Source organism: Lampris incognitus, chromosome 1 (assembly GCF_029633865.1).
Source record: "Lampris incognitus isolate fLamInc1 chromosome 1, fLamInc1.hap2, whole genome shotgun sequence".
NCBI classification, from domain to species: domain Eukaryota; kingdom Metazoa; phylum Chordata; class Actinopteri; order Lampriformes; family Lampridae; genus Lampris; species Lampris incognitus.
The window spans coordinates 106,614,115-106,758,293 of record NC_079211.1 but is presented as its reverse complement, the minus strand read 5'-3'; the positions used below and the strand labels follow the sequence as shown (position 1 = coordinate 106,758,293).

The 144,179-nt window shown below is 44.9% G+C and overlaps 2 protein-coding genes across 3 annotated transcripts; one reads left to right on the top strand and one right to left on the bottom strand.

Moving 5' to 3' along the window:
- Positions 1-868: 868 nt before the first annotated feature.
- On the bottom strand, positions 869-13,672 carry lhx6b (LIM homeobox 6b). 2 transcript variants are annotated; one of them, XM_056287035.1, is made up of 9 exons: positions 12,754-13,672; positions 12,480-12,633; positions 11,915-12,055; positions 11,132-11,253; positions 6,196-6,416; positions 4,719-4,819; positions 4,387-4,482; positions 2,349-2,523; positions 869-1,527 (listed from the first exon to the last, which is right to left on the bottom strand). In XM_056287035.1, the coding sequence occupies exons 2-9, from the start codon at positions 12,480-12,482 to the stop codon at positions 1,445-1,447; spliced, it is 942 nt and encodes a 313-aa protein (XP_056143010.1). In that variant the 5' UTR covers positions 12,483-12,633; positions 12,754-13,672; the 3' UTR covers positions 869-1,444. The 2 variants fall into 2 exon arrangements, with proteins under 2 accessions (XP_056143010.1, XP_056143003.1); XM_056287028.1 differs by lacking the exons at positions 12,480-12,633; positions 12,754-13,672 and having other exon boundaries at positions 11,915-12,107.
- Positions 13,673-40,365: 26,693 nt separating this feature from the next.
- On the top strand, positions 40,366-118,612 carry ptgs1 (prostaglandin-endoperoxide synthase 1). The gene is made up of 11 exons (XM_056288963.1): positions 40,366-40,408; positions 40,560-40,646; positions 42,138-42,254; positions 60,884-61,024; positions 91,223-91,366; positions 92,888-93,069; positions 93,554-93,637; positions 98,965-99,211; positions 112,690-112,976; positions 117,631-117,778; positions 118,160-118,612. Exons 2-11 carry the CDS (start codon positions 40,571-40,573, stop codon positions 118,507-118,509), a joined length of 1,776 nt encoding a protein of 591 aa, XP_056144938.1. The 5' UTR covers positions 40,366-40,408; positions 40,560-40,570; the 3' UTR covers positions 118,510-118,612.
- The last annotated feature ends 25,567 nt before the right edge of the window (positions 118,613-144,179 follow it).

Genomic DNA, 144,179 nt, shown 5'->3' with positions numbered 1-144,179 from the left:
GGGCGTCAAGGTAGTGTAGCGGTCTATTCCGTTGCCTACCGACACAGGGATCGCCGGTTCGAATCCCCGTGTTACCTCCGGCTTGGTCGGACGTCCCCTACAGATACAATTGGCCGTGTCTGCGGGTGGGTATGTGTCCTGGTTGCTGCACTAGCGCCTCCTTTCGTTGGTCGGTCGGAGCGCCTGTTCGGGGGACTGGGGGGAATAGCGTGATCCTCCCACGCGCCACGTCCCCCTGGCGAAACTCTTCACTGTCAGGTGAAAAGAAGCGGCTGGCGACTCCAGGTGTCTGCAGCCCTCCCCGGACCGGCAGAGGGGGTGGTGGAGCAGGGACGGCTCGGAAGAATGCGGTAATTGGCTGGGCACAACTGGGGGGGGGCATCCAGAAAAACAAATAAATAAACAAAATAAAATAAAGCCTTCGTGTTGTTAAAGGCACATCGATCCCGTTTTGAAAGCAGTTCCTCAAACGGACGTTGCCATGTGCAGCCAGTCAACGCAGCAACTGCAGACAACCGCCAGTTAAAAGGTGTCGTGAAAGCCAACAAACTAGCAGATCAATGGCCGCATTCAGGGCAAAGGCTTACAATGGTTTCTGCCCCTGACATTGACTCCCTCTGCTGTTAAGTACCATGAGTAAATTAGACACAACCACGGCTATCACCGCCTGTGAAGATACGATTTTAAAAGGTACTTGACCTCTCTCTCTCTCTCTCTCTCTCTCTCTCTCTCTCTCTCTCTCTCTCTCTCTCTCTCTCTCTCTCCTCTCTCTGATTTTTTTTTATCGTGACTAAAAAGCCAAGTTTCTTCTGAAAAGGGGAAAAAACAAACTGTTCCGTCCTGATTTTAAACGTCCATAACCGTCCAGATACACTTTATTTGACAATAGCAGTACTTACAATGTACAATCATTGACTTATTCCATTTCAAGACATTTAAAAGTGCTTTCTGTCAAGGTTCTCGCTGAATAAATAAAGCCACTCCCATTTTCTTGCAACGATACGACAACATACAACAATAAAGCTGCAAATGTCTTCAACACAATACAGAAAAAAGTTGAGGTTTAAACACTGCTGTCTAGCCTTGCTTTTTTCTTTTCTTTTCTTTTTCTTTTTTTTGAAAGCTCATATTTGAGGCTTTAAAATACCTTGAGGGAATGGATGAACACAGAGAGAAAAGAAGTCCAGCCTAGAGTCAATGTTTTTTTTGTGTCCCATTTAAAAAAAAAAAAAGGGGGGGGAGACATCTGTATCCAAAGTAACTCCCGTGCAGAGGTGGAGGCTATTTCTCCGTTGGTTCAATAGTCTGACAAATAGATATCCAATGTTATTGAACACAGTAAGCAGTAGGTGGTGCTATCCCAGGGTTAGACTCCCAAATGAAGCGGACTGCTGTGCAGAATGTCCTGGAAGGAGGTGGGGGGGGGGGGGGTCAATGGCCGAGATCAACGGCTGATGGGCAGCTGTGGTAAGGGGATGGAGGGATGCGTCAGGTGGTTGGGTGCCGTTAACACTGAGAAGGGATGACCTGTATGCACAAAACACCAAGGAGGACAACACGTCAAGTCAGTCTTATTTGTACAGCCCAACATCACAAATTACAAATGTGCCTCAAGGGGCTTTACAGCAACACAACGTCCTGTCCTTTGACCTCTCACATCAGATAAGGAACCACTCCCTAAAAACCCTTTAACTGTGTGTGGGGGGGGGGTAGGAAGAAACATCAGGGAGAGCAACAGAGGAGGGATCTCTCCCAAGATGGACAATGTGCAATGGGTGTTGTGTTTACACAACTTACAGAATACAACATTGAAAGAGGATAACAGAATTATAATGGACTTATAGAATTCATGAAGACTATGATGAGCATCAACTTTACCACGGCCACGTTAACTTTTATTTCAGTGCAAGAAAGCATGTGTGCTGTATAGTTGAGGGATGTGGTCCAATGTGTGTCCCTGCTGGTCTGGGATCAAATACAAGTCTGAGACTTGACTTAACTTGAGGCTTTTTTTCTTGTCTGTGCCCCCCCTCCCCCACCAGCTCTGTTTCCCACCGTTTCAAGAAAATAACAGCGCTAAAGGTCAGATGACTCCCAACTTAATAATCCTTTTAAAAAGGGGTTTTCCTGTTAATACAGCGTATGAAGGCCATATTAGCATCCAAGCCATCATGAAATGATCACAGCAGCTAAATGCCACTGGGGCTCTCTGACACATTATGTCAACCACACTGCATATGTTATAAAGAGTCAGAGCGAAGGGACGCGTAACAACACGTTTGGTCACATTTCTGGTATTTCGTGTCAACATGCGTTGGTGCAGACAAGCCGAAGAGGGCGAGACTCACTGTCCAGGTAGCCGTGCAGGGCCAGCAGGTGCGGCCTGTCAGGACTGCTGAACGGAGAGTAGTGCAGCTCCTCCTGCAGCGATGGAGGCATTCGAGAATGCGGGCCGTTCTGAGAGTAAGCGCTGTTCTGAGGGGGGTGCTTTTTATGTCGCGCTCGGCAGTTCTGAAACCAAACCTGGACAGTGTTGGAGAATGGACATGACATGAGATCAGCACCAGCCACCGAGCTGCAGGTCTACAAGTCCTAATGGAGACATGAATAATATCGCTCCACTATAAAGTGGAATGCTGAACGTGTAACTGGGTGACTCTTCAATTTGGGGCACTTTTGGCTTTTGGCATTTTGAAATATAAATTTATTTAAAATCTGTTTTTTTTTTTCAAAAGCTCTAGTAAGTGGTCTGGAACAAGCATCTTAGCATAGCTTTGACCGCCCTACAAAATAAGTTTGGTATTATGATGCTTTTTTTCAAAGTTGTAACAGCAAAATGTGATGGTAAAGATAATGACAATTTTCACCTTTTGGAGAAAAAGTTGACCAAGTCTTAGACTTGCTAAGCTAACTTGTTAGCTAGCATACAATGTACAATGAATATACGTGAATAAAGTAAAGTTTCTTATTTCTGAACTAAAATACTCAACTAGTAACTTGCTTGGTAATGACGCCTAATAAACCTACTCTCAGATCAGGACATATAAATCTTCACATTACTTACATTTGTGGACATGAACAAGCCATGTTTCTGCCATGACTGCTCATGCGCCTCTGGCACTTCTCGTCTCCATGGCAACCACGTTATGTTGTTGTTTGAAAAAACGTTACTTGCTCTCGAAAATGTTGGCCGTGGTGGTAATGACAGATGTATGAGGGACGGCGATATTTAACTATAAAAAATGTGCAAATTGCACCTATATACACCACATGAATTTGAAATATTTCTTCTTAATTTATTATGAGAAAATGCAAAGTAAAGCTTTAATGAACCATTTTTATTACTTTATTATAGAGGGGACGTTAAAAAGTCTTGGTTGGGGACGAGCCCAAAACAGTGACATTCTGGCACATTTGAATTTTCAGCATGTTGAAAAAGTATTAAAATGTCATCACCGAGACACAAATCTTTTTTTCATAACTAACACAACCTAACTAACAAATACAATTATTGTTTTTTTTTTAAAAACGAGTTTTTTTTTCTTTTCTTGAAAATCTACCCTGAGGCCAGAAAAACTCCCTTAACTGAAGAATCACCCAATTACCATATGACCGTATGATAAGAGTCACACTAAATACCCCAGAACAAATAGCCCAGGCATTACCTATATTTGTGATTGGTAATTTTTATTTTTTGGCAAGCTGTACATACCCATCGATACCTAATTCCTTATTCACTTGCAAATTCCATAATTAGATATTTGGATGATCTTAAGTATGTTGATACTTTCTTATTAATACTGTTTGGCATCTCTGTGGTAAGCATTCTGCCAACCGACCCTTACCGAGCCAAGTGAACGTAGTTTTCTCATCCTGAACAAATACTCCACAAACTGATTTTACTGATTGTACATCAAAAACCATTCAACCAGTGAGGGAAAAATTAATTACAGAAATCATATGGTAGAGCATTTGATTTGAATGAAATTGTGTGTACAAATGGCTTGGCTTTGCTCGTCCGTCTCTGTTACAGTACTTTTAAAGTAAATTTGTAATATGGAATAATTCATTCTGTATGTTTGCTTAATCAAAATCAGGATTACGGGGTGGTCAGGACTGGTGCCTATCCCAGCAGTCATTGTGTTGGAAGGCAAGGAGACACCTTTGACAGGTTGCCAGTCCATCACGCGGTTTGCAAATGAAATCATTCACACCACATTCATAGTTATGGTCAGTTTAGAGCCTCCGATTCCCCTAACATCCATGTCTTGACTGTGGAAGAAAACCCATGCAAACACAGGGAAAATGAACGCTCAAGCCACTGTTCCACTTATTCTTTCCACTTACAGTATAATGTTATGCTTAATTATTATTATTATTGCATACTTGTATGACTCGTCTGCTCAGTCCTGTCATTTCTGCCAGCTTCTGTAATGTCTGGGCGTCAGGGTTGTTGTCTTGGGCAAACTGGGTCTGCATTACCTGCAAAGAGAAACTGCAGTCAGATTATAACCGTGATACAAAGCGACGTTTCTTCTACATTGACAGTCACAAAATGCTGTGCAGCCTACAGTCAGGATCCCACCACACCCACACAAACACACACTCAGAGAGAGAGAGAGAGAGAGACACACACACACACACACACACACACACACACACACACACACACACACACACACACACACACACACACACGTATCAAGAGGAGAATTCACCTGCAGTTGCTCCGCGGTGAAGGAGGTCCGGGCCCGCTTGGCTGGTTTGGGTTGGCCATCTTGATCAGAAGGCAGAGCTCCCTCCAGGGTCAGTCCTGTCCCTGAGGAAGACAGCAGCGCGTTTATGTGTGAAGTGATGAAAAAAAGAAGTCTTTTTACCCTTCTTCTTCTTAGCTTTGATATCTCGATTTTCATTCATTTTGTTTTCCATTGTATTGCACCACTTTTCATACTACATTCTAGAGTTAGCAGAATATTTTCTAACTACTATCCTATTTCTGTGCCTCTGACCCTTTGCTGCCTGCCCTGGTCATCTAGAAATGTGTGGTACTGTAGAGGAGCTCAATCAGGAGTCGTGACAACTTTCTCTTTCGGCTACACGACGTGCACCATTTATTCCTTCACCATAACAACAGCAAAAACCAGCACAGCGGAAGTGTATCACTGTAAACACGAACCGAGAAAACAGCAGCTGTAAACAAACGTTCCCACTAGCTCAATAAGGGGAATTATGTATCCCTATAACCGCCACAGTACCTTTATTTCATTTGAAAATCACTCCGGATATAACATTTAACTCAGTTCACCCATAGCAATGTAAAAAGGAAGCATCACTGAATCGGGTGTTTATTTACCAAGTCGGTATTTTGAGCCCATCCCAGTGGCGTTTACATTGATGCTGATGAAAAACCGTCGATATATTACGAGATGAGATTTGACTAACCCCAATCTAACGATAATCCCAACCTTAACCCCAACCTAACGGTAACCACAACCTTAACCCCAACCTAACGATAATCCCAACCTTAACCCCAACCTAACGGTAACCACAACCTTAACCCCAATCTAACGATAATCCCAACCTTAACCCCAATATAACGGTAACCCCAACCTAACGATAATCCCAACCTTAACGACATGCTAACGGTAACCCCAACCTTAACCCCAATTTAACGGTAACCACAACCTTAACCACAACCTAACGGTAACCCCAACCTTAACGACATGCTAACGGTAACCTTAGCATTAACCGCAACCACAACCAAACCTGTGTGTAATTAATATTGAAAAATTGGGGCGGAAGTTTCGCATTGGATACGGGACACCCGCCGCATCTCTATCCAGACGCCGTAGTATAGCTCCCTTCCGCGCAAATACGTATCAATGCGCCATGGAATAGGACAGGTTATAGGAACAGAGAATAAATGTCATCTCAATAAACGTGTTAATGAATCTTAGAGAGACGATCAAAGTGGTGTTTTCACAAGCTGCGTCTCCATTAACGAAGCTCTTGTCAGCGCGCGTGTGTGTGTGTGTGTGTGTGTGTCCTCATGTGCGTGGACGTACTACCGTTTTCAGCGGCCCATTAACGAGGATCTCCATTAACGAGGCTCTTGTCAGCGTGCGTGCGTGTGCGTGTGCGTACGTGTGTGCGCGCGTACGTGTGCGTGTCTCATCATGTGCGGGGATGTACTACCGTTTTCGGCGGCCCTGCGGAGGTTGTCCAGCATCATGTCATAGTGGCTCCGGCACAGCACTCTGCCCTCCACCAGGCCGAACTCCTCCCCGGTGGACAGCTGCCTCTTGCAGGAGAAGCAGGCGAAGCAGGCAAGGTGGTAGACGCTTCCGCGGGCCCTCCGCACCCAGTCACTGGCGTACACCTGGCGACCGCACTGCGCACACTTGGTGCCGAACCTACTGTGAGACGCAAGGAGGCAGAGGTCGTGGATCCATCTTTTTATTCATTTAATTATTTTATATATATATATATATATATATATATATATATATTTATATATGTTCATTCTCGCACATAAAAATAAATAAATACTAGTTCTGCTGGTTTCCTATTCTACCAATTGATTAAGTACACCTAGACTACCAGGTGTAAAAAAAAAACCTCCCTGATTGCAGGCTGGAATAACTGGAACAAAATGTGAATGTAATTAATTGCCTGCCTGCCAAAACAGACACCCAACTGCACTGATGGTGGCTAAGGACCTGAATGAGGAAAAAATTAATTAGGCGAAAAATAAAAAGCCAGTGCACTCGTAGATGAGCTAAAAATGAGCTAAGACGGTACAGAGCAACAAAAAAAAAAGCAAAATGTGAACAGGTGAAATCCCTTCCGGTGCCAAATGGAGGCGAGACTTTTCTCCTTCAATCAAATCGATAATATATCATCTATCTATCTATATATATATCTATATAATTATATCTATATCTATATATACATACGTATATATATATCAAAGACACCCCCTAATGCAGATCTCGCTATCACTCTCTCTCTCTCTCTCTCTCTCTCTCTCTCTCTCTCTCTCTCTCTCTCTCGCTCTCTCTCTCTCTCCCGTTTTTAATCTGGTCTCTCTGATGTAGATACAGGGAAATCTGAACAGTATTCCGATGTGTTAACGTTATACCGCGTCATACTGGAAACTGCAACGCAATCTGGGGGAAATAAAAAACGTGATTATAGCCCTTTAAGAGGATGCCATTGTTTACAGGACATTGACTCGTAAACAGCTGAGCGTCTTGGGAAGGAGAAAGAAGAGTGTGGGATCTAAAATTTAAAAATTAACCTCCGCAATGAGATATTTTTATTTTCTGGCAAAAGATTGTTTTTGCAGCTTGCTTTTTTTATGTTTGCTTATTTTAACTTTGGAGCACATCTGCCGGCCAGTCTCTGTCACCACAAAGGTGGAGCCGCACTGCAACCTGGTCAACCTGTGCGTCACGGATGCCCGGAGCTGCGGCGATAAGCCGCCATTTTTTATTCCGCCATTAAAGCGTCAAAATGTTAGGCAATGGCATACCATTATCCTTATACTAAGAAAGTAAAAAAACAAAACACACAAAAAACGAGGCTTTATCCGGTTGAAAATTTTCCCCCATTTAGAACAGTTTTGTAACAAAGCTGTTACAAAACCTTCATATTTTCAATGTTAGCTAACTATGTTATGTTATGTTAGCTAATGTTAGCTAACGTTAGCTAGAATTAGCAGATGTTAGTATTTTGTCTCATTTTGCGTTAACAACATAAAACAACACTGTTGCTTATGCTGAAAGTTAATTTAACTATGTTGACTAATGTATTGAAGTAGCAAGTCTAACCTGGTTGTTGTGTTTTCCACCAGCAAAAAAGAGCCAATACTTGTTTTTTCCTAAGTTGATTGATTCACTGCTTGTGGCCGGGCAGCCGTTGCAGAGTCCAGCTGGGTACTGTCACGACACCACACAACGCGTCAAGTGTGGCTCATATGCAACTGGCTTTATTATGTCCACAGCAGGAGTAGGAATATTTTGGTCGAAACACAGTCTTTACCTCTCTTACAAGAGCTCTGACAGATCTAGAAGAGAATGGTTTGGTCTTGTTTGATGGACAGCTGTAAAGAGACACGCTGGCTGGTGACAACTTGGGATCACGCCGCATTGGTGGTCTCAGTGAGAACTTCAGCAGGAGTACTCACTTCTGCAGATTCTGTGCTACTGATTGTGAAACATTCACTTGCTCTACCTTGGTAAAAAATAATACTTCTTATTAAATGTTTATTTTATTTATGTTTTTGACTGTTATATATATCCTATAGTCTTGCAGTACAACTGTTGTATTGTCTCATTGAAGCTACAGTACAGGTCAAACACATTCTTTTTTATATTGTCAGACCAAAATTTGAAGGAATTGGCTTGCCATACTTTGTCATATGAGGATAATCTATCAGAAAAATAAGATTCCATTATTTTTTGCCGTTTCTATTAACAGTTATGTTTCTAACCTGTCATCTTTTTTTCTGGTCCAATGACAGAACAACCAGCGATGGAGGATGAGCATAGAAAAAGAGGTGCTGTGTGAAGGAACGTCCAGTGTCATTGGGCTTGCTGTGGCCCGTCTCCTACTACAATGTCAACCCTTTAGTGCCAGCATGGTGGAGCGTGCACTCTGGAATTCCTTCAGAGGTAGGAGCTGTTTACACTTACTGTACCACACAGCTTGACTTGATTGATTTTTTTTCCCCACACACCGCCATTGTCCAATAACCTGATAACCACTGGTGCCTCTGACGCTACAAACATCACTACTGCCTCTGCTAATATTGTCATTTCCTTTCCATCACATTCTTCTTTTTAACTTGATCATTCATGGAAATTGATATAAACCTGCTTAGTGAAATGTGACAATCATATGGTTCAATATTCTGCAACACTACTTTGCACTGAATAGGCTCTTGCTTGGTATGTCACATTGACAGATTGACATCACCAGAAAGAAGAATATTTTTGTCATTCTACATTGTTTTTCAGAACCTGCATTGACATTAACCCTGGGAGGGCCACAAAAGCAAGCCATGATAAGCGGCAAAACAAGAAGCGCGGGAAGATGGTCAAAAAGAAGGCAACGTCACTGAATCCGCATGTCTGAACACTCAAGAGGCTCAGTGACTTCAAGTGGGACTTTGTCTGATCTTACGCGTGTGTATGCGTGCGCGCGCGCGCACACACACACACACACACACACACACATGTCACCGTATTCTTGTGGGGACCCCTCACTGACTACATTCATTCTCTAGCCCTTAGCCCTAACCTTGACCATCATAACTACATACCTAACCTTAACCCTTACCCTGACCTTAACCTAATCCCAATTCTAACCTTAACCCTAAATCCAAGCCCTAACCCTAAAGTACACCCTTTTCCTCATGGGGACCCAAATGTCCCCACAAGGTAGGTGGTTTCAGGTTTTTTTTATCCTGATGGGGACATTTGGTCCCCATTAGGATAGAAAAACCTGGTTGAAACACACGCACACACACACACACACACACACACACACAGTACCTCACCCAGCTACTCATTCAAACATGCGTTGATTTATTTACTCACTCAGCGACAAAAACCCATGCCGTGTCTTTTCTTGTTCAAATTGTTGGAACTCAGGGTTCACGTTGTTCAGGGAAACAGCTGCACGGTTGTTTTGTTTTCACTGTACTGTAATACCCCCATGCAAACTAGACTGCTGCTGTCCTGTGGCAGGTTTAGTTTGATGTTCCTTTCTCACAAAAAACATTTTCACAGTAAGTTGCCAAATATCGTATTCACTGTCATTTCACTCAAAAAAGAACTCAAAAAGAACGAAACAAAGAAAAGTAAACAGGCAGGGAGTTGAGGTTCATTCAGGTCCTGCTGCACCGGTGACATGTTTCTATTTTAATAAATATTTGAAAATTAACTGCATAATGAATATTGTCCCTTTGTCATTTTTTCATTATTTATGATAATAATAATTTATTATTAATACTATTGTTATTCATTATTATTATTATTGGTAGTAGTAGTAGTAGTAGTATTACAGTAACATAAGTACAAGATTCACACTGTAGATTCAAACAGTTTACATACTGTAAATATATAGTGATTTACTGACAAAACGGTGACCAGTATTGTGTTGCAAATTTACAAGACTACAGCAAGGAACCACACATGTATTTCTAGTAATACAGTGTAATTCTAAAATACAGTAGGAAGCTAAAAAAATTTTTAAAAAAAAGCAGTACTTTGCAGATGAAGCTGCTGCCAGTTAATTACTGTGAATTTACAGTGAAAGGTTTTACATGGTTTTCTGCTTGTCGTTATTAGTTATGTAACCAAGGACAGTGTTATTATTACTATCATTACTATCATCATCATAATTATTATTATTATTGTTATTATTATTATTAATGTTTAAGGGTACATTACCATCTTTAATTCCTGTGCCGAATTAACCCACCAACAAATTCAATTAAAGGAACTTGAATTGAAAATATTTTGATTTGTTATTCAAATAAAATAAAGTATGCCCAAATACCTTGTATGCGCGTGCGTTAAGCGTAGCCGATTCTAAGTCGACGTAGAAGAAGAAAACGAAAAATATTGAAAAAGTCAAAAATAATGGGGGTGGAAAATAGATGTTGTACACTGCCATTAGCGAAAGCCAAATTAAGAGACTTTGTTGACATGGCATGATGTGGTGGCGGAGAACACTCCAAATACATTCCTTTGGAAGTGCTTTCGCATTAAAGTGTAAATATAAAAAAATAGTCTGTATACAGTGGGAGTCCATATTTACCCGAAGAGCAAATTTACATTCCAAAATTAGATATCCACCATTTGCATGGAAAAGTCGCGCTGATGGCGCAGAATTCATACAAATTATTTTCACCGCTTTTGGTTATTAGTTTAAGCCCACGGTTGACCAAATGTGAACCCTTTTGCAGCCTGGATGCCTTTACAGAAGCGAGGAGTCAAAATGCTCCGACTCGTTTAAAGACCACTGGCACTCCCTGGCCCCCTACACGCGGGGCTGGCTGGTGCTCCTGGCGGAGGAGGTGTGAGTGAGTGAGTGAGTGAGTGACCGGCAGCGGTGATCCTACCTGAAATAATCCAGCTTGCAGTAGATTTCTTTGTTTTTGACGTAGCAGCTGTTGTGTTGACGCAGTGACGCTCTGCAGACCGAGCACTCCAGACAGCCCACGTGCCAGGTCAGGTTGTTTACCTGATGATGGTGATGATGGTGATGATGATGACGATGATGGTGATGATGATGGTGATGATGGTGATGATTTATTTCGGACATGTAAATAAGCAGGGTATAACACACAGATAAACCATTGCTAATAATCTGAAGCGGTCAACAAATCCGCGCATCACACTCAGCGAGCAGATCTCCGCGCGCGTCAGATTATTTGTTCCATGTTGGAAAAGGAGCCCCCCCCCACCCCTTCTCCCCTACCCCTTCTCCCCTACTCTGAAATTAATTCAGCTACTATACATTTCAAATTCAGTTCCCACTGTACTGTGAGGTTCAAATTCGCTGCAAGTCGTGCTGCACAATACAAACTCAACTGCAGTGAACAATAAGAGAAAAACAACCCTGAGACATCCGACGAGGGAAACGATAGCTGCTAAATGCTAAAGTATGTAGTGCATCGATATTAATCACATACTTTGGTGATGGAGAATAGCCCATTTTACACAATCCGTGTGATGTGCAGTCCATTTAAGGAAGGCACGAGCAAAAAAAAGAAAAGAAAAAGAAGAAGAAGAAATACAGGCAACAGAAGGTTTGATCTGAGTTTGGGATATAGACTACTGGACAAAAGTGCTAATCAGTAAGTCTAGTTGGTCTGTTCCCCGCCAGAGTCTGAGGACGTCACCTTGAGCAGGTACCGGTCGTGTATGTCCATGCCGCAGCTGGCGCACTGGTGGCTGGCGGACGGCCGCGCGGGAGGAGAGCACGCGCAGGGAGGCTCCGCAGGGCTGCACTCGCTCGACTCCTTCTTCACCTCCGATTCAGACTGCTCAAAAACAATCGTTTCCTTCTCAAGGATTAAACTCAAAAGTTTCATCACATTTAATATTTTTTCATATTGGAGTAAGAGCTGCTTAAAACGGACCAGGCTGTTCGTTACAGATCCACTATCACATATGCAAACGGCCCACACTTAGCGTGAAGTTGTGCATTATGGAAGTAACACGAATAACTATAATAATGACAATAATTATAATACAAACAACTGAAATGAGACGTTAACGTAACTTTTAGGCCAAGCTGAGAAACTTTAGCAGGGGAACGCCTGCAGCAGCTGCAGCAGCTGCAGCAGCTCGGAAATTACCCAAAAAGCGTCCGTTATTGAGAATTCAAACGGGGCCTATCATTGATAAAAGTAAAATAAATAAATAAAAATCGAAAGCGAAGTGCTCCAGATGTTTCTGACTCACCATTTTCCAGTCTTGAACGGTGCCTATTTGGAGAGAAGATGGAGCCGACTCCGCGCCCTGCTCTGCGCATTACGCATCCCTACACCACCAAACCCACCCTTCAAGCTATATCCGGTCCAAAACAACCAACAACGGCTTCTGCCGCATTTAAACCCTGGCAACAAAAGACCATTTTTGATGCAATTAGAAAAATATGATCGATCTTTGACCTCGTGCGCAGTGCAGGCTACCTCATATTTCCCATGCAATCAAACGCTGTGAAAGGATGCATTACCTGCAATTAGTGATAGCTTGAAATGCTCGGGATGAGAGGCAACTCGAGTGTCAATTTCAACCGTCAATCAAGGGAAGGCGCCGGGCCATCAGCAAAATGGCACATTCCGATTTCAATAGCCGTATAATCGAAAATCGAAAATCTCCAGCGTGAAGAGGCCCAATTGGAGATCGGTCAATTCACAGGAGACAATGAGCAGAAGTTGCAGCTGATCTTGAAACATAAAGGAGCTTGATTGTATCGCTCGTGATAGGCCATTTAAGTACTTGAGGCTCCCTCGGTGATTACAGCTGTATTCATGCGGTGCCAGGAATCTGCGTTTGGGTGGATTTCGGAGCCCATGTTGTCCGTCGTTTCAACGAAATTAGCAGGATACGAGATTATATTAATTAATACGAGGATACGAGAGATATTAAATTTTGGAGCGGGCCTATCGTGAAGAATGATCAGGCCCCTCCGCCTCGTGCAGACACCCCGCTCCCTATAGGCCCATGTGTGTTCAAGGTACAACACCTCGAGCAGTTACCTTCTCAGCAAATATCCACAAAGACTTTTCCCACTGAAGGATTTTCATTTTTCCGGGACATTGCAGGCAGCCAATCAAACGTCCAAATAAATCCGTGGAAAATCTACAAGGCCCTAAGGTGACACTCCCCCCCCCCTCCTCCTCCTCCTCGACGGGCGATCTGCCCTCTCTGTCGCGTGGGAGCAGATCAGGCCGAGCTCGCGGCGAACAGGTCCTCCGGCTCACAGGGTTTCGGGCTGGGAGGCTCCGTCCGAGCTGCGGAGAGGCAGACAATAAAACCACCGGAGTCCCTCCGCGGAGCTTTGACAGGGTCTGCGTGGGACCGCTCGGACTCTCACCTCTTTCCCCGCCTCAAATGGAAGTTTACACCCCGCTCGCTCCGAGAGGATGTGATGCTGCCTTCAATCAGATTTATGGAATGAGAAAAATGTGATTTAGCGACGCACAAACGGTGCGCCACGTGTTTTGAAACGCACAATTTCGATTGGAAATGACCGAGCGGGCCCCGACATTTCCTTTCTTGTACTATAGCATATAGGATAATAGTGACGCCCCGCGATTACCGTTATGCAGGGGGGGGAGAGAGAGAGAGAGAGAGAGAGAGAGAGAGAGAGAGAGAGAGAGAGAGAGAGAGAGAGAGAGAGAGAGAGAGAGAGAGAGAGAGAGAGAGAGAGAGAGCAAGAGAGAGAGCAAGAAAGAAAGCAAGAGCAAGAGAGAGCGAGAAAGAGAGAGAGAGCAAAAACAAGAGAGAGCGAGAGAGAGAGAGAGAGAGAGAGAGAGAGAGAGAGAGAGAGAGAGAGAGAGAGAGAGAGAGAGAGAGAGAGAGAGAGAGAGAGAGAGGGAGAGAGAGAGAGTGTACTGCATCACAACAGTGGGTGAATAAGTCGCATGGAACAAGGTGTAATGGACTCCTGTCTCATCCAGCTTTGCCTCGTTTCAGTTGTCTAGATTTGAAGATTTCTGTTTTTCGAAGTGACGGAGGCAACGGTCGCACACATAGATCTATGGGGGGGCGGGGGGGTCTTTGTATAGCCACCCAAAATAAACACTGAATATTTGCAAGGATTAAAATGACTGAAAGTAAAATGTCAAAACAAAAAAAAAACCCACAAAACAAAAAACGAAAGAAATCACTGACAGTGTGGTTATCACTGACCACTCAGAAGGCACTCTGGGCTCACCTGTACAAGCAGACACGCATCGTGTCGTTGTGTCGCTGTGTCGTTGTGTCGGCCACTTGTGTTATCAGCCAAACGCGCCATACCCCGGTTGGGTGCATTAACGGTCATTACCAGACCGGGTCGACCTGGTCTGGGCTCATCAGGATGTGGGTGGACTTGAATGAGGAATGACAGAGTGTGTGTTCTCTGTGACTATCAGGGCTGTTGATCGTGTGTGGAACACGTGCGTGTAAGATGTCAGTAGTAGTGCAGGTTTACTGACGCAGGAGAGGCGTTAAAACACACATACTCTTGTCTACAGACATACTACTCTGAATAAAACGTATTAGTTAGGGACAACAGACTGTTCATCAAAACAACGTAATCTCCAAATACCAGGTGACCGTCTAATCCATGGAGCTAGTCGCGGGGTAAATGGCGTGGCATGGTAAGTGTGTAACACCTCATGCGCACATTTGGTTGTGTAAGTTAATTTTCTTGCCCGGTGCGGGATTCGATACGGCGTGTACTGAACCACAAGGCAACATCACTAACCGCTCGGCTAAAGGGTCAGACCCGTTAACTAGGGACTAACGTGTCTAATCAGTAGTTTACAGTCGTCACCCTCCCCGGAAGCGCGCCCTCGCGCTTTGTCATTCCGCGCTCCGAAGAGACTTCTGAGGATCTGCACACTTCCGGATCCCACCGCTGCCACCAATGTAACCGAGAGTTTGTAGATGTCGCCTATACTGTATGAAACTATAAAATAAGAAATATGGAGGTTCCACTTTCATACGAGGACCACTTTATTTGGATTCTTCCCCCAACAGAACTCCACAGCAACAACACTGCGTACAGCACTTCCGCTCTCTCTTCAGCCTTCAAAATAAGAGCTTGTGGTGGACACGTATTGGGGACAGAATTCAACCCAGGAACTAAGGGTTAAGTCATGGTTGCCCTGGCAGGTTAACGCAGGGTTAAGTTATGGTTGTCCAGCCAGTTTTCTGATTATTCTTGCCACCTCCGCTCAGTCGAGCTGTGGTTTTGTTCTCTCTCTGATTTACCGTGGATTAAAGAAAGTTGCCTACACGGCTAAAGTGTGAACCTACGGTCTTCTCCGTTCCTTCGGCTCTACACTGGTGACCCCGACGTCGGTTTTCGGATAAGTTTTCTGAAACCACACACATTATGGCTACGAACGCCGTTGCAATTAAACTGCCGGAGTTTTGGGAGTCTTCCGCGGCTACGTGGTTCGCGCAGGCTGAGGCACAGTTCGCGCTCAGAGACATAACAGCAGACGAGACCAGGTACTACTACGTAGTGGCAGCGCTGGGGTGCGCTACGGCTTCCAGGATAAGCGGTTTCATAACCAACCCACCGGCCGACGGTAAATACGCCGCACTTAAACATCTCCTCCTTGAAACTTTTGAACTGTCAACAACGGAGAGAGCACGTCGCCTCTTCGCAATTCAGGGCTTGGGAGATGGCAAACCATCGGAGCTAATGAGCAGGATGTTAAACCTATTGGGTCAAGAAAAGCCATGTTTCCTGTTTATGGAGCTGTTTCTGCGCAACATGCCGCCCCACGTCCAGACTGCGCTCGCTAACTCCACCATCACTGATCCCCGTGAGCTGGCAAAGGAGGCTGACCGATTCTTCGTCGCTACACAACGTTCCTCCCATGCCGGGGTGCTGGCTCCTACCTTCACTGGCCCCCCGCCGACATCGCGGGCGTGGCCCGACGGTGGCGCCACAGCATCAGACCGCTACAAGCCCTCTGGACTCTGTATGTACCACGCTCGATTTGGTGCGAAAGCTAAACGGTGCCGTTCCCCCTGCAACTACAGGCCGACGGGAAACGAGAGGGCCAACACTCAGTAGTGGCCATGAGTGTTGGCGATACGAGCAGGCTACTCTTCATCCTCGACACCATCTCCGGTCGGCGATTTCTTTGTGACACGGGCGCACAGAGAAGCGTGCTCCCTGCTACTGACGTCGACATCATGGGCGGGGAGCGGGGCCCCCAGTTGGCGATGGCTGACGGCAGCCCTATCCACACCTACGGCGTGCGGTCTGTAGAACTGTGTTTTGGTGGACAACGTTTCACGTGGGAGTTCGTCATGGCCAATGTAACGCTTCCCCTCCTCGGAGCTGATTTTTTGTGCGCTTACGGTTTGCTAGTGGACATTCAGAACAGCCGTCTGGTCGATGCCTTAACCTTCTCCTCCTTCGCATGTACGCGGAGGGAAGCGGCCTATGCAGGTCTAGCCAACTCTCTCTCAGAGGCAGACAAGTTCAACCGCCTCCTCGCTGAGTTCCCTGACCTCACCCAGCCTACCTTCTCTGCACCCACCGCTAAGCATGGGGTGGAGCATCACATTGCTACGAAGGGGCCCCCGGTCTACGCCAGAGCCAGGCGTCTTGACCCCGCCAAACTCGCCATTGCCAAGTCTTAGTTCGAGCACCTGGAACGCATGGGGATCATCCGCCGCTCTGACAGCCCGTGGGCGTCCCCACTCCACATCGTCGCTAAGCCTGATGGAGGTTGGCGCCCATGCGGGGACTACCGCCGACTAAATGACGCCACCACGCCCGACCGCTATCCTGTCCCGCATATCCAGGACTTTTCTGCAAACCTGTCTGGCAAATGCGTCTTCTCAAAAGTCGACCTGGTCCGTGGTTATCATCAAGTTCCCGTGCACCCCTCAGACATCCCCAAGACAGCGGTGACTACCCCATTCGGCCTATTTGAATTCCTACGAATGCCATTTGGACTCAAAAACGCGGCCCAGTCCTTTCAGCGGCTGATGGATTCAGTGCTCCGTGGCCTTCCTTTCATCTTCGTCTATTTGGACGACATACTCATCGCCAGCGCCTCCGAGGAAGAACACCTGTCCCATCTTCATGCCCTCTTCACACGCCTCAGCCAGCATGGGCTGATCGTCAACCCGGCGAAGTGCCGGTTCGGGCTGACAGCCATTGATTTCCTCGGGCACCGCATCACTGGGGACGGGGCAGTCCCCCTGCCCTCAAAGGTGGAAGCGGTGGCGGCCTTTCCGCGCCCCCAAACAGCTCGTGCGCTCAGGGAGTTCATCGGGATGGTGACATTCTACCACCGCTTCATTCCCCGAGCCGCCTTTATCATCCGGCCACTGTACGAGGCGCTGAAAGGCATGTCCCCCAACCAGGCGGTCGACTGGACAGCAGAGCGGGACCGTGCGTTCACCGAGACTAAAGCTGCGCTCTCCCAGGCTACCCTGCTAGCGCATCCTTCACCTACAGCGCCTATTTCCATAACCACGGATGCATCGGACTATGCTGTTGGTGCGGTTCACGAACAGTGGGTGGGGGGGGCTTGGCAGCCTTTGGCCTTTTTCAGTCGCCAGCTTACACCCCGAGAGCGCAAGTATAGTACTTTTGACAGGGAACTCCTCGGTCTCTGGCTCGCCGTCCGGCATTTCCGTTTCCTGCTAGAGGGCCGCGAGTTTACTGCGTACGTGGACCACAAGCCCCTCACGTTTGCCATGTCCAAGACGGCCGAGCCATGGTCCGCTCGCCAGCAGCGACAACTCTCCTTCATTTCGGAATTCACTACCGACATCCAGCACGTCGCTGGTAAGTCTAACCAGGTAGCTGACTGCCTCTCTAGGGCGGTGATTGGAGCGGTCCACCTAGGCCTTGACTATGCACAGATGGCTGCTGACCAGGCCACGGACCCGAGCATCCTCCGTCTCCGGGCCTCCGACACGGGGCTCCGCCTGCAGGACGTTCCTTTCAGCGACACAGGTGTCACCCTCCTGTGTGACGTCTCCACAGGACAGCCCAGGCCCATCGTCCCGCACAGCTGGAGACGCCCCGTATTTGAAGCTGTGCACGGCCTCTCTCATCCAGGCGGTAAGCCATCCGTGCGCCTGACCTCTGCTAAGTTTGTGTGGGAGGGACTTAAGAGAGACGTGAAAGCGTGGGCCGACTCGTGTGTTGCCTGTCAGCGGGCTAAGATACACCGCCACATTAAGGCGCCCCTGGAACGCTTCGCAGTGCCGGAGAGACGATTTGACCATGTCCACGTCGACCTGGTTGGTCCCCTACCCCCCTCCCATGGGTTCACCTACCTCTTCACTGTGGTGGACAGGACTACGCGCTGGCCTGAAGCTGTTCCCCTGGCATCCACGACGTCTGCTGATGTGGCCCGGGCTTTTATTGGGTCGTGGGTCTCACGTTTCGGTACGCCTTCCGACCTTTCATCTGACCGCGGGCCACAGTTTACCTCAGAGCTATGGAATGCTGTGGGTGAGGCTCTGGGCGTCAAGCTTCATCGCACTACCGCCTACCACCCTCAGGCGAACGGCCTATGTGAGCGCTTCCACCGGTCCATGAAGGCTGCGCTTCGGGCTACTCTCAAGGACTGCAACTGGGTCGACAAGCTCCCATGGGTCATGCTGGGCCTGCGGACCGCCCCGAAGGAAGACCTACAAGCCTCCTCTGCGGAGCTGGTGTACGGCACGCCGCTGCGAGTCCCAGGCGATTTCATGCCCAATGCAACGCGTCCCTGGTCAGCTGTGGACCAACGAGCCTCCTTGCTGGACGGGGTCAGAGCTTTCACACCCGTCCCTACCGCCCAACACGGCGCTCCGGTGTCCCAGGTGCCCCCAGGTCTGCAGTCAGCGGACTACGTGTTCATCCGTCATGACGCACACCGCCCCCCTCTGCAGCCCCCTTATGACGGCCCCTTCCACGTCCTGGAACGGGGAACTAAGCACCTGGTGGTGGATTTTGGGGGCACGGCCGAGCATGTTTCAGTGGACCGAGTTAAACCCGCACACCTGGACTTGACGCAGCCGTTGGAGTTAGCCCAACCTCCTCGTCGCGGTCATCCCCCGGCTCCGCCTCCTCCCCCCGTGGAGGCCCGAGCTGCCTCTTCTGCTCCTCAGGCCGACCTCCACAGGCCCGCGTCAATGCCTCCCAGAGACACTCTGGCCCCTGTTATCCGGAGCCGCCTCGGACGGCCTGTTGTCCCCCCGCACCTGCCTGACTTCGATTACTAGGGCGAATTCTGGGGGGGCTCATGTGGTGGACACGTATTGGGGACAGAATTCAACCCAGGAACTAAGGGTTAAGTCATGGTTGCCCTGGCAGGTTAACGCAGGGTTAAGTTATGGTTGTCCAGCCAGTTTTCTGATTATTCTTGCCACCTCCGCTCAGTCGAGCTGTGGTTTTGTTCTCTCTCTGATTTACCGTGGATTAAAGAAAGTTGCCTACACGGCTAAAGTGTGAACCTACGGTCTTCTCCGTTCCTTCGGCTCTACAAGCTCATTGCATATACTGTGGCAACAGCTTATAACAGGAACTTAAAATCACTAACAGGCTAAGTCCAGAAAAATAGGTTACAGTTGTTTCAACAATCTGCATTAATATCCACATCCGCTAATAGTGTTAAGTGTATGATTTCGGTTACTGATGTGGTGAAATTCTCATTTGAAGAATGCCACACAGGTCTCCCATAGAAATCTGCTGAAAAGTGGGGCGTCCGGGTAGTGTAGTGGTCTATTCCGTTGCCTACCAACACGGGGATCGCCGGATCGAATCCTCGCGTTACCTCCGGCTTGGTCGCGCGTCCATACAGACACAATCGGCCGTGTCTGCGGGCGGGCGGGTATGTGTCCTGGTCGCTGCACTAGCGCCTCCACCGGTCGGTCGGGGCGCCTGTTCAGGGGGAGGGGGAATAGTGTGATCCTCCCACGAGCCATGTCCCCCCTGGTGAAACTCCCCTCTGTCACGTGTATGGGAGGAGGCAGTCTGCAGCCCTCCTCGGATCGGCAGTCTGCAGCCCTCCTCGGATCGGCAGAGGCAGTGCAGCAGCGACCGGGACGTCTCAGAAGAATGGGGTAATTGGCCGGATACAATTGAGGAGAAAAAGGTGGGAAAAGAAAAAAAGAAAGAAAAGAAAAAAGAAATCTGTTGAAAAGTCAAATGTACATTAATAGTTATTGGACCTGCCGGTCTGCATAAGCTAACTGCTAGCCCTTGGCAGACCGGCAGTTCCGGTAACACCGAGGGGCGGTCTGGCGGCAGCCTCGCCTGGCGTTGACGGTGTTTTTAGTGTCGTCGTGTGGAGTGCGGGGAGGTGTGTCGAGGGTGTCTGGCTAGGAGGGCTAGCACTGGCTCAGCTGGGGGAGCCTGGTCTGCTGCGTCCGGTGGGCCCAAGGACCACGGCGCTGCCCGGAGCTTAGTCCGAGGAGGAAGCACCGAGGGCGGTCTAACAGGACGCGAAAGCGGGACAGGCTAAGCTAACGGCTAGCCCATGCAGACCGGCAGTTCCGACAGTCATCCAGGCTGGCGTTCGTTCTCTTGGACAGTGGTTTATTTATGTTTTAGTTTGGATATATGTGTGTTCTTGTAGTTCTTGTGGTTTTTGGATGTGTTTTTGTCTTTGTGTTGCACTGCTGTGGGCTGGGGGATACGATATTTTGTTCCTTTTCATGTGTGCAGGTGCATGAAAATGAAGTGACAAATGATTCCCGATTCCCGAATAGATCATGGCTAACACTGACCTCAAAAGATGTGTCACCTGCAGCATCCAGTGCTGGTCTTTGGATGCAGCACACGTCAAACACAGACCAATGCCAATGTAACAACGTGTGACCCCGTCGTCCTGCAACCCTGCCCTTCCTTTTGGCAAGGCATTCTTTCCACACAGACAATGCGGGACCAGTCCCCTCTGCCAAAATAAGAGCAAACTTGAGCACCTGCTAAAGCTATTAGCCCTAATCCAACGAGCCCCAATGGACGTGTTGATGGTTGGTATGTCAACAATGTATTGCGTTTGTCATCCGCTCACTGTGAATGTGTGAAGGTCGTATCGGGTCAATGTTATTTACAGTCTGTACATTGTATTCGCAGTATCTTCATTTGGTCCTATTTTCAATACTGGACTTAGCATGTCGACCATCAATCACCCTGTTCACAAAGAGCAAGGCATCCCGGATTTTCTCTGCAACACTGCTTATCGTTAAGGCAAAGTGGGGTTTGTGTTCATTTCAGCGGTTTCATTTTAAATATCATTTTAGATTGAACAGCTAAAATACATCTCAGTTCACCTCACAGCCTTAAGGCAGAGAGATCTTTGTCTGAGCTGCAAGTTCCCCGAATCAGCCCCCCTCCTCTTATTCTTATTGGTAGGCATACACCCTAATTTGTGAAGCACAGAACCCATCCATCCAATATCTATACCTGCTTAATGCAATCCAGGTCAGGGGGCCTGAAGCCTAGCTCAGTAGGCATTGGGTGAAAGGCAAAGGGACACCTTGGACAGGTCACCAGTCCATTGCAAGGACCCCCACCCCCACCACCACCACCACCACACACACACACACACACACTCATACAGTCCCACCTACAGACAATTTATAGTTTCCAAGTCATCTAACATGCATGTCTTTGGATTGTAGGAGAAAACTAGAGAATGTGTAGGGAACCCAGGCAAACACGAGAGAGCATGCAAACTCCACACAGACGGGCTGGATTTGGACCTAGGACCCCCTTGCTGTGAGGGGACAGTGTTTACTGCTAAGATGCCATGCCACCGGAAGCACAGAACATCAGCTTCAATAGCTCTAAGTTAGTATGGCATAGTATCAACCACTTTTAGGCAAAGCATATGATCAGAATAATGGCCTCCTCTGCTAAAACATGCTGTAAGAAAGTTTTGGGGCATTCATGGCGGTTCTGTCAGGACCCAGATCTAAGAATTACTGCTGCTATTGTGTTCCAGTGGGATTTCCTATTGTATGCAGTCTCCAGTTTCCTCCCACCTCACCAGAGTAACAGTTCTCCACTTTGCACTCCTGTATGTATGTGCAAGAGCTGCAAGCCAGCCAGCCTGTTAGAGCTGGGCTTCAGACCTCCGACTCAAACGAGCTCAGCTACACAGGACCAACATGCGCTGACAGAATGACTGATACCCTGCTGGGATGTCTGTACGGAGAAAAGGTTTGGGTTTTATGGGCGGAGCAAGTCCAAAAGCCAACACCGGGATCTTATCTTTGTTTCTGTAGCACCTCTGGCTCTCTGGGCCTTTGGCTACTTGTGAGCTGACAGGATGTTGGAGATGAATACTGGGGTGTGAGAGGTGTCTGAGAAGGAAAAGAGGTGTGGTTTCATCACACAAGCTGGACTGAAATTGCAATTTGATTTACCAGAAAAACTGTGAGGCGTAGGTTAGTGTGTTAAAAATGAAGAAGCCTAAAATCCCACAGGGAGCCACCTATAAATAAAAATATGTGCATTCGGGGCATCCGGGTAGTGTAGTGGTACATTCCATTGCCTACCAACACGGGGGTCACCAGTTCGAATCCTCGTGTTACCTCCGGCTTGGGTCGGGCGTCTCTCCAGGCACATTTGGCCGTGTCTGAGAGTGGGGAGCCAGATGTGGGTAAGTGTCTGGGTTGCTGCACTAGCACCTCCTCTGGTCCGATGGGGAGCCTGTTCCGGGGGGGAACTGGAGGGAATAGCGTGATTCTCCCACGCGCTACGTCTCCCCTGGCAAAACTCTTCAGTGCCAGGCAAGGCTGGATTATGGACCGGGCATGCCGGGCGAGTGCCCCGGGGCCCCGGACCACGAGGGGCCCCAAAAGGTCAGGGGGGATGCTGTGAGCTGCTATTCTCATCTCTGTTTGTTTTGTGATTCAAAATTGTGTTGTAGTTTGGAGTCCGAATCCCATGCAAATTGGCATAGCGTTGACTACCATGTTGGGTATTTGCATTAATTTTACATTTAGCAATGTTATTGTTTGCATAGCCTATCTGATGGGGCGGGGGGGGGGGGGGGCAATAGATGTGCGTGCCCCGGGGCCAGGTGAAAAGAAGCGGCTGGTGACTCCACATGTATCGGAGGAGGTATGTGGTAGTCTGCAGCCCTCCCCGGGTCAGCAGAGGGGGTTGGAACAGCGACTGGGACGGCTCGGAAGAGTGGGGCAACTGGCCGGATACAGTTGGCGAGAACCCAAAAAAATATGTATGCATTCATAGGACTGTAAGGTGCCTTTGGATCAGTGTGTCCACCAAATATGATACGTTTAATCCAGTTTACTGCTGTAGGGATGAATAAAAAAAGGCCTTTTCCCCCCCTTTATCATGGAAGTAACTTCCTGTGTGTAAGGGAGCACGGGAGTAGTCCAGATAACACACGCAATACATCGATAACACAAGTATACAAAGGAAGAAATTCGCCGGCAGAATCGTTGTCTCGAACTTGCGGTGGAGTGAGTTTTGACTCTGAGGAGTCACCATCCAGCGCCTCCCAGCATTCATCTCGGATCAAACTCCTCGACGTTACAGTCCTGCAGCCAAGCTTTCAACAAACAAAGGAAATAGCACATGACCCCATCCCTCTCTCTGAAGAGCTGCATTAAAAAAAAAAAAAACCTCTCCAGTTATTTAACAAATACAAGTTTATTTGAAGTACAGACAAGGAAAAATGGTGGCTTTCCCCCCACAGTGCTTGCGCTCCAGATGACAGCAATTTGGGGGTATTGTGTATTTTGGCCCGAGCATGCAGTCTATGATGGATGACAGGGGAGAAAATCACGAGCCGCTGGCTCGAACACAGACATGCAAATTGCTTTCAGCTGATTGCTTTATTCTGCTTGATATTTATCAAGTGCATTACAGTATGCCTCTTTATTTACAGCCAGGAAGCAGCTGATCAATTCCTCTGGGGAAGGGTGGAGGGAGGGGATGATGTTTTTCCTCTGCCGGGTGAAAATACACAGCCCTGAAGTGACCACTGGCAACACTGGAGAAAACAGTCTGATGCCCCTCGAGGATCCAAGGCAGGTATCAGATCTGATGCAGGAGAGCTGACGAATCCATGATGGGTGTAACCGATCACATGACTTAAGATCGTATGTGTGGTTATTCCAAGCTTTTTCTTTGTTTTTGTTTTGTTAAGGATTTATGAACATAGTGGAGGAAAGATGGAGTGATTCAAAGGAAAGGTCTGAGGAAATGACAGCAGCATTTTTCCTGAACTGATTTCAGCTGGTTGTTCTACTTTTTGTTTGTTCACATTCGGTTACAGAGAGACTACTTTCAATATAAAAAGGGATTAAAGTAATCAATGAGTTGACCTCTGGCATGTCAAAGGTCAACCATCAGCTTCAGAAAGCTGCTTCACCAGTGTTGGGTCGGTCAGTGTGGAGGAGACATGGAGGGGTAGTAGGTGGACCTTCTCCTCAGGCACTTTCATATGCCGAACAGAGGATGAGGCCTTAGTAAGACTCTTACTGAGTCTTAACATCATATTATTCTTACAGCCATTGCACGTGCTTCCAATTTCCTCTTGAATAAAGTATCAAGGGAAATATCTGGAATAATGACACCAAATTGGCACAGTAGTTTCAGAGAACACAACTTTCAGTCTGATCGGGCAAGGAAATAAGTCAAGACGGGACATTTTCTGTGGTGTTGGTCCGACCCATACCTTAAACTGCTTCAATTATGTCATATTACCACAAAACACTGATATTACACGGTTTATTTTTGGTGTAAACCCTGACTTTATACAGAACAGAAGACTGAGATACAGACAGCAGATGAGGAGGCTCATGCCATTAATTTCTGCATATCCATTCTGCAGAAAACCTGCATGACCAAAAACTCGAGTCAACGTTTTAAAAGCACAGCTGAACTTGTTCTGAAGGTGCGGCCTTTTCTAGCTAACTATTAGTTGCAGCGGTTTTAAGAAGTTCTCGTAGAAAGGCCTGAACCTTGTGAAATAATATGGCATGATAGATTAAAGTCTGGACCTCGTAGCTCAATGCTTCAGCACCATTCTGGGTCATGCATGTTTGTTTTGGTCCAGTACTCCTGGTGGGGCTGCTGTTACATGACTTCTGACTGGCGGAGTTGAAAAGCCTCTTTCCTTGAAAACACACAACGCCGCTAATGTGGCTGGGCCAGTGTTAAAACAGCCAGAATGTGGTAGAAGGGACTAGAAATACTGGTCTAAACATTTGGAACCTGTGACAAAAGGCGGCATTTATGTTCCTCACAGACACCTCTACACCAAGCCAGTAGCTCATTGTGTCCTCACACATGACAAAGACAAACTCCACATGAGTTTAAAGTGGAATCTGGGGAGATAATTTTCTCGACACTTGGGTCAGACAACAAAACCATTACACAAAAAAAACAACATTTGAAAGCAGAGTTGGAGAACACATTAGAAGGGAATATTCATGAGCCGCGTGCTGTCATGTGTGAGAGTTGGGACAGCTGGATGGAATTTTTATTATCTTTGTTTTGTGTACTCGCCTGCTAAACAACGCGTCGTGTCAAAACAGTGTTCGCGAGGCCGGGCCGATGCAAACCTGACAAGTTCGGCTTTAGCGGTACGACAGGGAGCACAAGTGTTGGGCACAAATTAATGTTGACGGACGATACTGTTGTTTTTATCACACCGTTGTTTTTGTTTGTTTATTTATTCATTTATTCTTTACTTAGTAACTCAAAATATTTTCAGTATAGCCTTTTTACCATTCTGAGATGGTTTTAACCTGCTAACATCTATTTTAGCATCTCTGATATATTCTCTGCACTTCATCACCTCTTTTTTTAATATTATTTATTTTTATTTTTTTGAATTTCCCCTTTTTCCCCCCAGTTGTATCTGGCCAGTTACCCCACTCTTCCGGTCTCTGCGCCACCCCCTCTGCTGATCTGGGGAGGACTGCAGACTACCACATGCCTCCTCCGATACATGTGGAGTCTCCAGCTGCCTTTTTTCACCTGACAGTGAGGAGTTTCGCCAGGGGGACGTAGCACGTGGGAGGATCACGCTATTCCTCTCAGTCCCCCTCGAACAGGCGCCCCGGCCGACCAGAGGAGGCGCTAGTTAGTGCAGCGACCAGGACACATACCCACATCCGGCTTCCCACCCTCAGACACGGCCAATTATGTCAGTAGGCCCGCCGACCAAGCCGAAGGTAACACGGGGATTCGAACCAGCGATCCCCGAGTTGGTAGGCAACGGAATAGTCCGCTACGCTACCCCAATGCCCGCGCTTTATCATCTCTTATTTTGCCTGTATAAGTCAATTCTTGTGTATATATCTGGAGATTGTTGTGTTGTAGTGTTGTTGTACTGTTAAGTACACTGAGAGATCCACGAAACCAGAGTCAAATTCCATGTATGTGCAAACCGACATGGCCAATAAACATGATTCTGATTCTGATTCTGATTCTGCGATCTGCTGGTGGATCCATTTTCTCAGCAGACTAACGCCGCCGCAGGTCCTAAAGGAAAGAGCATGGATTTATCTCAGAAAAGAAAGAAGGAAAAACATCAAGCAAGGCCATCCCGAAGCGCAGGCCTCTTCTCCGTTACCAGAGTCAAAAAGAGGTCAGCGTGTTTCCGAGTGTTTTCCTACCGCGCCCTTTCTCTTTGGAAAAAGTCTTCATGCTGACAACAGACATGCAGAATCTGAAGTTTCCTTCAAATCAAAGCCAGAAAAACTTTCCTGTTGTCATCTTTACCTGTGAGTCGATGGCTTCCTCAGCGCTTAACAATAATACCTCCTCGCCGGGAGGGTCTCGGTCTCAACAGGAGGTTAGGCCAGTCTCTCTAGTTAGCACTAAAGTATATAGGTCTCTCTCTCTCTTTCTCTCTCTCTACCTCCCTCCCGTCCTCAGGAGCAAGCCTTATACTGCGGCTCCCGTTGACTCATGCCGCGCTCTCTCTGGAGACTCTTCTGCGTTTTGCCTGGGCTCGACCACATGGCGGTGACTGCCTCGTCATCATTTGTGACAGCTCCAATTAGGCATCATCATCCTCACTCTCTACGTTCTCCGCCCGTGTGGGTGGGTGGGTGGTGTGTCTGAGACACTGCCACTGCATGGGACGGCGTGTTCGGGGGAAAACGCGTCTCGGGGCCTCTGCAAGCATTCACCTTTTTTTTGCCGTGTTTCATTATCGCTAGGGGGAGTCGTTTAGTGCTTTAATCTCTGAATCTGATACCACTACGTTGTCTGCCTTCCCTTCTCGGCACCCGGTGTGCGCCCTGACCCTCCTCCAATGATCTTCTAGAGGTTTCTAACACTTCCGATTTCAGGGTCTAACAATAGTGTTGTCAGTTGTCATCTAATGTGTGTACCTCATCAGTACTACTGGTATCTAATGCTTGGGATGTGTAGCATGGCGGAGCAGCATATATTGGAGTAAGAGATCAGTGGGTTAAATGAGGGATTTCTAGTTTTGTGATGATTTCCATGTGATCCTTAGTTGTCTGAGGCTGTGACTCTCAGCTCTGGCGACGTGGAGACCACCAGTACTGCTACTCTCCTGCTCTGTCATGTTGTTCCTGGAACTGACCTTACAGCTGCTTATTCAGGGCCCCTGTCCTAAATCACATACTACATGCGACATGCCTAGTGCTCACTCAGTGTGTACTAGATACTACATGCTGCATGCTCACTGAGTGTGTACTAGATACTACATGCCGCATACTCACTCAGTGTGTACTAGATCCTACATGCCGCATACTCACAGAGTGTGTACTAGATACTACATGCTACATATTCACTGAGTGTGTACTAGATCCTGCATAATGCATACTCACAGAGTGTGTACTAGCTATTGCATAATGAATGCTCAGTGAGTGTGTACTAGATACTGCATAATGCATACTCACTGAGTGTGTACTAGATACTGTGTACTCAGGTAGTAACTAAGAATAATAAAAGTGTTTTGACTGAAGTATACAAAAACCATATGTCACACGTTTGAATGACGAATTCTTCATCCTTAAAATTCCCCCTCACTTTTGGCAAAGTTCCCTACCAAGCGGCGTTGATAGGGAATAATGTGGGAAGATAATATGTACTTGTTGGTGTGTATTTAGCTCAAAGGTTGATACCTCCTACCTATCCAGGACTATAGTGACTCTGAAATTAAGCTCAAAACTGCATTAAACTAATTTTCTCTTATCTAACAAATACTACATACTAAGGATTTCATGAGCTGAATCATGATGTTATTTCTACTTATTTTATATTCAGTGTTCATGGTGTAGTTTCATATTTACAGTTACATTTGATGGCCTGGCAGCCTGTCCAGGGTGTCTCCCCGCCTGCCGTCCAGTGACTGCTGGGATAGGTCCCAGCATCCCCGCGACCCTGAGAGCAGGATAAGCAGATCGGATAATGGATGGATGAATACAACTGAGAGTAGAAGACAATTCCATGAAAAATATTTTGGTAATTAAAGACATCAATACATCACACACACACACACACACACACACACACACACACACACACACACACACACACACACACACACACACACACACACACACACACACAGAGTCATTTTTTGTTGAAGTGTTTGTTAAATTGAGAGAATCATCATTTTACAATATAAATATGGATGGAGGTAAAAGTGATGAGTATTACACAGCCACATCTGTGTCTGTCTCATGATATTTACTCCATAATCATAAATTCTCACCTATACAGTGTAAATACACTACACTCTTATTGTACATCAATCAATCAATCAAGTTGCATTTTATATAGCACTTTTCTAGCTGCAGCAGCCACTCAAAGCACTTTACAATTAATTAATTAATACACACACACACACACACCTTGGTCACTTACTCGCCCCTCCTGCTAACAATAAATGGGTAGTCTATGTTTAACAAATAACTAGCAAAAAATAACATATAGCAATTAAATAACGTTTTCCGCGTTTCAAAATATTTGGTGGCCACTGGTTGCCAACTGTAAATGAAAAATACATAAACAGAATGAGGACTACCTACTGGGACATGCCTGCACCCCTGACCCTAATGCCTGAAAAATACTAAGACCCTAATATTGTGCACAAAGTCATTGCCCCTAGCCTTCTTTTGTCTTTCCATGCAGGTTATACGGGAAATTGAATGTACACAGGTGCCCCTTAAGCTTCGTGGTAACCCTGCATATCCCCTATTGAGCTAGCTAGCTGATGAAGGGGTACCCAGACAATGGGCATCTCAAGAGAGAAGATAGCCACTTCAACTATAGACCGAGCCGCACGCGAATCACAGTTAGCATGAGCGGTATTAGTTTTATTGATATGTCATCTGCATAAAATATGTCAATATATTGACCGCTGTCATCCACATACAATGTGTCAGTATGTTGACTGCTATCATCTGCATACAATGTGTCAATATGTTGACTGCTGTCAGTGCAGGAGTATTAAATGCCCTGAGAGACCCATGATGACATGAAGTAAATCCAGACTGTTGTGTATTGTGAGGGAAAACTACCGGTGGTTTGTGACCACGTACACGGTGACAGCACGCCTCAGCTGTCTTCCCTCTGATGTCCTCTTGTAATTGAGATTATCTACAACAGCAAAGGCTTTTCTGCAGCATGACTGACACGTGCACCATCATATATGACGGAAAGAGTCGTTTTCTCTCATGTTTACCACGGCTGGCTGAGGTTTATCTGAAGGCAAAGCTCTTTCGGATGTTTCAACTGTTGGATTAAAGACACGAGGGGAACCTTCATCAGAAACTTTGGAGACGTCATGCTGAATAAACCCACCTGGCAAACACCTTACCTTCCCTCAAGCTGTAATGGAAAACCTCCTCTTGTTATTCAGCTGATAACTCGTTTTTCCTGACAGTGTGGCTTCATAGTGTTGTTAACTGTGTTACTAGAAGTGGAACACGGCTTTCGTTTCTGCTGAGGTGTCAGGGCACATCTCCCTTTTATTTTATTAGAGGTGAATGTCTGGTGATGGCCTCGTTTTGTGTGGTGCAAATAACGTCCGTTTCACCGAGTTTGAGTCCCACAATCTTTTATTTTTCCACAAACGGGCAAAAAATCCTGCCCGTCAGATGACATAACGCCATGTGTTTCCAATGCACGTTCGCCAGTTTCAGGAATTTTCCAGCGTCTGAAGATAGGGAGGACAACTCTGCTAGCATTTAGGGAACGACACTAGTCAAGATGAGTCAAGTTTATTTAAATTGCCCTTCGAGCCCATTTACCGTCTCAGAGAGCGTTACATCCTCCCAGTGAGAAACAGGTAGAGACAGTGAACAACATGAAACATGTCTAAATTGAAGAAATAAGTCACGAAACTTATTTTCCAACAAGTGAAATGACCTCACGCCCCACCAGCAGGATCTCCTCAGCTTGTTTTGAGAAGGAAAAATCGGATTTAATGTATAACATTTCTCTAAGGCCTCCCTTAATTTCACAGAACATTTTTCATTTTGGGTCAAAAGAGCTTTATTACAGCAGTGTGGCCCTGTTCCTTTAAACGCTACGCTGTCATTTTATCATTGCCTCTATGATTTCTAAAATTGCCCTCCTCTGCATAGCCTCTTCTGCAAACGCTGGCTGCAGGACGGTAGGATGCCGGCGGTCCCACGGAGTCCGTGGTGAGCTGTCAGCTGAGATGTGGCGGTCTGGATGGGTGTTGACTGTCCTGCACCACACTCAGCCAACCTCCACAGTTTCTAAACTGAGACGATAAACATGCTTATTTCACCCACTCACTGAAATCTTGATGAAAGACCTGCCCTGGGTGAGGAGATGGAGGGTATTTTAAAGAGGGCGACGGCGTTTACGGATGTTACCTTTTAAGGCCGAGCTGATATGAGATATAAGTGAGACGGACAATTGTAAAATTATAATTTTGTTATATATCATTCGTGCTCCTATTCAGTCCTTCATGTCATGGTGAATCAATGGGCAGAGGCCTATGCCATATACTCCTGGTGATGTGGACCTGAACTGGATTTGTGGCCACGTTCCCATGATTTTTTTTCCCTCTCCATCCATCTATTTATCCAACTGGAGTTATCTTCTGCAAGTAGACGACAATTTTGCAGTGTTTTTATTTTTTTTAAATCTTTATTGGGGTGATTAGAGCAGTATAGCTCCATACAGGGTCATGGACACCATGCAACTCTAATCCGTCGGCGTGAGTGAGACCAAATGCACGTTGCATCCACCTCCGACAGACAGCAAACTACCGCTGAACACTTTCCCTTGGTTGGTAGACGTTGTTAGCTAAACAGAGTTATGAATGACAGACAACCGGGGGAACATAACAGACCCAAAAGTGAGTAAATGGTGTCAAAGTGTTGCTGCTGAAGGAAACCATTACAGTAATACCGCAGCCCTCAGCTTAAGAGCGTCGACGTGGCACTAACACTTATGGGGTATAATTCTGTGAGCGGTACAATATTATAGCACTTCAGGATTTAACGTAGCCCCGGTTCCGAACCTGATCCCGACTCCAGCCTCCCTTGCCTCCTCGGCTTCAGATGTGTACAAGGAGTCGGGTCGGGGTCGGAGGTTGGCTACTTACCCAATCAAGTAACCAGCTCCAGGAGGAAAATTGCTTCCTTCCCATCACTTGCGCTCACCTGCGGTGACCCTGAGCAATCAGAGGTGAAGCAAGACCCTAATCAGCCCCCCCACCCCACCCCCTGCTTTTAGGGTCAGCACACGACACGGCCTGAGCGCGCCCTACCCCCCCTCCCAACTCCGTCACCCCCCCCTTTCCGCGACAGGGTTCAGCCGTTTAAACTGTCACATCAAATACGTTCGGCCTGGAGATTACTTGTACAGGAAGCATCGTGTGTTTAGTTTGATGCCGACCACAATATCCTGCCTTCCCCGTTGATCCTAGCAACTCCAGGGTGCAGAGCAGAGCAAGGCCGTGTCAAGGAGAGGTGGCAGGCGCCCCGGCGCACTGGCTGCCCTCTGACAACCACAGGAAAGTGGAGAGGGTGGAACAGGAAGCGGTGGGGTGTATTGAGGGGGTGTGTGTGTGGGGGGGTGCTACTGCTTTAAGAGTGGGTGCTGGAGAGGGTCGATAACCTGGGCCACAATCAGAAGCTTCGGATGTTTACTTTCATAAGTGCACCTCTGGTCAATCTCCAAATTAGCTTTGTTTGCATGGCAGTTGGTGTAAAATCAGCTCCTTCTAAAAGGAACTCCCCTACATAAACGCTCACAGTAAGATAGGGTCAGTACAAAACTCTGATAGTCTGTTGATCTGGAGAACATTTCCATAACTAGAGGGTGAAATCTAGAAGGTAGAAACACTTTATCAGCCGAGTGCGTTTTTTGCCTACCCAGAGTTTGACCTCCGCATTTAACCCATCTTAACTAACAGGAGCAGTGAAGCCTACAGTTCTGCACGAGTGCCGTGGAGGGATTCCTCTCGCGCTGGTCTTGTCCCGTGTAGTAGTCACGGGGCTGATATAAACGCTGCTCGGCGTGTCGCTGGATGTCAGGGAGCAGCGGAAACGTGTGTATTTCTAGAAGCAAGTCTGCAAGATTATCCAGCCGTGTGTGTGCAAAATAACTTCCATTCGGATTACGTCGTTTTGTAAACGCACACACCTCAGTTGACTTTTTTTATTTTGTTTTGGTTTTTTTGCTGGGCGTTCACGTAAACAGTCGGCTTGCAGTCATGCAACCCGAAGGAAGCGCCTCGCAGCGGTTAAATGCTGCAGAGGAGTCCTTTCTAAATCGAGTGTCAAGGGCAAGAACACTTAAAACAGCAACAATCTGCGCAGGAGTTGTGATGTCTGGTGGCATATCATGGCATTATAATTACAAAGAACAAATGGTAGCAGTTGCTGAAGTGACACTGACAAATAGTGGTCTGAAGTACAACCATAAACGTGCCCTTGTCTCGGCGCATTTTACGCACCCTTGACTTTGGAGAGCCGGACCTTAAGCACTTGAAAATGCAGTCACTTTAAACGTGGCCCGTGTGCAGAGTGACTACGTTACAGTGCAGGGGCTGTGTTTTCCTACCGCCAACACTGCCAGCTCGGTGACAGCTGATTAATTACTGCAGATCTCACCCCTCCTACAGCCCTCAGGAAGTTTGTAGTGCGCCGCGTAAAGGGGGCCTGGAAACTGAAACGACCTCCTAATCCCCGCTCCCAACAGCGTGGCACGCCGAGGATCCACTAACCTATCGCCTAGCAGCATATAGCTGCATGAGGAAAAGCCTATAGGGTGTATTAAAAAAAGAATATAAATGATGCCAAAATGAACTCAAAAAGGTTAAAAGAGTGGTTGGCATATGTGGACCTCCAGCAACAACACGAGAAATCCAGAAACCTTGTTCTCCGGGAAGGTATACCGGGATTCTCACCGGGAATGACTTTTCCTCACAGGTTTCACAAACGGGACTTTCACGCCTTTTATGGACCACACAGCCGCGACTCGGTCAAAACAGACCATAAACAAAGAAGAAGAAGAAGAAACAACATCTGCGGTCATACACACGATGCTCCTGGACCCCCCTCTCCGTCCCATCACTTGGATCAGTCCGTTCTCCAACTGGACAGGAAATCTGCTAATCTGTAATCTGATCCTGGGTTGGGGGGTGGGGGTGGGGAGTCTGGAACCAGCCTTCAGTGCTTTCACCAATCGTATTCATCATCGGACCGGGACCCAGGCTCATTAAGAGCGGGAGCATGGCTTAACTAAACATCATCTCCATAAAATAAATGCTTCCAGGTTACCACCAATCCAGGTTGCACCGAGGGACGCATCTGATCTCAATTACCGGGAGAGGCTATAGGAAGCGGCGGGCCTCGGCCTCCTTGTCTGTGCAAACAGCTCCATGGCAACCAGCAGCACGTCTATGAACCCTATGCAGATACGAGTACTTCTCAGGCACTTGTGAGGCGGGAAATGATTATTTGATAATTAGTTCCTGATGCCTCTCATTCTTTTTCGTATTAATCACGACAGGGGCGCTGCGTGGTGGTTCGTGCTGCACGCTCGAGCTGAGGAAACGGAATTTAATGCAGCTTTCATTTGCATTCTGATGAAGACTGAGCGGGTTTGCATGCTGTGAGAGTGCGCACGGAGGAGTTTACGGGGTGGGGTGGGGGGGGGCAGTGAATGTATGTGTGCGCCCCCCCCCCCAGCCCACCTCTGCAGCATCTCCGCTGTTAATTCGGGGAGTTTGTGCATGTTGTCAAAAGGCTAAAAAAGTCACTGGACATTTGGAAGCAGCGCCAGGTGCCCGAAAACAGCTGGACTGAAGTGAAGGTTGTGTGGCAATGCTGCGGGGGGGGGGGTGTTTTTTATTTTTGTATTAATCCAGTTCAGGCTATTTCAGTCCTCTTACGTTTTTATCTTTCATTTTATTTTTTCGAATTTCTTTTTATCTTAATCTCTATTGTAATGTTTTACTTGTATCATCTCATATGCTCTTAAGATTGCTTTTGATATTAATTCGCTCTTGTTGGTCGCAAAGCGCTCTTAAATTGCCTTAATTGGAATTTTTTTCTGCTTGTGACTGTTTTAATTTACTTCTCTCTAATGTTAAAGCATGTTCGAGATTATGACACTGCCAATGCAATGTTGGCAATGCAATGCAGTGCAGTGTTGGAAAGGCTGGTCCAGTGAAACACAGTGTGTGAAAGGCTGCGTGTACTTACAGTGTTTGTAGCATCACAGCTGTCTGGCTAATCAATATTAGCCTGCCTCCACCCTGCACAAACTTCCACTTCACCAAACATAGTAAGTGCTGTAGCTTATCGCCTACATCAGGTCTTATTAGGCTGTGACAGGAAGTGTTACCTCTGCAGGCTGCATGTCTTCCACTAAATACCAAAAGCTCCAAAGCAAAGAAAAAAGAAGAGGAAGAAGAAGGTGAAGACCTTCACTGTGGTTACTCCAGGTTTAAAGCATTACGGCATTATGGAGATCACATAGTGAGATGACATGAGCTCATTGTTTGCAGTCTTGCACATGCACATTATGCAGCGAACAAGGCCTTGTCCAAAAACAATGAGATGCATTTGCATGGGGGAAGCATCTTATACATCCCCTATCAGCCCGTTTGGCGGGGGGGGGGAGAACCGCCCCCCCCAAGAACAGATACAGAGGCAGGAGATCGCGGTCCCTCTTAGAAAATAAAACAAAAGGGTGAACCACATCAACCAAGAATGAACACTTCTTGTCGTCTGAATGGCTGGTCAGCGGGGGAATACTGCTCTAATGGGCTGTGTGTGTTTTAGTGGGATGAATACAAGACATTGTATTCATGGCCTTAGAGGGTGTGCAAACATGTCAGAACTGATGTCTTTGAATCACTCACACACACACACACACACACACACACACACACACACACACACACACACACACACACACACACACACACACACACACACCATCTGAAAGCTGACAGAGTCATCTTCCATTTTGAGATTTTCGGTAAAGGAAATTAAGTTCTGAAGCATGAAGACCTTCTCTGGACGGTTTCAGATGATACAGAAGGTCTGAGCGGTCCGCATCGGTGCTGAAGTCGATAGAAGCATCAACAAAAGCAGGACACTTCCAACTGTGTGTGTCTGTCTATTGCCCTGACATGGAGTCCATATGATGTCCAGCACACATACGTATGTATACACACATGTAAGGCCTGGAATGAGAACAGCTGCATCCTCTCCTGGTCCTATAGCCCAGGAGCCTCCCTCCCTCTCTCTCTCTCTCCCTCCCCCTCTCTCTCCCTCACACACACATACTGCACACACTACTCCCTTGCATGAAGCAGACTTGGCAGACAATGCAGTATTGTCATATCCTTCTCAGGCAACATTAGTGTTAGCTAACTTTGAGCGAATAAACTCTGAGTTTAACTTGAACGTAGGCCATGACAGATTTCTTCGCTGAGGCCCACCAGATGTAGGAAACCAGCTAAAACAGGTGTGTTATTTGCATGGGGATGGGGGTGGAGTAAGAGCCAGGTCGCTTAAATCCAACGTACGCTCCTGTAAGTATCACGCTGAGTAGCTCCTGGATCTCCACCTTGTCGTGGTGGAGAAGCTTGCGTGATCCAGTGATCCCAAGAGCTTGCTGTTCAGAGCTTGGCTCCTGGTAGGGTCACCCAAGGCGGACAGGTCAAGGGGGAGGTTCCAGACGAAGTGCGACCCAACAAAGACCTCAGTGGAGGAACTGGTGGAGGATGTCTCCAGGTCACAACGACAGTGAAGGCGGATGAAGCCTGCAACAGAGGGTGGTCCCCAGTCGTCTTGGTCCTCCATGCCATTGGACTCTGGCCACCCCCTGCCAAGGACCGTGTGGTGGCTGCAGGCGCATCAGCCTCTCCACGTAAAAAGCTGTCACGCACAGGCGTCCTCCCATTATGCGGCTCCAGGATTGACCTCTACACTCACCTGAGCACCCAGAGGGACCCAGAGGGGGGACGGTCATACTCGACTGCGAGTGACCGCTGATGATCAGTTGCTGACATGTGATGAGGAAAGATAACGTTCCCAAAAAAGAGGGATGTTTCATTAAATGGGAACATTAGGCCATGCAGTTGGCAATGGTGTAAATGCCACGACACTCTATAGGTGAGATGTGTGGTAAACGAGAGGATCTACACCAGCATAGTGCAAGTTACAATACTCTATAAAGGGTACTTTTAAGGGCGGCACGGTGGCGCAGTGGTTAGCGTGGTCGCCTCACAGCAAGAAGGTGCTGGGTCCAAGCCCTGGGATAGTCCAACCTTGGGGGTGGGTCGTCCCGGGTTGTCCTCTGTGTGGAGTTCGTATGTTCTACCCGTGTCTGCGTGGGTTTCCTCCCACAGTCCAAAGACATGTTGGTCAGGTGAATCAGCCTTATTAAATTGTGTGTGTGTGTTGGCTCTGTGATGGCCTGGCGGTCCGTCCAGGGTGTCTCCCCGCCTGCCGCCCAATGGCTGCTGGGATAGGCTCCAGCACCCCCGCGACCCTGAGAGCAAGATAAGCGGTTTGGATAATGGATGGATGGAGGGATTGGCCTGTTTTGGCCCGGGTTAAACTAGTTCTCATTGCTGAGATGTGTGCAGGCACACGGGGCGAAGCGTCGGCTGGTTACTGAAGGCCACAGTGTTTTAAAACTGCTGGGTGGTGGTACACTTGGCCTCCTCCTCATCATATTCTTCATATATCTTATAAATCCATTGTAATGTTGTTATCCTCTTCCAGTGTTGTATTCTGTAAATTGTGTATTATTCTGTAAACACAACAGCTATTGCCCGCTGTCCGTCCTGGGAGAGAGATCCCTCCTCGGTTGCTCTCCCTGAGGCTTCTTCCTAGTTTTTCTCCCTGTTGAAGGGTTGATGTATTTTTTCTTTAGGGAGTTGTTCCTTATCCGATGCAAAGGGCAGGATGTTGTGCTGCAGTAAAGCCCACTGAGGCAAGTCTATAATTTGTGATAGTGGGCTATACAAATAAAATTGACTTGGTGGTGCTTAATAGTCTAAATATCTAATCACATTTTTGGAAGGGGGGGTTCAATTCGATTCAATTTGATTAGACTGCGGCAAGCTTGAGGAATACAAATGGAATTCGGTGTAATCAAATGATAAAATCAAACGTCAGGAAGCTGAATCTGCAAATGTCAAGGGCTGTTGATGGCAAACTATGCGCAAGAAAAAAAAAGCAGATGCTATCTCTGGGGAGAACTTTTGACCCAGTTGTTTTTATTTGGGTTCGAGGCCGACGTGAACCGTTCTTTTGCAGTGTTTGGCAGCTTGAACGTCATCTAAAGACCGGCTGACTTCACAAGCAGTCTGAAAATGAGCATGACAAATGGAAATCTTTGAAAGGAGCGTGTTGGAGGCCCATGCCGTCTTCACCTGTCCTGCTGAACCTCCCTGTGACCTTTAGCCTGTTCCAGTTGGCCTGTGTCCATAAGCACATCGTACCGGGCTCTCAGTTATCCCCATCACAGTCGGACTGCTTTATTTCCACATGATGTGATGTAGGCGTACTTACATAAGAGCTCTGTGTTTGCTCAGTATTTGCAGAATACTTTCAACAAGGTAGGGTCTGGGGCGTCCAGGTAGCGTGGCGGTCTATTCCATTGCCTATCAACATGGGGCTCGCCGGTTCGAATCCCCGTGTTACCTCCGGCTTGGTCAGGCGTCTCTACAGACACAATTGGCTATGTATGCGGGTAGGAAGCCAGATGTGGGTGTGTGTTCTGGTCGCTGCACTAGCGCCTCCTCTGGTCAGCCAGGGCGCCTGTTCGGGGGGGGGGGACTGGGGGGAATAGCATGATCCTCCCACGCGCTACATCGCCCTGGTGAAACTCCTCACTGTCAGGTGAAAAGAAGCGGCTGGTGACTCCACATGTATCAGAGGAGGCATGTGGTAGTCTGCAGCCCTCCCCGGATCAGCAGAGGGGGTGAAGCAGAGACCGGAACAGCTCAGAAGAGTGGGGTAATTGGCCAAGTACAATTGGGGAGAAAAAGGGCGGGGGGGGATAAAAAAAAGTATTTGCAGAATACTTTCAACAAGGTGGGGTCTGACCTCTCTGACATTAAACTCTACATGCAGCTGAACTTTGTTAAATGTTCTTCACAATCTCAGAGAAGATTTCTTCCTAATGCTGTGGTCATTATAACCACACAAATATAAATATACAAATAACCTGCTTGGGCATCTTGGCTGAAGAGAGTCAGTCTTGTAGACATCATGTTGAAAAGCTTGTGAGAGTTTTAGTGAAATTAGCCTTCGGTTTGAAGCATAGCTCTTGCTTCTCCGTAGGAAGTAGAAGAGGACTGGACGCCTACGGCATCTGTAACGTATATGAATGCTCCTGCTCAGAGTCTGTATATGTTAGGTCCAGTCTACCGTGGCCTGTTGGGGTTTGTTACTGTATGTAAAGCTCTCAGTCATCACTGTCTCGTGTATGGCAAAATTGGCAGGGCCTCTCCGACCATATGTAAACCTCCCCATTTGTACGACTTTATTTCCAAGTTCACTCTTACGTTCCCTTTTTTTTATACACACATCAACGACGGTTGAAAATTACTCTCTGCACTCACAAAGCCTGTTTTTGCTGTCTGTTCCTGGTGTGCAAATTACATTTAGCACGTTGCGCCTGCAACGGGGACCTCCCTGCAGACTGTCTGATGACGGAAGGAAGTGATCATCCAGTAGGGGAACGCAAGGTGGATTACGAGGTGCTCAGAGGCACACTTCAGTAGAAGCTGCCCGCTTCCTTTCACCCTAAAATCCCCAAAACTGTGTTTCCTTGGATCTTGTTTTATCACTTTTTTCACCTACATTTCTCTTTATTTATTACATCAAGTCAAGGCAAGTCAATTTTAGTTGTATAGCCCAATATCACAAATGACAAATTCGCCTCAAGGGGCTTTACAGCAACACAACATCCTGTCTTTAGACCCTCGCATCGGATAAGGAACAACTCCCTAAAAAAAAAAAACCTTTAACAGGGAGAAAAAAATAGCAAGAAACCTCAGGGCTGTTTTGAATGTGCTAATGTCTCGTTTTAATGTGTAACTTTAATGTTTCTACTACTACGAGTAGTGGTAAATAATAATAATAAGAGGAATAAACTTAAGTGGGGTTGCCAGTTTCTTCTGGAATTTCTGTCTTCTGACGCTTTTCCAATTTCGCTGCGCATCGGTTATGTCTCTAATCAACCAGCAGATGGCAGTAGATCCCTTCAATATAAAGTCTTACTACCTCTTTGCGGTTTTACGTAGAATTAAAAAAAAGCCCAGCACAATCAATAAAGTTGTAACCTAATACGATTTGCAGATCGATTTGAGCACTCTGAGCAGGAGCAAAATAGCTAAATAAAAATCGCAAAGGGAGGCATATCAGTTTGCTCAGGTCATATTCCTCCGGACACCCTGCGGTTTATTTAACGACGCTTGGACCGCGTCTGCTGTAATGGTCAGGGAGGAGGACGGGCGTTACGGGCGGCCGCCCATGTTGGACATGTGGGAGCCTGTGTGTGAGGATACCGCCATGCAGAAGGCGCTGTTGCTTCGCAGTTGAGTATTTCAAGTACGACGGCGATGAACCTGACTGTTTATTAATCGCGATGTTCAAAGTCAGCCCTGCAGTCAGGTCCAACTCACCGGACGCGAGAGTCGGCGTGAGCACCAGGAGAGGTGAGTCAAAACCCTTCACATTCGCATCCTTACTTTTTACCTTTTTTTTTTAACAAGTCTGCCTCTCTGTTTGTTTGTTTGTTTGTTGTTGTTTCTTCTTATTTTCCCCTCCTCGTTCGGTATCTAAAGTAAGTTTAATTTGTGGTCCCAGATTTCGGCGTCATGTCCCTGTGGGGGGTTATCCTGCTGCTGCTGCTGCTGCTGCTGCTGCATCTGCAGACGTCCACATGCGCTGCTGGTGAGCATCTCATGTCCGCCTGTCTCTGCCATTGGTCTCACGCAGACATTATGTTCTTAAACGCGTACGTGTTTTTCTAGACGCCTAAAAAAAGGCCCCTCGTGGTTCTACATCAAGGAGTTAAACCAACTTGTTAAATGATCTAAACCCCAAAAATGGTCTCAAAGTATGGATTGGGTTAATATTATTTGGACATAATATTTGGAGGATGTGTGCAACAGGTATACATGTCAATGTCTCTCACAAGTCTTATCTGCATGATTCAATTTGAATGTTAGACAGCAGACTATGTCTAAACAAAACCAGTCAGATATCACTGTTTATCCTTTATTGATAATTTAGCCAGCCCAGACTAAAATAAAACACAAGTATAACCGTTACCACCTGCCAGTTTGCACTTGAAACAAACACCACGGACGCGTACGAGTGTGTATTTTCACGCACGGCTGGAGAGAGAGAACAGTTATGACGTCAGCTGATATCGTGGGCTTGAGTTCACTTGGGAAGGATGTTCTTATCTCCTCTCTCATTTACACTTAATGTAGAGGGAAAAAACTGCTGCGTAGGATTATAAGGAAACAGGAAACCACATGGCACTGGACATTGACAGGGAAGGAGTGGGGGGTAACAAGCGTCAAGGCATACAGACCCTGGATGGTGGTGGTGGTGGTGGTGGGGGGGGGTGTACCATTCTTACACATACTTTGAGATAAAATTCTGTAGGCGGCGTTTACTTATGTACATACATCAGCATGCACTCGTATCAGCTCCTCCACACATGCAACATACACACTCATGCTAACGTACACACGTATTTGCAAACATACATGCATGTGTGTGCGTGCGCACACACACACACACACACACACCAAGAAACACATTCTGTCCCCACACACTTGTTGGAAATGTCAGTTGTTCTTTTTTAATTTATAGCTTTCTTTTATTGACTTTTAACTCAACATGTTCTTCAGTGTTGTCTTAATGGTACACGATAAAGCCAGAGGGGTCCTAGGTATAATCCCAGCCCACCTGCGTGGAGTTTACATGTAGTTTCTTGTAGCTTTCCTCCTACATATTAGGTGAGTCTAGTAAACTGCAAATAGGTGTAGCAAATTTGGGAAATTTGGGAAACAATCCTTTAAACCCATATTTTTTTCCCACCTTCCTGAAAAACAGAATTTGGCCTTTTCGTGCACTACTGGATGTGCACCAAATTTCCATTCCATTCCATTATCCAAACCACTTATCCTGCTCTCAGGGTCGCGGGGATGCTGGAGCCTATCCCAGCAGTCATTATTGGACGGCAGGCAGGGAGACACCCTGGACAGGCTGCCAGGCCATCACAGCCCCCCCCCCCCACACACACACACACCTAGGGACAACATTGTAATGCTAACAATGCAACTCCTCCCTTCCTGGCCGTCACTTGACAAGCCATCTATAAACATTATGTAAATGGATAATCTAACAATTGTGTCTTTCACCTTCCAGTGAACCCATGTTGCTACTACCCATGTCAGAATTCTGGGGTGTGTGTGAGATTTGGCACGGACCGCTATGAATGTGACTGCACCCGTACTGGCTACTATGGGGAAAATTGCACTATTCGTAAGTCAACTCAAATTATATTTTTATTTCTCCGTTGTGCTCGTATGCCTGTTCCTTTTCAATAGCACACACGACGTGGGGATACTGTCCTATACTGTCCTATATAACGTGGCATGCATACATACGCATGTTCACAAATGCCTGCATATGGTAGGGGTTAATATTTCCACCATCAGAGGGCGCTACTTAAAAGTCAAAAAGTCAAAATACTAGTTTTGTGCGGCTATTTGGTCTGACGTCATATCCTGTCTGGGAAACGCAAAGCACGCTCTGCCGCTGTTAACTGAGGTGAGCGCTGATGTACCATTTTTCACATTCTAGAGGTAAAAAAAAATGGAACTTGATATTTTTTGTAATAACCTTCTTCTAGTTAAAAAAATCTTCACAATACATTTGTACTTGATAGAGGAGAGAGTAAATCAGGAACAATTTATTGTCATTTCTTTCATGTACTTGAGTACACAAAAGAGACGAAATTTCGCTTCAGCCAGCCCACAGCAGTGTGACACAAAAGATAAAAACACATCCAAAACTTCCAAAAACGACACCACCAAAAACATACAAAAACAGAGAACAAAGCAAAAAAACAACAACAACACACACAGAGTTAACAGCAGAGTCCACTCAGTGCAACACAGTCCCAAAAAAAATCACTGTCCAGACAGCAAACGCCTGCCAGGATGACTGTCGGATCTGCTGGTCTGCATGGGCTAGCAGTTAGCTTAGCCTGCCCTGCTGTCGGGGGTGCACCACCCGCCCTCGGTGCTTCCTCTTCGACTGTAGCTCCGGGCAGGGCCGTGGTCCCTGGGCCCACCAGATACAGCAGACCAGGCTCCCTCAACCGATCCAACGCCAGCTCTCCCAGCCAGACACCTTCGACACACCTCCCCGTACTCTACACAACGACACTAATACAGTCAACGCAGGCGAGGCCGCCGCCAGACCGCCCTCGGTGTTATCGGAATTGCCGGTCTGCATGGGCTAGCAGTTAGCTTAGCCTGCCCTGCTTCCGCGTCCCGTCAGAGCGCCCTCGGTGCTTCCTTTTCGGGCACAGCTCCAGGCAAGGCCGTGGTCCTTGGGCCCACTGGATGAAGCAGACCAAGCTCTCCCAGCCATTAAACGAAAAAAAGAAAAAAAATCTTAAGATCAAAATAAAAACTTCACTAACGACACAAACTTAGACGTAGACATGGACAAAGACACTGCATAGTCGGTACTGGGTGAAGTCGCTGCAAACACGAGTTCGCGCCGCCATCTTCCCACCTTAAAGTGTCCTTTTATACGTTTGCCAATGTCCTGCTTTAAGCTTTGTGCAATAGCTTTAAGATATTGCAAACATTAGCAAACATGACAGTTTGAGGCAACTTGTCACAGTAATAAATCACTGAGACAAGTTGCCAGTATACATGGACACAGAGAGTCTGTTTGTCAACTGTTGTCGTACGTAATTTTGAATTTTGTGAATGTGTTTTTTAAAGAAAAAGGAAGGCATGAAAGAAGGAAGGGAGAAGAGATGGTCAGGAATTATAAAAGAAAAACAGAAAATGGCAGCACACCACCTGAAGTGATGCTAAGGGCAGTGAGGCAGGTGAAGTTGGCAAATAAATCTATCAAGAGTACAGTGAAGGATTATAACATTAACTACCATACCCTGGCTTGATACTGTAAGACATTCACCACAGCTGAAATAGAAAGACAGCCATCCCAACTACGGTGGTTGGGTATAAATCTCCACGACAGGTTTTTAGCACAGACTTGGAGGAGCTGCAGCTTGAGCAGTACCTTATGAGGTCATCTGACATCTATTTGATTTGTCATCAACTGAGGTGAGAAAGCTGGCGTACGAATTTGCAGTGGCAAGGGAGCTGCAGTTTCCACCAGCCGGGGCTGGAAAAGAAAAAAGCCAGCAGCGAGTGGTTTACACACTTCTTAAAGCGGCACCCTACACTCTCTCAGAAAGCCAGAGGCAACTAGCCTTGCCAGGGCAAGTGCCTTTAACAAGGAGAATGTCAATGCTTTCTTTTGACAATCTGGAGAAGGTGTTAGGCCGATGTTCACTGGGACCAAGGTACATCTGGAATATGGATGAAACTGGTGGGACAACTGTGTAGAAACCAGACCAATTGGTGGCTAGGTGTGGGATTAAACAGGTAGGGTCACTGATATCTGGTGAACGGGGTACCCTAGTGACGCTAGCATGTTGCAGTCTCAGCAACAGGGAACAATATTCCCCCCTATAGTCCATGGGCCAGACGATATTTCGGTACACTCAAGGTGGCAAAACTTACTTATAATTTTTGAAAGGATCCATGTCTGTAGATGATATTTTGGTATGATAACCATTCCTGAGTGGCAGCTGTATCACAGTTATCAGCTCATGAAGTTAACCACCCCCTAAAGTAAATTGCATTTTAGACGCTGGTGCATATCCTGGTTTAGCCTCATGGTCAGGACATTTTTCAATGTTCTATAATATTGTCTTTGGTATCATTTTAAAGGGGACCTTCTTAGCTTTCATTCAAGCCCTGTTGTGGATATTTCTCACAAATATAGAGGTCACTTGAGCTCTTCAACCCGTCAATAACACACATCTTTCTGCAATGTCCGCCTAAACTATATACTTTCTTTTAGCCCTGTGGCATCTAGGAATATCAGGGACACAAAACACAAAAACTGGAATACTCACAGGACTGTAAAGATTCAGGAAATGTATAATATACCCATACTATTTCATTGTGTGAGGTGATTGTGAGCCCTAAATGAGAACTAGACCAAAGCCAGTTAGGTCACAAACTGGTCTCTATACATTTGTTTAAATACACAATCAAAATACATGATAAAAAGGAATACCATAGTGAGGTAATGAACTATTTTAATATTTTAAACAACATTGACATTTACATATACTTAGTCAATGATACATGTAATCCCATATCATTAGTGGGTATATGTAATGGTAATGGGTAGGGTAATGGGTATATGTGAATATGGTTACATTATTGTTATCAAGCTCTGGGTAACCAAGTCCAGAATCAACATCCTGTGCATCAATAGACTACTACCACAGTAATACCATCAGAATCATCACACTGTCATTCATCAAACTGCTCGTTTCTCTCATCATCTGACTCCCCAAGTTCAAAGTCCAGTTGTGGACCATCCTGCTGTTTTTGGTTACTGCAGGTCTGTAACCTGCACATGTCTGTGCATGGAAGTCCATTTGACAGGCACATGCAGCTTGGCATTTTGCATGAATGCACACACTTGCATGTTAGCATTTCCAAGACCACATCTGGTGCAGGTGGGGAGCGCATCCAGTAAATGGCCAGCTTGCCTTCATCGTCTGTCCATCCATACTCAGTAGGGCTTGGCACCACAGGGTTAGCCTGCAGACAGCACTTCCATATTGCTGCCTGATAGTTGGCTCGTTGAACATGCATAAAGAGACAGTCTCTACATGGTGGCAGCTGGCTGGACTCAACCTCTCCCCTTTTGGTGCAGAAGAGCTGGTAACGCAGTTTGTTCACCTCAGCAGTGCTGCTATTAGGAACATACATCCGACAGGTGAACTGCTCAATTTTCTGGAACAGCTCATCACTCACATTCCATGTCTGTCCCAGTTGACTAAAAGTCTCTTGGCAGGAAGTGTGCTTTCTCACTATCTTCAGGGCATTCAGCTTCCCTCGACCAGCGAATGCACTGACAGTGTCGCAGCCTGTGAAGGCATGTAAGCCAATTAGGCTGTCACAGATGCTGTCTCCAAGTGAACTTGCCAGTTTGGTGATGTCGACAAACCGTGTGCGGTTCTGAGTCCCACACTTCTGGTAGATGGGACAGGTGATGTCCTTCTGGAAGCCAAGACAAAGCACCATGACATCAGTGTCCTCAGCTGTGATGATAACTGACTTTGAGCCCGCATTTGCTGCATGCAATGCATGCAGGAGCAGACGGGTGTCAGCTTCTTCATGTGTGGAGTGCAGTTCTGCTGCTTCCTCACACCCATCTTCTGTCAACTTGTAGCAGGTTTCCTCACAGGTCATGTACAACACCTTGCCATGCAGCATAGCTCTGTATCGTGGGAGTTTCCACTCTTCTACCAGAAACTTGATGAGACTGGTCTTGTTGGAGGAACTGCACAGAAATTTTCTCCACTGCTGGACGTGGTGTCCCCCTGCAAGATTCTTGTACTGGAGAGTGATGTCTCGACCCCGGTTCAGTCGTTCAGCATCTTTGATCGAAGTCTGGTGATAGACATCAAAAACAACATCAATCCTCCCACTCTGTGCTCCCTCATGGAGGACCTGGGTCAAGGCTGACTCTGCCACCTGTGCAAAGGTTTTGTTGTTGCCATTCATTTTTTGGACCAGGCTCATCCCATCAATGATGGAAGTAGTTGGGGTTGGGATGTCTTCTGCAGGAGATACATTCTTTTCAAGCTCTCTGGCAAGTGCAGCCTTGTTTGTTTTTCGTAAGGACCCATCAGCATTTGCCAGTGCCCATGGTAGTGGGCCCAATGGGTAGGCAAGGACATCCTTCAGATTCACCTTCCTGCTTTCAGCCACCAGGATCATGTGACTGAAAAGGTTTCTATCTGCCTTCAGAACCACATCCTGTGCTTTCTTTCCATGAGCTTGTTTTGTGCTGACATTGGAGAATGTTTTCAGACTTTGCTTGGTCATCTTGTCGTGGAATTTCACAGGTGGTGGGTCTGCATCTAGCCTTGTTTGCTGGAATGCTTGGTATGCCTCTTCTCCTTTCTCAAGAGCTCTCAAGAGATCTATGGTCACATCAGGTGGAGCCATGTTGCCAGTGGAGAGGCTAACCAAATCAATCTCATCAGGGGACATAGGATTGAGCCAGTTATTCTCCATAAGGTCCATGAGAGACTGGACATCTGCTTCATCTCTCTTGATCCTTGGACTCTGTAGATCTGGATGAGACCATTTGCACCTGCCTTGACCTGTCAGGTCTCTCAGCTGTCTGAGGTACATGCTTCTATACTCAGCTGTGAGATAATATTTGGTCACAGCTCCTGGCTTCAAGCTGAATCCCTTTGTCCCTCCAGCTGTTTGGGTGTCTTTGTTCACCGTTTCTTCTATAGCTTGGTCAACAGGGATTCGGCCAAAGGGATTGGTGGAGCCCAGTTGGACTGAGAAGCCTCCTTCCATGAATTCTGTGTACACATCTGGGTGTGTGATGGGCAGCTCAGACATCTGGGCGTAGTAGTAGGGGAGGTAGCGTGCATAATTCATCCTGTCATAAGCAAAGCACCATGGGATCATTGCTCGAATGCTAGCCAAGTGTAGCATCCAGTCTCCCTCTCTGGATGCTCGGATGAGCCCCAACAAGATTTCAACCATGTCCAAATAGGACATCCAGAAGTTCGAGAGGCTGCCGTTTCCACCTCTAAGGAACTCACGGTAGACTTCAAATAGATCCATGATGCGTGTACAAGAGCTGTTCTCGAGGACCTCCTTCAAAGCATGTTGTGAGACTTCTTTCCCAAGGCTGTCAATGGTCTTCAGTGTCTCATTCAGGTGAACCATGTCATTCCTGTGAGTTTCTTCCAACCAGGACAGGAAACCATTCAAGGTCAGTCGCATGAGAGCCTCATACAGGAGCTTGTGTAGTCGCACTGCCCTGTTGTACTTGCGGCCATCCATAACACCAGCAATTGAGCCTTCTGCAATCATGCCAGACTCAATGCAGAGGTCTTTGAGTCCAGCATCTTGGAAACGCTTTCCTATTATTGCCAGCAGTGTGCAGATGGTGTGGAATACCCCAAGCCTAACGATGATATCATGGAACTTGTCATGGTGTTTCCATGTGATCTCGACAGCCTTCGCATACAGGGCTTGGTCAAAGACACAGACAATCTTCCTCAGGCCTAAGCACTGCATGATGCTCAGTGACTGGTTAAGCACCTCGTTGACAGTAGACATTTGTGTCGCTGGAGCATTGATGGTAGGCAGATAGCCTATATTGTCGGGGATGACCGTCATCTCTCCTCGAGTCAGGATGTTGAAGCCTGTCCAGCTGCTGACTGACTGTTCTTCTTGTTGTGACATGCGTGCTAGGACCCAAAGAAGGTTTTTCTCTCTGGCAAGCTTAGTATTGGCTGCAGTATCGGCATCTGACTTTTTGCTTTGTGGTGGCCCTACCCGTTGTCCAGCATTGTAAGTTGGTAACATTGGTGGGGGTCCATCAATGCTTCTCTTCTTTGTTTTGGGAACAGTGGGCATGGGTTGGACAGGAAGTGGGTTGACTGGCTTTGCTTGCACAGCAATCCCATTGACTCTGTGAGATGTTCCCTCACCACTGACAGTTTCTTGAAGACGGTCGCTATTGTCCCAGGCTAAAGTTGTGAATATGCCAGGATGGATGTTAGCTGGAAGGGCAATGCCACTCCCTGATGATGAGAGTTTCTGGAGACACAGGGCAGTGTTGATCTCTTCCATCTGTGAATAGGACACACTGTGACCAAGTCGGTTGAGGATGTTTATCAACTCTACATTTCCTGTCAACGATTTGACACTGAATGGCAGAACAATGTGCTCGGAAGGCTTGGTATTTCCACATGTCACTGCATATACTATGTCATGGCCAAATGACTGCAGAAGGCACTGCACTCTCTGGGATGCATGATCAGGATCATTTGAGCCTGTGAGTAGAGAGTACAGGAAGATAATGAGCGACTCTGGAATGGTAGGACATTCTGCTTCTGGTTTGACTTCAGGCGGCCAGGTTTGAGGAACATCTTGACTTTTAATGTCTGCTCTCAATTTGATGGCTGCTTTGGCTATAACATCTTGTGCACTGACACTTTTCAGGGTCTGCAGCTCCCTTTTGAGAGACTGATTTTCTTTGGCAAGTTCCCTCATGGACAAGTTATCGGGATAGAGGAGGAATTTTCCTTTCTCATCAGGGAATATCTGCAAGGCTCCAGCAAACTCACTCTCCAGGTTTCGCCTTATGTGCTTCTTGGTTGATTCCTTGACTTGGGCAATGCCTTGGGAGTTCATTGAAGCTACCAGTCTAGAAGAGAGATCAGTCATTGTCATCACTTGAGGATTGCCAAAAAGCTCCATCCTGATGAAGAGGAACAGCTCATTGTATGCCTTATTCACAGCAGCTTCATACTGGGCTGCAGCATCATCATCTTCATTGCTGGCAACCTCTCCTTTGGAAACCTCTTCTTTGGTGTAAAGTCTATAGCATGACCTGTGGTAGTGCCCTTCAGCTGCTACAAGGTCTCTACTCACAATGGCAAGGATTCTGCTGTCCCTTTTCTTTGTGGCTGCACTCCTGATCTTTGCATCAGCTCGCAGTTCTCGACACTGCACCAGTACTTCTCTCGTATTCTGTCTCTTGGAATATTTGCTGTTTTTCTGACAAAATATGCACTCTGCATCATAAGTCCTAGATGTACTTGGAGCATGTCGAGCTACTCTCTTAGATTGTTTCTCTTCAGCAGAGACACAACTTTTCTTTTCTTTTGCAAGGAGGCCATCAAGAATTTGCTTCATAGTGAAGATACTGCGACACTTTCTGTGGTAGTAGATTGCTGGAATCTGTCCGTCAGGAATGTCTTTTGCCAGTTTCAAAACTGGTGCATGATTTCGTATCTGAGCTGCCCTGAGCAGAGTTCTCCATGAGTCGACACCTTGTAGTGAAACCAGCTTATCTGTATCATCAGAACAGTGGATAATGCACTCCACCCGTGGGCGCTTTGGTATTGGGTAAAAACTTGCTTGTTCACCAGTGGCCATATTCAGTCAGTTTTCACCTGCCACATACAAACAAATACATGTAACTTAGGTGTATGAACACTACTAAAACAAAGTTTACTTTGCTTCACCAGCGTCATATTACCATTATTTATCTTACATAGCCACAAATAGATACATTACCTAGTTGCTATGCAACAGCTGTATTTTGTCCACATGAGGCCGCTAAAATCAACACAAGATGAAAGTTCCTCGTAGCCACTTTAACTAATCATATTAACATATACATTAAAAGAACATGCTAACATTATGGGAAATTAGCTTACAATCTTCTCCAGAGTGAGACAAGAAGATAGACACCAGTTTCCTCTATATGTGTTTAGTAGAAAGCTATCTGGCTGCACGTTAGCCTAGCTTAGCACAATGAATGGAAGTACACAGTACTGGTTATCCTTGGTTGTTGGCCAACTAAGAACTGTCCCAGAGTTTAAGCTAGGCTAATCAGTACCAGGGGTGTTGAAATGCTATATTTGTAAAAATCTGGGCAAATACACAATCGTGAGAGGCACAGAAACAGGTTTCCTGAAAGAAAAATGAAATAGCTGCTCATTTGGAAAGGTTATCATGTATTATTTTACTTCTGTTAGTGTACCAAATAAAATGGCACCAGTGAAGTTGTGTCACCTTGGGTGATATCGATATCTGGTCTGACCCATGGACTAACTGGCTTTGGTCTAGTTAGTTTCTTAGTAATAATGCCCTTCTAATTTAAGGTTCACAATCACCTCACACAATGAAATAGTATGGGCATATTATACATTTCCTGAATCTTTACAGTCCTGTGAGTATTCCAGTTTTTGTGTTTTGTGTCCCTGATATTCCTAGATGCCACAGGGCTAAAAGAAAGTATATAGTTTAGGCGGACATTGCAGAAAGATGTGTGTTATTGACGGGTTGAAGAGCTCAAGTGACCTCTATATTTGTGAGAAATATCCACAACAGGGCTTGAATGAAAGCTAAGAAGGTCCCCTTTAAAATGATACCAAAGACAATATTATAGAACATTGAAAAATGTCCTGACCATGAGGCTAAACCAGGATATGCACCAGCGTCTAAAATGCAATTTACTTTAGGGGGTGGTTAACTTCATGAGCTGATAACTGTGATACAGCTGCCACTCAGGAATGGTTATCATACCAAAATATCATCTACAGACATGGATCCTTTCAAAAATTATAAGTAAGTTTTGCCACCTTGAGTGTACCGAAATAGGAAATTTTGGGCTCTGGCCCATGGACTACTACTTCATATTCTCTTGGGTGAACTTCCGCGATCACTTCCTCAACAATGGACCACTGGCAGCAAAGGAGGAGCGAACCCCTCTGGCTGGATGAAGGAAACGCACCTTGTGGATTTCCTCAATCATTTTATTAAACATGCCAAGTGTTCAAAGGAAAAGCCATGCTTACTCCTTCTGGATAACCACAGCTCCCATCTTTCCATTGATGGACTAAATTTTGCCAAAGAAAATGGCATAATTATGCTCTCCTTCCCACCCCACTGCTCACTTTGCTGGACAGAACAGTTTATGGGCTGCTGAAGAGGCACATAAACTCAGTGTCTGATTCCTAGATACGGAACAACCCAGGGAAAACAATCACAATCTGTGACATCCCTGGGATTGTGGCAAGTGCATATCCTCTGGCTGCAACCCCACTGAATATTCAGTCCGGCTTTCAGGTGACAGGGATTTAACCTGACAACGGGGATGTGTTCTTGGAGACAGAATTTGTACCATCCTATGTCTCAGATCACCCCTTTCAGGACTCAGCACTTCCAGGCCCCAGCAACAACCCAGCACTTCCAGACCCCAGCACCAACCCAGTCTTGCCAGGCCCCAGCACTAACCCAGCCCTGCCCATTAGCACCACCTCAACCTTGCCTAGTAATGCCAGCTCCACCCACCAGTCAACTCCAGAAGACATATGGCCATACCTAAAAGCTGGTCCAAGAAAACTAGCCCACCAAAAAAAACAAAAAAAAACAAGGGAAACTGCTATTCTCACTGACACACCAGTGCAGGAGGCACTTGCGGCTGAAAAGCAGGCACAGGGTAAAAATAATATATTCCAAAACGAATGCAGGGAAACCAAATCTAAAACGCCAAAGGAAAAAAAGACAGGTATAAAAAGAAAGACTCCAGATGACTCTTCGTCGGATGAAGATGAGTGCCTGTGCCTTGTTTGTGTGGAGCCATTTGCGAACAGCCGTCCAAGAGAGACTTGGGTCCAATGCATGAAATGCAAACAGAGTGCACCCCTGGCAAGGCAATTTATGTGTGCCAGAACTGCAGTTCTGCCGATGAGTCTGACCAGTGAGGTTTGAGACCTGGTTTGAGATTTGTTTGAATGCTTGACATGTTTTATTTGAAAGTTTGTTTGAAATGATTTCCCAGTTGTTGTAGTTTGGACAAAATTGTTACTACTATGAAACACTTTGACAGCCCTATCATGGTCTGAATACTCACTTGCTGCTGTCATTATTATGGCCCATCAAAGACACTTGCGCAATCTTTCTGGTAGATATCTTCACCTGTGTATGTGTATATATATATATATATATATAGTCACCTCACAGCAAGAAGGTCCTGGGTTCAAGCCTCGGGGTAGTCCAACCTTGGGGATCGTCCCGGGTCGTCCTCTGTGTGGAGATTGCATGTTCTCCCCGAGTCTGCGTGGGTTTCCTCCGGGGGCTCTGGTTTCCTCCCACAGTCCAAAGACATGTAGGTCAGGTGAATTGGCCGTACTAAACGGTCCCTGTGTGTGTGTGTGTGTGTGTGTGTGTGTGTGTGTGTGTGTGTGTGTGTGTGTGTGTGTGTGTGTGTGTGTGTGTGTGTGTGTGTGTGTGGGCCCTGTGATGGCCTGGCGGCCTGTCCAGGGTGTCTCCTCGCCTGCCGCCCAATGACTGCTGGGATAGGCTTCAGCATCCCGCGACCCTGAGCAGGATAAGCGGTTTGGATAATGGATGGATGTGGTTGGGACTGATTTAACAGCCACGTTGTAGGATTGATTCAAGTTCCATGATTAATCAATCTTTTTTTCTGTAGCTGAATTTAATTTTGAATTTCTTGCTTTATTTGTTGTAAAATCCAGCGTGGCATCTTACCTATTGGGGGCAACGTGTCACATATGCACACTCACTATTTAAATACCTATAACTCTGTACTGAATTAAGAATGACTGATACACGCAATACATAGACACACACACACGCGCATGCACTTTAACCCATACTAATGTAAAGAATTCAGGGGGCAGCCGGGAACCGCCGCAGCCTGGACGTGAATCCAAGTCTCCCGCACCACGGGCGACTACGCTAACCAGTTGTCTAAAGGATCCGACCTGTCAGCCAAGGGCTAGCGAGTCTATTCATCCATGGTCGTTACACTACCCCCCTCCTTCGGGAAGCGCGTCCCTGTGCTTCAGCATACCACCTCCCTCATGCCTCTGGGTGCACGCGTGTCTGATGGCCTCATGGTCTCACTATCCCACTTCTGACACTGATGTAGTAAATTCGGGGGGGGGGGGGGGGCAGGCGGGAACCGACTAAAGGGCCCAACGAACGGGTCGACTGAAGGGTCCGACAGGTTAGCCAAGGGCTAGCGAGTCTACTCATCCGTGATCGTTACACTACCACTGACCATTAAACAGCCATAGTGTGCAAAGTAGACCAGGAAAGCAACAGGTCTTCTTTGAACCCTAATTAGGTCAAATTTATTTGCGTAGCCCTAAATCACACCCCCTGTTCACAGGGCCCATGCATTAACACCATTTTAGTGCCACAGAGCTCTCATCAATCAATCACAATTTATGTTTGGCACATTTCATATATTAAAATGCAATGTGCTCAACATTGTCAGTGCACAGATACGAAGTAGGTAATGATAAAAGAAAACAAAAACACAGGATAACGGGATAAGGAGAAAATGAAAATAACAAAATTAAAAGTAAATGAATGGAGTGAAGAAATAATACATGGAGTCAAGAAAATGTAAAAGAATAAGAAAATGCAATGATATGACAGTCTTAACTTGATCACTAGCAAATTAGCCGCTATTAAGAAAGTAGAGGGCAGGTCAGTGATAGGCTCCAGCATCCCCTGCAGCCCTGAGAGCAGGATAAGCAGTTTGGATGATGATGATGATGATGAGTAAGGTGCTGTTCTTGGTCTTTCATTATGAGACTTCCTCAGTTTTAGGGCCTTATACAATATAACATTGCTTCATCATGGGACTTGCTGCTTCATTGTGAGACTTAGTTTCAGAGGTGTGAAAACCAGGTCCAGAAAGTAAAAGTCCTAACCATGTATTTGCTCTACTCATGCACTACACCAGCAGATTCTAGTCAACACCACTCCTCAACTAGGTAGGGAAAACTAGTTAATGAAATCAGCTGGTTTAGTAACATGGTTGGAGCAAATACACGGTTTGGACATTTACTTTCTGGACCTGGTTTTTACACCTCTGCTTAGTTTGTCTTCTTGGAACAGTTAGGAGAAAATTGTCTGTAGATCTGAGGACTCTACCAGAAACATATTTATGCAGAACGTCATTAATGTAGTCTTGAGCAAGTCCATTTATAGATACATATGCAAAAGCATCAGAATCTATTCTAGCACCAATTGAAGCCATTAAAGAGATTGCAGAGTCAGTGGTGGGACATTTCTTCTTTGTTCCTGTTAGTACTCTAGCTGCAGAGGTCAGGACCGGTTGCAACTGTCTTTTGGTTTTCTTTAACAATCCTGGCAGCAGTGAGGTGAACCCCAGCACAACACTCACACGGGTGGAGAGAGTTTGAGAGTGAGGCAGAGCCGGAGCCAGTGTGAACAATGTAAAGTTGGTCATGAACAAAAGAGAAACAAAACAAAAAAAACTGCAAATGCTCCGTCATGGCAGAAGTTGTTTCAGTGTGGTGTAATTGTCTACATGGCAGAATGGAAAACTAACAGTGCTGTTGGTATCTGAGGACCACATTGAGAACCACTGCTCTAGTGAGTCTCGAGTGCTTTCTCCTAGTGTCTAATGATATGGTGTTCTCTCCTTACCTTTCAAAGATAGCTTTTATATCACTAAATACCCTGGCGGCACAGTGGCGCAGTGGTTAGCGCGGTTGCCTCACAGCAAGAACGTCCTGGGTTCAAACCTCGGGGTTGTCCAACCTTGGTGGGTCGTCCCGGGTCGTTCTCTGTGTGGAGTTTGCATGTTCTCCCCGTGTCTGAGTGGGTTCCCTCCGGGTGCTCTGGATTCCTCCCACAGTCCAAAGACATGTAGGTCAGGTGAATCGGCTGTACTAAATTGTCCCTAGGTGTGTGTGTGTGTGTGTGTGTGTGTGTGTGTGTGTGTGTGTGTGTGTGTGTGTGTGTGTGTGCGTGCGCGTGCGCGTGCGCGTGTGCGCGCGCCCTGTGATGGACTGGCCGCCTGTTCAGGGTTTCCCCCCGCCTGCCGCCCAATGACTGCTGGGATAGGCTCCATCATCCTGTGACCCTGATTAGGATAAGCAGCTTGGATAATGGAATGGAATGAAATTAATACAAAATATATGCCTGAGGCTTTGTTCTTGCATTTGGTATGCAGTTTTTAACAATATGATGTATTGATCCCAAGATATATGAGTGTGAAAAGTGTGACAAGATGCCCTGGTCTCCCCTACATATTTTCACGTGCACATGCATGTTCACAAATGCTTGCATATAGTACATAGCGTGCTATAGCCCTTGTGTTGTCCACACATTCTGTATATCGCCCTTGTCTTAAGGGTCATTCATGACCCGCCCTCATTAAACCTCTAAATTAAAACAACTTAATAAATTTTAAACCCCATATCTATTTTGCACGAAGAAACAACCTGTCATTTGTCACAAACTTCAAGACTATCTGGGTTTTTCCTCTTCACAGTGCAGAAAGACTGCGTTTAATTAGTGGACACCACTTGTTTTTATTACAACACACCTGTCATACTTGTTTTCCTTAGTGAAGTATAGGTTTTTTATTATTATCATTATTATTATTATTACTATACAAATTTCCTTTAACTTCATGCCATAATACAACATAATAACCGGGCAGGTCCATTCCTTGGGCCTAGGGTTAGAATGAGGTAGAAGTCTATTTGATGGATAGTGCCTTTCTTAGGATATGAGATGTTACAAGTAGTGCGATCTTCTGTAGTTCTTGTATTCTGATGTTACCCGGGATCTGTTGGGTGTATTTCTCCATCCCTTTTTTTTTTACAAGTCCCAGGGCTCCTATTGCTACTGGTATTGTTGTGGTTTTCATTCCCCACATTCGTTCAATCTCTATTTCAAGGTCTTTATATTTCGACAGTTTTTCAGTTACTTTTACTGAGGTGCTCCTTTCAGTCAGGATGGACATGTTGATGAGTAGGCAGCTTTTTTCTTTTTTGTTCTTGATGACGATGTCTGGTCTGTTGGCCTTTATCTCCCAATCTGTCTGTATTGGCATGTCCCATAGGATTGTGATATCGTCTTTTTCTGTTACTGTTTGGGGCTCGTGCTCGTACCATTTTTCTTTTGTGTTGATGTTGAATTCGTTGCAGATGTTCCAGTGCAGGTATGTGGCGGCCTTGTTGTGTCTTGTAGGTATTCAGTTTTGGCCAGCTCAGGGCACCCTACCACGATATGGTCAATGGTTTCCTGGAACTGACCACATATCCTGCATGCTGGGTCTGTGCCATCTTTGAGGATTTTGCTCTGGTAGTAATTGGTCTTGATGGCCTGATCTTGGGCAGTGATGAAGCCCTTTGTTTTGGATTTCAGCCCAGCTGTTTTGAGCCATTGGTTGGTCATATGTTGGTCTACATCTTTCTCACCTACTCTTTTTGGGTATTGCCCATGCATTTGTTTCCCTTCCCATTTTTGTTCCATTTGTTCTTGGGTGTGACACTTAGCTTTTTGTTTATTATCATTTTTATTATTATTATTATTATTATTGCTTAAGGTACTGCAAAGGTGTAATAATCAACTTTTTAGCAAGAGATAGAAGTTGTAGCCTAAGAAAGTAGCAGAAATGTGCAGAAAATGATCTGGTACTGCCTGACAAAACCGGCTTTATTAGAAACAGGCATTCCTACTTTAATATTTGTAGGCTCTTTGATATTATCTACACTAACACTCAGTTGAATATTCCTGAGCTTGTGATATCCTTAGACGCCGATGAGGCTTTTGATCGGGTGGAGTGGGAACATTTATTTATGACTATGAGAAATTTTGGATGTGTTAATGACTATATATCATGGGTTAAACTATTATACGCATCCCCCTTAGCTTCTGTCCATACGAATGACTTACATTCAAGATATTTCCCATTACATAGATCCACCGGACAGGGTTGCCCTATGCTGCATCTTTACATTAGTGCCAGGCCTTAGAAGGGATAAACCGAGGAGATACCGCGCATAAATTATCTCTTTATGCCGACAACCTCCTTTTATATATTGCCAACCCATCATCTTCACTACCACATGCCCTGTCTATTTTGGAACAATTTGGAAGGCTCTCAGGCTACAAGTTTAACTTAGAAAAAAGTGAACTTTATCCTGTAAACTCAGTGGCCCTCAATATCCCACCTACAGCATTTCCATTTAAGAGAGTGACATCCCACTTTAAATATCTTGGGGTGGTGGTACCTTGTTCCTTTCACATGCTATTTAAATTAAATTTCACACCTCTGATCGAGCAGTGCAAGCAAGACATACACCGCTGGCGCTCCTTACCTCTATCACTCGCTGGCCGGATTAACCTAACTAAGATGAATATTTTTCCTAGATTTCTCTATTTGTTCCAAAGTATTCTGATTTTTATTCCTAAAAAACATTTTGTATCACTGGACCAAATCCTCACTGGATTTATATGGGATAGCAAAACCCCACATATTCGTAAGTCATTTCTACAAAGGCCGAAAAGGTTAGACGGTATGGCCATGCCTCACTTTCTTCACTATTATTGGGCTAGCAATATCAAAAACATTATAATGTGGGTCAGGGATGATGCAGAAGCTCCAGTCAGGGTAAAATTGGAATCTTTTAAATCGAAACTCCCGTCCTCAATCTCGGCCCCTTTACCACTTTGCGCTTGCTCCTTTGAAAATCCTGTAGTTACCCATACATTAAAGACCTGGGTACAGTTTCGCAAACATTTTATGTTGCAAAACGCTTCACTTCGGGCTCCTATTTTTGTAAATCATGTTTTCTTCCCCTCTATGTCAGATCTGGCTTCCCGGGCCTGGCATGGGAATGGCATTAGAGTTGTTAAAGATTTATATATAAACAGAGTATTTGCATCATTTGAACAATTGTCAGAAAAGTATGCCCTGCCACACTCCCATTTTTTTCGATACCTTCAGGTTAGGCACTTAGTACAAAAAGGCTATCACACTTTCCCAGAGCAACCTCCAAGCACCCCCTTAGATGCTGTTTTAGGATTTAATACTAGTCTCAAAGGGGCCATCTCCTGTTTATATGATGTAATTAACACTATTAACCTACAATCTCTCAACAACCTAAGGACAATTTGGGAACAAGACCTAGGCCTGTCTTTTGCAGAGGACCAGTGGACTTCAGTTCTCGACCTAGTACACTCCTCATCTCCTTGTGCTAGACACGGTCTAATACAATTCAAGATAGTTCACCGTCTTCATCTCACTAAGGAGAAACTGGCAAGGATATACCCAAACATTGATCCCACCTGTGATCGATGTAAGACTACCACTGCAAACTGGTTGCACATGCTGTGGTCATGTTCAAGCCTTCAGACTTTTTGGGAAAAGGTATTTGAATCCCTTAGTGACATGTATAATATGACAATTGTACCTCAGCCCATTATTGCCTTGTTTGGATTGAGGCCAGAGGATGCAGTGTGGTTGACTGAAATGTACAATGTGGTTGCCTTTACTACGTCTCATCCTCCTCAACTGGAAGAGAGGGGTGCCACCATCCTATACAAGATGGCTTAAAGAGATTATGTTTTACCTGAAGCTTGGAAAAATCAAATTTACATTGAAGGGGAATGCAAATAAATTTGAAAGGGTCTGGAGGCCTTTTCTTACCTACTATGATAACTTAACCCAAATAACAGACTGGCATAGTTCATAACCTAATAATTTCTTGGTTGGAGCAGAACTGTAGCAGTATAATTAAGAATAAGTTTAAAAAGATAAAAATGGGTGTATTTTTTATTATTAATTTTTATTTTTTATTAATTTTATTTTTTTCTTTTCCCCCTTGTCTGTGTGTATGTGAATGAGGTCATTGTATATCTGTCACATATTTATTTGTACTTGATGTCATTTCGGAGGATGTTGGGGGGCATGTTAGGGAGCAGGGGAGGGATGGGAATTATACTGGATTTATTTCATGATTGATTTTGTGATTTGTAAAATGCAAAATCCAATAACTGTAAGTTAAAAAATGTGCAGAAAATAGTTTTTTTCTTACCCTGTTATGGGTCATTGTTTGACCCATAGACACCAGAAGGGGTAAACAACCTTTTTAAGTTCAATAAATATTTCTTTCTTTCAATATATATTTATTTTTTTGAATGATGAATTTTCATCAAATTCTGTATAATCTTTGTTTGTAACATATTTACAGCAGATTTGTAGTTGTTTTCTGTCTCTTTCTGTCTTTAAGAAACAGCCTCGCTGACTCACTTTGTCTTGTGCTTTGTGATGCAAAACTAATCACAAAACGAACCATCCACGCAAACAAAAGAAATCGACACAAGATGTGAAAGAGGCAAAACTTGACAGTCAGATGGGGGCTAACATTGATCTACAAGTGCTGAAATGGTTTAGTCGTAACATTGTTGGAAGACTTAATACAGACGTGCTGTGTTAATTGTTAACTAGAGACAAAGGGAATCTTCTGCTTTTTATTAAAAAAAAGCGTTAAGCGGGCACATATCTTCACCCTCCATCTAAATCCATATCTTTACCATGTGTTATGAGGTAAAAGTTGCTGGTTTGAAAATTTGACAGAAAGGGAGGTGGTACAAAGGAGATCCTTCATGCCGTTGGCGAGCACTGCTTGATTTTAAAGATGGTAAAAATCATGACAAACCCCAGCAGATGCAGCTTCCTCATCACTTACTCAGATGTTGGTTACATCCAAGTTGTGGATCAGTTTTTCATTTTCCACCTACAGATGCACTTGGCATTACAACATGTAAGAGTTTCCTTTTTGAATGGGGGCACAAATAAAATTACTGGAAAGTCCACTTAAGGAAGAGTATCCATAGACCAGCAATAATATCTGCCTTTGAGTGGGCCAGATGAATCAGCAGTTGCTCACGATCTTTGACGTAATGGGAAACAAATGGCCTCAGACGTCATTACTGGAGTGGCTGTTGTGACATTATTCCCCCATGTTACTGAAGTATAGGAAACATTTCAAATGAGATCCCGCTGGTAGACTTACTCATGTTCCTCATAGAGACATGGCTGGATTACCGGCCATGGCCCCGGGGGCCTGAAATCCCTGGGGGCCCCCAACAGGTTGATCTGGCCATGCATGGGGGTCAGGTGTCACAGAAAGCTACAAGTTCAGTAGATACCAAATAGAGGCTCAGAGGTTTATTTCTCCTCAGGGCTGTTTCTCCTCAGCCCTCAGTTTGGCAGCTTTAGATAAGAGGATGAATTCCACCGCAATTCCTCAGTGAGAAACAAAGTGAAAAAAGGAAGTACTAGCAAGCAAGCAGAGTCTTGAGGTCCAGTACTTTTCCGTTCTTTAATGATTATCAGATTCAGGGTCAAATCTTCATCAACCCAGTTTTATTATCATTATTCTCTTTTGTCTCATTTTACGATTCATACCCTCTCTGTGTCTGCAGCCGAGCTCTGGACCAGGGTTCACCTCCTGCTGAAGCCCAGTCCAGACACGCTGCACTACATCCTCACCCACTTCCACTGGTTCTGGAACATCGTCAACAACAGCTTCCTGCGAAGTACACTCATGAAACTTGTCCTCACAGGTAGGTAGCAGGTCCAAAGGCTAAAAATAAATAAATAAACTATGTTCATATCCTTGTTGAGGGGGACAACTCAGAGGCCACAAAACCTTTTAGGAATCTAAAACACGAGGAGCTGAACCGATACAATGTGAATGCATCGCAGTGTAGAAGGGGCACAACACCAGACTTCTGCTTTGCAGTGAGAGCACAAGCTTTTTCCTGCATCAACAAGCTGAATTAGTGTACAGCAGATAAATCAAAGTGACTTGCTTACAGCTAATGTCTTCCCACCTTTTGTCCCAGTTTACGTCTGTTAAGGTCGGAACTCATAAATATTTGGATAGGCCATATTGCCAGCGGTTTTTCATCATGTGTCCATCTTCATGCATGGAGACACAGATGGACTGTAATGGATCATTTTAAGCTCTGATGTGAGATGGCCAAGGCCCCATGAGGTAATGTTAGTATTATGTGAAAGGTGTTTCTACTCAGAAAAGAGGGCCGAGATTAGAAAGAGCTTGTATCATCTGCAAGCACACACACACACACACACACACACACACACACACACACACACACACACACACACACACACACACACACACACAGAGGCAAGACTCACACACATACAAACATGTACAACTTAATAGAGTTTTTATAGTCTAAACAGCAGCTTGTTGCAGCTGTTATTTTGGCATATTGAATGTTTCTGTTTCTCTAAGGTGGCCAAGTAGCATTCTGAAACACTGTCCATTCAGTTTATTTTGTCCCATTACGATGCACTAGGCTACATGCACAGTCACAAAGCGCAACAGATAATACACAAAAATATGATTGAGCAGTTTCTTTTGTGTCATCACTCAAAAGTCAAATCTACGCTTCCACAGAGTTTTTGTGTCAGTGTTATAGTTCTCATGTCTCACATACGCTATATGGACAAAAGTATTGGGACATACCTCTTAATCATTGAATTCGGGTGGTTCATTCAGACCCATTGCTAAAGGTGTATAAAATCAAGCAGCTAGCCATGCAGTCTGCATTTACAAACATTTGTGAAAGAATGGGTCGTTCTGAAGAGCTTAGTGAATTCAAGTGTGGTACTGTCAAAGGATGCCGCCTTTGCAATAAGTCAGTTTGTGAAATTTCTTCCCCGCTAGATATTCCATGGTCAACTGTTAAGTGGTATTATTGAAAAGTGGAAGTGTTTAGGAACAACAGCAACTCAGCCACGAAGTGGCAGACCACGTAAAGTCACACAGCGGGGTCAACGAGTGCTGAGGCGCATAGTGCGTCAAAGTTGCCAACACTCCAGTCGCCTCCACAGCAGACTTTGTGAAAACAGGAGGTACCACGAGAAGGTGCTGCTGCGGACACATTTGCGTAGGAGCAGCCATATGCTTAGGTCCTGATGGACCCGCGGCGATCACTACACCAGGAAGCGAGAGGCCACCACACCACTTCGCATTCCTTTTGGCAAGTAGGACATCTGGCCCAATACTCGCCACCTCCCTCCTGTAGGTGTAATGGCCAGGTGTCCCAATACTTTTGTACATATAGTGTATATGTTGAGCACTAGACATTGTTAGCACATTGGATTTTCACAGCATGTGAAGCCAAGGTTGAGATCAGTGCCATCTAGATGCGTATTTTGATCCAAAAGCAGTGCATCATAATCTTTAAAACATTTTAGTAATTTAGCTAAAGCTGCTATTGTGAATAACACAATGGTGCTTGAAAGTTTGTGAACCCTTTAGAATTTTCTATATTTCTGCATAAATATGACCTAAAACATCATCAGATCTTCACACAAGTCCTAAAAATAGATAAAGAGAACCCAATTAAACAAAAATATTATACTTGGTCATTTATTTATTGAGGAAAATGATCGCATATTACATATCTGTGAGTGGCAAAAGCATGTGAACCTTTGCTTTCAGTATCTGGTGCCCCCCGCAGCAATAAAACTGCAACTAAACGTTTCTGGTAACCGTTGATCAGTCCTGCACATTGGCTTGGAGGAAATTTAGTTCATTCCTCCATACCGAACAACTTCAACTCTGGGATGTTGGTCGGTTTCCTCACATGAACTGCTCGCTTCAGGTCCTTCCACAACATTTCAATTGGATTAAGGTCAGGACTTTGACTTGGCCCTTCCAAAACATTAACTTTATTCTTCTTTAACCATTCTTTGGTAGAATGACTTGTGTACTTGGGGTCGTTGTCTTGCTGCATGACGCATGTTCTCTTGAGATTCAGTTCACGGACAGATGTCCTGACATTTTCCTTGAGAATTCCCTGGTATAATAGAATTCATTGTTCCATCAATGATGGCAAGCTGTCCTAGCCCAGATGCAGCAAAACAGGCCCAAACCATGATACTATCACCACCATATTTACAGATGGGATAAGGTTCTTATGGTGGAATGCAGTGTTTTCCTTTCTCCAAACATAACACTTCTCATTTAAACCAAAAAGTTCGATTTTGGTCTCATCCATCCACAAAATATTTTTCAAATAGCCTTTTGGCTTGTCTACTGATCTTTAGCAAACTGCAGACAGGCAGCAATGTTCTTTTTGGGGAGCAGTGGCTTTCTCCTTGCAACCCTGCCATACACACCATTGTTGTTCAGTGTTCTCCTGATGGTGGATTCGTGAACAGTAACATTAGCCAATGTGAGAGGCCTTTAGTTGCTTAAAAGTTATCCTGGGTTCCTTTGTGACCTAGCCAACTATTACACACCTTGCTCTTGGAGTGATCTTTGGTGGTCGACCACTCCTGGGGAGGGTAACAATGGTCTTGAATTTCCTCCATTTGTACGCAATCTGTCTGACTGTGGATTGGTGGAGTCCAAATCAACACCACTTTTTCTGAGGTCCTCAGAAATCTCCTTTGTTCTTGCCATGACACGCTTCCACAAACATGTGTTGTGAAGATCAGACTTTGATAGATCCCTGTTCTTTAAATAAAACAGGGCACCCACTCACACCTGATTGTCATCCCATTGATTGAAAACACCTGACTCTAATTTCACCTTCAAATTAACTGCTAATCCTAGAGGTTCACATACTTTTGCCACTCACAGATACGTAATATTGGATCATTTTTCTTAATAAATAAATGAGCAAGTATAATATTTTTGTTTCATTTGTTTAACTGGGTTCTCTTTATCTACTTTTAGGACTCGTGTGAAAATCTGATGTTTTAGGTCATATTTATGCAGAAATATAGAAAATTCTAAAGGGTTCACTAACTTTCAAGTACCACTGTACTATTTTTGCAGATTAATTCCTCTATCACCACCATTATTAGCTGTTAATAATAGAAGGGTATAAGACAGGGCTCGGTAACCTATGACATGTGTGCCCACTGTGGCACGCGAGGCCATTAAAACGACCGGGATTTCACTCCTACCTAAAACGACCATGGGCAGTCAAAATGACTGCCAGTTTTTAAACTCTATATTCTGTCAACATAAATACCCAACTGAGATATTAATGCATTACATATGTTAGTATGTCTGTTATGAAACTGACACCAAAATCAACATTTTAACAACTATAATACTATTTTTAGACAATTTAAACTTCAGAGAGATGAAGTAATACTTGGGGTAGTATTGGTCGAGGATCAATGACCACACCGGGTTATAGAACTCAGGTTTAATCGTGGCTCAGTAGGCAGACGTAATAACCATACATGGTAGTGGTGTAACCATAATAACAGTCCGGGTAGTACATAACACCTAGTGTAGTTCCAGTGGATATACATGGCGTTATATCACTACATCCCCCCTGTTTAGTTTTCAATTTTTTCATTACACAGAGGTTGCCTTCTCTTTTTTTTTCTTTTTTTTTAGACAACACACTCAGAATTGTCCATCTCAAAAAACAGTAAACATATTCAGAGCCCTCTTTTTGTGTGTGATTGTCTCTACTCATAGTCCTTGTAGTGAGCTGGTTTGGAAACAGCTCTTCCATATCTTGTGCGTACTGTCTTGTGTGTTTCACAGGTTTGGCTGGAAGAAGTTCCAGCTGCATGAGTGTCCCGTTGAGGTTCTGTGAAGCGGGTTCTTGCGCTCCTCAGTGCATGGGGGTGGTGAATTTCCCGCAGGTGGCTCCTGCCACGTCTGAGTTTGTTCCCATTTGATGTTTGCACAATGTAGCTCCTTGGCTCATCGCACTTTTGTACGACGGTGGCTGGATACCAAGTCCCTTTTTCCTTGTTTAGGACAGATACGTGCTGTCCGGGACTGAGTGGAGGTAGTTCTCTGCCGCTGCTGCGGTCATGATGTTCCTTCATGTTTGCTGTTCTCTGCTCCAGGTGGAGTCGGTTTTCCTCCTTGCCTGGGTCCCCTCGACTCGGCAGCAGAGTGGTGACCGGCCTTCCGAAGATCAGTTCTGCTGGTGATGGTAGTTAACTGTCGATGGGTGTTGCTCTGACCTGTAGTAAGGCCACTTGTATGTTACCTCCTTGTCTCATGGTTTTCTTCACAATGGATTTGATGTGTCGCACATGCCTCTCAATGAATCCATTGCTTTTTGGATAGTGGGGTGAGCTTGTCACGTGCCTGATTCCCCAGTCAGCCGTGAATTTCTGGAACGCGTGCCCTGTGTACTGGGGTCCATTATCTGTAAGTATCTCGTCAGGCCTTCCAAAAAGAGACATGTACATTTCCATTTTTTGTGCAACTGCCTGGCTGGACACAGGCATGGGCATTTCATCCACTAGAGGGAACTTAGAATATCTGTCCACAATCAGTAAATACTGATGTCCATCGATCTCGAATAGATCAGAAGCTAAGGATTGCCATGGTTTTGACGGGGTGTTGTGTTGGTTGAGAGGTTGCTTTGGATTTGCATCCTGATGTTCCACGCATACGCTACATGACCTGCAGACTCTTTCGATGTCATCATTCATTCTGATCCAGTAGACACTTTCTCTCGCCAGTCGCCGTGTCTTTTCGATGCCCTGGTGTCCTACATGCAGCTGTTCGAGTATAGAATCAGTCATGGAGTCTGGGATGAGCACCTGTCTGCCTTTGAATATGACTCCTGCTTCAACTGCGAGCTCATCTCTGAATGACCAGTACTCACGTAGTTGTCTTGGTAGAGCTTTGATGTTGTCTGGCCATCCCTGGTGGATCAGCTCTTTCATTGCATTGAGTCTGGGGTCGCTGGTGGTTTCCGTGCGGAGTGCGTCCTGTTTCTCGGGAGAAAAGTTTATCATTGCAACAGTGAGCATCTCTGGATCCTCGACTTCTGCCTCTATTCCGTCAATGCGCTCGTCCAGCTCGATGTTGCTGTTGTTCTCAGGGTTGGTAAGTCGGCTGAGTGTGTCTGCCAGGACCATCTGGTTTCCTGGTCGATACGTGACCTCGTAGTTGTATCCTTGTGTTTTTATCAGCATTCGCTGAAGCCGTGGCGGGGCGGCATGCAGTGGCTTTGTGCATATGGTAACGAGGGGTTTGTGGTCTGTAACTACAATGAATGACTTCCCATACAGGTAGGTATGGTATCGCTGCATTCCATAGACTATGGCCAGCATTTTTCGCTCTATGTTGCTGTACCTGGATAGGCAGTCGTCCAGTGTCTTTGAGCCAAAAGGTATGGGTCTTTTGTTCTGCACTAATGCCACGCCCAGTCCTTTCTGTGATGCATCGACCTCAAGTGTCAGAGGTGTGCTTGGATCATAGTACTTCAGGCAGTCATGTTCGTTGATAACTGATTTCAGGTCCTCAAAGCTCTTTTGGTGGTCAGTGTCCCATGTCCAAGGCACGTCACTTTTCAGCAGCACCCTCAGTGTGTGTGCTTTGTCTGCGAACTTTGGGAAGTAGGGTGACAGGTAGGTCAGTATCCCCAAGAATCTGCTCAGTTCATCTTTGTTCTGGGGTGTCGGCATTTTCTGGATGTCCCTGATTTTGGCTGGGTCAGGTTTGATACCTTTGTCTGTGTAAAGGTTGCCAAAGAATGAGATGCTTGTCTGTTTGATTGTGCATTTGTCACTGTTGAACACAATACCTGTCTTGGCTGCTCTCTCCATCAGGTTGGTCAGGTTCCTGTCACGCTCCTCTTCGCTTGCTACGTAGACTGCGATATCATCGGCTATGCTGACGACACCGTCGAGCCCCTCCAGGATTTGGTCCATCTTTGCCTGGAAGAGATCTTGAGAGACACTGAGACCAAATGGCAAGCGTTTCCAGCAGTATCTCCCAAATGGAGTTCGGAATGTGGTTAGCAGTTGTGACTCTTCCTCTAGGTGTATTGACCAATATCCAGCTTTTGCGTCAAGTTTGCTGAATATTTTTGCATTTGCAAACTTCGGGGTCAGTTCCTCCACAGTAGGAATCTTGTGTGGACATCTCCTAAGGCTGGCATTAAGCTTTTGGGGGGTCTAAGCATATGCGAAGGGAACCGTCTTTCTTTGTGCTGTATGCCAGACTCGAGCACCAGTCTGTGTGCTGTTCTACTTTTCTTAACACATCTTGTTCGACTAGGTTATTCAGTTCATCTTTCAGTTTGTCTTTGATGTGAATGCTGCACTTACGTGGTGGGTCTATGAATGGTTCAGCATCCTTTTTCAGGAAGAGCTTGGCCTTTCCACTGAAGTTGCCAATTTTGTCAAACTGGTCTGGGTATGCTCTCTTTAGGTCTGCACTGTTAGATATGGTCATTTTGGGTTTTGTCTGTCTTGTGTTGACTTTTTTCTGGTTTGCATGTCCTTTCTCGGTCACTGCATCTACATTGACAGTCACTAGGTTTAACAGTTCACATGTTGGCAGCCCAACTATGGCTGGCCCTGGTACGTCTACAACATAGAACTTTGCATTGATCCATTTGGATTCTTTGTACTGGCATGGAATGTCAATGGTGCCTAGGCAGGGGATGGCGTGACCACTGTATGCAGATAGCCTCCTGTTGGTTTTTTTCAGTCGTTTCTGGGTGCATGCATTTTCACCGTACATCTGCTTGAAGGTACGCAATGGGAGTGTGTTGCCTGACGCACCTGTGTCTATCTTCAGACGTAGTGTGTATCCACAACCAGGTAGGTCAGGTGGTGTCACCTTCAGGACTGTGTACGCCTCCTCTCTGGCCGGCTTGCTGTCTATGCTATGCATGCACTTTTCACTGATAGTTATGGAGTGGAACTGTTTCTGGTAAGAACTTTCGTTCTCACTGTCTGTTTCACTGCTACTCTCTACAGCATGTATGTGAGTCCTGCTCTGTTGCTTTTTGTCTATATAGGTTTTGCGCTTGTGCTGTTTGTCTTGTGGTGTGTGGGACTTACTTCCCCCGCTCCTACTCTGGCTGGAGTGTTCCTGGCACTCTCGTTTGGCCTTCCTGCAGCACCGCTGCCAGTGACCTTTTGCACCACACGCATTGCATTCATCATCATATGCAGGACATCGATGTGGTTTGTGGCTTCTCCCACAGTTACGACATATGCGATCCCTGTCCACAGCGTGGATTCTCTCATTGTGTGACAGGCTAAGTTTGTCTAACTGTTCATTGCCTGCTGTCAGGGCTTCATATTTTCGTCCCTCGGCCAGAACCTCTGCTAAGGAATATCCTTTTGGTTTGCTGTATAGATCATTCCTCCGGGCATCATGGGAAGTGCTCGCAATAATAAGCTCAATCATACGCTCGTTAAGCTCTTCGTCTGAAAACTGACATTTCTGTGCTAGTGTTCTGGCTCTGGTCACAAAATCATCAATATTCTCATCTGGTTTCTGTCTGTGTTGCATCAGTTGCAGTCTATGGATTCTGAAATTTACGTTCAACTTTAGCTGTTTTTCAAAGAAGTCCCATAGTTTGGCAGGCTTTTTCTTTTCATCATCAGTGAGACCACTGGCGTTCAGTCTTTTTAATCCTTCATCTCCGATTCCACGACATATTTTCCTAGCTTGTTCAGCTGCGCCATTTATTTCTTCATCTTCTAAATACAGAGTCATTTTCTGTTTATACAGTGAAATTGCCTCACCCAGGTCCGGGTCGGACCAATTCATCGTCGGTAGATGCGATGCCATGACGTCTCCTGTTACTAGCTAGCTAGTTAGCTTTGCGGCTAGCTCAGCTCCGGCGCACTCTTGCTTGAATGATGACAGAAATTATCCACGGACAATTTTATCAGTCTATCTTCATTCTTCATAGAGAGTACTTTACCGCTGCCACCATGAAGTAATACTTGGGGTAGTATTGGTCGAGGATCAATGACCACACCGGGTTATAGAACTCAGGTTTAATCGTGGCTCAGTAGGCAGACGTAATAACCATACATGGTAGTGGTGTAACCATAATAACAGTCCGGGTAGTACATAACACCTAGTGTAGTTCCAGTGGATATACATGGCGTTATATCACTACAAGAGACATGGTCGAACTTGAATAGCAAAATTGAAAAAGTGAAAATATTACCTGAAAAACAAAATGGAAAACACATATTGCTAATCTCACAAACGTAACAAGGCCTATATAATGTGAAATGTAAAAAAATAAAAATAGAAATGTGAAAACAAATACTAAAACAGTCCATAACAACGACCAGAACTTAAAAACTGTGAGAACGACCGCGGGCGGTCATTTTGACCGTCACGGTTTTTAAGCTCTATATTCTCTCAAGATAAATACCCAATTGACCTTTCGCAAAGTACCGCCCCAGAACGGTGCTTGTCCAATCCTAACTTAGCAACGGTCCGTCAAGCTTTCAAACACACAACAAAATGTTGAAACGGTGTGCCTATGGGATCTGCAAATCGGTACTAGATATCTGAAAAGTTTGGAGGGGGTGCAATTTTCTTTCCCTTCCCGAAACCCAGAACGCAAGAAGCACAATGTCGGCAATAGATTTCGCAGTATAGCAGACCCCATGGCCAGCTTAATCCATCCAAAATCAACAAAAATACCTGTCTGCTCCAAGCTAAGCTTGCTACTAGCTATTATTGATAGCTAACACACCTAACGTATTATTACTGTTATTTTTACCCATACAATGCGCTGATTTCTTCCTTCATGTTTTGGTGTTTTCCAGCTACTTCCTGGATAGTTCTGAAATGCTTGACGGGCATAGCAACAGTAACTAAGGGGGGCGGGACTTTGCGAAATGTCAATTGAGATATCAATGCATTACATATGTTAGCATGTCTGTTATGAAACTGACACCAAATTAACATTTTAACAACTTTTAATCTACTCATATATTTTCGGAATGTGTGTGTGTGTGGTGTTAGTGTGTGTGTGTGTGTGTGTGTTAGCTAGTGTAGATAGCGGGACCGAAAACTAAAGCATTTATGATCCTAATTCTTTTTGGAGGTGGTAGGTATTGTCTCAGAGAGTAAGGGAAAAATCCCAGACAATTAAAATTATGCATAATTATGCATAAATATGCAAAATATGCATTTTTCTAAAAATGGCTAAAAACCACTTTTCTCGGTATTTCAGATGATTCTGAGCATTTTTGATTTTTTCACCTAAAATGTTTTTCTGGGACCCCCACCCCCTTAACCTGGAAAATGTGACCCTCTCCCCCTTTAATGTTATTGTGTATGCAATGTCATGTATGTGAAATTTGCTTGGTTGGAACAACTATTGGCCTCAAAGGGGCAGTTAGATCACAGTTAGTGACAGGTAGCAAGCAATTAAAATGCTCTGCTGTGATTGGCACCTGGACATGTCAGGTGATATGTTATGTGGCCTGCTATTGGTTGCTGTGAACGTTCTACTCATATATTTTTGTAATGTGTGTGTGTGTGTGTGTTAGTTAGTGTAGATAGCGGGACCGAAAACTAAAGCATGTATGATCCTAATTCTTTTTGGAGGTGGTAGGTATTGTCTCAGAGAGTAAGGGAAAAATCCCAGAAAATTAAAATTATGCGTAATTATGCATAAATATGCAAAATATGCATTTTTCTAAAAATGGCTAAAAACCACTTTTCTCGGCATTTCAGATGATTCTGAGCATTTTTGATTTTTTCACCTACAGTGCATCCGGAAAGTATTCACACCCCTTCACTTTCCCCACATTTTACGTTACAGCCTTATTCCAAAATGGATTAAATTCCTTTTTTTTCATCAATCTACATACAATACCCCATAATGACAAAGCGAAAAAGGTTTTGTAGAAATTTTTGCACATTTATTAAAAATAATAAACTGAAATGTTGCATGTACATAAGTATTCACACCCTTTACTCAGTACTTGGTTGAGGCACCCTTGGCAGCAATTACAGCCTCAAGTCTTCTTGGGTATGAAGTTACAAGCTTGGCACACCTATATTTGGGGTATTTCTCCCATTCTTCTCTGCAGATCCTCTCGAGCTCTGTAAGGTTAGATGGGGAGCGTCGCTGCACAGCTATTTTCAGGTCTTTCCAGAGATGTTCAGTGGGGTTCAAGTCTGGGCTCTGGCTGGGCCACCCAAGGACATTCACAGACTTGTCTCGAAGCCACTCCTTCGTTGTCTTGGCTGTGTGCTTAGGGTCGTTGTCGTGTTGAAAGGTAAACCTTCACCCCAGTCTGAGATCCTGAGCGCTCTGGAGCAGGTTTTCATCAAGGATCTCTCTGTACTTTGCTCCGTTCATCTTTCCCTCGATCCTGACTAGTCTCCCAGTTCCTGCCGCTGAAAAACATCCCCACAGCATGATGCTGCCACCACCATGCTTCACTGTAGGGATGGTATTAGCAAGGTGATGAGAGGTGCCTGCTTTCCTCCAGACGTGACGTTTCGCATTCAGGCCAAAGAGTTCAATCTTGGTTTCATCAGACCAGAGAATCTTGTTTCTCATGGTCTGAGAGTCCTTTAGGTGCTTTCTGTCAAACTCCAAGCGGGCTGTCATGTGCCTTTTACTGAGCAGAGGCTTCCGTCTGGCCACTCTACCATAAAGGCTTGATTGGTGGAGTGCTGCAGAGATGGTTGTCCATCTGGAACGTTCTCCCATCTCCACAGAGGAATGCTGGAGCTCTGTCAGAGTGACCATTGGGTTCTTGGTCACCTCCCTGACCAAAGCCCTTCTCCCCCGATTGCTCAGTTTGGCTGGGCAGCCAGCTCTAGGAAGAGTCCTGGTGGATCCAAACTTCTTCCATTTACGAACGATGGAGACCACTGTGCTCTTTGGGACCTTCAAAGCTGTAGAAATTTTTTGTACCCTTCCCCAGATCTGTGTCTCGATACAATCCTGTCTCGAAGGTCCACAGACAATTCCTTTGACTTCATAGCTTGGTTTCTGCTCTGACATGCACTGTCAACAGTGGGACCTTATATAGACAGGTGTGTGCCTTTCCAAATCATGTCCGATCAATTGAATTTACTACAGGTGGACTCCAATCAAGATGTAGAAACATCTCGAGGATGATCAGTGGAAACAGGATGAACCTGAGCTCAATTTTGAGTGTCATAGCAAAGGGTGTGAATACTTATGTACATGCAATATTTCAGTTTTTTGATTTTTAATAAATTTGCAAAAATTTATACAAAACCTTTTTCACTTTGTCATTATGGGGTATTGTATGTAGATTGATGAGAAAAAAAGGAATTTAATCCATTTTGGAATAAGGCTGTAATATAACAAAATGTGGAGAAAGTGAAGGGGTGTGAATACTTTCCGGATGCACTGTATATAAAAAAAAATTTCTGGGACTTAGAAATGTTTTGGCATTATGCAAAATAAATGCATTTTTGCAAAAATGCACTTATGATCCTAATTCTTTTTGGAGGTGGTAGATATTGTTCCAGAGAGGACCAGAAAAATAGCGGAAAATTAAAATAATTATAATAGTTATGCAAAATATGCATTTTCTAAAAATGGCTAAAAACCACTTTTCTCGGCATTTCAGATGATTCTGAGCATTTGGGGGAAGGGAGTTGGAGTTGGGGGGGTAAACCACTTTTCTCGGCATTTCAGATGACTGTTAGCATTTTGGGGGAGGGAGTTGGAGTGGGGGGGTTTAGGGGCAGGGGGAAGGCGGTTAGCTGGCAGGATGAAGAGGAGGGAGATTTAGACAGGTGGATAACTAAACCGCTACATTGTAGCGGGGTTCTTCTATGTTTCAAACAATTTAAAATGGCTGCTGTCCAACACCTGTAAATACTGCAACCGGAGCACCAGGAGGAAATCCACGCAGATACGGGGAGAACATGCAATCCTAATTAATATTAACTTATTTTATAATGATCACATTACAACACCAGACAACCAATGCCCCATCGAAACCAAATCCAACACATAAAGCAGGGTCCAGTTGCAACGGCTCCAGTACTTGCAAGATCTTTGCTGATATAGCATTTGTGTTCATGTCCTGAGTCTACAAAACCCCGAGCCCTTCCCTTCAACATGCCTTGAAAATAAATAAAATCTAAATCGATTAAATGTTACATAACATCAAGCACAATGAGTGAACTATAAAGATGCTATACAGCAGTTTTTTCCCCTAAATTATGTTAGTATGATTTGAACATTAAACAAAATTAAGAAAAAGGAACTATAATGCTTTTCATTGGCAATCGCAATTTCTGGCTTCTCTTTCATCATTGCTAGCAAGTTCTTCTTTGCAAAAAGAAGCATTTAAGCTTTTTCTGAGGCTGATCTGTTCCTCTTCTCGTCCACCACAATGATTTTCACACTGTAGAATAGATTCACATTCAGAAATTGTTAGGATTACCACACACGATTTGATCCATAAGAATTTTGTAATTTCAAAAGTAAATAACAATTGTCTCATTATAAAAACATTATACAGGTGTCTGACATACAAATAATTTCATTTTAAAACCATTTTACAGCACAAAAGTGGAGAAATTCAAGGGATGTACAAATTTATTCACAACAATTTATACCCTTAAACAAAAAAAAACAGTTACTGACTTCCAATGTGATCATCACATTTATAAAAGTACTTTTTTTACTCTTTTAGTGATATGTTTTAATGACATTTCATTGACAAACTTTTGTTTATTTAAGACTGCTGAAACACCACTGCAGCAAATTAAAGACAACATTAATGATTCCAACCATGGTTATCGTCAGTAATGACAAATCAATAAGAGCGTATGTAGTCTAAATAGTATATAATCTACCGTATATATGTTATCATGCTTTTATTTTAACCTTGTGAATTTGAACGAATTGCGTTTAGTCTTAGCTAACACATCTGAGAATACTTTTTCAAAATATCTGGCTGTAAATTTATTTGTAATCCTGAGGGATTTGGTTGAACACGGATGCGTAGCTGTGGGTGGGCCGAGGTGGTCCTGAGCCCACCCATTTGGCACTCAGGCCCACTTAATCAGAAGGCTTCCCTTTTAGCTGGATCATCCAATGAATGGCAGTCAATGAATACTGTTTCAGTTATCTGAATACGCATCCAATAAAAATAAAGCAATTCTTGCTTCTTGATGAATCAGATTTTTTGATTGGCAGTGCATTTCACAAATGCCAGATTGCGAGCAGCCCCTTCTCTTTCCTTCGGTGTACAGCCCGCAACATTTCAGAGGAATAGAGTACAACTACTACTGAAGGTTAAAAAAAACCCATGTCGAAACAAAGCAGTTTGCTTAAGTTTCTAACTAAAAGATGTTTGCAGGGGGAAGCGACACCTACTCCTGAACCAGTTTATAGATAAGTGTGAAGTTGCAACATGTACATGGCTGCTAATTCAGCCCCTTCCCCCGTCCACAGCAGCATGTGACTTAGCACACGATTCTCCGACGACGACATCCACCCCTCCATGCCAAAGCACAGGTACCTGTAGTCAGACACTCAGAAAAACAAATTTAAATATTTTAAATGCCCAAGAATGAATATAAACCGTATTTTACTAGTGTTCACTTGTTTCAGCCTCAGCTTGGCCCAGCACCGAGGACGTACAAGCCCCATCAGACTTGGCCACTATAAAAGAAGCTGCGACCCAGCCCAAACACAGTTCATTCCTAGTTTTTAAACTCTATATGCTGTTAACATAAATACCCAACTGAGATTTGAATGCATTACATATGGTAGTATGTCTGTTATGAAACTGACACCAAAATCAACATTTTAACAATTATAATACTATTTTTAGACAATTTAAACTTCAGAGAGACATTGTCGAACTTGAATAGCAACATTGAAAAAGTGAAAATATTACCTGAAAAATAAAACGGAAAACACATATTGCTAATCTAACAAATGTAACAAGGCCTATAAAATGTGAAATGTAAAAAAAAATTGAAAATAAATATTAAAAAGTCCCAAACAATGACTGGAACTTAAAAACCGCCCGCGGTTTTTAAACTCTATAGTCTGTCAAGATAAATACCCAATTGAGATATTAATGCATTACATATGTTAGCATGTCTGTTATGAAACTGACACCAAATTAACATTTTAACAACTTTTAATACCTACTATGTGTCAAACAATTTAAAATGGCTGCTGTCCAACACCTGTAAATACTGCAACGCGTCGGTGGTAGTCATGGTGTGTCTGTACACAGACATGTTGACAATAATCAAATATCAAATTTAGACTATATCTTAGCACTGGAGAACGCTAGTTTTTTTCTAGGACAGAGCAATGACTGTGGACTGGGTGGCAGGTGGGGAGACACCCTGGTCAGGCTGCCAGGCCATCACAGGGCTGACACACACACACACACACACACACACACACACACACACACATTCATACCTAGGGACAATTTAGTATGGCTGATTCACCTGACCTACATGTATTTGGACTGTGGGAGGAAACCGGAGCACCAGGAGGAAATCCACGCAGACACGGGGAGAACATGCAATCCTAATTAGTATTAACATATTTTATAATGATCACATTACAACACCAGACAACCAATGCCCCATCGAAATCAAATCCAACACACAAAGCAGGGTCCAGTTGCAACGGCTCCAGTACTTGCAAGATCTTTGCTGATATAGCATTTGTGTTCATGTCCTGAGTCTACAAAACCCTGAGCCCTTCCCTTCAACATGCCTTGAAAATAAATAAAATCTAAATCGATTAAATGTTACATAACATCAAGCACAATGAGTGAACTATAAAGATGCTATACAGAAGTTTTTCCCCTAAATTATGTTAGTATGATTTGAACATTAAACAAAATTAAGAAAAAGGAACTATAATGCTTTTCATTGACAATGGCCATTTCTGGCTTCTCTTTCATCATTGCTAGCAAGTTCTTCTTTGCAAAAAGAAGCATTTCAGCTTTTTCTGAGGTTGATCTGTTCCTCTTCAAATGTATTCACGACAATGTATACCCTTAAACAAAAAAAAACAGTTACTGACTTACAATGTGATCATCACATTTATAAAAGTACTTTTTTTACTCTTTTAGTGATATGTTTTAATGACATTTCATTGACAAACTTTTGTTTATTTAAGACTGCTGAAACACCACTGCAGCAAATTAAAGACATTAATGATTCCAACCATGGTTATCGTCAGTAATGACAAATCAATAAGAGCGTATGTAGTCTAAATAGTATATAATCTACCGTATATACGTTATCATGCTTTTAACCTTGTGAATTTGAACGAATTGCGTTTAGTCTTAGCTAACACATCTGAGAATACTTTTTCAAAATATCTGGCTTTAAACTTATTTGTAGTCCTGAGGGATTTGGTTGAACACGGATGCGTAGCTGTGGGTGGGCTGAGGTGGGCCTGAGCCCACCCATTTGGTACTTGGGCCCACTTAATCAGAAGGCTTCCCTTTTAGCTGGATCATCCAATGAATGGCAGTCAATGAATACTGTTTCAGTTATCTGAATACGCATCCAATAAAAATAAAACAATTCTTGCTTCTTGATGAATCAGATTTTTTGATTGGCAGTGCATTTCACAAATGCCAGATTGCGAGCAGCCCCTTCTCTTTCCCTCGGTGTACAGCCCGCAACGTTTCAGACGAATAGAGTACAACTACTACGGAAGGTTAAAAAAAAAACATGTCGAAACAAAGCAGTTTGCTTAAGTTTCTAACAAAAAGATGTTTGCAGGAGGAAGCGACACCTACTCCTGCACCAGTTTATAGACAAATGCGAAGTAGCAACACATTCATGGCTGCTAATTCAGCCCCTTCCCCCGTCCACAGCAGCATGTGACTTAGCACACGATTCTCCGACGACGACATCCACCCCTCCATGCCAAAGCACAGGTACCTGCTGTCAGATGCTCAGAAAAACAAATTTAAATATTTTAAATGCCCAAGAATGAATATAAACCGTATTTGACTGGTGTTCACTTGTTTCAGCCTCAGCTTGGCCCAGCACTGAGGACGTACAAGCCCCATCAGACTTGGCCACTATAAAAAAGAACCTGCGACCCAGCCCAAATGCAGTTCATTCCCAGTGACCACTATAGCAGGCAAAGCTAGGAGTTTTTCCTGCCTGGTGGTATGAAAGATTCTCATGGCTAGAGGGACGCTGTGTTTTGTAAGAAATATCGCCATTTCCCCGAAGCAGCTTCAAAGACTCAAAACATCTTTCCCAATTCTTTGTTAAACACGAGGGTAGCAGGGCACAGGCTACAGCGTTGGGCAGAACCGAAGGACACAAGCAAAGCCATCAGCCACTTTGCAGTTTATCCTGCAAAGTGGACACTGACATTGGACTAATAGAGGACCCATTTAAAATGAGGTTTAACACCCATATGAGTAGCTTCAGGAATGAACATTCAAGAAATGCAATGGCCTTAAGCCGCCACATTTGGTCATTGGTGGACAAGAATATCAATGACTCTATCTCATGGAAAATCCTCACCAAGAGCAATGCATATTCAATGGCTGAATATTTTAAAGGTATAAAAAACTGAAAAATTTGCCATAATGTGCTAAATACATAAATAGTTTGATTGTTGAATGCTTTCTGTAGTTTAAAGTATGAAAAAGTGGAAGTGGTGCCACTAATAAAGAACTGCAAAGCAATAGTGTGAATGCTGGGCATTCACACTAATTAGGCTGGCAGTTGAGTTTCAAATTGATATGTGATGTCACAATAGGACTGAAGATTCTAACAGGCAAAGTGTATGGGCAGAATTGCTAAGATTTAGAGCTGAATTGTTCAAAAACTATAAAATATTTTTAAAATCTGAATAGGATTCTGAAAGAGCTGAATGTCATGAACTGTTTAAGCTTTAAATAGGGTTTCTAGCTCAAAAAATGGAGGAGATACAGTTCAAAGGTGATGAGGGTTTCAACCTTTCCCCATAGACTTCCATTGTTTTGAAAAAGTAGAAAAAGCTTAATATGTCTAAAAGTATAAAAGATTTCAAAAAAACGAAATGTGAGCCTTAATGGGCTTAAAGAGATGAACATTTTGATACCTGAATGGTTTCAGTGGCTGAAAGTACGAAGGAGTAAAGGAGGTGGAAAGGTTGCAAAAGTCCCCCATTGACTCCCATTCAAAAAATGGCTGAAAAAAGTTGAATATTTCAAAAAGTTCAAAAGGTATAACAAATCTGAAAGGGGAGCAATAATTTCCTTAATGAGTTGAACATTTTGATAGTTGAATGGTTTCAGTAGCTAAAAGTATGAAGGAGCTACAAAGTGTAAAAAAATGGGCGAAAGAAAAATAAATAAATAAATAAAGAACTGCAAAGCAATAGTGTGAATGCTGGGCATTCACACTAATTAGAAGCAAAAGATGTAACCTATGCTTGGCAGAAAGTATTTTATCATTTGCAAGCCTGATATGTCTACCTTGAATTGAAATAAATTGGCCACCAGCTGTATGCACAGAAAAAAATATCTGCTTTGCAATTACCAATAAGCCATTGTCTTTATTATTCCCCCCTCCATTAGATGATGTACATGTGATGACCTTTATTAGATTATATATTTCATATTTTAACTATCTGCTCTTTCAACTGTGCTCCAGCCCCACTCTACTAGATGACATACAAGTACCCTATTGGATGTTATTTTGTTATATTTTAAATGTATGCTTTTTCAGCAGTGCCCTGGCCCTTTAAGTCCTTGCTTTTTCAAAACGAGCCCCAGTCTCTCCCCCATTGGTTGTAATGTTTCTGAAGTTATTTTTCAAATGTTTCCTATCCTCCTTCTGGTTGCTGTAACTAGGGCTGTGGCGCGGGGCAGCGGTATTTGTTGGCTGTGTTCATTCTTTGTTGTTTAACCACCTTGACGGCTGATGAGTGCATGGTGCACGAAACAGGCTTGCTCTGCTATGAATTAAAGTGTTTTCCTACATCTATCTTAATATTCATTTATTCATTCATTCATTCATCTTCAGCCACTTCTCCGGGGTCGGGTTGCGGTGGCAGCAAGCTAAGTAGGGAACTCCAGATGTCCCTCCCCTCAGCAATGCCCTCCAGCTCCTCCTGGGGGATCCCAAGGCATTCCCTGGCCAGATTGGACATGTAGTCCCTCCAACAAGTTCTGGGTCTACCCCGCGGTCTCCTCCCAGTTGGCCGTGCCCAGAAAACCTCCAAAGGAAGGCGCCCAGGAGGCATCCTAATGAGATGCCTGAACCACCTCAACTGGCTCCTTTCGACGCGAAGGAGCGGCGGGTCTACTCTGAGCTCCCTCTGGATGTCTGAGCTCCTCACCCTATCTCTAAGGCTGAGCCCAGACACCCTATGGAGGAAACTCATTTCAGCAGCTTGTATCCATGATCTCACCCTTTCGGTCACTACCCAAAGCTCATGACCATGGGTGAGGGTTGGAACGAAGATTGACTGGTAAATTGGGAGCTTTGTCTTCCAGCTCAGCTCTCTCTTCACCACAACGGTCCAGTACAATGTCCACATTACTGCTGATGCTGCACCAATCCGCCTGTCAATCTCCTGCTCCATCCTACCCCTCACTCATGAATTAGAGTCCGAGATACTTGAACTCCTTCACTTGAGGCAACAACTCATCCCCAACCCAGAGGGAGCAATCCACCATTTTCCGGTAGAGAACCATGGCCTCAGACTTGGAGGTGCTGACTCTCATCCCAGCCATTTCACACTCAGCAGCAAACCGCCCCAGTGCACGCTGGTGGTCGCGTTCTGATGAAGCCAACAAAACCACATCATCTGCAAAGAGCAGAGATGCAGTTCTGAGGTTCACAAAATGAACACACTCCTCAACTTGGCGCAGTGAGGAGTGTGTGAGGAGATCCTGTCCATGAATATCACAAACAGAATCGAAGATTCCGCTCCTTTGTTGAGCACTCTTGCCAACACCATTGATGTTTTCCAGAAAAAAAACACACTATATATATATATATATATATATATATATATATATATATATATATATATATTATAGACCTGTGGGTGTCGCTGTGGTTTGTAAGGAATAGTACATCTGGATAAGACTAGAGGCAGAGTGGGTTAGAGTTAGACGACCTTTAACGAAGAGCTAGCACGACTAGCGAGAGTTACAAATTTAACAAGGTCTTATTTATTCTACAATAAGAACATTACAGCGGCCCAGTATGGGAAGCAAGCGTGTTTACAACCCATTGTGCCGCCCAGAACCAAGCTACAGAGGGCATCTATATAGTCGCACAGTGCATTGCTTAACACGGGAAGTCATTCTTCGATGGAGAGAATATAAAGGAGGCTTTCCTCAGCAGTTCGCAGGTCATAGTTGATGGGTTACCAAACAAAGACACGCTCATCAACAGGACCAAAGAAATGCCCATTTCTGTGGGAACTCCTCAGGCTGTGAGGTTCCTCAACAGCCTGAAAACTTAGACCTTCCACAAAATGACTTTTTGACTGTCTTTCTCACTGTTCGTGTCAGGTATGCTTGTGGTGTTTAGGTCTGTGAAGTAATTTTTGCTTTCAATGCACTTTTGTTTTTAATATTTATTGTATGTTATTTGTTTTTATGCAACACTTTGGTCCTTGTGAAACATAATTTCGTTCCCTTGTATGTATGAGACATGCATATGAGGCAATGACAATAAAAGTAGTCTAAGTCTAAGAATTTTGGGTTCGCGAAGCAAACCCTAGTTATATGAACAACGACAAAATGGCTGAGAGGGTTATTGCATTGTGACATCATCCACAATAGCTCGCTGGAAAAAAGAAAAACGATGGAGGTGCATTCCCCGTGCCAATCCCGGACAATATGACCCCCTGTGGTCATATGTCCTCCCACCGACCCCGTATTGGCACGCCCACCGGAAGCGCTATTCCTCTTTGTAAGTCGAACCATCTCCAACTAAATGAGCACCATACCTGTGGCCCAGGTAGGAGGAGAACGGCTCTATTCTCAGCCATTTTGTCGTTGTTCATATAACTAGGGTTTGCTTCGCGAACCCAAAGTTACATTTCACGTACTCCAAAATGGCTGAGAGGGTTATTGCATTGAACAACGACAGGATTCGTGCCTCCATTCCCTAGCCGTCCAATGAACCCTTCAAACCCCTGGTGGGAAGGGGTACGCGTTCTGATGAGAGCATCCTAAGAGGCCTGCTCCAGAACAGCGTCGCCAACCGACCGCACCTTAACGTGCCGGTAATAATGCCGTAAGAAAGTGGTCTCACCACTCCAAACCGCCGCCTGGCGGATGACCTCCCAGTCGATACCTGACAACACAGCTATCGACGTAGCAGTCCCTCGGGTAGAATGCGCCTTCAGTTTAGGAGCTGTTTTACCCGCTTTGGTATACGCCTCCGTAATATCATCCACCAGCCAGTGTGCTAGCCTCTGGGTGGAAAGGGCATAACCTGGTTTGCTCACTCTGTAGGTCAACAGCAGCCTGTCAGACCTACGAATATCTGCTGTGCGCCGCATGTAAATGCGTAAAGCCCGTACAGGACACGAGAGGTGCAAGCGTTTCTCATCCCTAGTCACCGGTGACGGATGAAACGCGTGTATCACCACCGGGGCCCTACTCGTCAGGACAGACACAGTTTTGGGCACGAAGCTGGGGTCTGTAAAGAGCGTGACCATCAGATCACCAGAAAACACCATCCCCTTGATGGTGAGTGCAGTGAGCTCACAACCCCTCGCTGCGGTGGTAAGTGCCAAGAGCACAGCCAGCTTAGCCGAGACATAACGCATGTCTGCCGTAGACATGGGTTCAAAGGGACTTTCTCTAGTGCGCGCAGAACAAGGGAAGCTTCCCAAGTTTCAGCTCTCGTAAGCTCCTTAGCTGAGAGCTTCTTAGCACCCAACAGGTACTGCGTCATGAGCGGGTGCGTGAAAACCGTGCTACCCTCGATCTTCCCCCTGGAAGAACGTGAGAGCCGATACACAGACTTTGACCGAGGAGAAAGACCATAGTCTATCACTCCTACTGACCTCCACAAAAGTCAGTATAAGGCCAATCCCTACTGACAAAGGGTCCATGTCGCGTTCAGCGCAAAATTGGTCAAATCGATTCCAGTACCCCTGGTACCTGGAATACGTGGAGTCTTTACGCGCCGCTAAGATGACACGAATCACTTGCGCACTAAGTCCCATAGCTAAGAGCCTGGCTTTGTAAGCATCCACGCCGCTAATCGGGAGCCTCCTATCCAGGGGCCCTCCCGTAGCAGCCCTCCTGCTTGCGTGAGCGCGTCCGCCCACTCCGGGACGTCGAACCGCTCGCCTACTATCCAGGGCACTATTCGCGGAAACCACGGGGTGCTCGGTTCGTACGGGGCCACGAGAACTAACCGACCCCCTGTGCGCTCGAACTTGACCACCAGGTCTAGGAGGCACCTGCGCGGGGGGAATGCGTAAAGCATCTCCTCGGGCCATGGATCTAGTCCAAGCGCGTTGACCCCCAACGGCGCTAGGTCGGACGGGAGCATCGAGTACCAACGAGGGCACTTGTAATTGAGTTTCGATGCGAACAGATCCACTTGAGCTACCCCGAACCTCTCCCAGATCATAGCCACTATGGCTGGGTTGAGGCTCCAATTGTCCGCATGCGGGCCGCCTCTCGAGAGGATGTCCGCTGCTTCGTTGTCCTTCCCAGGAACATGAAGCGCCCTGATTGATAGCGCGTTGCTGTTGACCCAAATCCAAATTTGCATGGCCAACTCTCTGCAACGCTTGGACTTCATACCGCCTTGGCGGTTGATGTAGGCCTTGGCCGTCATGCTGTCTGTCATTATCAGTATGTGACGGCCTACGAGATCCTGAGCGAAATGCTGGATAGCCAGCCAAATCGTCTCCGTCTCGCGCGCGTTGATGTGGACCTTCTCCCCAGACGGCCACACTCCTCTCGCTGTTTTGTAGCCAAGGATGGCCCCCCGACCCAAGAGGGACGCATCCGTATAAATCGTTACCTCGGGTCCCCTGGGGCCCATAGGGACCCCAAACATGTCCACGCAGGCTCTGTTCCAGTGGTCTAGGTCCTGCGCTACCACGCGCGGGACTAGGATAAGATGGTTGTTGTACCGGCGTTCGTTGCCTTATTTCAAGAAGTGAACTGCGAACCACAATTGCAGTCTCCTCATGAACAACAGACCTAAAGGAACAACTTGGTGAGCCGATGCCAGGAGGCCCAGCAGCCTCCTGATCATCCGATAAGTGACATATGTCCCCGGGACGAAATGTGCTAACGTGGTCCTGGTGGAATGCCATCTCTCTTGCGTAAGGGTTGCGCGCATGGATACCGTATCCAAACTCAGACCCAGATACGTTGCCTGGCACGAAGGCCATGGCGCGCTCTTCTTTATGTTGATAGTGAAACCCATGTACTCCATGAATTCCATCAACTCCTGAGTATGGAGTATTGCTTGTTCCGGCGACCGGGCCAACACCAACAGGTCGTCTAGGAACCATGCCAAGCGCATACCTTTGCGCATCAACACTCCGAGCGCTGCTTTCACACACCTTGTGAATGTCAGAGGAGAGAGGCGATATCCGAACGGGAGGCATGTGTACTGGTAACACTGACCCCGTTAACAGAACCGAAGATACTTTCTGTGTCTTTCCGCAATCGGACAATGATAGAAAGCATCTTTTAGGTCGACCGAAGTTAGCCAATCGGACTGTGTCACCATTGACAGCAGAACCGGTGTGCGTAGCATTTTGAAACTGACCTTCTCTACATACTTGTTGAAGGGTTTCAAATCTAGGATTGGGCGCATGCCCCCATCCTTCTTCGGGACCAGAAAGTAACGGCTGTAAAACCCGTCTTCTCTTTCTAGGGGAGGAACCGCCGTGATTGCCCCTTTCGAGAGTAACTCTGTGAGTTCGTTGTCTAGGATTTGTGCTTCGGCCACCGACCCCGGTTCCGTATGCACTATTCCCAAGTACGGGGGTACAATACCGTTCTCGAAAAGGATTTGGTGTCCGTGGGCTATCTGATCCAAAACAGAAGCCGACGGGACCAATTCCTTCCACCTGTGTAACATGCGTGACAGAGGTCTCGTTGCCTCCTGTACCTTGCTGTTCAGGTAGCGCGCGTAAAGGGTCTGGGGAAGCCCCGCCCGCCATGCCCTGCATCCATGGGGGGGCTTCGTCCTTGTAAAGGAGACCCAGATGGGGGAATTGGCGTTTTGAACCTTTCCAAATTACCATTTGACCCATCAGAGAGACTAAACATTGTCGCATCATAGTCCCCTCCCAGGGGCTCATTTGCGCTCATGTCATTATTATCCAATATTTCCAGCAGGGATGTTATTACATTGTTATCATCATCTTTACCTAAAGATTCAGACAGACAATCAGACTTGCGTTTCAAACCTTTTAAAACGCAATCACCATCATCACCAACATAAAAACTTTTATTCACATTCACAACCTTTGGAATAGAACAAGTAGACTGTGCATCAGAAACCAAAATAAAAGGCGCAGTGTTTAGCCCTGCGCACGCTGTGTCCCCTGAACAAGCGTCTATATCGCCGGAGACGGCTCTGGAATCAGTCTGCTGGTGTGGGTCGTAACATCCTGCCGAAACACGTCACTTGGCAGCTCCCTTCTTGGAAGTGTCTGTGCTGTCCGGCTTGGCCGCCTTGGCCGCTGGATCTGTGGAAGACTGGGAGTTTGGACTTGAGCCCTGTCCACGCCCGCGCCCCACTTTACCACCTCTTTTTGGATAAGTCTCTCTCCATTTCTGCTTGCGCGCAGGCTTGTCCCCCTGCCCTGTGCCCACCACGGGCTTAGGGGTAGGCGGGTTCTTCATCATCGGGAGAAGCTCCTTGTGCAAGGTTTCGCGCTCGGCCTGGGCGGCCTTGTATTTGCTGATAATGTCCGGGGTCGTTCCAAACAGGCCCTGGTTCCCTGCGCAGGAGTGGGCCATCCACTCCTTGCAGAATTCCTCTTTTACCCCGGCTGTCTCTAGCCAGAGACGTCTGCGCGAAAGGGTGGAGGCAGCTGCGCTAGAACCGCACTCTAGAGCGATGGAATACAGCAGCGATCCCAGGGAGTCAGCTATGCGTTCCATTTCCAAGATGTACTCACAACCTGCTTTGCTGGCCACTACGTCACCGAACTCGGCCCCGTCGATACCTGCTGTAGTGATGGCGGCTTTGCTTTGCTCGACGTTTGATAGGCTGCAGAGCTTGCGCATGTACGCCGTTATCATCCCAGCCGTTGAGACGAGTCCAGCTGCGCGTGTACTGGCGTGCCATGCATCACACGCGTAACGATCCACCTGTTGGCCCCACTGCGAAGGGTGTTTGGGAGTATCGCGAGACCCCACCTTGGTGTTAGGGTTGAACGATAAAACGTCCCTCTCTGGTTGCGGAATTTTCCAGTCTTTGTAGTTGAGGTTCCTAACCTCGACTGCTAAGACGTCAACCCTCTTCTGACTGAACTTTGAGGACGATTTAAGTAGCGGATCCGCCTCCGCCCGCTTAAACGCTCGTTCGATGTGAGGATAAGGTGGTAGAGTGGAGTCCCTGACCCTCTCTGCCATTCGTGGAAAATCGGCTACCACCGGATCTTGAGGATTGCCCGGCTCGGTAACGATGTCGGCAGACTTGACCGCTCGCGCGAACAGATCGCGGAAACTGGCGAGGAATGTTTCGGACCCACGTTGCATGGCGTCGCCATCTTTGTTTGGTTGAGACGAACTTGGCTGGTCGTCTTCCATGCCCTGATCGTCTACTTCCTCAGGCAGTGAATCCTCGGGTTCCGCACCCGCCGAATAACATGCCACGGATTCACCAGGGAGAGATAGGATCTCATTGATCCAGTCCTCTCTAACTATCCCGGATGGTGGGATAGCCTCTGGCTCCGGAGGGATGCTAATGCTAGCCGCCGTCCCGTGACTGTAGCTAGGAAGCATCGGAGGGATGTTGCTAGCCTCCGCCCAATGGCTATAGCTAGGTAGCACCATGCTAGCCGCCTCGTTAGCAGGTGCGAAGGGATCTGCAAGTCCCCATCTTTGACGGTACAGGGCAGCCCACCTTTGGCGCCCCGATCCTCTGATGGTTTTACAGAAATTGCAGTCGATCTCATTACGGTCTACATCCCTCAAGTAGCCCGTGTAGTGAACATGCGGGATATGGGAGACACAGTCCGGATGGGGTCCCATTGGAGCGTCGCCGGTTTAACACACCCGCACCAAGCGTAGAATCCGGCCACATCGACCGGATTAACGAACATCTTGGCGATAAAAGGAAAGCTAACTAGAAGTTAGTATCTAATATACCAGTATATCACTAGATTACTTGCGTATTTTCAGTTTTCCTCTTCGTCCCAGCGAGAGAGAAACAGCCATCGACCGATCTCATTTAGTTGGAGATGGAAAGAGGAATAGCGCTTCCGGTGGGCGTGCCAATACGGGGTCGGTGGGAGGACATATGACCACAGGGGGTCATATTGTCCGGGATTGGCACGGGGAATGCACCTCCATCGTTTTTCTTTTTTCCAGCGAGCTATTGTGGATGATGTCACAATGCAATAACCCTCTCAGCCATTTTGGAGTACGTGAAATGTAACTGGAGAGAGGCACATTACAGTTACAGACATGGCTGGAAATGTAAGACACCAGCAAACTCTTGCGTTGAAAGATGCGTCGGTGTTCAGCATAGCTCTTGACCAGAGTGTGGATATAAATGACGTTCTACGTCTAACATATTACGACAAACAAAGGTCGTACTAAATCGGTAAGATTGAATTAATTTTCTTTTGTGCCCTAGTAATTTTCATATGTTTGCACAAATTATAAAGTGTGTGCGCGTGCACATGTGTAGAGCGGAGATTTTTTTGCCATGCAGAATTTAGACAGGGAGACAAGCAGCAGCAGTAAATGGATAAATGCTCATTATGAAAATGAACTGGCACTCATGTCTGATTTTTTTTTTTTCGAAATTTGTAAAGTGGCACGGGACATCCAAAAGGTTGCCGACTCCTTGTATAAGAGTAGAGAGAGATGTTAAGAGAAGTTCCCCCCCCCCCCTTCGGAAAGATTGAGAGCGACTGAAGAGTGAGAAAGGAGAAATAAATTTCCATTGGCAGCCCACCAATGGGGACAACAGTCAAGGCCAGCCAAGGTGAAAAGAGATGAAAATGTTGTCTTGGAGGAACTGGAGGAGCTAAGCAGTATTACATCAAACACAGGACATGAGCAGGACTTTTACATGGAAAGGACCACCAACATTGTACACCAACACTGGGACTTTCACTTTGTCACCGTCAAGCAGTGGGAGTTAGTGGAGGTACATGGCGTGGGGGTTGCTGTTGGACAATTTTTGGCGGTTGAAGACACTCAAGTTATCACTCAAGTAGGTTTGTTGCTTATACTTCATCAGCATGGGACCTCTTTGCAGTGCATCCCTCCGTTCCAATTACTAACCTCAAAAATTTCCATCTCGATTGTTGCCTTCCTGCCCCATTTTCTGGTAAAAATCCTACCGCCTCTCCGTCTGGGACTTCAGGCAGATGTTTCATGCTTATGTAATCCTCTCACTACCGGCTCTCTCTCTCTCTCTCTCTCTCTCTCTCTCTCTCTCTCTCTCTCTCTCTCTCTCTCTCTCTCTCTGTCTGTCTGTCTGTCTGTCTGTCTGTCTGTCTGTCTGTCTGTCTGTCTGTCTGTCTGTGTCTCTCTCTCTCTCTCTCTCTCTCTCTCTCTCTCTCTCTCTCTGAGCAGCAGATATCCTGGCACTATTTATTCAGTCCCCCCTGTTGGCCAAGTGCTGGATGCCCCTGGTCCTGATTTACAGATTCATTCCTGAACAGGCCTTCCTGCCAGAGAGGGAGGGTCTGAGTCGCTTTTCCTCACCCTATTGATCAATCGATCAAGCTTTATTTATTTTACACATTTTGTACATAGGGGAATGCAATGTGCTTTACACGACAGCAAATTGAAGAACTATAAGAAATATACATATAATAAACATATAGGTATACAGCAAAATTGCATAGAAAGTAAATCAACCCTGGTTAGGGTAAAGGCCAAGTGTGTGTGTACAGTATGTATGTGGATGTACTGGTGGGCCGTGTCGAGATAAGATATGGACCTGGGTAATCTGAGTAACCAGGGAGGATTGTTGAACACTAGGTGGGCCCTTGGGTGGAGGTACGGGCTGCAGTCATCCCGAGTCTGTTTGTTTTAATCAGCAGAGTATATCACCAACACTGACAGGGTCAGAGGTTTGCTGGCCACCGGAACCACCTATTCTTAAGACTGAATGAAAGTAACAACCAAATGACTTTTGAGATTACAAAACTGAGATTATAAAGTATTGCAATACCTCTTAAAAGTCACAGGATTTAATTACTCTGAATTACTCTTCATTGCCTCGTAGATTAAAGCCCCTTGAAGACAACACTAGAGGTGTTGTCTCAACAGTCCCAGATCTTCACGTTTCCCCAATGAATCTCTTCAGATGGTATCTTTCTTGAATAGTGGTTCATACAATGTGGTCTGAGGAGGTACAGTCCTGATGGTGGTTTCGGGGGTCCCAGTAAAATGAGGAGTAATCTGATTTATTTAATGTCAGCAGAAACGATGAGAGAACGTAATGAATGTGTAAAATTCTCATCGTTACACCTCTTAACGTACACTGCAGACAGTTACACAGTTCAATACTTCCTTTTAATAACAGCAAAATCACCCCATGTGAAGTTCCCTGGGGCAAATTCTTATTGAACGGGGTTCATTTTGAATTTCAATACAAGTTTTGGAATGTTCTGCAATATACTAATTTCTCGTCGCGGGAGGAATGTTTGCAGGAATTCAGCATTAAAAAACAATTGAAAAACCTCCAACCCCTGTGCAGCGATCTCCAGCCACATGCCCCTAAGGGCCCCGCTCCTCTAAAGCGCTCATCCAACCTGGTGGAATTACAACCTGGTCAGTCGTCAGCAAGCAAGCGCAATGCTTCCAAGAGGTCTTCCACGCTGTCTGGGGAAATATCATAAACAATTGCCGGTTTACTGCAAGACCTCAGCTCACCCCTTTTAAACTGGGACCGTCCGCATTCCTCCAGAGATTACATTACCTCCCTCCAGGCTGGAGAGAGCTCCTCACTGTTTACTGCAAGATGTGTTCTGTGATTACTGTTCGCTTCCTCTGCAACCTGCACGTGACGGAGGACCTGTTCTTACATTAAGATGATCGTCTGAAATTATTTCATTGTGTCAGAATGACAAGTATGGAGTTGCTGTCTGTTGTTGGAAATGAGATTGCACGGAAACATTAACAGACCAGGTGTAATGTGCATCTGTGAAGTTCCCTTCAAGTTGTGTTCGAATGCAAACTAAATATTGGGTTAACCTTTAACCTTTGGCTCACACCCTAATTGTTAGTGTCCGTATGCTACTCCACCACTGTCCATCAGCAAACTGTACCTGGCATTAAAACTGGGCGGCACGGTGGCCCAGTGGCTAGCGCGGTCGCCTCACAGCAAGAAGGTCCTGGGTTTGAACCTGGGTTGTCAAACCTTGGGGGTCATTCCCGGTCGTCCTCTGTGTGGAATTTGCATGTTCTGCCAGTGTCTTTGGTGGGTTTCCTCCGAGCGCTCCTGTTTCCCCCACCATCAAAAAGACATACATGTTAGGGTTAATACTCCTGTCTGTGCCCCTGAGCAAAGCGATGGAAAGAAGAACTGGAGTTGTTTTCCCCGAGTGCTGCACAGCGGCTCCCCACTGCTCCTAGCTACACAGCTAGGATGGGTTAAATGCAGAGAAAGAATTTCTCCACAGGGATCAATAAAGTAGTAAAAAAAATACACTCAAATACACACATGCACACACACCTTGTCACTCTTTCATTTACTTTTCTTTACAGTGAAGCACTTTGTAAACTTCCGTTTCAAGAAATTATGCGAGCAAGTTTCTAAAAGTTATTATATTGGTGTAAGTTTGTGAATTTGTCATTATGTAGGAAAAATGCATAGTATTGATTGTCTTTTTAAACACACACAGAAATTTTGCATTCTGGTGTGTACCAGAACACCAACTTTACAAGCATAGTTAAATTTATTTTTAATATTATTCTTTATATTTTGTCTTAAATCGTGTGTAATGTCTAAGAGTGACTGAAACTGTATACCAATACACAAGATCAAATTCCTTATAATGGGGGGGCGTCCGGGTGGCGTGGTGGTCTATTCCGTTGCCTACCAGCACGGGGATCACCGGTTCGAATCCCCTTGTTACCTCCAGCTTGGTCGGGCGTCCCTACAGACACAATTGGCCGTGTCTGCGGGTGGGAAACCGGATGTGGGTGTGTGTCCTGGTCGCTGCACTAGTGCCTCCTCTGGTCAGTCTTGGCGCCTGTTCGGATGGGGAGGGGGAACTGGGGGGGAATAGCGTAGTCCTCCCACGTGCTACGTCCCCCCGGCGAAACTCCTCACTGTCAGGTGAAAAGAAGCGGCGGGCGACTCCACATGTATCGGAGGAGGCATGTGGTAGTCTGCAGCCCTCCCCGGATCGGCGGAGGGGGTCGAGCAGCGACCGGGACGGCTCAGAAGAGTGGGGTAATTGGTCGGATACAACTGGGGGGAAAAAAGCCCCCCCCCAAAAAAAATCCTTATAATGAGAAAACCTATTTGTCAGATAAAGAAGATTTGTATTAAATGTGTTAAATAATGTTGGAAAATCATTTAATATGATGATATTTGATCATTTGATCATTTGATAAGCACAGCTAGGGATGTTTAAGGTTTTATGGTAGCTTGGTTGGCATGGTTTCTGCAATGCATCAACATGTGCAAAGTGAGAAAAGCCCGCCACGACCCCACACGCTGACAGGCGTACATACACACACCCACACATGGACAAGTACAGAGACAGGACTGCATTATAAGTGTTCATATCACGTTTATTACATCCACATAAAGACACAGGTGTGATCAGTGCCTGCCTGTGTTTTGTGCTTCCATCATCCCCAAGTCAGGTCCAGCCTCGTTCCAAGCCCCCCGACTTTCAACTCCAAGTATGGATACCTCAACTGGGAAGCCTACTACAACATATCTTACTACACCCGCATCCTACCCCCTGTACCTGAAGACTGCCCTACGCCCATGGGAACCAAAGGTGAGAGTCTCCCGAGTCATTTTCAGATCACATCAGATGTGTTGTGGGCTTTGAGACTGGCCAAGCGTCAGTTATTTTATGAAGACTTTTAGACGTGCACATCAAAAAAAGATGGAGATGACAGGGTAAGGGAAAGGACACTTGACAGAATATGATGTTAGCAGTACACATCTCAATTTTTTTTTGTAAACATGTTGCGACAAGCATTAACCAAGTAATTTGACAGAGAAATAACTGCTAATTGGATTACTGATGAAACTAGGCATCCTACCAAAGATCTGAACTCCAAGCATTGTGTGACCACAAGGATAAATGAGCCTTAAACCCAAGGGAGGGAACACAATGGAAAGTATTTTTACCTGCAGATAAGGCCAAAGAAAACAATAAACTAGAATTCCAGCAACATGAACTACAGCTTGTGTAGGATCGAGGCCAAACTTAGTGGGACTGAGGATATAAAATATTTGCCTTTGTGCAGTCGGATATGATATCATTTATTTTGGAGATTTTGGACACGGGACCTCTGCTGGACTCCACTTTACAAAGGCGCTGTATGGGGGCAAGTGAACGCAAGTGTCATGTGTTTCAAGTCCAATTTAACCCAAATTATCTTAACCTCGTATTTGGAAGTGAAAATTGAAGTGCCAAGTTGAAGGTAACTACCCCAAATGTCCAATATTATCAACAAAGGTCCATCACATTGCTGAGCTAATTTCTGGTTCAGTTTATAGGAATTATCCTCTTACTTACTGCAGGTAGAAGTAACCATTAATAAACTACCCGCAATTGAAAAGTCATAGATAATGGGAAATCATGTTTGGCAACAGGCACGGGCGAGTCCATGAATACTGGGATGGTATCCAGCGCTTTACCTGTGCCCCCGTCCATAGGGTTAGTGGTTGTGTCAGGAAGGGTGTCCAAGGTAAAATTTTGCCAAATCATTATGCGGATTGACAAGACCATACCGGATCGGTTGAGGGCCGGGTTAACAATGGCCACCATTGGTGCTGTGCCCTCACGGGGTACCAGTGGAAATGATAAAATCCGCTTTGGCGCGATCCCTGAGAAACAGGGAACAAGCCGAAAGAAGAATAATGGCAAATCATGTACACAGTCTAACTGAGATACCTGGTGGTGGCGGTGGTCGCTGCTGCTGCCATCATCGTTGTTGTTGTAATGACAGGCTTGTATGCTATGACCCCATAAGAAGGCGTTGTAAAGCTTGTAGTACAGCTGTGGTCCTGTATCCAAAATCTCCCCAGTGAAGCCAAAGGGTAAATAAAATGATATAAGCGATATGCACAATAGCAAAAACAACAAAACAAGACCCAGGTGATAAAAAAAAGAGTTGTCCTTTAATGCCTTAACTTGAATAATTTGCTTTTCTTCATATTTTATCAGGAAAGACATGCTTTGTCTGCTTTATATAAGCAGTGACTCCCAGTTCTGCACAGCTTCACACAAACAGATTGCTATCCTTGTGAGAAAAATCATAAATCTAACGTGTGCGACTCTCCCTAGGGAAGCTTGTTCTCCCTGATGCCAAGCTGCTGGCGGAACGTTTTCTCCTGAGGAGGACATTTCGGCCAGACCCCCAGGGAAGCAGTTTGATGTTTGCCTTCTTCGCCCAACACTTTACCCACCAGTTCTTCAAGACCTACCATGGAATGGGACCGGCCTTTACCAAGGCTCTGGCACACGGGGTGAGAGGACGACTGCCTGACGACTCCCTTTCTGTAATGTTTGGCGCATTTCACAGGAGCCACTGTGTGTCTCATCCTCACTTGGTTACAGGTTTCAAAATTACACCCCATGTCTAAGCTGGTGCCATTTCTTTGTCTTATAGGAATGTTTCTTATCGCTTGAGAATGATGCCCCCCCCCCATTTCTCACCGTTTATTTCCAATTCCCTGTTCTCCTGCAGTCAACACTGCTGTACAACCTCTACAGGGGTTAAGGAGCTCGTAGACTACCACGCATATGTCCTCCAGTACAGGCACGGATTACTTCTTTCACCTGCCGGCTGCAGATTTCTCCAGGGGGAACATGTGCATGCAAAGGAAAAGCAAACACCTTTTCGCAATGGCAGGACAACTGTGCATCATAGTTCTCTGATGCATCTTTTTCTTTTGAACTCAATTTAATTTTTTATTTTCATTTTTTATTTTATTCCTCTAACCTACCCAGGTAGACGCAGGCAATATCTATGGTGATAACCTTGACCGACAGCTGCAGCTCCGGCTTCACGAAGATGGAAAGCTGAAATATCAGGTGAACTAGCAAACTAGCACCCTGACATTTACATTTAGATTTCTGCCATTTACCTTATAATCCGGAACCACAAGTAATAACGGTAATAGTGGGATACAAGATATAGTGTTATATCACTATATATATATATATATATATATATATACACACACACACACACACACACACACACATATATATATATATATCAGAATCAGAATACTTTATTCATCCCTGAGGGGAAATTTGGTAATCCCGTGAGTCATGTAAATTCTTTATGAGACAGTACAAGCCTGTTTCATGACATAAGCAATCATCAGCTCTCAATAAAGCTATATATATATATATATATATATATATATATATATATATATATATATATAGACACCCACTACTACTTTCGGTTTCTCCTGTTAGGGGTCGCTATAGTGGATCATCTATTTCCATCTCTTCCTGTCCTCTGCATCTTCCTCTGTCATGCCAGCCACCTGCATGTCCTCCCTCACCTCATCCATAAACCTCCTCTTTGGGCTTCCTCTTCTCCTCTTGCCTGACAGCTCCATATTCAGCATCATTCTCCCAATATACCCAGCATCTCTCCTCCACACATGTCCAAACCATCTCAATCTTGCCTCTCTTGCTTTATCTCCAAACCGTCCAGCCTGAGCTGGCCCTCTAATATACTCGTTCCTAATCCTGTCCTTCGTCGTCACTCCCAGTGAAAATCTTAGCATTTTCAACTCTGCCACCTCCAGCTCCACCTCCTGTCTTTTCGTCAGTACCACTGTCTCCAAACCATATAACATAGCTGGTCTCACAACCATCTTGTTAACCTTCCCTTAAACTCTTGCTGGTACCCTTCTGTCGCAAATCACTCCTGACACTCTTCTCCACCCACTCCATCCTGCCTGCATGCTCTTCTTCACCACTCTTCTGCACTCCCTGTTACTTTGAACAGTTGACCCCAAGTATTTAAACTCCCACCTTCTTCACCTCTACTCCTTGCATCTTCACCATTCCGCTGTCTTGTTCACACATATGTATTCCATCTTGCTCGTACTGACTTTCATTCCTCTTCTCTCCAGTGCATACCTCCACCTCTCCAGGCTCTCCTCAACCTGCTCCCAATTCTCACTACAGATCACAATGTCATCTGCGAATATCATTGTCCACGGAGTCTCCTGCCTGATCTCATCCATCAACCTGTCTATCACCATTGCAAACAAGAAAGGGCTCAGAGCTGATCCTTGATGTAATCCCACTTCCACCTTGAAACCATCCATCATTCTTACCACACACTTCACCACTGTCACACTTCCCTCATACATATCCTGCACCACTCTTACATACTTCTCTGCCACTCCTGACTTTCTCATACAAAACCACACCTCCTCTCTCGGCACCCTGTCATATGCGTTCTCTAAATCCACAAAGATACAGTGTAACCCCTTCTGGTCTTCTCTATACTTCTCAGCCAACATTCTCAAAGCAAACATCACTTCTGTGGTGCTCTTTCCTGGCATGAAACCATGCTGCTGCTAGCTAATCATCACCTCTCCTCTTAACCTAGCTTCCACTACTCTTTCCCATATCTTCATGCTGTGGCTGATCAACTTTATATCTCTGTAGTTGCTGCAGTTCTGCACATCGACCTTATTCTTGAAAATCGGTACCAGTATGCTTCTTCTCCACTCGTCAGGCATCCTCTCACTTTCCAAGATTGTGTTAATCAATCTAGTTAAAAACTCTGCTGCCATTTCTCCTAAACACCTCCATGCGTCCACAGGTATGTCATCTGGCCCACCCGCCTTTCCACTCTTCATCCTCTTCATAGGTGCCCTCACTTCCTCGCTAATCCACCACACTTCAGGATTCACTATCCCCACATCATCCAACCTTCTCTCACTCTCATTTTCTTCATTCATCAACCCCTCAAAGTACTCCTTCCACCTTCTCAACACACTCTCCTCACTTTTCATTGCCCTAACCTGCTGCGCATCCTTCCCAGCTCGGTCCCTCTGACTAGCCAATTGGTACAAGTCCTTTTTTCCTTCCTTAGTGTCTGTCCAACCTCTCATACAACTCGCCATATGCCTTTTCCTTTGCCTTCACCACGTCTCTCTTCGCTTTACGCCGCATCTCCTTGTACTCCTGTCTAATTTCTTCATCTCTCTGACTATCCCATTTATTCTTTGCCAACCTCTTCTTCTATATACTTTTCTGTACTTCCTTATTCCACCACTAAGTGTCCGTGTCTTCCTTCCTCTGTCCAGATGACACCATGTACCTTCCTAGCTGTCTCCCTCACTATTTCTGCAGTGGTTGCCCAGCCATCCGGCAACTCTTCACTACCACCCAGTGCCTGTCTTATCTCCTCCCTGAACTCCACCCAACAGTCTTCCTTCTTCAATTTCCACCATTTTATCCTTGGCTCTGCCTTCACTCTCTTCCTCCTCTTGATCTCCAAAGTCATCCTACAGACCACCATTTGATGCTGGATAGCTACGTTCTCCCATCACCACCTTGCAGTCTCCAATCCCTTTCAGATCGTGCCTCCTGTATAAGATATAGTCCACATGAGTGCACTGTCCTCCACTCTTATACATCACTCTGTGTTCCTCCCTCTTCTTGAAATATGTATTCACCACAGCCATTTCCATCCTTTTCGCAGAATTCATCATCTGTCCTTCCACATTCCTCTCCTTGGCACCATACCCGCCCATCACATCCTCATCACCTCTGTTCCCTTCACCAGCATGCCCATTGAAGTCCGCTTCAATCACCACTCTCTCCTCCTTGGATACACTCTCCACCATTTCATCCAACTCACTCCAGAATTCTTCTTTCTCTTCCATTTCACACTCAATTTGCAGAGCATATCCACTGATAACATTCATCATCACACCTTAATTTCCAGCTTCATACTCATCACTCAGTCTGACACTCTCTTTACCTCCAACACACTCTTGACATACTGTTCCTTCAGAATTACCCCTACCCAATTTCTCCTCCTGTCCGCACCATGGTACAAGAGTTTGAACCCACCTCCGATGCTCCTGGCATTACTCCCCTTCCACCTGATCTCTTGCATACACAATATATCTACCTTCCTTCTCTCCATCCAGAACGCATCCTCCTGACTTTTAACTTTCACCAAATCCTGGCACCACATCACCCCAGTCGTAAAAGACCTCCACTGGCTACCCATCTCCCACCGGATCAATTACAAAATCCTGGTTCTTACTTATAAAGCCCTTCACAAACTGCCCCCCCCCATACCTCACCAACCTCCTCTCCCCCTACCAACCCTCTCGGTAACCTCAGATCCACCTCAGCCTCCCTTCTCTCTACCCCCAGGTCCAACCTCTGCACCTTTGGTGAACGAGCCTTCTCCAGGGCAGCTCCCAGGCTCTGGAACTCACTCCCCCAAATCATTAGAGACTCAGAATCACTCCCACTCATCCAATCCCGTCTCAAGACACACCTCTTCTCCATTGCCTTCTCGTGCCCCCCCCCCCCCCCGCGTCCTCTCATCCAGCGCTAATCTGAGGCAGACTAAGGACCGAGCACTCGACTTGCTGCCCCCTCCTCTTGGAACTCCCTCCCCAAGCACATCAGACACTGCTGTGATCTACCCACGTTCAAGTCATTAATCAGGATTCATGTCTTCAGACTTCATCTGTGATTTATGATGTTTGTTTTTCTTCCCCTTTTGTATCTGTCTAAGTGGGAGAGTACTGCTGGCGTCGTGTGTGGCTGCCGCTTCTCCCTCTTGTAGCCCCCCTTCCCATCCACCCTTGTATGTCTGTGTTATGTGTATCTGTTGTCTTGTTTCACCCCGTTTATTGTAAAGCTACCTTGAGTTTTAAAAAAGCACTATATGAATTTAATTTATTATTATTATTATATCAGCCAGCTCTCTCCCTTTAACAGTCATAATGCCAACATTCAAAGTTCAGACTCTCACCTCCACACTCCTACCCTTCCTCCTCTCACACTGCCTCTGGACATGCCTTTCCCCTCTCGTTCTCCTTCCCCCAACAGTAGCATAGTTTCCACTGGCACCCTTTTCTGGCCAACAGTCATGGTAGCAGTCATTGGTAATCCAGGCCTCAACTGATCTAGTATGGAAATCTGATTCATGAGTCGCATATTTTATTTGGCAAAAGTTTTATGCCAGATGCCCTTCCTGATGCAACCCTCTCCATTTATCTGGGCTTGGGACCAGCACTAAGAATGCATTGGCATTCTCAGCGGCTGGGTTGTATATGCATCAATCAGCAAAAACATTAAAACCACATGCCTAATGTTGTGTAGGTCCCCCTCATACTGCTGAAACAGCTCTGACCTGTCGAGGCATGGACTCCACAAGACTTCTGATGGTGTCCTCTGGTGTCTGGCACCAAGACGTTGGCAGCAGATCCTTTAAGTCCTGTAAATTACGAATTGTGGCCTCCGTGGATCGGGCTTGTTTTTCCAGCACATCCCACAGACGTTCAATTGAATTGAGATCTGCGGAATTTGGAAACCAAGGCAACAAGCCGGATGTGGGTATGTTTCTGGTCGCTGCACTGGCGCCTCCTCTGGTCAGTCAGGGCACCTGTTCGGGGGGGGGGACTGAGGGGAATAGTGTGATCCTCCCACGTGCTACGTCCCCCTGGCGAAACTCCTCACTGTAAGGTGAAAAGAAGTGGCGACTACACATGTATCAGAGGAGACATGTGGTAGACTGGAGCCCTCCCCAGATCGGCAGAGGGGGTGGAGCAGCGACCGGGATGGCTCAGAAGAGTAGGGTAGTTGGTCAAGTACAATTGGGGAGAAAAAGGGGGGGGGTCATCATTTCCTAATTCTTTACTTACTTTCCAAATTAGACAGATCTTTCGATATTCTTACATTTGTAGATACTCTTCCGAAAGACATTCTTCCCTCATTTTTTAGTTGAACGTTGTGTCTGTCATTGTATTCTTTATGTTGAACATCCAGCCAAGTCAAATTCTTAGTATGTGCAAATGTCTGTAGCTTATAACTAAAACATGAATTTGTATCTGTGAAGCAATATAAAGAAAATCTGTCTCAACGTTCGTGTCCATATCTGGCAAAACTTCTTTCCCCAGCAATAAATTGACTCAGATTGTGTTATGATTGTGAGATAAATGTTGCTGTCTCAGAGCTAGGATTTCCTCATACGGTAAACGTTGTTTGATGGTGCTGTTTACAAATAAAATGTCTAACCTGTCCCGTTTGGAATTTCCAAAACTGGTACAGTACGCATCAGTGCACACATAAAGCCAAACATTGGTGAATCATTAATCTTTTTTTATTTATAACCCTCTTTGGTCTTTCCACAGCTAATAAATGGTGAAGTGTACCTCCCTACGGTATCCCAGGCCCCTGTTTTAATGCACTATCCAAAAGACTTGCCAGATGACCGGCGTCTGGCCATCGGTCATGAGGTGTTTGGTCTTCTACCGGGCCTCACCGTGTACGCCACCTTATGGCTGAGGGAGCACAACCGAGTCTGTGACATCTTGAAGGAGGAGCATCCCACCTGGGGAGATGAGCAGCTCTTCCAGACCGCTCGACTCATCATCATTGGTGAGAGTTTCACAGGGATATGGTTTCTGTAACCTAAACTTCTTTGAAAAGATTAGTTTCATTTTGATTTGATTTACATTGGCTGATAGTAAAGTCCTTCTACAAGAAGCCTGTTTACTTAGGTGCCATTTTTGAAATGCTGCAGGGCAGTAGGTCCTCAGCCAACAAGACTCGTTCTGAGACATATTTTCACTTGCATTTCACATTTAGGAATGCTTGCAAATTATACACAACATGGTGTATAAAGTTTATTCCAAAGGATACCGTTTTCACAGAAAAAGGTATTTTTCCCCACTTTGCCGATGCTTGGATGCATGTGCTATTCACTGCCTTGAGATTTGCATGCAAGCTGATGTAAGTAGCAGTACAGGTACGGTGGCTGAGTGAATCTGAACATGTGATTTGGAGACTTGCGTTGTGATATGTGGATAAATGGCCAATATGCTGAAGCATGGTTGCATCTGAAATCACATACTACATACTACATATGTGTACTGTCTTCCAGCATACCATTGATTGGTATGTCAGTAAAAAGTATAATGGCTATTTGGACATGCTACTTCATCATAGAGCTACACCACTTCCTTTCAGCTCTTTGCGGGATAATGACAACTTGCTGTGTATATACGTCTACTGGTGTGGTGGCGCTCATCTTTTTTGAAAACGTAAAAATGAAAGATGATTTTAATTACATTCTGCTTAGCATAGTGAAAAGTACTACTTACATTTAAGCAGTTCCATTGTTCTGCCATTGGGTTTTGTATCCACCTTCACCATTGTTGAACTTGATGTATTGTGGAATACTCGTGCCAGCGTAGTGTCCAGTCTTTACATACTATGATATTTTTCTGGCTGTAGTATGACATCTGTGCTTTTTTTTTTGTTGCATACTATTCGATGCATACTATGGTTTCTGGTGTACAAAAGAGTATGCTAGTATGCAATTTCAGATGACTTCACAGAGCATTACATTGTCAGTGCTGCCTGACATACAATAGGACAAACCTAGCACTTAACATTTTTCTATTGTGAACTGATAAGAGTAAATTGTCTCCACTATAATTTAAACTGTCTCTGGGCTCATAGATCCTGGGTTACAGGGCTGTTTCTGAACATTTTGTGGCTCTAAGTGACATCTTACAGGGCCCCCACTGTAACATGAATCACTACTAAGTGCTCCTGCATATGAGCCAAAATTAAGCTGATTCTGTTAGCTATGTGTAGCCGATCACATTGTGGGGATTTCTAACAGTAAATACTGTTGCCTGTGTTAAAATTACACTAATTTGCAGCTCTGACTAGTTAGCTGACATTTTTAACATAAAGCAACACAACATTACCCAAACGCCAAAGCTAATTACGTAACTTTAAGCTAGCTAGCCAATAACATTCCAGAGCAAGAAGACTGCTTAAATTTCCCCTAGTTGTCAACATTGAAAGGCTCCTCAGCTAACAGCTTTACAGTCTAACCCAGCTGTAGGAATACAAAAAAGGAGTTGTCATTACACATTCATTATGTGTCATAATGTGTTGATCCAATACTGCACGAGCTAACATTAATGTTAGGTACCACAGTAGCAGCATTGTAATGTATGGTAGCTAGCCTTCCTAACATTAGCTAGCTACTAACAAATCTTTTCCTTTTCAACTAACATGTCAACAGCTCTTTTAAGGAAAAAAGGCTGAATTGATGTAGATAGATAATTTCTTACCTGCATTTCTGGCCTGTTTCTTTGTCTTCAGATTTTTTTCGTTTTCCGTTTTTCTGCTTGTTGGTTGTTGACTGAATGTTCTTGTTCCAGTGTTGTAGTTGAGTCACTAAACCTCGAGTCGAGTCTTGAGTCCCCAGTGTTCGAGTCCGAGTCCCCAAAGAAGAGTCAGAGTCGAGTCCAAGTCAAGTCCCCATTACCTGAGTCCGAGTCTGAGTCATCAAGGTTGAGTCTAAGTTGAGTTCCAAGATGGGCTCCGGTGCTCCACTCTGGCACCGTAAAAAAGCTATTGATCACCACATTCTAATAGAATGTGGTGATCAGTGTCATGGTATTAATATAACTATCAATATCTTGTGCCAAATTACTAGGGCCTATTACAAAAAAAAAACTAACAAAAACAAAAAAAATAGTCTTCATCGGTTAACAAGTCCGAGTCCTCATCTACAACTTCTGAGTCCGAATGCAGTCAATGCTCGAGTCCAAGTCCAAGTATGAGTCATCAGTGCTCAAGTCCAAGTCAAGTCACGAGTCCTGAAAATCAGGACTCGAGTCGGACTCGAGTCCAAGTCCTGGACTCAAGTACTACAACACTGTCTCATTGTCAGTCTTCTACTTCTTCCTCCTCTTCTTCTTCTCCTCCTTGTCATCCTCCTTCTTCCTCTTCTTCTTCTCCTCCTCCTCCTCTTTTTTTCTGCTTGATGGCAGGCTGAGCAGCGAAACTTTTCATAACTCTGCTTCCTTATAGCCCAAAGTTATAAAATTAGACGATTGTATCGACATCAAACAGCTGGATTTAAAGCTGTTAAAATGCCAAATTCAAAGAAACCTGGTGAGGGTCGCCCCTCGAGTTCTACAGCTCCCCCCAATCTACTTGAAAACAAAGGACATGACTACTTCATGGAGGTAGATCCGAACACTAACAGCAGCAAGAGGGAACGGGAACAAGACTCTGCACCAAATACTCTGACAAAAGAACGCGGAGAAAAGAAAAAGAAGTCAGAGGAAGAGGGAAGTGATGTCTACAATAAAGCCATCTTGGAAACCATAAAATCTTTAGGTACGAGAGTGGATGACCAGTTGTTCGAGATCAAGGACCAGTTGAAACGTAACAGCACCATGGTAGCGAGCCTGGTGAAAATCACGCAAGTCCACTCGGAAGAACTCGCCGAATGTAAGAAAAAAATCAAGTTGATGGAAAATGACATTGACCAACTTCGGAAAGAGAATGCTGAGATAAAAATGAAGGCGAGGGAGCAAGAAAGATACAAGCGAAGGTGGTGTCTGAGGATTAAAGGATGGAAGGAGAAAACGCTGGAAAACATCAGAGCAGAGACAATCCAGCTCCTGAAACGAATTGCTCCTGACTTGGATTCGAAGTTGGAGGTTGCAGTTGATGTGGTGCATCGAGTCGGAAGGAAAGAAGATGGCAAACATCACCAAATTATTATTCTGTTCGCCATGCGCATTGTGAGAGATGAGATTTGGAAACACGCTAAAGACTCTCTCATGTGTAAGGAGGCCAGAGTGCATTTTGCAGAGGCCAGTAAAGTTGCATACTTCAGAGGCCCCTTTGCCTACATTGAAGGTCGCAGGATCACAGCTTAAAGAAGAGTCAGAAGGATTCATGATAATCATCGCCAAGACGCCATTTCGTCATTCTGCTCGTCATGTGCATTGAGAGAAAAGAGATCTGGAGACACACCTGAAGCCCCTTCACCTTGATGGAAGGATGCAGGTTTACAGTATGAAATGCAGCCACTGTACGTTATTAAATAGTCAAATTTACATTGGATGTCGCTGACTAATTGTTTTGGGCATTTCATTCGCTCTTTCTGCTTTATTTCTACACAATACTCTACAATCCATTTGTTGTTATATCTACTTTTGTTCAGTAGGGTTGTTAAATGTTATTTTTGAATACTCATATTTCTTTTTGGTCCCTAAATACCCGGGGTTTAAAATACAATGTTAAAAGAAAAGCCTTGTTTCTTTTCTGTAAAGGGCAAATGTTTACCTGTTTCTTTCTTCAAGAGACTCACTCATGCATCACTGACACCACTTTCTGGTCTAATCAGTGGAGTGACTCTATGTTATTCAGCCATGGTCCCAACCGTTCTGGAGGAGTTGCAATCTGTTTTAATAATTTTCCTGGTAAAGTTGTCACACATAGCGCTGATACTAATGGACACTGGTTAGCTGTAGTGTTGGACATAGACAATTTATTTTTTATCTTAGTCAATATATATATGGGTATAATAATTATAAAGAAAACAGTAAGCTTCCTTCTCAAATCACAGAGGTTATAGTTGAATTGAAGTCGTCCTTCCCTACTGACTATGTGTTAGTAGGTGGCGACTTTAATTTAACGCCTCATGAGTGGCTTGATAGGTGGCCATCCAATTATGCTCCTTTTCACTATACCCCAGCTATTTTACAATTTAACATTGACAACCATTTGCTCGATATTTGGAGAAATTTAAATCTGAACGTCATACGGTTCTCTTGGATTAAACCTAATGCAAGCAGCAAGTCAGGGATTGATTTTTGGCGTGGTACAGAGGCAGTGATGAGATCTACATTTAATTCTACCATCGCACAGGCCCCCTTAACTGACCATTGTTTAGTCTCGTTAGTTTTGAATCCAGCTACGAAGCCTGTCAACTCAAAAGGCTATTGGAAGTTTCATGATGATCTATTGAAAAATTAGGAATATTGTGCTAATATTAGAAGAATGATTTCTGAAATTAAAAATTAAGTTCAACTCTCCTCCAACTGCAGCAAATGGGAGTTTCTGAAATATAATATTCGAGGGCACTCTATAGGCTTTAGTAAAAATATGTGCAAACAAAAGAGAGAATATGAATGTACATTGCTAAATGACATCTGCATGTACACTCATAATAATCAGGACAATAACAACAGTAATGAGTATAGTGACAATCTAGTTGCATTGCAGTCTAGGTTAGATGAGCTATACATTAAAACAGCCCAAGGAGCATATGTGAGATCTCAGGCCAGGTGGATGGAAGAAGGCGAAAGAAATTCTGCCTACTTCTTTCAATTTGAAAAAAGGAGACAGATAAAAAAAACACAATATATAAGCTTATTATTAATGGGTCTGAATCCTCCGAGCCAAAGGATATAGCAAATGAGGTATTTAATTTCTGTAAGTCACTATACTCCTCTTCGTTTTCTGACTCTGGTTCTGCGCAGTTTTTTGACAAGGTTAAAGGTCACCTGCCTAGCATTGATCACCCCTTCAAAGATTTGTGTGATTCAGACGTTCTTATAGAAGAACTGGATTATGTTATCCGAAAAATGGCTACAGGCTAATCTCCTGGCTCTGATGGTCTTACTGAAAATTTTTTCAAAATTTTATGGTCAGATACTAGAGAATTATTACTAAATGCAATAAAGGACTGCATAGAAAGACAGGAACTGACTCCAACTATGAAACAAGGAGTAATAATATTGATCCCTAAACCAGGGAAAGACAAAAGTATTCTAGATCATTTAAGGCCTATCACTTTGCTAAATACAGACTATAAGATTCTGTCAGGAGTGTTAGCTGACAGGCTGAAAGAAGGTGTAACACAAATAATTAGTGAAACACAGTATGGTTTTATCAAGGGGAGATCTATTCACAGTAACGTCTGTCTGGTTCTGGATCTACTAGATTGCAGTGATCTTATTGAAGATGATGGATTCTTACGTTTTCTAGATTTTCACAAAGTGTTTGATTCTGTTGAGCACCCTTTGATCTTACAAGCCCTACACCTTTTTTGCTTTTGGAGAAGTTTGTTGGTGTCATAAGCATGTTATACAAGGATATAAACAGTTGTGTGTCCTTAACCTGGTGGTTCCTGCCCGAGATTTGGTATTAAGAGGGGCATTAGACAAGGCTTTGGCAGCTCCCCTTTATTATTCATCGTTGTAGCAGAATTACTTTCCATTCTAATTAAAAATGATAACATTGGTGGCCTAGAGGCCTTGGGCAACACATTATTGATAAGCCAACTTGCAGATGACACTACACTTTTCTTTAAAAAAAATGCCTCCCAGATCCCCTTGGCCCTAAAATCAGTTGAGCTCTTCACTAAAGGATCAGGTTTAACTCTGAATATAAGCAAATGTGAACTTCTGGCGATACATGAGCATCATTCTAGGTCTTTATTTGGTGTCCCTGATAAAACTGAGGTTAAATATTTAGGCGTTAAGTAAAAACCTTGAATCAAGAGAAGAGCTGAATGTTCAGCGTAAAGCTATATTAAACAGCTGGTTACAGAGGGACATTACTCTGTTTGGGAGGACTCTACTTGTTGACTACTAAGCTTGTTCTGAATAAACACGACGTTTATCTTCAGTGAAACCGACTTTATTCACTCCATTTCTTCACGATCCCAAGCGACCAGCAACGTGCTCTCAGCATGAGCACCATCACAACTGCGCATGACAAGAGACTCCCACCTAGAAGGGGCAATACCCTGCACATGCATAACCTGACCAGAAGGGGAGCTGTCCTCCATTCCATTAACTAAATAGGGATGCATAGAGATAACATGTTAACAATCTCATTCTCTTTTTTTTAAAGAAATAAACAGAAAACAAAAAATGAAATTCACAGCGTGAATTATGGAACATGCATTTCCAGAGAAATCAACATGTCATGGAAACATTTGGGAACAAAATCAATTGTCCATCCAGCACCCTTTTAACCCAGGTCCCATTGTCCTTCACAGAGTGCCTTTAAGAGCACAAGAGCCGATGCTCCTTTCTTTGTGAGACAGTCAGCGAGTTGAGTTTTCGTGTCTGACCAACGCACCTCCTTGATCTTCTTGCTTTGTATGAGTTCTTTAATGCTACTGATTTCCAGCCTAAGTCTTTTCTCTGTGACTTGCTTTGTAGACTTGAGAGCATCATACAGAGAGTGGTTATCAGTCACACAGAGCACGGAGGGAGCATTCAGTTCAGCATTGCCAGTAGTTAGTTCAGAAAATAGTGTGGCCAGAAACATTGCATTGTCTACTCCATCTGACATAGCAAGAGTTTCCCCTGCGAGTGTACTGCGAACCACACGTCTGATTTTCTTAGAGTGCCAGCTGAGTGGGGAAAACTTCCCTCTTTCTCCCATAAGTGTTATCAAAGTACCTCCCTGTGTACCTCCATCAGGGAGGTTCCCAAACGAAGCATCACTGAATACTATCAAGTTCAAAGCATCAGTGTTTCCCAGATGTTGGAATCTGAGTGTTACCTTTTCAGATTTAAGCTTACGGATAACCTTATTAGCCTCATGAATAGATTGTACTGTTGCCCCTTTTATATTAGAAGCCAAACAACACGAGTCAAACATAACATCAGGTCTTGTTTGTTTAGCAACCCATAGGATTTGTCCTATTTTTGACCGTAGCTGCTCTCTTTCAGTGTCATTAAGGGGCTCACTTCTCTGTGTGGCCCGACCTGCTTGAATGGGTATAGGCTGCAGATTGTCAATGTAACTTTGTTGGTGTACCTGTACCTCACCGTTTACCGTTACAAAATCCATTCCTACATAAGAAAACTTTTCATGCTCCTCACGACCAACCTTAAACACAGATTTTAGTTGCGGGATTACGTTTGATGAAAAGTTTGATGTGCCTGCCCAGAGAAAATCATCTACATGACATGCAAGCACCCCAGTGACCTTACATTGCTCATCCAACCAATAAAATATTGCTGGATCCACCTGAGACACTCTACCACCAGTAGTCTGCATGATTTCCTTCACTTTGTTGTACCAATATAGTGATGCGTCTGCAAGTCCATAAACACATTTCTTAAGTTTCCATACAACATGTTCACAGCCTGCTTCTGTAGGGGGGCGGATATAAATATCCCTGGATAGCTCCATACCCTGTAAAAATGCCGATTTGATGTCCATAGAATGCACTTCCCACTGGTTTTGACATATCACTGATAACATAAGTCTAAGTGAATCAGTAGCACATGTAGGGGAATCCTTTTGTAGCTCTTGAATATTTATCTCTTCAAAACCTCTGGCAACCAGTCGTGCTTTAGGCACAATACCCTTAGGTGTTTCTTTAAGACTACAAACCCATCTAGTAGAGATACATTTCTGACCTGCATCTTTAACTACCTCGAAGACATTATTATTGTGCCAGTTCTTTATTTCTTCCTGTTTAGCTGCATCAAATGAGATGTCTTTCGTTATAAGTACATCAGCTTCTCTGTCTGTTTCTATGTGAAGATTATCAACTTCTGAGATATCAACTGATACCTTTTGCCCATCACTTCCATTATTCTCTAGATGTTGCATGTTATACCATGTTTTATATTTCCCTGTAGCTTTGCCTGCTCTCCCCAAGACTCTTGCTCAAAGTAGAGTATTGTCACCTCTGTTCATATATGTTACAGTCTGTCCTGTTTTTAAACTCATACCTGCAGAGGGGACAGGATTATCATGTGCATTAGGCTTATGGGCCATTTCAGTTTGTGCAACATTACTTTCAGGTAACTCATTCTCTCTATTTTGTTCACTGGCTAAATCATCAGCTACATTGTTTATACCTTGTTCATCATTTCCTGTTTCTGTGTCTTGTTCATCATTTACCGTTTCAGCATCATTTTCATTTTGTACCATTTGTTCTTCGTTAACCCTTGTGTTCACCTTGGAAAGTCTAGAGTGATGTACTCGCACTAAGATTCCACCATGCCTTACAAAAACAACAGCTCCATCCTGACCAATAACAATTCCTGGTCCTTTCCACTCATTACATTCAGCTCGTTTGTAATACACTTTGTCACCCATGTCATATTTTTCATCTGTAGCTCTGAGCTGTTTACGTAGTGCTCGTCTTATCCTTTCTGAGCACTCTGCTTCAGTGAATGCTTTTCTAGCAGCATGTAGGGCCGAAATGTGCTCTCCTACTCTAGCACTCATAGTAGTACCCTCTAGTGCGGGTGGTTTATCAACCAGTACCGTAGGAAGGTTAGGATTCAAACCATACACAAGTTGACGTGGACTGTAGCCGTGCACATTATGCATACTGTTCTTAGCCATAAGAGCCCAGTCCAGGGCCGTTTCCCAGTCACAGCCACTTTCTCGCCTGACCTTCAGAATGATGTCGGTGAGGGTCTGATTATGCCTCTCCAGTAGTCCGTTGCTCCAGGGACTGTATCCCGCTGTTGTTTTCGTCTCAATGTTAAAGTTCTCAGCCATATCACGGAACTCTGCATTATTGAATTCTCCTCCGTTATCGCTGTAGAGCCTCTGGGGGGCGCTGTGGATTCCTATCCATGTATGAAGAAATGACTTGACGATCTCTGAGGACTTCTTGGTTTTTACAATGCTTCCTGCGCTGAACCTTGTGAATTGATCAATGATGTGGAGGTACCATACCCCTGGTTCCAACTCATGCAAATCTACTGCCACCATTTCATTAAATGTTGAAGCAAGAGGCAAGCCCACAGCAGGCTTTGGCTTCGTCTTGCTGTATCTCTGGCAAATGTCACAGTCCTGTACTATGTGCTGCAAAATCGTGTCACACTCTGTGTCTTTATTTCCAGAGCTATGGATGAGCCGCTGTAGCCTCTCGGCGGAGGCGTGACCGAACTGTTTATGCAATTTCAGAAGAACTTTGTGTTTCTCATTTGCGGTCATATTTTCTGTGACTGTGAGGACCTCATCTTCATTCAGGCTGTTCTCTGGAGCCGTCAGTGCTTCAGTTTCTATTGGCTTTGTTTCTGTGCTCTTGTCTCTGATATCTATACAATAGTGTCCCGAGCTGGTTAATTCAAGAGGGATATTTTGATTAAACATCACAGCACTATCATTCTCCATATCCAAAATGGTCCCTGCCCTTTTCAGTGAAGTCTTACTCAGAAGCAGTGGGATATCAGTTTTAACTACTTCAGTTTCCACTTGACATTTTGTATGTCCTATTTTTGCAGGCAGTTTCAGTATTTTGGAGGAATGTACTATATTCCCATCTCCAAAGCGAAATGGTCTGCTGCTTGGAATTTCACTCTGCGCTATCTGGTTCACTTGGCTTTGACTGAGGTCTGCGACAAAATTTTCCAACCACTTTTCTCCGCATACTGTGCGGGTACATGCAGTATCAATGATAGCTGTCCCTAACGACTCAGTCAGAAAGATCTCTGATGCTGATTCAGACAGCGAGGCTTTGGTAAGCAATGTGTCCTCTACTTTTGCTGGCTCTTCAGTTAGCTTTACTTGCTCGCTATTCTTGTGGGGACAGTCCTTGGCCCAATGGAACGTGCTCTGACATACAGCACATTTTGATCGCCTACCGAACCTATCCAGTGGGTTAGTACCTTGTAACGGTGGCTTTTGTTGTCCAACCTGTGTTGTCTGTGACTCTTGTCCAGCGTGCTGCACAACGTTACTTGTTCGTTTAAATCTTCCTCGCGAGCGCTGCTCTGTGTAGAACACTTCATCTTTTACTTGTATGCCATTAGTCGCGTCGACTTGTATTTTCCCTTCAAAAATCCTCCTGAGCGCGGACTTCATTGCCGCAAACGTTAGATCCGTACACGCTGTCAGCGCCATTTGCCTACTCCTCTCGTCTAGACAAGCCGTATCCAAAAGTTTAAAAGCCAATACGGCATCGGGAAGAGTCATATCATACTTTTTCATTCTATTGTATCGCTGCTCAAAGTCAATCACATAGTCCGCCATGGACACAGAACTGTCCTTCTTGATACAGTCAAAATACGAATAAGCATCGTAAGCGCGGTCCCGCTCTTCTTTGAGAAACATTCCATCTAGTTTTGCAATTAAAACGTCCATACCCCCATCTGTATTCAAGTCTGCAGCGGGTATTTCCATGGCGATATCCCTTGCCCTTCCTTCAAGCCCCAGGACGACAGCAAGGGCCTGTTTCTTCTTATCCAGCTCAGTAACGAGCTTCCACACAGCAACTTCATTTTTCCAACTCTCGTACGGTCGGGACTCATCGAACTTCGGTGGAACTTTGTAGCTAGCAGAAGCCATTTTCTGCTAACCATCGACTGCTACCAATGTTGACTACTAAGCTTGTTCTGAATAAACACGACGTTTATCTTCAGTGAAACCGACTTTATTCACTCCATTTCTTCACGATCCCAAGCGACCAGCAACGTGCTCTCAGCATGAGCACCATCACAACTGCGCATGACAAGAGACTCCCACCTAGAAGGGGCAATACCCTGCACATGCATAACCTGACCAGAAGGGGAGCTGTCCTCCATTCCATTAACTAAATAGGGATGCATAGAGATAACATGTTAACACTACTCACCAAGATGGAGAGTCTCTAGATTTGTTTATCCTGCTTACTCATTGGCTATTTCATCAAAAATGAAACCAAACTAATTTAAATTTTATTTGGAAAAACAAGTGTCATTATATCAGGAAAAGTGGCCTTTTGAAAAGTTGTGAAAATGGGGGGTTGAATGCCATTGATTTTGACATTATGAATGGTATGATTAAACTGAAGTGGCTAAAAGCCTTTGTCATAGATGAGACTGTGATTTGGCATGCCATTCCTAATGCAATCTTTAAAAAGCTGGGAGGGATTGCTTTTCTTTTGAACTGTGATTTTGAACTGTCCAAGATACCGTTATGTTTATCCGCCTTTCATAAACAAGTTTTACAATATTGGAAACTGTTGTTTAAACACAACTTTACCCCCCATGCAGTTCCAATTTGGAATAATAGATGTATCCTGTTTAAGGGAAAATCTTTGTTTTTGGAAGAGTGGTGGAAGAAGGGTATTTGGTCCATTACACATATCATGGATGACAGAGGCAATTTATTGAATTATAATGAGTTTTGTTTGAAATATAGCTTATCCTCTTCTGAAAAGGTGTATGACATGGTAATAGGTGCGATCCTTATACAACTCAAGATGATGGTCTCACAATGTCTTATTTATTCCTCTGTCAGCCCCACACTTCGCCCCTTAATGATTGACAACTTGAAGTTTGTTGATAGAACCTGCAATAATCTCTTTATCAGAAACTCTCTGTTGAAGATATGTTATCCTAACCCTTTACGAAGGAATTATATTTTAGACATGTACTCAAATTTGAATACCCATGAAATTAGAAAAAGATAAATTTCATTCCCTATCCCCCCCAAAGCCATTTTAATAGGTTCACTTCAAGATAATTAATGATATTTACCCTTCCAGTTAATTTATAAGATTAAAATGTATTGTAGTCTGTAATTCCTGTCAATTCTGCAAGACAGACATAGAAACAACGGATCATTTATTCTTCCACTGTAACATTACTTATAATTTTTGGTATAATTTGTATGTATGGATGAAATCTAGCATTGGTGCTTTACCTCCATTTCTACTACTTAGTGTCAAATTTGGAATGTTTATGGAAGATAGAAATATAGAATTCTTGTTGAATAATGTAATCATTTTGTCAAAATATTTTATACACAAATGTAAATACTGCAAAACGCAACCCTGTTTAGCAGCCTTTAAAACTGAATTAGTAACTTTTTCCAAATCTCTAAAATGTATGAAAAAGAGAAATGCCCAAAAAATATTATTTGCATTTGAACAATTTAATGTAATTTAACCCCTGGTATATTGTATTGTCCTATTTTATTTAGTTTTATTTTATTATTTTCTTTTATATCTTTTTAATTTACTATTTCTGTTTCCTTGTTTTGTTTCTCATTGTCTTTGTTTGATGTGCTGTTCTTAGCCTACTCTGTTGTTATAGAGTATAATGGCTTTGCTTGATGTGTTTGTATATTTTAATATTTTAAGTCTTTAATAAATAAAAAAAATCCTCCTCCTCCTTCTGTTAAGTTTTTATGGTTAGCATCCATGATGTTGCATTACCGCCACCTTCAGGATTTGTTCTCCCTCATTGTCCATTCATTTTAAAACCATCTTTCCAGTCTAGTTGTCCTCAAAAAGTTAAATAAGTATTTCCTCCCTTCAACACTCTGCACCTTCTGATATGCTTTTAACCTTGTCCTCTACTCACCCTGTTTTTGGTAATTGTGTTATCATTTCTTGTCTTTCATGTATAAATTTCCTGCGTGTTATAAGGATATGCCTAACTGTGTCAGCCTCATGGTGTTGATTGCAAAGAATGGATGCTTTCCTATGATGGAAAGTGTACCTTTAAGGTTGCTGTGCCCAATTCTCAGCCTGCTTATTCCGTTTTGTTCCCCTACTTCATAACATACCTACTCTGTTTTGGATTGAGTGTAAATATCTCCCTTTTATTGCGTTATCACAATGTTGTTGCCACTGTTGGTTTACCTTCTCCACAGTATGCCTTTCCCCTCTAACTTTGATCATTTAATACTGATTTCAACAATTCCTTTTTTGATTGCTTCTTTTGCCAAGTTGTCTGCTCTCTTGTTTCCTGGCATACCTGAATGTAGGGCTGTCATGATATTAGAGTTTCACTACACGATTACAGTGAATGGTAATTCAAATGCCTCAGCGTCCAGATGGGCTGTAGAAGGAGATGATTAAAATGAAGTCCATATTTTTTTCAAATTGATAGTAGGTGTCAAATATGGTGCTTGATATTTGGGAAAATAAAACTGGATTGAAGAAGGGATCCTTTTTGAAGTGCTTAAATTCCACTTTCAAAATACATTTCAATAAGCTAGATATTTTTTAACAATTTTTTTTTTGGGGGGGGGTTGCTTTGAGATAATCAAAGTCAGGTTTAGCCTTTAACCATAGCCAAAGACAGCTGTGGAGTTAAGTTTCTTTTCTTTCTCAGGGGAAGTCATCCGCATTGTGATTGAGGAGTACGTGCAGCAGCTGAGCGGTTACCTTTTGCATCTGAAGTTCGACCCCACCCTGATCTTTAGTGAACAATTCCAGTACAGCAACCGCATTGCCCTCGAGTTCAACCAGCTCTACCACTGGCACCCACTGATGCCGGACAGCTTCCTCATAGATGGAGATGAAATTCCCTACTCTCAGTTTTTGCACAACACCTCCATCCTGATGCACTACGGGTTGGAGAAACTCATCGACGCCTTCTCTCGGCAGCAGGCGGGACAGGTACTGGGGTCTTAGCTAGTTTTTTGGCTGTAACCACTGATTTTGCTAAAATAACAATTGGTGCACATGGCAGAAGGGCAAATATCAAGTATGTCTACTTGAGGGTTTGGATACTGGTATTTGTATGGTACTGGTTCTGTGGTTCTGTGACAGTAGAATTGCTTTTTTGAAAGAAGAGCCAACAACTGGATGAGGGTAAGGGTGCCATGAAGACAACAGGGTGCTATGAAGACAACAGACAGACAGCCTACGGCCTGGGAACTAGACCTAAACTTAATCGTGTGTGTGCCATTGCTACAAAATGGTATGATGAATGAGTCCCTATTTGAGCGTACTAAGTTAAAGTCCAACCTAATCTCACAAATTAACAGAACAAAACTGAAGAAATCTTATGCCAATTGTCAAACAGTTGTAGGTTGACAAAATTACACATGAATGTAATTCAAATCACCCTTTATTTTGTAAAGTTATTTGTTGATGAACTAATGAAACAAATGGTCTAAATGATTTGTCCTCAAACAAAGAAAATTAACACTGTGGAACTTTTACATATTACTGACTAACTGACTCCATAAAAAGGGCTAAAGGTCAAACCTTTTTTGTCATAACTCTCGTCACTATGAAACCACTATGTGCCCGTTCTTCCCATATGAAAGTAAATATCCCTTTCCCCCAGTCAAACGAGAGAAGTATGCTGTCGTCTTACATCAGTGCCATAAATATAGTACTAGAATGCTGTAGCTATCTGGAAGATAGGCAAGAGAAAACATAATAATTTAAAATAAATTCATTAGAGCTACGGTTAAACGGGGTACTTGAGTGGTGCAGTAGTCAGTGTCAAATGATAATTTCCGGTTCCCAGCTGACAGTTTGTTTGTTCATTGTTCTGCTTGCTTTTAACTTTTAATAACTTTTAACAACACCTTGGTAACATTGAATTATTTTAATTGATTTTATGGTTTGTCTCTATGATTATTATTTTATTCAATCGACTCCTGCACTGACTTGATCACATGAAAGCCTCCGATTCTGTAGTGCTGGAGTTGTATGTGGTTTGTTTTTAGCCTGTGGCTAAGCTAAGAAAACAGTTATACCAGCTTCGCTCTGTGGGGGACTGTGTGCTACTCAAGAAAGCAACAGAAAGATCGCTGACCTTGAAGATGTTCAATGGCTCTCTGATGAACTGCATAAGGAAGACTCCCTTTTGACAAGCTTCATGGATGCGGCTTCTGGGCGGTTCCGAACAGATTGCCTCTCTCAGTGCAACCATCCAGGACACAGTTCTGTGGGACCCCCCCACCCCCACTTGTCCACGGCTTTCCTCCTGCTCGACAGTTAATCACTGTTGTCCTGGGCTGAAGTCCACAGTCCCAGGGAGGTTTTAAGTTTCTTAATCACTGGCCCTCCCCCTTTCCTCTGCATCTTCATTTATAGGCCCCCTAATTAATTTTATTTCTGAGTTTTCTGAGCTTCTATCGACTGTCATGCCTAAATATTACAGGGTGCTTAGTCTTGGTGATTTTAATATTCATGTATGTGGTCCTTCCCATTCACTCACCTCACATTTTTTGGATCTTATAGACTCTTTTAATCTCATTCAATCTGTTAAAGGGGCCACACATTCAAAAGGGCACATCTTGTACCTTTTACTCTCATCTAATTTCTCTCTTGAGTGTCTTAATCTGGTGGATAAGCTTGTACCTGACCATAAAGCTGTTGTTCTTAAAGTTCCACTACAGCTCTCGATTCCTAGTCGCTATCCTAACGCATGCTCTCGCATTCTCAATGCTGGTTTTGCAATTAAATTCTGTGATGCTTTTAATTCATCATCCTTTTTATTCCCCCATATCCCCTCTCAATCCAGATGCACTGTTAAGTTTATTCAATGATCAGTGCCTATCCATCCTCGACCAAATTGCACCATTTAAAACTAGGAGACAAAAATCAACTAACCTCCCCTTGTTGAACGATCAAACATGAGCCCCTAAAAGACTGTAGAAAATCTGAACAACAATGGAAGGTCAACAAGTCTGAAATGGCACATCCATCCATCCATTATCTGAACCTCTTATCCTGCTCTCAGGGTCGTGGGGATGCTGGAGCCTATTCCAGCAGTCATTGGGTGGCAGGCAGGGATACACCCTGGACAGGCTGCCAGGCCATCACGGGGCTGACACACACACACACACACACACACACACACACACACACACACACACACACACACATTCATACCTAGGGACAATTTTAGTACGGCCAATTCACCTGACTTACATGTCTTTGGACTGTGGGAGGAAACTGGAGCCCCCAGAGGAAACCCACGCAGACACGGGAAGAACATGCAAACTCCACACAGACCCGGGATGACCCACCAAGGTTGGATTACCCTGGGGCTCGAACCCAGGACCTTCTTGCTGTGAGGCGACCGCGCTAACCACTGTGCCACCATGCCGCCCGAAATAGCACATAACACACTTAAATACCAAATATTGATTTACCAGAAAGCAGTTAAGGATGTGAGATCAGCTTACATCTCTGACATGATATCTAGAAATAACCATAATTCTGAAGTTCTCTTTGGGGTAATTGATTCTGTTATTATTTGTCCCTCCGCTTCTTTTTTTAACCTGATTTTGAGCTGTCCAAATAATTTCTCTTCTCACTCATTTTGTAAATAAGGTGGAGAATATAAGGTCCTAAATCCAGCCTGACCCTTGTATTCTTTCCATTAACCATGTTAATTCTGCCTCTTTTACCCAGTTCCAACCCATTACAATTCGGCGTTAGAGAGTACAGTCTCCCTTATGAACTCCTCCTCCTGCATCTTAGACATCATTCCCAATAAGCTGATCAAGGAGGTATTTTCTAGTTAGCCCCGTTATTCTGCAAATTCTTAGTAATTCTCTGGCCTCTGGTTCTTTTCCAGATAGTTTTAACCATGCAATTTTTCATCCATTGCTAAAGAAACCTGATTTGTAATTTCATCTCAATTGATGTTGTTTATGAATACTAATAGTGTTTTTAACCATTTCCAGTCTGGTTTTAGAGCACTTCATAGTACTCAGATAGCTCTAGTTAAGGTTACTAATGACCTACTGATAACTGCAGACAGAGGTGACTGCTCAATTTTAGTTCTTTTAGACTTAAGTGCTGCCTTTGACACAGTCGATCACAGTATCCTCTTACATCACTTGGAGACTTGGGTAGGCATTAAGGGATCAGCTCTTAGTTTATAACTTTTTTCTGTTACTGTGGGTAACTCTTACTTCCTCGATGGCTCAGTTGAGTTGTGGTGTTTCTCAAGGCTCAGTTCTTGGCCCCCTTCTGTTTTCTATATACACGCTGCCTCTTGGCTAGGTCATTCAAAATAATGATGTTTTATCATTTTTATGCTGATGACACTCGATTATATATGCCACTAAAACCCACAGACCATAGCAGTCTAGCAAATCTCACAACTTGCCTCTCTGACATTAAATCCTGGATGTCCCAAAATTTTCTTAAATTTAATGACAATAAGTGAGGTCATTCTGTTCGGTCCCCCAAATTCCATTAGCCCTTTTGGTACTAATCTTGGTGGTCTGTCAAATAGTCTTAAGCAGGCTGCTAGGAATCGAGGGATAATATTTGACGCTAACCTTTGTTTTGATAATCAAATCAAACATGTTGTTCAGTCATATTTTCTCCAGCTCAAGGTAATCTCTAAAATGATGTAATTTTATCAATTGCTGATCTACAAACAGTTGTACATGCTTTTATCTATTCTCGGCTTGGTTATAGCAACGCACTTTACTCGGGTATCAGCCAGGGCTCCCTCCACCATCTGTAATTAGTACAAAACACCGCTGCTCGACTCATTACCGGGACAGAGACATGATCACATCACCTCTGTGCTCACCTCCCTACAGGGGTTCCCTGTTACATTTGGAATTGATTTTAACATTTTATTGCTAACTTTTAAGGCCTTAAACGATCTTGGTCCTAAATACATTTCTGATTTATTGACCTGGTATACGCCCTCTCAACCATTAAGCTCAGCAGATGGAGCCCTGCCGGTTATTCCCAGGTCATGGTTTGTCACAAAATGTGATCGGGCTTTTGGTGTTAGAGCCCCCACACTATGGAACTCTCTTCTTATTGAACTTAGACAAACTAAGTCTCTAGCTTCATTTAAATCTCTTAAAACCTTTCTCTTTGTTTTTATTTATTTATACTGTTTTTATTTTTATTCTACTTATTTGGTCTTATTCATTTATTGTCTTTACCTCCTCTTTGCCCATGTCCTTTTGTCTTATTCTCATTTTTACCTTGTCTGGTTTTATTTCTTAATATTGTTAAGAAAAGTATTATTATTATTATTATTACGAAATACATAATCACTCCAATGCTAAGGTTCATGGTTCCAGCCTTAAAACACCAATGGGTAATATATCCCACCATTACAATTAATAGCTACCTACAGGTTATGGGCGTTAACCCCAGAGAAACCTGCAGCTGATGATAGGTGGCCCCATATGTAATGGAGGACACACCAACCACCGTAAGGGTTGTGCTATAGCAAGAACTTAGGAGAACAGGGAGTTGGGCATAATGAAAAGGGGAGGGGGAAACACGTAAAAACACAGTACAATAACTTGTCTTTTGTGTCTATCAGATAGGGGGTGGTTGGAATATTAACCAAGTAGTGCTCAACGTGGCGAAGCAGGTCATTCTAGAATCCAGGGAGCTACGCACTCAGTCCTTCAACGAATACCGGAAGAAGTTCAACCTTAAGCCGTACACTTCCTTTGACGAATTCACTGGTGAGCACTTTTGTCTTGATACTTTGCACATAATTCTCTCAGTTGCTTATGGATGAACCTGAGGACATGGAAATGCCTCAGCTGCGTGTGGTCCTTCCAGAGTTTTGTTTGCTCAGTGTAAATGCTTAAGGATGGCTTCCTAAAACTCATCTCTGTCTCATGCGGTGCTTCGATAGTCACATTTCATCCCTGCTAGTTTTTTGTTCGTCCCTTCATACTAAACAATTAAAAGCATGGGACTCTCCCACCTCTGTTTGCATCTTCTCAGGGCAAATAGGACTGACAATACTTACTTGCTTTCTGTCACATCCATACCTTTCATTCTTTAATGTCAATTCTAGTTTTTGCTTGATGAAACAAATTTTTTTTTTTTTCAAACAGGTGACAAGGAGATGGCCAGGGGGTTGGAGGAGCTCTACGGTGACATAGACGCTTTGGAATTTTACCCCGGCCTCATGCTGGAGATGCCCCGTCCCGGAGGCATCTTTGGCGAGAGCATGGTGGAGATGGGTGCCCCTTTCTCCCTGAAAGGCCTCATGGGAAATCCCATCTGCTCCCCCGAGTACTGGAAGCCCAGTACCTTCGGAGGGCAGGTGGGCTTTGACATTGTCAACTCGGCCTCTCTGGAAAGACTAGTGTGCCTCAATACCAAGTGGTGTCCGTATGTGGCCTTCCACGTGCCGCGCACTGAGGAAGAGGCCAAACCAAGAAAACCATCCACCGAGCTCTAACGGTGGCTGCAACAGTAGTAGTAGTGTTGGGTTGATGTCTGTGTAGGACTGTTAGTGTCACTGCGTGAAAGATGATGGTATTTTCAAATAAATGCTAAATTATTATGATTGAAACTTGAAGTGTTTTCTCGTGTTTGAAAAAGGACAGTGTCACTAAACCACTCATATCTGTTCATTTATTGTAAAAAAAAAAATCTTTTAGCAGCCAGAATTACATTTATGAAATACCATAATGATTCTCTGGGAGAACAATGTTACATTTCTGCTACTTAGTCAGAGGAAAAAATGTTTTCATTTGGTAAAACAATTAAGCCCCATAAATCACCTTGAACAACTCGGATAAATATATTCTGTACAGACACACCAACAAATTAAATCCTTACTTTATGCAAAGTTAATAACAATCTAAATGTTCAATTCATCTAAATAATTTAGGCAATGAGGAAATAGCAATTACTTATTCCTGTATGTATATATGTCAAATAGGTTTGCTGTTACACACTCGCAGTTCATCATGGGACATCTGTGTCTGTGTAGTACCACTGTTTGCACAGTTGAAATACTTGTCATTGCACTATAGATAGTGGGTATTTCTCAGGTACACAAAATTGACATACCACACGGTGGAGACACGAGACATACTCATTTTATGCCAAAGTTAGGATGAGTAGTATGGGTAGTATTATGTATGGGTAGTATGTAATACCACTCATCATAAGGAAATGATGAAATACCATACTCATATATATTTCCCCAATTGTACTTGGCCAATTAGCCTATTTTCTGAGCTGCCCTGGTCACTGCCCTACCCCCTCTACCGATCCAGGGAGGGCTGCAGACTACCACATGCCTCCTCCAATACATGTGGAGTCGCCAGCTGCTTCTTTTCACCTAAGGAGTTTCACGCTATTCCCCCCAGTCCCCCCCCCCCCGCCCCGAACAGGCGCCCCAACCGACCAGAGGAGGCGTTAATGCAGTGACCAGGACACATACCCACATCAGGCCTTCCAACCCGCAGACACAGCCAATTGTGTCTGTAGGGATGCCCAACTGAGCCGGAGGTAACACGGGGCTAGTATGTATATTTGAATACAGCCCCTGCTTCCTGACCTACGGCCAAACCAAACACCCCCATACCCCAGACGTACCGTACAACAACTCTTCAGTGAGGACAATGATAAATCTGTTGTTTTACAAAGCTCCTCTGGAACTTCCTTTGGTTTCAGCAGATGTAACAGTCGGTAGCTTTGATGCAAGAAGAAAAAAAAAGGTCACGTGTACTAACATAAATTGCAAAAATTGCACATTCTGACTGCACGAGTACCATTTTTAACCCTTGGCTGTTTTGATAGAGGATGCAATAATGAAAACAAATGTCAGAATATCTAACATCAGCCACAACAGGAATCAGGATAGAGATTACAGCATACTGACTTCAGCAGTAAACGCTTGACTCGTGTGTACACAAACATCAATAGTTCCTCCACAGTTGAAGCTGAAAAACGTACTGATAGAAAAAATAAGCTGGTAGAAGAGAGATTAACATAAAATATCATCATAAACATAAAACGATCACAGGATTTGTCAGACATCTATGCCAGTCAGACATGCTACAGAGCATGTTGAAGTTAACGTGGAACTCGTTTGGTGAGAATGTGAAGTGTCCTCCTCCTACTGTAAGCAGTGAAACACACATTTCATGGTAACAAAGATGTGGACAGAAATGTCCTTCACGTCAAGGATATTCTCATATAGCGATACATTTATTGTTTGTTTTTGCTGCCTTTTTATATCATGTTTATAAATATGCTTCACCTCACTGCAGCCAGGCTACATCAGAAAAAGCAAAATGGTTAACAGTCAAAATGTCCATTAGGTTGTCCTAACTGTGATGTTATGGACCCCCCCCCCCCCGAACCTTCTTACCGTTCTTCTCAGCTACTTATTCTGATGCACTCTGGAGGCTGAACGGTCATTCTGCTGACTGTTGGCCAGCGGGGACCTGAACAGAGTTGCCGTGGCCGGAGTGCTGTTGGAGACGGAGCCGGCCCGGGTGGCTGGAGGGCAAAAATGAACGTCCACGGCAACAGTGGTGAGCCCCAGGGAGACGCGGTGAGAGAGGAGGAGGGGGGAGCCGCCGTGGGTGATGCTGAGGCTGTGATGGACAGGCGCGACATGAGGCTCAGCGGTCTGCAGGGTCAGGGAGGAGCGCAGGCCCTCCTCACGTGCTATGGGCGGGGAAGGGGAAGGCGACTGGGAGGGGAGGGACGATGGAGGAGGAGGAGGCAGGTTGTCCTGACACGGATCGTGATTATCCCTGCCTCCACTGGTCCAGTCCTCCATGCACTGCAGGTGGATGCTGGGTTGGGACAGACTGTAGGCCTTGTCCTCCTCCAGAGGAGGGTCCGCCTGAAATGGTAAGTTCAGATTTCATCACATTTTCGGTTTACATGTTCTCACTGAGCGGAGGCTTTTATACAAACCTGCTGACAGTCAACAATCATCAGACGTATTCCTGTGCCCTTACATGCACCTCAGGGTGCTAAATAGTAAATATATTTACAGAGCTCAGGTTTCCCTCTGGATATATGTAGAGAGCACCAGACCAATCAGCGAACTACTATAGGGAGGGTTTAGGTGACGACGACCAGCAAACAGTGCCACCGTTGTTCCTGTTTGCCAAATACAGCACTGTTTATTGGTTATCATCATTTAAACCCTCCCAATTGGGCACTCACTTGTCCAGCTCAGCTGCCAGGCTCGACTGATTCTCAATGGATACTTTACAGCAGAGGTTCCTAAACATTTCAGACCACGCCCCACTATGTACCGAACCACATTTCCCAAGTACCACTTCCCACTGACGATACCAACCATGTACAAATGAAAGAGCCACCTCGCCTATGTAAGTCCACCCCAGACTACTTAAGACTACTTCTGCGACGACTACAACTACTAATAGTGATATTAATGATAATAATAATAATACACATACCCTTTCAGTGAGACGGATGTTTGCACTGCCATAGTCTTGGAATGTCAGGCATGAGTGCAGTCGGCATAAGCCACAGATCTGGCTCTGCATCCATGCGGTTACGGTACTTAATCACGACAGGCTACTAATGTTGGCTAAAATCAATGACTGAGGAGTCCGAATCCGACTGTGTCAAGGTCAGGGTCTGCGTTAATTGTCCACGCTATGTCGGACGTGACGTCACATCGCCCTACGTGCCTAAGCACAGTCAAATTTTATGTCTAGAATATAAAATATCACATTTCCCAGACTATAAGTCGTCGTTTTTTGTTTTGTTTTTGTTTTTTTGCTTTTTTGGTTCTTCCTCGTCTGGCTGGTCCTGCCACTTATATTCTAAAGCGATGTATACAATGTAATTTTGTGGGACGAGTACACTGCATTTCAACTAAGGCCACTAGATGGAGATGGCACTGTTTAATCTTGTGACTCAATTGAAAATACATACCGTACTATAATGGTGCGCATGTCGGGCGGGTTCGGGTAAGCGTACTAGAAAATATCACGGGTTCAGGCAGTCAAAACGTGACAAAGCAGCGTCCCGAGTACGTTATAAATAAGTTACAGAAACACTGTGTGCAGTAGGCTAGGCTGTACATTACTAGTCCCCCTTTCTCTCTCTCTCTCTCTCTTTCTCTCTCTCTCTCTCAAACACACACACATGCACGTATCCAAGCAGCTAAGCGGCTTTATCTTTAGTTTGCGGTCGTGGTTTTGGTCAGTGCATGTGTTTCACAGTGTTGATGCGTCACCTACGATTTTTTTAGCTTTTGTTTACACCACCAAAACTTTTTTTTTTGGTCAGCAAATAGAGGCCTCTGTGTGTGTGTGTGTGTGTGTGTGTGTGTGTGTGTGTGTGTGTGTGTGTGTGTGTGTGTGTGTGTGTGTGTGTGTGTGTGTGTGTGTGAGTGAGTGAGTGAGTGGGGGAGAGAGAGTTCATGTCTTTAATGAAGGGTTACTTGTTTTGCTGCTATTCAACAATAAAGAACACCGTTTGGATCTGGTTGTTTAGTAGCCTAGACCCAGACGCTACTAGGCTAAGATACAATAGGCTATGCTTTGCAATCAGTATTATAACAAATGCGGGCGGCCGTCGGGAACCGCCACAGCCGGGACACGAACCCGGATCTACATTAACCAGTCGACTAAAGGGTCCGGCTCATTAAGCAAGGCAAGCGAGTGTAGTGATTCGTGGGCATTACACTACCCCACTCCTTCGGGAAGTGCACCCCCCGTGCTTCAGCACACCAGCTCCCTCACGCCTCTGGGCACACGCGCTTCCGGTGGCCTCATGGTCTCACCATACCACTTTCTGACACCAATGTAGCGAATTCGTGGGGGGGGGGGCAACCCGGGAACCACCACAGCTGGGATGCGAACCCGGATCTCCCGTCGTTAACCAGTCGACTAAAGGGTCCGACCCGTTAGCCAAGGGCTAGCGAGTCTAGTCATTCGTGGTCGTTACAGTATATTATGCTGGGCAAACAGCCCAAAAACGAAATAGTGCAACACTGCTCACTTGCTAGCCTAGGCTACATTTGGACGTTTGCAGGTTGGGTTCGGGTGGTTAATTAACGCATATTTTAGCAGGTCGGTTGGTGCGGATTGGCTCTCATAACAAGCTGGGGAGGTGCAGGTATTAAAAAATCCTGACTCGTGCATCACTACTGTACCCACATATAAATGCGATTTATACACCAAAGCAACTTGCATATGTTTTTTTTTACTAGTAACAAGATGTTTTTTCTAAGTGCAATTTGTACTCCAGTGAAACTTGTAGTCCGAGAAATACAGTAAATGATTAACAACTAATTTTTACATCATTCTAATACGATGTGTAGAGGTAACAACTGTTGTCTGTAATAAAATAAAATGAAATGACAATTTTTTTTGGTTTTAGGTTAAGGATTTAGACCAGCTGGAGCGCAATTGTTAGGCGCTTCAGCAAGGCTCTATGTACCACCAGGCAGACCACAGTTTGGGAATCACTGCTTTACCGACTAATATCTCGTAGTGAAAAAAACTGAGTCGGCAAGATTTAGGCTACAAATTTGGAGCTGGGTGAGAGAAAAATCTGGAGCTCGGCCCTTTAAAAGTGGGCATAGCCATTCAAGCCCTCCAGAGGTAGTACAAAGAGGGTGAGCAGGAATGTGGGCCTACATTTTTGGGGGGGGAGGCTTTCCCCCCCTTTTTTTTCTCCCCAATTGTATCCAGCCAATAACCCCACTCTTTTGAGCCATCCCAGTTGCTGCTCCACCCCCTCTGCCGATCCGGGGAGGGCTGCAGACTACCACATGCCTCCTCCGATACATGTAGAGTCGCCAGCCGCTTCTTTTCACCTGAAAGTGAGGAGCTTTGGCAGGGGGACATAACACATGGGAGAATCACGCTGTTCCCCCTCCCCCCCAAACAGGCACCCCGAGCGACCGACCAGAGGAGGTGTTAGTGCAGCGACCAGGACACATACCCACATCTGGCTTCCCACCTGCAGACACGACCAATTGTGTCTGTAGGGACGCCCGACCAAGCCGGAGGTAACACGAGGATTCGAACTGGCTATTCCCATGTTGGTAGGTAACAGAATAGACCACTAAGCTACCCGCACGATGTGGGCCTACGTGTTAACACGAGTTTGCAGATTATTCAGCGCAGTTCCTTCAACTCCCTGGAAAGCCAACAGCCAGGTGTGTTACTGAGAGCCATGGAAGCTGGCACATGATGGGTAATGGCCTTTGGTGGGATACTCAACATAAAGACAAAAGAAGTTGAGCACAACTGTGGCAGGCGTGATGTGGATAGGGTGTTAGTTTGGTAGCAGAGAGAATTATAGCTATTTCTGAACTAGCCAACAAAGAACACCTGTGCACAATTAACATGGCTACCAATATTTGAGTTTCTGCAGGTACACAGAGGAAGTCCAAGGCATATGCTGACATTCTTAATGGTGTGTAACATTAACTGTGTTTATATGCACACCAAGGTCCTGATAAAGGCCTGATTAAGATAATAGTCCGAAAAAGACTACAGTCTGAATAATGTGTCAGCCGGAGTAAATATATTTTGATTAAAACAGATTATTCCACTATTAAACCAGGTTACTTAAAGGCTGTGTAGACATATATATATATATATATATATATATATATATATATATATATATATATATATATATATATATATATATATAGTAACGTGCATGGATAAGTAGACACGTTAGCCCTTGGATAACGGGTCGGACCCTTTAGTCGAGCAGTTAACGATGTCGCGGGAGATATGGGTTCGCGTCCCAGCTGTGGCAGTTCCTGCGGTTGCCCCCCGAATTCGCTACATTGCCCCCCCCCCCCCACACCTTTAAAGAAAGCATTCGTCCCTGAATGTGACAGTTCTATGTAGCAGTTCTATGCTTCTTCTTTTCTCTTTTTAGGGAGCTCTTTTTTCTTTTCTTTTTTTTAGTCGGTTTCATCATCAGCTATGCTTGCACAACAGTAGCACTGAGCTGGGTGCCGCTGTCGCTTTGATCTTCTCAACTCAAAAGTCTTCTCCTTTTCCTCCTCCCAGCTGGCCCCTGCTGACACTTCGTCCTCTTCATCCATTCCTGTCCACATAGGCGCCTCTTTCTCCTCTCCATCTGAAGCTGCTGTCACCCCTGCTTTGAAGTCTGGCTGGCTGTCGTCTGCCGTAGTATAGTGTCCTGAAGGTGTAGAGCTTGGCTCAACTTCTCTCCCTCCTCTGTATGGAGTTAGACGGTCTTGGTGCACCACCACTTTCTTCAGCCGGCCATTTTTCTGTACCCGGTACACTACAGCGGACAGGGCATCCAGTATAGTGCAGGGTCCCTCCCACTAACTCACCAGTTTGGGGCATCTTCCTCTCTGGCGTCGGGGGCAGTATAGCCACACACGGTCACCTGGCTGGTACAGCTTCCCATGAGCACGGGTATCACACTGTTGCTTATGTCTTTTGGATTCTCCTTGGATGTGGTGTCGAGCAAACTCGTGAACTCTCTCCATCAGCTCCTGGATGCGCTGGACATACACAGGCCCTGCTTCACCCAGTTCTTCTCCTGGAGGGCGCCCAAAAAGTAGCTCTGTTGGAGTGCGCAGTTCTTGGCCAAACATGATTGAAGCTGGAGTGCAACCGGTGCTCTGGAAGTTCCTCCACAGTGCCCAGTAAGTGGTGCTCTTCCTGTATCTCTTCCTGCAGGTCTTCCTGTCTCTTTTCCCATCGCTTATAGTGTAAGCAGTGGGTCTCCAGACATGGGCGGCGGGAAAGGGCATCCGCATTTCCATGAAGCCTCCCCACTCTGTGCTGGATCTGGAAGTCGTATTGACTGAGCTGTTCCAGCCACCTAGCAAGCTGGCCCTCCGGGTGTTTGAAGTTGGTCAACCACTGTAGGGAGGTGTGGTCTGTCCTGATTGTGAATGCCTGGCCATACAGGTAAGGATGGAAATGCTCCATAGCCTTCACCACTGCTAACAGCTCGTGTCTCGTCACGCAGTAATTTCGCTCTGGCTGGCTAAGGGTTTGGCTGTAGAATGCCACCACCCGCTCCTCTCCCCCTCTCACCTGTGAGAGTACTGCCCCCACCCCTTTTGTCGCTGGCATCTGTATCCAGTATGAAGGGGCAGTCTGGTAAGGGGTAGGCAGCCGGGACGCAAACCCGTATCTCCCGCATCACGGGAGACATTGTTAACCACTCGACTAAAGGGTTCGACCCGTTAGCCAAGGGCTAACGTGTCTACTTATCCATGCACGTTACACCACCCCCCTCCTTCGGGAAGCGCGTCCGCGCGCATCCCACTTCTGACACCAATGAAGCGAATACGGGGGGCAACCACAGGAACTGCCACAGCCGAGCGGTTATATCTCCCGCGGTGCGGGGGATACGGGTTTGCGTCCTGGCTGCGGTGGTTCCTGTGGTTGCCCCCCGAATTCGCTACTATATATATACTATATATATAAAATGAAACAGACTTGTACTGTCTCATAAAGAATTTACTTCACTCACTGGATTATTTTCCTCCTTATTTGTTGAGCACTTTCTCTACCATTGAGTGTTTCTTTTAACAAAGTATTTATATAATTGCACTGTCGCTGTCAATGACGGCAATTGTCTGGTGTTGATGAAGTTATTTTTTACACAGAAAGAGTGGAATAAAGTAAAACTCTTGGCATTTCTGGGGCAAGCCTGAAACTATGAGAGAAACTGACATGGTTGCAGCAGAAACCTTGGACATCAAAAGCGGAAGGGAAACTTCCGCATGTCAGGGCCCGTTAAAGGCCTCTGCTGTAGACGGGGTGGTCGCATGTAAACTGAAGTATGAGACAAAGGTTTTCTTTTGTTTGTTTTTACCCAACTCATGTAAATGGCTCAATCTGCCTATTGTCTTATTTAGAATAAGGGCCGTAATGGGGTTCTTGTGCATAATGTGCGTAAACAGTCTTTGAGAGCACGTTTTCAGCCCCATAGAGGGAGACTGTAAAAACTGGATTGCTCTGAAAGACAGTAATGGTTTGAGTGATTGCCAGGCTTCTTCTGTTAATGCAGTATCACATGTGTCATACGCGTTTTGTGTACGAATGTATGTTGAGTGTTTAGGACACTCACATACACACATGCTAGTCAGGTGTTTTGCATTTTTACATACGACCTGTGATGATTGGTTTGATTAAGGATGCCATGCGTGAAGGGCGTCCGGATAGCGTGGCGGTCTATTCCCTTGCCTACCAACACGGGGATCCTGGTTCGAATCCCTGTGTTACCTCCGGCTTGGTCGGGCGTCCCTACAGACACAATTGGCCGTGTCTGCAGGTGGGAAGCCAGATGTGGGTACGTGTCCTGGTCACTGCACGAGGGCCTCCTCTGGTGGGTCGCGGCGCCTGTTTGAGGGGAGGGGGAACTGGGGGAAATAACGTGGTCCTCCCGTGCGCTATGTCCCCCTGGTGAAACTCCTCACTGTCAGGTAAAAAGAAGCGGCTGGCGACTCCACATGTATCGGAGGAGGCATATGGTAGTCTGTAACCCTCCCTGGATTGGCAGAGGGGGTGGAGCAGCAACCGGGAAGGCTCAGAAGACTGGGGTAATTGACCAGATACAACTGGGGAGAAACCCCCCCCCCCAAAAAAAAACAGGATGCGATGTGTGGTGCGTTGTATATTTCACCCCAATTTGCAAGTCAAAGTTGGGCTCAGGGTAGGTCTCTACAGAGACGGGTCGATTCTCCAGGGTGGGGTCAGGGTCCTCCTGTAGCTCCTCAGAAGTGGGCTCCATCTGTACCATGACCAGGCTGGGGCCCGGTGGTCTGGCTCGGGTGTCTGATGTGTTGGGACTCTGCTCGATCACAGCCACACATTCATCATCCTCAAAGGCCCTGAAAGGGAAATGGAATGCCTCGTAGACTAAATGTGTTTACTTTCCCACCGGAAATGGAACAATGGAACAATACTCACTTGTTGTCGTAGGTCCTGCTGGCTGCTCTGCATTCAGTGTGTCGCACAGGGACACCAAGATTCCTCTGGGCTGTGGATCAGTTTTAAATCTTGTGTAAAACTCTCTGTGTAATCATTACGGAACATTTCTAGTGCCTCAGAAATTTAACCCAACCAGGTCAAACAAGGTAAATAGTTGTGTTTCCACCCAAATGTTACCAAGTTATAGTGGCACTTTTAAAAATCCTTTAAAAAAATAGCAAAACGAAATGCGAATTAGTTCCATTTACATTAGTCAGTTTTAAGCCATTAAATAATCTCTGTGTGCAAAGAAATGTCGTCAAACACACTCAAGAGAAAAACAGAAATCGGTTTAAAAGATTACGTGAACATTTTTATAAATCTGAAGATGAACTTTTTTTAATCTCTTTTCTGACCTTTAAAAATGTCTGCCTCTTGACAGTAAAAGCCTTTCTGCAATATTTAAGGATTGATTTACTTGTCATTTTCAGTAATTTCCATACATCCTTTCTTATTTGCAATTTCAGCTTCTCTGAACGCCGTTTTATTGACTTATTCCTGACCTCATCTCTCATCTGATCTCATCATCAGCCACTTCTTCTCCTGTGCTATCATAATCTCCTAGGAAAGTTCTTCACTAGCTGGCATTAACCACATTAGGGAAGGACATTTTCTCAGATGCCCGGCATTTTGGACTGCGGGGATGTTGCCAAGATAATAGCTCTCAAACATGTGCGCTCATACCACTCTTCAGTAGTTATCTTAACAAACAGCCCACTGGAGAATAACCCATAGTCATTTTTATGGAAGATGAAAATATAATATTTACATCTTTGCAGAGCACATTTGATCAGTTGAAGCTAGAAGGCTTCTCGTCTGACATGATCCGTTACAGTGTACGTTTTGTGATATAATTCAGAAATGCACGCGTAATGATGGCCATTTATGGTAGCTGTCAACGAGTTTAACAGTTAACTTGGCACCTGCTATATGCCTTTTGCAGAATGTGACAGAATGCTAAATAATTTTCAATCATAAAAATTATACACAAATATAACAAAATCAGGCTGTAACAAAAATTGTAAAAGATAATGAAGTTTAATTGATTAAGGACAGGTTCACTTGTCTGAACCCTCATTTAAAGACCATACAGACATGTCCTGTAAGACTTGTCTCAGGTTGTCTTTTGAATCCAGCAAAATTCTGAAGACTCCACCTGATCAGGTCAAGAGGAAAGGAAATGTTATTATGGTCTGTCAAAAAACACATGCGAAGGATTAAAATACTCTGATCAGGTCAAAGAGAGAGGATATTGTTTTTCTGTCTGTCTCAGAATGGATGCCGTACTCTGACAGACAAAAGACACGAGTTTTTTTCCTAAACAGGTATGGATAATGGTCTTGCTTTCTCATATTAGGCCTAGGAAAACTGGCCTGTTATGACTCTGAACTATCAGATCATAAGTTGCTGTAATTGAATTTATTCCGCTGCATGTGGCTAATCTATGGTGAAAAAAAATGAATAAAAAAGGCTTTATTAAATATCTGCTGGGGTGTCCAGGTAGCAGAGCGGTCTATTCCGTTGCCTACCAACACGGGTTGCCGGTTCGAATCCCCATGTTACCTCCGGTTTGGTCGGGCATCCCTACAGATACAATTGGCCGTGTCTGTGGGTGGGAAGCCAGATGTGGGCAAGTGTCCTGGTCGCTGCACTAGTGCCTCCTCTGGTTGGTCAGGGCACCTGTTCGGGGGGAGGGGGAACTGGGGGGAATAGCGTGATCCTCCCACGCGCTATGTCCCCTTGGTAAAACTCCTCACTGCCAGGTGAAAAGAAGCGGCTGGTGACTCCACATGTATCAGAGGAGGCATGTGGTAGTCTGCAGCCCTTCCCAGTTCGGCAGAGGGGGTGGAGCAGTGACTGGGACGGCTCGGAAAATAGGGTAATTGGCCAAGTACAACTGGGGAGAAAAAGAGGGGGAAAAAAGCCGCCCCCCCCAAAAAAAATTGCCAAGGTTGGGATGTAAGCATCTGACATATGAAACAGTTTACTTCCAACTGAGCCAATAATTAAGGTTATATACTGTAACATTTAGCATATATAGAGAGAAGGGAAACTTTTCAAAGTTCATCTAGTCATGTTAACTTTCTACCACACAGTGAGCTTCTATGCACATTTTACTATTACAATTTTCAAATAAAATAAGTTCAGAAGCTTGCTAACTGTGAAAGGAGTTGAGTAGTTTGCTACATGTTGCATCTTGGCTTGAAAATACCTGGAACTTGATTGGCTCTTGAATATTGCAGCACCTTCACCAGAATCCTACCAATGTGGCATCTCACATGACACGATGGCGAAATGGGCGGAGTGCAGTTGGAGCTTCTGGCCTCAGGAAAATGCCAGTCGTTGAAAGCACTGGCTGTGTCTGATTATATTATATATATTGGGTCAGTGGACTTGATTACACGCAAGGGGTAGGGAGGGAATAGAAGTCACTGACCTGCTCGGCTTGTGGGTGCTGGCTCATTCTTCTGCACCAGCGAATAGAACGCCATGGTAATGAAGATGAAGGCCAACGACACACCAACTCCCACCACGATGGGGATGTCATGTTTCTCTAGCAGTGGCAGCCATGATGGAGACTGTGATGTCACTCTGGCGTGTATAAGAAAACACAAACACGAGCAAAGTCTTACAGATTCACTTTACTAAAGATTAAAATGAAAGACAGGGATAACTGCCTACTTTAAATTCCCAGGGAACCTCACACAAAAGTTTACACCGTATGTACTATATAGCCCTAAATCAGTTATAGTCTTGGGGGGTTTGCATTAACAAAACAAAAAAATCCCTCTCTATGCCACCATTTTTTTTTTCATTGAACCTACTTGGGGTCATCAGTGGCCGTAGGCCGTTGGGAGGTGTTCCTCTTCATCCACTCTGTGGGCCCTGGGTCACTGTGTGCTTCTAATGGCTGAACTGGAGTAGCGTGCTTGCTGGCATTTTGATGCTGGACCTGATCTGACATGGTGACCCGATGGACATCAGAAACCGTCAAATTTGCCATGTCCAAAGTAGAGGTGATGGAATTTTGATCAGCAGGGGGGATGGTGGAGGTGGAGGGCTGGTCTGTGAATGAGTTTGACTGGATTTCAGTTGGCTGAGGTTCTCTCTTTGGTAGCAAAGGTTGCGTTTGGACCACTTGATGTTGAGTTGGAGGTGAATGTGGGTGGGTTGGAGGGTGTGGAGATGTGGTTAAAGCCAGATGAGGCCACGTGGGAAGAGGCTGAGTCTGAGTTTGCGGTGCTCCCCCTCTGTGTGCAGGAATTTGTGGCTCTATGGAAGGTGGGTCGTGTTGGGCTGTGGTTGGATGAAGTTGGGATGTAGGAAAAGTACCTCGGGTAAAAGGTTGTTGAGGATGAGTTTTGGGTGGTTGTGATGGGATCGTTGAAGGCTGAAGATGATTTTTTTGAAATAGATATTGGGGTGGGAATAGCTTCAGATGGGTTTGTGAGTGTTGAGTTGGGGATGGCTGAAGTTGGGATAGCGTGAAAGCACTTGGGGCAGAGGGTAGTGGAGGATGAGTTTTAGAGAGCTGACCATCAGTTAGTGAAGCTGAAGGCAAGGTGACTGAATCGGAATGACTGGGCTGAACTTCAGTAACAGTATTCTGCACCGGATCTAAAGAGTCTGAAGCTTGCTTTGGAGTGTAAGTGGGGCGTGTCGGTGAAAGGTATATTTGTGATTCAGAAATTGCCATTTGATTGCGAGGAACCACGATTTGACCTGGTAGAGACACTGCACTTGGCTGTATTGTTGCATGTTGGTAATGGACATCAGAGACTTGGGCGCCATTCTCTGAGGTTTGTGCAAATGGTTCTGTGACTTGATGGTTAAGCTGCATATCCACTGGCATTTCTGTCAGATGGTGTTGACTGTGGGAGAATGGAACTGAGACACTTGAATCCACATGCTGATTGTTGACTATCGGTTGTTGACTGTGAGTTGTTAGTAGTTCGATATAGGAGAGTAAAAATGGGTCACTAGTTACTGGTAGTCGGGCGTGGGGGTCTTTTGTATGAATGTTCAGATGCAGAGAAGGAGGCTGCATTTGTGTGAGAGTGGGCTGGGTTGGACTGGAGGTTGGCTGACCCAATAGGAGCTTTGAATGAGGGTCATGTGACCCTGGTGATACTTTTTGTCCAAACAAAGCGTCCTTTGGAGATGTAAAAGTTGGGATGATGCTGTGGGAGGTAGGATATCCATGTGATGCAGGTCCTGAGGATAAAAAAAAATTAAGCAAAGCACTGTTTTCTTTAAATTTAGAAATTATATGTAGCATGAGTTCATATTCTATTACACCAAAATCACTTCTTTGTATGTAAGTTTACACATAGAAGGAATCTGACTCAGAGGGTTGCTTACAAAGATCACTGTAAATATGAAATAACCCATGATTATAAAGATGTTTTAAAGTAAGACAAGAAGAGTAAAAAAATCAAGGGTTAAACACATCTGTTAAAAACATTAGTGTACTTCATGGTTAAATATGACTTATCCTGCCCCTGCTGGCAAGAAGACACATTTGTAGAGCAAAAGTAGTCTCCTCATCATACCTGTGGTCTTTCTGTGCCTTGTCCATACATGTGGATGGTGGGTTGTCCCATACTTGTGTTCAACCCCAGAGTGTCCAGACTGAGGACCAGGCAGCTCTTTATCAGTGTTACTTCTCTGCAAAATATGAACAGATGTTTTTGGAGATTGAGAGCGAGAGAGCAGGCATGGTTCTTCAATAGGAGAGCGACAACTATGAACAAGTCACCCAAGCTGAGTCATAATAAGGAGTTTGGAGTCTGCTTACTCACAGCAGACAAACTCAGTCTTGTGTGCTTGCCTTGATCAGCTGGGTTATCTTCGGCTTAGGATAGAGGAGATAACAGTTAGAACAGAAAACAAACTGGGGTAACCTCTGATCAAACTTTGGAGAGCTTCCTTACAAGTGACTGTGTTGACTCAAAATCTGTGTTTTTGTGCATGCACATCAGCGTGTACATACATACTGTACATACATGTAACAATTCAGAACTGGCAAAAAAAAATTATTTTTCTCTGGTTCTTAATATCTTACAGCTTAAATAAAACCCATGAAATCAGAAAACCAGTAAAGCCCTGGTTAAAACAGAAAGCTGGTCTAACAATGTGCTAAAAAGGAAGTTGGAAAAACAGAACCTTGTTTATGTGTCTACGTATGGTCATTTTCATGTACTGAAGTCTGTAAGCTGTCTATGAGAATTGATTTGCGACTATCCCATACCAGTGACGGTGAGAACAGCTCGTCTCTGCTGACGTCCTGCCTGGTTCTCTGCAGTACAATAGTACTCCCCTGCATGACTCCAGTCAACAGCAGCAATATAAAGGGCTCCGTCGTCTACAAAGGTGAAAAGACCAGAAATGGTACAGAAAAGAGTAGAGATACCTACATGTATGGAGGCTAGTTACCTGGCTGAGAGTGAATCAGAAGAAAGTTGATGGAAAATGCACGATACTTGGCTGCCTTTGGACCACTTATTGTTGCAATTACTCATAGATGATGTTCTGATCATATGCTGTCTTTAGCATTTCAGCTATCTAAATTGCCTAATCCAAATTTGTATTCCAAATTTTTCATAACGAAGTAACAGTTTCATACATGTAACTAAATGTATCCAGTGGTGCCCCCCAGACATTTTTCATAGGGGTGGCCAAATGGAGCCACTGAAAATCTTGGGGTGGCACACCAAAACCAAAAGCCCTGACTGAATTTCAGGAATTCTATTACGCTGTTGTAGTATACTGTATAGGCTAGTTGAAAACTGTCAATGTGAGCGTTAAGGAATCGCATACTGAAAGACTTTGGTTTCTTATTTTTCTACAGTTAATGTTACTAAATATCTGATGTGCATAGACTAATACTGGTACAGTTAACATTTTGAGTTCCACAACAATTCTGTTTTAATGTGTTATGTATCTGTACATATTGTAACATGTTAGACGATTCATTGTTATATTGTATATGTCCAAAGATGAAAAACATGACAAAAAAGCATAATCATGGTCAACAATATACATTTTATTATAGCCTACTCACAATCTATTCATATTCCTGCTTTATTGGGCTACATTCTTTTCAATACAGCTTTATTCGCGTGTTCCTGTGTCTTTTGGCAAACACATCTACAAAATCAGCAAGATTTATGGCCCTAGCCCTTCTTGACTCTACACTTAACACCCCCATATTGCTCAGTCGCTCGGCACTCATTGTATTTCTCAAGACAGTCTTGATTAACTTTAGCACAGAAAAACTGCGCTCACATGCTGCAGTGCTCACAGGTAATGCAAGTGCAATTTTGTAAAGTTTAAACGTCTCGTGAAACACCTCCCGATATGGCTCGTGGAAGACTGAGCTCCGTTAAACTGGTTGGTGTTTCCAAGCCACTAGTTTGCTTCCTATCAGAATTCACTTAAGCTGAGGGATCTCTAATTCTAGACCCTCAGTGCTGCAGTTGTATTGTGAGGCAAATGGAAACACTACATTTGTCTCACAGAATGTGGGACTGCAGGGATTCAATGCTTGTATGCCTTGCATTATGACACAATTTTCTTTAGAAAATCTTCTGTTGAACTCAGAGAGAAGCACATCAACAATTGGAATGAATGAACCTGTCCGAAATGACTCCTTATCAGTGTTGACCTGTCTTTGAACTATTGGAGTGGAAATGTAAAACCCTTCAAGCCTAGAGCTTGGTGTGACCTGATGCCCTGGACGGCCTGGAGGTGCAACACCGATGTTGCATTGCTCAGCAAGGGTCCAAGTATTGTCCCAAAACTCATTTTAAAGAGAGAGCCCTCTCTATAACTGTTCAATGTGTCAACAAGAGAGTCAACAAGGGTAACAGCTGTGCCCAAATTGAGTTGTGGGGACTGTAAAATATCTGACAGATGTTTTATCTCACCAAAAACATTGGTAAATGTTAAAAGGAGGCCAACAAACTTTAGATCTATTTGGGCTAATAGACCTCTAGCCTCTACAGCTGTCACCATTTCTCTCTTCAGATATTTCTTTCAGTAGACGTATGATGGCTGGCAGTCTGTCCCTCACTGTCTTGCAAGCATTGTACTCACATGCCCACTGTTATCAGCCTTTGTAACTCTCTCAGGGGCCCCTGAAACATCTCCCTCTGTACCTCTTGAGAGTCATGCACCCCTATAGCTAGCTAGAAACAGAAGCTGCTGTCAGAGGCAGACTGTGCACGAGGGAGGGAGTGTGACGCAGTGACGGACGATCAAAAGCAGCTGGCTGCCTGGCTATGCATTTGTTATTTTCTTGACATGAATTATTATGAAAAATATATATTACTGATTTAAATGAACAGCACCTAATGTAAAATATCAAATAGAAGCGTATCATGCATAATCAGAAGCATATTCTGCATGTGCGACTCGTGGCTGGGGGGGCCAACGGGGGGGGGGGGCAGGGATAGTATCAGGGTGGCCGGGGGTGACCACGGCCACCCCTTGGGGACACCACTGAATGTATCGCCCCCCCTTTTTCTCCCCAATTGTACTTGGCCAATTACCCCAATCTTCTAAGCCATCCTGGTCACTGCTCCACCCCCTCTGCTGAGCCGGGGAGGGCTGCAGACTACCACATGCCTCCCCCGGGCACATGTGGGGTCACCAACCACTTCTTTTCACCTGACAGTGAGGAGTTTTGCTGGGGGGGGGGGGCATAGCACACGGGAGGATCACGTTATTCCCCCCAGTCCCCCCCCCCCAGAACAGGTGCCCCAACCAACCAGAGGAGGCGGCTAGTGCAGCGACCAGGACACATACCCACATCCGGCTTCCCACCCGCAGACGCGGCCAATTGTATCTGTAGGGACGCCCGACCAAGCCGGAGGTAACACAGGGATTCGAACTGGCGACCTCCGTGTTGGCAGGCAACAGACACCCAACTAAATGTATTAACCAATAAACATAGTATATTTACAATGCAGCAAACTAAGGACAGTTGTTTCTGGAAAATATGATTAACCAAACTCTATTTTCCTAACCGTGCTAATATAGATTTCCAAAAACAATAACTAATAACTAATAATAATTTGAATGTCTTCTGTGATGGACAATATGAACCACTCTCTATGCTGTATGTTCAGGCTTAGAAACACTTAGAACCCATTGATTTTACAGTCCTGTAGTTAAACCTCACAATTCAGAGGATCCACCTGTGGTTGTATATACTACACTGTTTAACAGCCTGATACCACAACCCTGTTGACTTTCATATTAACTCGAATGGATCTTTGGGACTTGGCAAACACCAATGCAATATACACTACCACCATGGAGCAACAATCTTCACAGTGTTGGCTGTAAATGGGTCACTTTGTGTTCTGAAAGAGTCGATTCTCACCACTGGGGGTACGTCTTTCCTTCCAGGCGGGGAAAGAGCTTTGGGTTTCTGCCCCGTTTCTGGTCCAGGTGTAGGTGATGGGGCTGATGCCCAGAGCCTTGCATGGCAACACCACTGAAGCCCCCACCCTGCTGCTCACATGCCCAGAGAAGGACACTATGATAGGGCTCACTGGGAGAATGGATGAGGAGAAGACAAAAGGTTAAAGGTCAGCCTTCATGTTTCATCAAGCACATCCTTTGACACTTTTGAAATGGCCCAGCACTCTTTGTTCAAGGTTTTTCTTTTACTTTTCCCCCTTTTCCCCCCCAATTGCATCTGGCCAATTACCCCGTTCTTTTTGAGCCGTCCCGGTCGCTGCTCCACCCCCTCTGCTGATACTACATGCCTCCTCCTCTGCTTCTTTTCACCTGACAGTGAGGAGTTTCACCAGGGGGAACATCGCATGTGGGAGGATCACGCTATTCCCCCCCAGTTCCCCCTCCCCCCTGAACAGGCAGCCTGACCGACCAGAGGAGGCGCTAGCGTAGCGACCAGGACACATACCCACATTCAGCTCCCCGCCCGGAGACACGGCCAACTGCGTCTGTAGGGACGCCTGACCAAGCCAGAGGTAACACGGGGAGTCAAACCGATGATCCCCATGCTGGCAGGCAACAGAATAGACCGTCACGCCACCCAGACGCCCCTGTTCAAGTTAAAGTTTTCACATAGTACAAGCAAGGCTGCGCGTTTTCAGTTTTTACCGATTTTCACCAAAAAATACCCAGATTTTTAAACTTATTTTCACCCGGATTTTATGTTTCCGCGGATCCAAAGGTTGCTCCTGTTCGTGTGAGGTTATGTAACAGTGCCCTCTTGTGGCGAAATATCGGCATGCTGGATGGCTTTAAAAAATAAAAACCGAAAACGCTGAGCCTTGAGTACAAGTAATTTAATTCGACATGTTGGATTACTTCATAAAGTACAATGATCTAAAGTAGAAATAAGAACTGAAGGACCTCCTGTTATCAAAACAGAGCATCTGCTCACCAAAGACTAAGAGGGCAAGCGAGCAAGGGAATTATGGAAAGATCAGTATCTTTTGCACAAAGTAGAAACACAACTTGCTACGATAAGATTCTGCCACAACTTGACAAATTGTGTGTGTGTGTGTGTGTGTGTGTGTGTGTGTGAGTGAGTGTTACTTGCGACTCTTAGTCTAGCCGTGCTGTGTTCCCGGCCCTCCGCGTTGGAGGCTTGGCACGTATACATTCCCTCATCGTAGCTCCTGACTGACATGATGTAGAGGGTGGCGTTTCTCACCCTAAGGAGGAGAGACGGCTGTGGTCACACACTAACAGCAGTATGTTGGTATAACAGCGCACAACTTCCTGTCATTTTCTACGCTTGCCAAAAGGTCTGAAAGGGCAGGAAAATTTTCATTTCCCACGCTGCAGTTTTAATTCCAGTGGTTTGACATTAACTCGGCCGATGTGGCACGAAAACGGCTACGAGACGAGAGTTTGATTCCCAAAGGAGCCACCTTAGGCTGAAAATTTCCACCCTCATGCCAGTGAGACAAGACCACAAATACCTTGTATTTGTTTATTTGTTGTTCAACACTGGTGTTCAGTGTAAGACCAGTCTAAATAATTGTGCAGTCACAAGAACATGGGAAAATTATTAAAATCATTTACATGCTTGTAAAACTCATTTCATGAACGGTAATGTAATATAAAAAATTTGAGACTGTACAAAACACAAGTTTATTTATTCATAAATGTTGCACAAGGACTCATCGGAGTGACTGACTCACTTTGTGTGTTCTCTGTGAACGTACCCCACAGCAATTTTGCCTCCAGTCTGCATGGAGCGTCCGTTCTTGAGCCACCTGATGGATGGCGGGGGGTACCCCAATACCTCACACTCCAGCACCACCTGGGCCCCCACTGGCACCGTCACCACCTGGGGCCACAGCCTCACTGTGGGAGGGGCTGGCAGGGTGAAGACAGCCAACATCGTGCAACACAGATACAGACTCTGTGAGGTACAGTACGGTCAAGTCTGTGTCCTACTACAGTAGCTCAACCGGTTCGAGTGTGCACCAATTATCTCAAACCATAAACAGAACAAGCCGGGTTTCAAACCAGTCCAGCAGCGCCTCTCTCGCTCTCTCTGTAAATTCAATTTATTCTGTCCCCTTTCACCGCCCTGTCCAATATAATAATATAAAAAATGTAATGATATAAATCATATAAATATTATGTATTATTATGGCGGCACGGTGGCACAGTGGTTAGCGCGGTCGCCTCACAACAAGAAGGTCCTGGGTTCAAGCCCCGGGGTAGTATGACCTTGGGGGTCGTCCCGGGTCGTCCTCTGTGTGGAGTTTGCATGTTCTCCTCGTGTCTGCGTGGGTTTCCTCCAGGTGCTCTGGTTTCCTCCCACAGTCCAAAGACATGTAGGTCAGGTGAATCGGCCGTCCTAAATTGTCTCTAGATGTGAATGTGTAAGTGTGTGTGTGTGTGTGTGTGTGTGTTTGTGTGTGTTGGCCCTATGATGGTCTGGTGGCCTGTCCAGGGCGTCTCCCCGCCTGCCGCCCAATGACTGCTGGGATGGGCTGCAGCATCCCTGTGACCCTGAGAGCAGGATAAGTGGTTTGGATAATGGATGTATTATAAATAATGTAATGATAATAAAAGTTCTGTTTCAGTTGTTGGAGGGGGACAGGGAGCAAGCAGTGTGGTAACTTGCTGTTTCAGATACACCCGAGGTGTTTCTTGCCATACAAACTTGGTTTCACTGTGTGCCATTCAAGACAGAACTGCCTGCTGAAGTAATGGAAGGAGAAATGCACAAGGGGGGATTTTTTTTCTTCCCCCTTTTCTCCCCAAATGTACCCATCCAATTACCCCACTCTTCCAAGCCGTCCCAGTCACTGCTCCACCCCCTCTGGCGACCAGAGGAGGCGCTAGTGCAGTGACCAGGACACATACCCACATCCGGCTTCCCACCTGCAGACACGGCCAGGAGGTAACACGGGGATTCGAACCGGCGATCCCTGTGTTGGTAGGCAACAGAATAGACCGCCACGGCAACAAGGGATGACTTTTAAACTGGCTAGAGGCCCGAACCTGTGCCATCTGAATGTGTGCATTCAATCTGTGTGTGAGTCTACACTCTACCAATGCTGCTGACTTGGAAGCTGTTGGAGAATGAAAATCGTGGCTTGTTCCTGATGTGAAAGGTTAAACAGATGGCTGCTTCTGCACGGAGCAGATGGCTGAAGCTGTCTGAGCTTTTGACTGGTGTGTTTTGTGTGTCACAATACCATACCGAGCACCGTTAGCGTGACTCTTCTGGAGGTCAGGGATCTGCGAAGGTGGGTGTTAGTGGCCCTGCAGAAGTAGTTCCCGTTGTCCGACTCCTGGATACTGAAGAAGAGAGAAAAAAATATAGACATAAGCAGAACAAATGTACAATCTACATAGTCTCGGTACCAACTTAAATCAGGTCTGGGTTGTGACAGGAAGGAGCCAAATCCAGCAAGGGTTGTGTTGAAGGTGGGGAGACACATTGGATCGATGGCCAAGCCATCACAGAGCCCACACAGTGCTAACCACTGACTCACCATCATCCATTAAAAAAAACATACTGTCAGCAGTCCACAGAAACTTCATTACTCCTCAGGAACTGAGAAGAAAAACATTTCTTCCCTTTAATGTTGCTTTATTTTTGACATTTTTTTTTTAATCTAAGTCATGGAGCACTTGTGAGTTCAGACTTTGGCTGCAGCAGAACTGCACATATACATGCATGTGTACAAACATGTCACTGTGTTTGTCTTGTGTTTGTACAGAAGACAAATACGCACAAACAGATATGTGAGCACGCACGCACGCACACATACACACACACACACACACACACACCTGTGGAAGAACAGGTCTCCACTGGGCATGACTGTAAAGTCAGCCTTGGCGGGGAGAATCTGGTTGTCTTTGAACCAGTGGATGTGGGCTGTGGGTCTGCTGTGGGGGGCGCGGCAGACGAGAGCCACGCTCTCCCCCCTCTTCACCGTCTGATTGGCGGGCTCCTGCACAAAGCTCCACCCCATTACTGGAAAGAGGAAAAGGACACAAGTGAAGTGTGTTATCGGTTGGTTCGTGTTCCTGTGCACACATTCCACTTTAGGGATAATTTCTTAAGCCAAGTGGTTTCATTTCTTATGAGGGCACATTCACAAACACACACACAAACACACACACACATAGACCCTGCAGCATTTGCACCCGGATGCTGCAAAAAACAATATATTTACTCTCGAACACATGAACAAGCCTAATATTTCATATATTTTGAATGGGGCTGCTAATTTTGGGTTGTTTTATCACGAGACAGCTCTGCAGGAAAGCTATATGGTCCAGCAGGTATGTCAGCAGAAAGCCCTGGATTTGTTCCGCTGCCTTGGAATCAAACAGCAGAACATCAAAACTGCCCAGACTGTGAACTCTAAGTGTGTTGAAATCCCACAGAACAGTGCGTCAGTGTCCTTTCAGGTTTCATTAAAGAATTTTTGATAAAACAGGAAAAAACAAGGCTAAGCTACTGCATTTCCGATTTCCCCAGCACGGTGACGATTCTTGTTTTGGCTGAATGATGTGGGGCTGATGCTATGACGGGTGATGATATCAAACAGTATCAGCCTCTCTGCTACACACAGGAAGTATACTGTGCGTGTTTCTAATACAGTGACACACGATATATCATGTAATATATATATTATATAATATAACACAGTAATAGTAAAGTACCGGCCACAAGTAGAAAGGCTGGCTTAGATCTGACCGTCTGTGTTTGGTTGGACACCTCACAGTAGTAGCAGCCCTCATCCTCCTCGGAGACATTCCTGGGGGGAAAAAGCTTAAAAAAATAATTACTTCTGCCTGCAAGGAATCCTTCAGTCGACAGCTGGAGCGACCCAGACCGAGAGGTCCTGCATGAGACTGGGGCTGAAAGGAGGACTAGAATCTCCTCAGCTATCCTACTGTTATTGTCTTGTCCAAGCTTTATGGCCATCAACTGACTGAAGACTAAATGATTGACAAGCAATCTGTCTGTCTGTCTGTCTGTCTGTCTGACTGATTGATTGATTAATTGACTGACTGGTTGATTCTGATTGATTGACTGATTGATTGGTTGATTGGTTAAGTTTTAGTGTCAATCCCACGTGACGTTACAAGACATGCTCGTGCGTGTTGCTACAACGCCGTGTATTCCCAGAACAAACTGGCCAAACATTTTCCCGACCCACCAACACTGTACTGATACCGTGCGGCTCATACAACAGTATCGCACATAGTTCATATCGACTAACCGGAAGTAATGAGAAGAACTAGTAGAGGTAACTTTTCTACAGAGCATATTGCTCAGTTTATATTAGACTTGTTAAAACGAAACTGGCTAACACGGACCTGAACACAAGCAGCTGTCCATTCTCCCGGAAGCTAATTGAGGCGGAGCAGTTGGTCAGGGGGCAGCCATCTTTGAACCAGTGCACCATGGGAACAGGGACGCCGCGGACGGCACAGCGCATGGAGGCCTCTGTTCCCATAGCGACGGTGACGTTGTCAGGGCCCTGAGTGATCCGCAGCTCTCTGGGCCCTCCTGAGAGAGACACGGTGAACACACACAGGGTGAGATGTTAAGATGTTAACTTCCGTTACACAAACAAACAACAAACAGAACCATCCATTTGACAATGTCATTTGGTTGAATACCGAGTCTTATAATCTTGTTTTTTGTTGTTGAAGATTTAGTGAAAGCAAACATCTGCCAAACGTCTCTCAACAACTGTCATTTTGCTAATGGCTGTAGAAGGCTCAGTCTCCATCTCCTGTCATGTATCATCAACATGTCAGCTTTTGTTCCTAGAAATGTTCCAGAAAGTTTCTGTGTCTGCTGAAAGTGTGTTGGAAACACGGTGGTGGACTCTCAGCTCAGGCAGAATGTTTGTCCCCGGCATTCAGGACGATCAGAAGTGGGACTACGGATCCGTCTCTGTACATCCATCACACACAGCGTCTCAAACTGCATCCTGACAAAGCATCGCTTTAACATGGCGCCCCCTGCAGGTCAGAAATATCCCAACAATCCCAACGTTCTCATCGTTGCAGCTGTTCAGAGATGCATTTACCCATCTGAACATGTTTGCCTCTTGCAGCCATTAAGCTCTGCGTGTTTTTTACTCATTTGCATAATATATTTGGCCTTAATCTCAACATCCACGAGATGAAAGTCTCTAAATTAAGGTCCAGTTATCTCAGGGGGGACTCTTTCATTATAAACTACAAAAACCAAATCATAGCATTTTGCAATAGTGCTCCCCAGAGGACGTGGAAGTGAAACGCCACCTGTGTCCTCTCAGACTGTACCAAGCAGAGCTCCACTTCCACTGAGCAAGTCGACTTGAGTCTCATCTCTGCCTGCATCTCTTCATGCTGCACTCTTATTTTTTTCTTTTGTCCCCAGTGATTGTGTTAAGAGCTTGGAGAAATGATTTTGCCTCGGGGGGGAAGCAAACCAAAAGAGGGCCAGATTATAACCCCTGCTTTAATGTTGATAGATTTAGAGGGAGGGGGTCATGCGTCATTCGTGAGGAATGAGGTGTTCACTGTGATTTTATCACTTGTTTCATTTTTTTGGGGGGGGGTAAATTTTGATTTAAAGGGGAAAATAAATGACCTGCCAAGACTAATGGCTTGCACGCACTTTGTGCCACGTCTTACATGTTAAACATGCAAACAAGAGGATCAGAGAGCAAGGCCAGGCTGAGCGACTTACATCACGCACAACAGCTCGACCGGCCAGGACATGCCAGCCAGCAGGGTGCAAACCGAAAACACGTTTAACCCATGAAGATTTGTCCAAAAGTGCACCTCACCCTGCACAGTTAGCTTAGCTGTCTCGCTCTCTCGTCTGACGTGAAGTACAGGGTTGCGAGTGACACAAACGTATGTCCCATCATCCTCCAGTGTCACATTCCAGAGATGAAGAGTACTTGAGGTCTTTCTTTCGTTGCCTCCACCGTACTGGTCCTGAACAGGAAAAACACACAAACACAAACACAATTCCGGTCATACTGTATGACTCATCGGCTTGTATAGCACGAAATACTGAAATATTAAAGTATCTGAATGTACAGTATATAGTCACTCATGGCCCCTCCTCGTGTGTTCATGTAGTATTTAGAGGATAACACTATCTGGTGGTAATCTTAACTCCATGTGTCATTTTGGGATGTAAAACCAGATGGCTTTGCTCTGGGTGCCCCCGCGGCCCTCGGCCCCTGTAATGTAAAGGTTAAGGCCACGTCCACCAAACCAGTGACACAGAACCAGTCACATCCAAACATGCAGAAGAAGGGGGCGCTGCAGGGCTCTGGTGGCTCACGCGACAGGTGCTCTTGAGTGGGGCAGGAGAAAGATCCGGAGAGTCTTGCTTGATGTTAGTCCTTATGTCACCAAGACAACCATGGAAACAAAGCTAAGGCACCCTGTCTCAGGTGAGACAATACTGAGAGTTTATTCTCTGAGCCTACAGGAAACCAAGCAGACCAACGCGTATCCGCTCTAATTCTTCATCAGGGCCTGACAAACACATCATCATCATCATAACAATAACAATAATAACAATAAACTTAAAAACAACAAGGGATTTACATTAACTGAAAATATATTAAATCCTGAAAATACCCAA

Excerpts from the sequence above, each read along its gene's own strand:
- lhx6b (XM_056287028.1), bottom strand. The coding sequence starts at position 12,106 with ATGAAACTTTTGAGTTTAATCCTTGAGAAGGAAACGATTGTTTTTGAG. Across the intron at positions 4,820-6,195 it reads CCGCAGGGCCGCCGAAAACG|GGACAGGACTGACCCTGGAG; the intron begins GTAGTACATCCC and ends TGTCTTCCTCAG. Across the intron at positions 4,483-4,718 it reads TCACCGCGGAGCAACTGCAG|GTAATGCAGACCCAGTTTGC; the intron begins GTGAATTCTCCT and ends TTCTCTTTGCAG.
- ptgs1 (XM_056288963.1), top strand. The coding sequence starts at position 40,571 with ATGTCCCTGTGGGGGGTTATCCTGCTGCTGCTGCTGCTGCTGCTGCTG. Across the intron at positions 42,255-60,883 it reads TGGGGAAAATTGCACTATTC|CCGAGCTCTGGACCAGGGTT; the intron begins GTAAGTCAACTC and ends CTGTGTCTGCAG. Across the intron at positions 93,070-93,553 it reads CCAAGGCTCTGGCACACGGG|GTAGACGCAGGCAATATCTA; the intron begins GTGAGAGGACGA and ends TAACCTACCCAG.